At 42.3% G+C, this 139,115-nt stretch overlaps 16 protein-coding genes and 2 long non-coding RNA genes across 19 annotated transcripts; 10 read left to right on the top strand and 8 right to left on the bottom strand.

Annotated features, from left to right (window-relative positions):
- Positions 1-4,212: 4,212 nt before the first annotated feature.
- LOC108075140 (uncharacterized) lies at positions 4,213-4,721 on the top strand. The gene is made up of 2 exons (XM_017167423.2): positions 4,213-4,369; positions 4,417-4,721. Exons 1-2 carry the CDS (start codon positions 4,346-4,348, stop codon positions 4,651-4,653), a joined length of 261 nt encoding a protein of 86 aa, XP_017022912.1. The 5' UTR covers positions 4,213-4,345; the 3' UTR covers positions 4,654-4,721.
- Positions 4,722-11,276: 6,555 nt separating this feature from the next.
- LOC138928536 (uncharacterized) lies at positions 11,277-14,190 on the bottom strand. The gene is made up of 3 exons (XR_011444955.1): positions 14,080-14,190; positions 13,438-13,996; positions 11,277-11,731 (listed from the first exon to the last, which is right to left on the bottom strand). It is a non-coding gene; the product is annotated as an uncharacterized lncRNA (long non-coding RNA).
- A 9,668-nt stretch (positions 14,191-23,858) lies between these two features.
- Positions 23,859-29,850, top strand: LOC108075319 (uncharacterized). Its single transcript, XM_017167725.2, has 9 exons — positions 23,859-24,016; positions 24,073-24,338; positions 24,403-24,950; positions 25,016-26,058; positions 26,122-28,264; positions 28,329-28,472; positions 28,537-28,814; positions 28,883-29,044; positions 29,562-29,850. The coding sequence occupies exons 1-9, from the start codon at positions 23,859-23,861 to the stop codon at positions 29,740-29,742; spliced, it is 4,923 nt and encodes a 1,640-aa protein (XP_017023214.2). The 3' UTR covers positions 29,743-29,850.
- A 1,251-nt stretch (positions 29,851-31,101) lies between these two features.
- LOC108075114 (uncharacterized) lies at positions 31,102-31,759 on the top strand. The gene is made up of 3 exons (XM_017167397.3): positions 31,102-31,247; positions 31,322-31,438; positions 31,503-31,759. The coding sequence occupies exons 1-3, from the start codon at positions 31,203-31,205 to the stop codon at positions 31,692-31,694; spliced, it is 354 nt and encodes a 117-aa protein (XP_017022886.1). The 5' UTR covers positions 31,102-31,202; the 3' UTR covers positions 31,695-31,759.
- A 21,304-nt stretch (positions 31,760-53,063) lies between these two features.
- LOC108075338 (uncharacterized) lies at positions 53,064-55,256 on the top strand. The gene is made up of 4 exons (XM_017167753.2): positions 53,064-53,095; positions 54,401-54,726; positions 54,803-54,835; positions 54,897-55,256. Exons 1-4 carry the CDS (start codon positions 53,065-53,067, stop codon positions 55,254-55,256), a joined length of 750 nt encoding a protein of 249 aa, XP_017023242.1. The 5' UTR covers position 53,064.
- Positions 53,569-54,094, top strand: SNCF (SoxNeuro Co-Factor). Its single transcript, XM_070285793.1, has one exon. The coding sequence runs from the start codon at positions 53,656-53,658 to the stop codon at positions 54,067-54,069; it is 414 nt and encodes a 137-aa protein (XP_070141894.1). The 5' UTR covers positions 53,569-53,655; the 3' UTR covers positions 54,070-54,094.
- A 51-nt stretch (positions 55,257-55,307) lies between the features above and the next one.
- Positions 55,308-56,375, bottom strand: LOC108075337 (nucleolin). The gene is made up of 2 exons (XM_017167752.3): positions 56,181-56,375; positions 55,308-56,106 (listed from the first exon to the last, which is right to left on the bottom strand). Exons 1-2 carry the CDS (start codon positions 56,206-56,208, stop codon positions 55,364-55,366), a joined length of 771 nt encoding a protein of 256 aa, XP_017023241.3. The 5' UTR covers positions 56,209-56,375; the 3' UTR covers positions 55,308-55,363.
- Positions 56,376-57,865: 1,490 nt separating this feature from the next.
- On the top strand, positions 57,866-59,009 carry ImpL1 (Ecdysone-inducible gene L1). Its single transcript, XM_017167389.2, has 2 exons — positions 57,866-57,937; positions 57,999-59,009. Exons 1-2 carry the CDS (start codon positions 57,907-57,909, stop codon positions 58,991-58,993), a joined length of 1,026 nt encoding a protein of 341 aa, XP_017022878.1. The 5' UTR covers positions 57,866-57,906; the 3' UTR covers positions 58,994-59,009.
- Positions 59,010-59,894: 885 nt separating this feature from the next.
- On the top strand, positions 59,895-61,010 carry LOC108075122 (uncharacterized). The gene is made up of 2 exons (XM_017167404.3): positions 59,895-59,963; positions 60,037-61,010. Exons 1-2 carry the CDS (start codon positions 59,900-59,902, stop codon positions 61,008-61,010), a joined length of 1,038 nt encoding a protein of 345 aa, XP_017022893.1. The 5' UTR covers positions 59,895-59,899.
- Positions 61,011-61,383: 373 nt separating this feature from the next.
- Positions 61,384-62,970, bottom strand: LOC108075068 (transmembrane protein 19). Its single transcript, XM_017167350.3, has 2 exons — positions 62,763-62,970; positions 61,384-62,704 (listed from the first exon to the last, which is right to left on the bottom strand). The coding sequence occupies exons 1-2, from the start codon at positions 62,869-62,871 to the stop codon at positions 61,821-61,823; spliced, it is 993 nt and encodes a 330-aa protein (XP_017022839.1). The 5' UTR covers positions 62,872-62,970; the 3' UTR covers positions 61,384-61,820.
- A 5,093-nt stretch (positions 62,971-68,063) lies between these two features.
- Poc1 (Proteome of centrioles 1) lies at positions 68,064-69,670 on the bottom strand. The gene is made up of 3 exons (XM_017167742.3): positions 68,681-69,670; positions 68,408-68,620; positions 68,064-68,274 (listed from the first exon to the last, which is right to left on the bottom strand). The coding sequence occupies exons 1-3, from the start codon at positions 69,569-69,571 to the stop codon at positions 68,146-68,148; spliced, it is 1,233 nt and encodes a 410-aa protein (XP_017023231.1). The 5' UTR covers positions 69,572-69,670; the 3' UTR covers positions 68,064-68,145.
- A 7,458-nt stretch (positions 69,671-77,128) lies between these two features.
- Positions 77,129-77,733, top strand: LOC138928617 (uncharacterized). Its single transcript, XR_011445022.1, has 3 exons — positions 77,129-77,394; positions 77,468-77,544; positions 77,601-77,733. It is a non-coding gene; the product is annotated as an uncharacterized lncRNA (long non-coding RNA).
- sens (senseless) lies at positions 77,362-82,031 on the bottom strand. 2 transcript variants are annotated; one of them, XM_017167362.2, is made up of 4 exons: positions 81,687-82,031; positions 80,121-81,226; positions 78,084-78,234; positions 77,362-77,867 (listed from the first exon to the last, which is right to left on the bottom strand). In XM_017167362.2, the coding sequence occupies exons 1-4, from the start codon at positions 81,835-81,837 to the stop codon at positions 77,623-77,625; spliced, it is 1,653 nt and encodes a 550-aa protein (XP_017022851.1). In that variant the 5' UTR covers positions 81,838-82,031; the 3' UTR covers positions 77,362-77,622. The 2 variants fall into 2 exon arrangements, with proteins under 2 accessions (XP_017022851.1, XP_070142055.1); XM_070285954.1 differs by lacking the exon at positions 81,687-82,031 and adding an exon at positions 81,298-81,496.
- Positions 82,032-93,246: 11,215 nt separating this feature from the next.
- LOC108075129 (tetratricopeptide repeat protein 36 homolog) lies at positions 93,247-94,125 on the bottom strand. Its single transcript, XM_017167412.2, has 3 exons — positions 93,800-94,125; positions 93,537-93,712; positions 93,247-93,482 (listed from the first exon to the last, which is right to left on the bottom strand). The coding sequence occupies exons 1-3, from the start codon at positions 94,107-94,109 to the stop codon at positions 93,411-93,413; spliced, it is 558 nt and encodes a 185-aa protein (XP_017022901.1). The 5' UTR covers positions 94,110-94,125; the 3' UTR covers positions 93,247-93,410.
- Positions 94,126-94,724: 599 nt separating this feature from the next.
- LOC138928303 (uncharacterized) lies at positions 94,725-95,226 on the top strand. The gene is made up of 3 exons (XM_070285040.1): positions 94,725-94,812; positions 94,884-94,952; positions 95,014-95,226. The coding sequence occupies exons 1-3, from the start codon at positions 94,768-94,770 to the stop codon at positions 95,224-95,226; spliced, it is 327 nt and encodes a 108-aa protein (XP_070141141.1). The 5' UTR covers positions 94,725-94,767.
- A 1,135-nt stretch (positions 95,227-96,361) lies between these two features.
- LOC108074980 (putative cyclin-dependent serine/threonine-protein kinase DDB_G0272797/DDB_G0274007) lies at positions 96,362-101,882 on the bottom strand. The gene has a single exon (XM_070285320.1). It carries the CDS (start codon positions 101,880-101,882, stop codon positions 101,178-101,180), a length of 705 nt encoding a protein of 234 aa, XP_070141421.1. The 3' UTR covers positions 96,362-101,177.
- Positions 101,883-101,978: 96 nt separating this feature from the next.
- On the bottom strand, positions 101,979-135,774 carry dysc (whirlin protein dyschronic). Its single transcript, XM_070285319.1, has 17 exons — positions 134,164-135,774; positions 121,521-122,358; positions 121,316-121,454; positions 120,122-120,252; positions 117,666-117,961; positions 117,282-117,602; positions 117,049-117,220; positions 116,880-116,990; positions 116,782-116,811; positions 115,411-115,505; positions 114,807-115,107; positions 113,912-113,983; positions 106,075-106,155; positions 103,269-103,355; positions 102,326-102,520; positions 102,167-102,259; positions 101,979-102,107 (listed from the first exon to the last, which is right to left on the bottom strand). Exons 2-17 carry the CDS (start codon positions 122,343-122,345, stop codon positions 101,979-101,981), a joined length of 3,078 nt encoding a protein of 1,025 aa, XP_070141420.1. The 5' UTR covers positions 122,346-122,358; positions 134,164-135,774.
- Positions 109,145-113,544, top strand: LOC108075290 (uncharacterized). Its single transcript, XM_017167683.3, has 2 exons — positions 109,145-109,275; positions 113,128-113,544. The coding sequence occupies exon 2, from the start codon at positions 113,147-113,149 to the stop codon at positions 113,399-113,401; it is 255 nt and encodes an 84-aa protein (XP_017023172.1). The 5' UTR covers positions 109,145-109,275; positions 113,128-113,146; the 3' UTR covers positions 113,402-113,544.
- Positions 135,775-139,115: the final 3,341 nt, after the last annotated feature.

Here is a 139,115-nt window from a genome sequence, read left to right as displayed (position 1 = left end):
ATTGAATGTGCGCGATGCTGGCAGTCTGCCGTTCCCATCGCCATCGCCATCGCTGGTGTCTGCGACTGAAAGTTGGCTCTGTCTGCTCTTTGGCATTGGTATTGAGTGTTTATTTATTTTCAAGCATCATAAAAAATACACAGGCACATACACAGAGTCAGACGGAGACCGAGAACCAGAAAAGGACCACGAAAGAGCCCTAAGAGTCCTGAGTCCTGAGAGGTTCCCACTTGTGGTTTCGCTGGGAAAACTACAAATTTGGGATTCGAATTATGAGAAATGGTATTTCTTACTTACAGTTTTGGGATATTCTTAATACAGGTGGAATGAATATTGGTAAGATATCCTGGAGTGTTAGTGTAAAATATTTTCCAAGTAATATTATTTCTTTAATTACAAACACTACTGTTTTCTTGAGAATGTGTAATTCAGAATGTCCAAATCGGCAAACAGGAGGCAAGGACATTCAATAATTTTGTTCGCATTCGAGTGGCAGAAACAGCTGCAATTTTTACGCCATTTTATGCTGCCAAACCAAAGTGTAATTTGTGGCCAGGGAACTTTGTCTATTGCCTCGCTGTGGAGGGGCTCCTCCCGCTCTCGTTCTTCCCTGCAAAGAGGTTGTTGTCGCTGTTAAATGAAGCATTCGCTGGCGGAGTTGAAGATGTTTGCAATTTTTATTTCATTTGCCGGTCAATGAACATTGGAAATGTGTTAAGTGCCGCTCCGCCTTCGAACCCGTTCCACTTGTCTTTAATTGTCTACAAGTTGTCGGGAATGGCTTTTAATGAAGTGTTAAACGATACTCCGGCTTTAGTGGCCACTGCCTTATTATTTGGCACGGCCTGAAATATTAATTTCACTTCGGCCAGCTGACACTTTCTCAGGGCGCTGTGAATAATTCCCTGGCGCTTCTTCAAGTGCTGACAGGGCTAATTACCATCGATGAAGACAACACTGTGTGAGGAAATTGAGTAAACAGGCACCTAAGCCGCTTAAAGAGTGAATGGTTTCGGGCTCAAACACTGGCAATTTATGGCTTAAGCGGATGATTAATTGTGAACAAGTTGTGACTTTGATGTATGATAATAATCATGCTTGGTTTGTCAATATATCCGGAAGTTTTCGGTGCTTTTGGAGATTATATTATTTTAGCAATGATTTTATAGTGTCAGGTGGGGAATTAAATGAGTGGTAAGAACTAATGTTTGTAGTGATTTCATTAGGTGTTCTAATGGGGGAATGGCAGGGAGTCCTTGCAGAGCTTTCTCTAGTTGATATCTACCACTTTCTGAGTCCATCTGGCACATCATATGGACAATCAGTAACCACGAAAGTGTCAAACAAACAAAACGAGCTGTAAGCCTGCTGCAGTGACCCATCCTAATGATCCCACACCCTCTCACAGAATCCTATGTCACTCCTATGCCACCCCATTTACCTCTCCATTTGGAAATTTGCAAGCAAATCCTATTTTCGCATAAGAGGGCCCACTCAAAAGGGCACAGAGTAGACCAGGCCAAGAGGAAAGCGGACGAACCACATTCGAGTGCTGCGGGCGGTTCGATACTGCTCCTTCTAGCCATTTTTTTCCGGTGCACATACCATCGTGCACACATCAATCTCGTTCCGACTTTGCCCAGATACGAATCTTTCATTTTCGCATTTCCGTTCAAAATTTCGTGTAACTGAACGGGAACTTTAGAAAAAAGAAAGCGAAAAAAGCAGGAATTTTACTGCGCCCAGACAGACAGTGGGTGGGTAGCCGATGGCGTTGGAGTGGATTCCGCCTGCTCCATGGTGCCGCATGTTAATGCTAGTCAGCCACAAAATGCGGGAGAACGTTTAAAATCGAATATGGGAATTACCTATTAAATGGAAGTACTTGTGAGTAAAGAAACAGTTGATTTATTTATTTATTTATAAGCAATACTTCTAGTTTATTAAAGCTTAAGAAATATTATTTTAAATAATAATAAATAATTAAATCTGTAGTATAGTATAGTATTAGAAATAAAGTAAGCTCTCTTTCTTGTTACAATTAAATAACATTCATTTTAATTAACTGCTTAGAAAGATATCTTATATACCTACTTGGTTTCTCAATAGTTTTAAATTGTTAAAAATTATCTAAAAACATTAACTACATTCCAATATACCCCTTCAGGTGTTGGCTTTCCAGAGTATGCAAAGTGGGTATCATTCACATCGTCTGATTGCTCTGGCTGGTATCAAATTTAAATTTCTTCATTTGCCTTTCGGTCCGTGTGCAAGTTCAAGTTTTTTGTCTGTGCTCCGCCTGACTCCTGCTCCTCTTCCCTTTCCCTTTTCCCGTGCCCAACCTTCCGTTGGTTTTTCCCCCGCAAAGGGGGAGGAAAATTCAGGTCATGTGCGACCAAAAGTAAGTGGATGCGTTCTTATCAGCGCATACAAATGTTTTATCTAGCTTGGCGCGTGTGCAGGCCAAATTACACTCGAAACAATTAAAGGAATATTGTAGTAAAAATAAAGAATGGATTTAAATATTTCCAGAATTCCTCCAAACAACCATTTTCCTTAAATAACTGGGCTGAACTAGAAGTTTCCTTTTTTATTCTTAGTGTAGGCAAAAACCAAGACGAAGACAAGCCTTGGAAGTTGCCTGCGGTAGGAATGTCTCTCTTTCTTCTTCTATCACCTCCCCTCCCTCTTTCACTATTTTTCAATGTGTGTGTGAGAGTGTTTTGTTTTGCCAATTGTCGGAAGTGCCTGTGGGAGAGATCACACACAGACACACACACATGCACCGCCAGTTAGACACTTTCTTTTTGCTACTCGAGCTTCCGTTTCCGCTTCCGCTCCGCCTGTCCGTCGGCCATACTTGCTTATGCATGGCATATAACCTTAAACATAATTCTGTTTGCCTTTTGTGTGTTGTGTCCTCGTGCAATTCTATTTTCTTATCTTTGTTTGCTAGCGCTTCTTTCTATCAAGCCCCCAATTTTATCTCTTTGACTCGTGCCGAGGGTTCAGAAAATGCTGTGCCCTGTAAAATGCCAAAATCAACAGCGAACTCTTTTTAAAGCTGGCGCAGATCGATTGAGAATTTGGTCGCTTCGGCGCCATTTAACCCATTGTGGCCCCACACAATTCAAGTGTCAAAGTTTGCACTTGAAATTATAATGGTTAGAGCGGCTCCGCTGGTCATTACAAAGGAATGTTGGCTAGAATTCCAGCCCGATGCCCCGAACCCAAAGCCCCATCCCAGCCCCGGGGCCAAACATTCGCACAATGTCGAGTCGAGTCGAGTTCTTTGAGGCATAAAAACAACAAAAACTTTGAATGAAATGCATGCCCCATTGACATGTGAGTGGGCGTGACACCCAGTGAGGGAGCTCTGGCTGGGGCCTCGTCTGGATTGTCGAGGAAATGGCAAATGCATGCATGCAGCCGCACGATATGAGTCCCTCCTCTGATCCCAAGCCCGATCCCCCTGCACTAGACTCCCAGAAGCCCCCATGATTCCCTCTCTGTGCGTTGATTGTTCGATTCAAACATTTTGGCATGTTTCGGGCAGCTGAACTAGTTTTCACTTTTGCTACTAACTGCCCAGTTAGGAACAGTGGAACGCAAGCGAGGGATTGTTCATAAAAAATAGCACAGAAATTTCTGTGAATTTTCTATTCGTTTAAAAGGTTTCGCAAAGTATGCATTAAAATTTATTAAGCTTTATAAAAACGCATATAAGAACTGTAGAATAATACAAACAGTAGATAAAGTGTTAAAAAGTTATTTAAAAAGAGAAGTCTGTAAATTCCTGGAGATTATAGAAATTTTTCAGTAGAATTCAGAAGAACATGGTAATGAGAAAATTCATAGAAATATATTATGAAAACTATCCTTTTGATTCCACTGTTCAGTTGTCGCCCAGCCCAGGCTGAAATGTGTTAAATCCGCTATAAAAGCGGTTAACCGAGTAAACTGCAAATGCAAAATGCGGTTGGTTCACTTCGGTTTGGTGAGGCTCTATCCCCGGCTTGGCTTGGCCTGGCTCGATTTGACCCGTTCCTGGTCCGATTCCTGGTCCTCGTCCTGTTTCTGATCCCGCTCTTAGCCCGCCTTGCTCCCTGACCATTTGAAAAGCCAGGCCAAAGTGTTGATTTTGACCGCCTGCTGGGTTTTGTTCTGTTTCTGCAGGGCAGAAATCATATTTGAAATTTGTAGATTTTTCGGTGCTCAGTAGGCCAAAGAAATTTGCTCAAAAAGTTCACAGCAAGCACACTCATTTGTATAAGAAAATAAATAATAAATTAAAGCTCAAAAGTCCAAATAAATTAAACGAAATATTTAGCAAGCCTCAAGCAAAATGGCATCAGAGGAAGACGAAGAGGTTTGACTTGTGTTTATAAGGAAACATATTGTAAATCAAACTCTTAGGTTTACACGGAGGATGAGACGAACGAGGCCATGTCTTTGATCCAGGAGTTCGAGCTGCCCATGTCGGATCTGCACTATGCCCTCAAATATGTCCGTATCCTGCACCACGGCGGTGATACGCAGAATACTCACAAGGGGTTGGAAGTACCGAAGACTCCAGTGGCGGAGATAGAGCCACCGGAATTCGATGGCGACAACGAGGAGATCCTTGACCGTTTTGGAATTCGGGATCTTTAATAGATTTAAATATGTCTTAAACTTAAATATACATTTTAAGAGTTCCCAACGACCAAGTGCCTCCAGAACGAACTGATTTACTTCAAAGACAGCTCGTCCAGGGCTTTATTTGGGAAACTCTTGTCGGTCGAGTTCATTTGCATTCAACACTCTCGGACTTCTGCTGCAGCTCCCGGACAATCCGCGTCGAGTTGGACAATTTTTAATTGTCAAACGCAGTCGCGTGACAAATGAAGGCGGAGGAGCTGCACCGGAGAAGCCTTAATGACAGCTGATAATTTATTCAGCGAGTGCAACAGTTGAGAGACGAGGCACGAATTGTTTTCCAGGAGCCATGAAATATTTACACGGGATAAAGGCAACGGGAGCCGTGTCCTGGCGAGTCCTGCGAGATGAAATACATCCGCTTGTCATTGTCGGGACGGAGTGTCCAGATCTGCTGTAAAATGCAAATGAATTCCCGGCAATTTCCACCCTCTTCGGAGAGACTTGCATTTAATTAGGCATTAATGCGGACCGGGGTCGGATGGGGGTGCGTTCTCGGCCCTTCTGGCACTCTGCGGTTAAGTGAAAGTTGAGCTTTGGCTTAAGCCCGCCTAAGCCGCGACTAAGTTTAATGTCCCAACGCGAAACGCTCAATTTGCATTTTGCATTTTCCGCCGCCGTCGCAGTCCGCTTTTCTTTTTGAGGGGCTTTCGAAACCCTCGCCAGCGAGTGACAAATTTATTGTTTCAAACGGATTTCGCTTCGCCCCAAATTCGATTACTGGTAATTGCCTATTGCCAACCTTCGTGCGGAGAGAGGGGCGTGGCACAAAGCCGGGCTTAATTGAATTAAAAGGCGTTGCAAAGCCCAAAAGCAGGCGGATGCCGTGTTCACTGATGAAGCTTTTTAAAACGTAAACTGATTAATCGCTCGAATCCTGGTTATGGGATGAGTCCGCCGAGGCATGTGGATTACAGCGAATGATTGTGATTGGTAATGCGCAGAGGGGAGTGAGTGGTGGCAGCAGTGAAGTACAGTAAATATGAGATACAGTAATTAAAACCTGCTCAATCGGAGTCTGATCCTGAAACAGGGTGGCTTCTGGTTTGTGAGGAAAAGGGGTTATACTCTTTATAGGTTTCTAAAGGAATCTTGGATATATAATTATAATTTAATTTAATTTAAAACAATAGAGGGACTCAAGATATACTAACTTCTTGATAAAAAAGTTATAAATTTAGTTATAAAATCTCTTTTAGTATTTAATATTTATTCCCTTAAATTGTACAACACTTTTTCTAAAGGTTTTTATTGACTCCTGGCTCTTTTTCTATCAGCATTAAATTGCCAACACGGATGCAATCTCGTCTGAAGTTCAAATTACGAGCCATTGTGTAAGAACCGCAGACATGTAATAACAAATACACGGGACTCAACGCTCATTTAGGCCCCAAAAAGGGGCTGGCAATTGGGTGTGGTCGAGGTCAGGGGTGTGTCGAGGGGGTTTGATGGGTTTATTATTGGGTAAATAAATTAAAATTGTTTACCTTTCAGCAGCTATCTGCCTCGTCCTCTCCCCCCCGCCATCTCTATGTTTATTTGCTGTTTCTCTCTCGGCGGAGCGAGTGTGTTTCTGTGTTGTTTTTCCGTTTTTGTTTTATTATTTTTGCCCAGTTCAATTGCGGTTACGTGAGTACGCGTATGTTGCGGCAACTTTATTTGCACAAATTAATGGATAAATGTTCACGCACACGATAATGGGAGAGAACGACATGGAAATGGGCGGCCATCAGCATATGAAAATAAATAAAATTATGGCAAATTTATATCAGCGAGGGAAAATATCATGCAAATTTTCTTTCATGCCCAGAGTCTAAATGTTTTGTTTAAATTAGTTGAGTAAAATACGAAAAACAAGGAAGGTAATTAGGAAAAAGCTTTGTTTTGGAAACCCACTTTTTGCATCGCCGAAAGCTATAATATTTTTTGTATGCGAAAGGGAGCAGCTCAAGGATATATCTATTCCGTGCAAATGGGAATAATAGCAAAAGGCTTACACTTGCGTAAACTATTCCAAACTTGGATATCTGAGAGCTGTGAGATTTTCACTACTGCCCCTCCACACTCTGTCATTCCAATCAAAGAGGGAACTTTCCCCAAGTTCGAGGCACTTTTTCCCCTCTATTGAATTTGCTTTCGAATGAAGTTTTTCGTTGAATGGCCCAGAGTGAGCTTTGATTGAAATAGTTTAGTTTGTTTTGATAGTCATGCATACGAAGAGAAATATTTTGGGGCTACTCGAAAGTTTATACTCGATTGAGAGCCAAGTTATTGTTTACCTAGCAATGCATTTTTAGTGGTCAGTAGAAGTGAACATACAAATTGTTTTAGCTATATTTTTACTACAGTTTCTTAATCAATTATCGTTTCTTGGGTATTCTATTTCTCAAATATATAACATATTTATGGCTATTACCAGGCAATCGCATTTGAAACTTTTTCCTCAAAATTGGCACCTTTGCGTTTAAGTATCCGTATCCCATTTCCATTGCTTGTCTCTCCACTATCCAATTCTACTTAAAGTTTTCTTTGCCCAAGTAAACTTCAGCAATAGCAGAACTCGCAGTTATTATCCTGACAGTGATGGGAAAGGTACAGGGTTTTTAGCAGGAAGTATAACCGGAGTCTTCTATGGCTGTTTAAATAATTTCAATATATATACTCCAATTAATTATTATAAAATGTGTATAATTATAGTCTGAATATCTAACTTAAATGAAGATTAATTTATTGTACCTGCTTGAGGTAACATAGTACCAGACCTCTTGGCATCTCTACAGGCCAAGTGCCATAAATGTCAATAGACCAGAAACCATTATGCATAATAATACCCCTACTCGAAGTTGGTGGCGCGCTGCAGCTGCAGAGTCCCCGCTATTGCGACTGGCAACTGTCAACTTGCAACCCCCTGGCCTTTGTCCGACGTCAGCATTGTTCGCTTCTTCCCCGCATCCCCGACTTCTGTTCGCATGCTAAACAATATTTCTCCATTACGAGACAATGGGACGAGTCGCCTGTCCCCGACAAGTAGCACCTTTTACTTGTGGCATCAGTTAAAAGTTTTGCTTTTTATGTTAGCGCGTTGCAGTGGCAACTTCCCCTGCCGCCCTCCTGCAACTATCTCAAGTCGTTGCGCCAACTTTTGTTGCCTACTTTTGTGGGTCTTCTCCGTGGCTCGCTGCTCGTTGCTCTCCATGTGGCAAGTTTTTGCTTTCGCTTATTGTCCGGCGTGGAAGGAAAAAAGTTGGGTTTTGTTGCTAAATTGAATGCGACTTGCGTTTGCTTTACCGCCCTGTGTCCCCATGTCCGACGTCGTGTTGACGTCCTGCTAAAAGTCCTTGAAGGTGCAAATTGTAAAACAAACAAAGGAACAAGACCTTCTTCCCAGCTGCCTCGACCAGAGATGCCGCAACCAAGTTGACAGATAAAGTGTTGTGGGGTCTTTAAGGGGAGTTCGAATCGCCTTTAAATTCGTAATTTAAATATCATAAACAGGACTTGCAATAAATCCAACTGAATATCTTGTAAATTGAAATATTCTCCCCACTCGAAGTGCTATTCGAACGAGTCCTTTATAATTTATCCAATTATTTTAAAGTGGCATTCGACCCCAATCCATCAGGCGGGAACAAAACCATTCTGATCGCTTTGGTTTTGAGTTGTCATAGCATTTTAGTTGCCAATTACGTGGCTCGAACCGTATAAATCGCAGTCATTACATTTAACGGCTTAATTCCGGCACAGCCATAAACCAACAATAATGACCGGGACACAGGCGGCAAACACACAGGACGACCGCCAGAATCGTTTGGCATCTAAAAAGCTGCGGCCGAGTCCGTTGCACTATCATGGAATATTTATTCAATTTAAATTTACCAATTAACTTGGACTGGGGCACACACACCGCACAGGGCACCGAGTTGACAGTCCGAGGGGGAGAAAAAAAAGTGGCCCTAAATGCTGGCAGCGTTTAGAGCGCCGCTTTTGAATAATAAATGCATAATTCGTAGATGGAAAAGCGCGTGCCATAAATATAGCATGATAAATTATAGAAAAGCTATTAGAACAACAAACGACATGGCCAGGCCAGGCCAGGCAGGACTAGGCAGGACTACCCGGGACTAGGCTCCATTGTGTGCGTCGTCGAAAAATAGGCGACCATTAAGTGAGGAGCGGGCAAAGTCCTTCTGCGTTTGACATTTTTCAAATGAGGTTAGCTCGCCTCCTGCTCCTGCCTCGCCCGTTAGCCTGCTTATTTATGTAAATTTGGGTAAATTACTATGAAAATATTTACGGTAAATAGAGCATTTGAAATTTTTATAATTTAAATGGGCAGGCGCAGGCTTGCCTTTCACAGTCTGGGAAATACAATGTGTGGAAATTTCCCTCGGCTGCCGCCAGCTGTGCACGTAGCGAGTTTCCAAAAGAAACTTGCCGGGGCCACAACTTTTGCATCTAACACGATATGCAAACTGCTGGGAAAAGGAGAAGTCGGGCAAAGGCAGCGGATAAGGAAGTACAGGAAGCGGAAGCTAAGCAAACGAGTGAAGCCCGAAATGCCATTGACGAGAGAACATTTAAAAAAGTTGAGCAAAATACACCGGAGTGTGGTAGGATACTCTTTCTATTTTAGATTACTTGAAGTGGGTAGTGTCTTAACTGTAGAGAGGCCAAGTAAATAATAATCAATAATCGGTACATATTTGTGCTATCAAGTCTATCTTTAACTAGATTTCTAGACTGGAATTATACCATATTATTTTAAAACCTTTTGAAAATTGTCTCAGTAGCAGCAACAGCCTTCACCTCTATTCGCTAATACCCCTTCGAACCAATGAGAGTTTAGTATTTGTACACTCCAACCGAAATCAAATGCAAATGCTCGACATGTGTGCCCGGGTTGGAAATGGTCTTGTGTTTCCCCTGGTGCTGGCGTATCAGTTAAATTAAATATTCTTGTCAACTGCAGTCAGCAGTCTCAGCGAGTCAGGCAGGCGGAGAAGAAATGTTGCCTCAACAATTTCAAATATTTGCACCGCACTTTATAGATTTTAGGCTTTTAAATAATAAAATACAGTGTAGCAGAGCGGGGAATGGCGGCAGGCTGAGTGTGCTAGCAGGACGAGAGGATGTTTCCTGCTTTGCAGCAGAGTGTCTTCGGGTTTTTCTTTTTGCGAGGAAAAGCGAATGCTAAAAGTGCTCTCCACTTCCATATAGGTGGTGTATGGGGAGGAGGAGTTGTGTAAATGTATGTCGGTGCTCTATAAAACATTTGCTCTTGAAGTACGTACTTAAATTGCATTCAAGCTGAGCAGTCTCCGGGTAAGTAATGTACAAAGATCTCGGTCTGCTGGCTGAGTTGTTAAATAACTTGGCCGAAACGTGTGAAGGAGTGTTTGAATATGTGTCGACTTGGTAGGAGAAAAGACGCTGTCATAGCAAGTATTGGCTTCCATATGCTATTAGCCACTGTTCAATATCTCCTCTTAAAATCCGTCCATTAAATTCCCAGCTTATGATATATAGAGGCCATAAAAATTATATTTATATTCCGGCAAACGTATTTGTATAAATCACGTTATAATGACATTAACATAACACAAGGCAGTCAGGCAAGTCAGGCATGTGGCCCTTTCATTAACGAAACAAGATGATTTGATAGGCCAGAAAGGCAATTAACCGATCCCCAAACACGACCCAGCCAACTGCATTACATTAGCCAGCCTTAAACCCAGACGGGCATTAAGCGATAAAAACTGATGCGGCCATTAAAAAAATTGGCAGCCCTGAGGAGGAGGCGCATGTTTATTTAATTAACGGAAAGCGCCTACGGAAATAAAACTAAATGCCCTGCGTACATTAAAATTAACCAAGCAAGAGGATGATAAAAATAAGCATAGAATTATTTCGGGCGACAAACCCTTTCAGCTACCATGGCAATGAAATATGTGCCGACTTGGGCCGAGTCACAATTAGCTTTGGGTTCAATACGAGCGAACAAAGGCGAATTGTGCTCCAAAGGGCCTCAGGGGGGGTCAAAGGTCGCCAAGGGAGGGAGCTACAACAATTTCTCGCATTACTTCCGCTAAATTAATACCGACTGCGGCCGGACAGGCCCGGACTGGCGCCAAGTTGACCAGAGTGGAACCGAAAAAACAACAGAACAATTTCGCCAAATAGGAGGACAGTGGAATATAGCCTCGGAAATTATATTTTATTTGAAAAAAATATTATCGTTACATTTTCTTTACCTTTATCCAAACATTTTAAACCAAATTAAAGCTTTTATAAACCTGTAAAAGTCACCTGTAACCAAAAGCCACAGCTTTACCACCATGTAAATGATTTCTATTTCAAAATATTAACCCAATTTATTTAGTACTAATGATACTAATATTGGCCAACCATAACCACAATTGATTTTTATTTCGATACAATTAGGGAAAACATGAACATGATTACTGGTTTTCAGGACTGTGCCACTGTGCCACATCCGCGTGTCGCGTTGTCCGAGTACTTTACTTAAATTTCTCTCTTGGTTTATGCGGCGTCTGTCGTGTTGCGTGAGTCCCGCTTCCTGCCCCTGTGCAAGTGTCGTCGAATTAAAATTCATGGCGGCGCATTTAACTCGACGCTGCCACTAGCCAAAAGAAGCAGGCCAAAAAGCTGAAAATGTATAAGGAAACGCGCCTTGGTCCGAGGTGGTGCCGAGTCCAGAGTCCAGGGTTCAGAGTCCCGAGTCCACAGTTGGGCTTGCACATAATTTCTGTTATTTATGGCCACCATAAAGAATGAGGTCAGATGCGACGTCAATTCCTGGGCGGTGACTTTGCCTTAATTAAAGTCGTTAAATCGCATCGTCCTGTGGTGGACTGAGCTGAGCCAGGGTGAGGTGGTCGGCGGGTCTGGGCGAGGTGAGTTTCAAATCAAATTAATGAGCAGCCAGCCAGGTGGGCAATGGGTCATCAGCTCATTGATTTAAATGGCCAAGGAGTCGGTTCGAAGTAGCCGGCGAAGCCATAAAGAAAACCGTCTGGACAGGACCGTTAAAAGGAGGTGAAAATGAGTCGACTTAAGGATGCTCTCGCAGAAGTTAAGCTACTTATAGTGAATGTTTAATACTCTTTATATATTTATTCAAAAGTTAAGCTTTAGTGCTTTTTAATAATAGAAATTAAATGAACATTTAGAATTGAGTAGGAAATTCTTACATATACAATATGTGGCTAAACAGAATTAAATATATTCTATAAATATATTTTCTAAAATATTCATCCTTTCCTTTTTAAAAAAATAACTTTTCCTGGGACCTAACCCTCTTCAAAGTTCCTGGAGTCGTTTTCACGTACCTTTGCCCAACTGGAGCCTCGGCCCAAATACACATTCCGGCGGCGTTAATCGGCTTATAAACAATTACTTAACATTATAACACAATTTGCAGCTCGGGTTCTGCACAATTGCAGGCGGGTCAAAGGTTAAGCGACTGCAGCGATTACACGGGAGGTACACGGTCTGGGGTCGGGGGTCGTGAGTCCGGGGACAGGGCAAGTAATGAGCGAAGGGGGCCGAGAACAGTTCAAATAATATCAATTAACTGCAACTTTACGTGCTTCGGCTAATTATCTCGCTTAATAAAGCGCCTAATGAGTGGAAACAGCTGCCAACGCCCAGTGCACGGGCGGGAAAGAGAAGCCCAGAGCGGCGGCGGCAGGATGCGAGACAAAAAGGTAGGGCGTTCGGGATTTCATTATTCTTTACTCACTTCTCAGTTCGCACTTTGCACTTCGCTGCTCAGTTTTTCCTTCGTCGTCGTAAAAAATAATTATGCTAAAATTGCTTGGCGGTTTATGAATTTTAATTGTTATGTCTGCCCGGGAATCCCCCGTTTTCGGAGGAGGTAAGGGTGTGGCTTGAATTTTTGGCCTCGTCTTTAAGATCTTCCATTTCCTTTTATTTTCGGGAGCATAGCAGAGAAATTTCACACATTTTAAACAGGACAGAGGTGGGGTTATTCAAAAGGGGGTAACTGGGGCCAAAGTTCAGGGCTTTCAACATACATGTGTGTGCGTTTGTGTGTGACGTTTGAGCTCATTAAGAAAATCCGTGCGGTCGCTTTGGCAACTATTTCAGCATTAGAGCGCATGAACCGAGCCGAAAGCCTTCCAGGGGCGCGGTTTAAATTAATTCCAAAAGGGGAAGCTCCTTAAAAAACTGTTTTCCTACAGCAAATATTTCCATATAAATTCTTATAAATTATATTTCATAATTAAATCAAATTCCAACACTTAATTTGCGCCCCTGTTGTGATTCTCATTACCAAAGGCTTTCCACCCGCATATCCAAAGTGTTTTTTTAAGCCAAACAAAACGCATGTGAACTTTGCATAATTATGCACAAAATACACCAAGTGTGCACACACTCGCCGTGTGGGTTGGAACATCTGAATGTGTATATATTCCATATAAATATTTGCTAGAGAGAAATGTTTTTGCTCGGAAGGAAACCTTTGCGTTTCTTCGGGTCAAGCATTTAATAATTGCAGCAAACACTCGAGGTAATTTATTTAATTTGTGTTATGTTTATTACGACTGCAGAACTATACTATATTTGTACTAATTTTCATTTAGACTCTTCCAAGACTTTTTAGCATTTAATGAAGTCATAATAACTTTCAATTTATCTCTGATTAATAATAAGAGAAATGTGCTAAAAATATCAATTTAATTTTGAATTCTTTACCTTTTAATATCAAATCCTTTTAGCCTTCTCTCTTGGCAATTATTAGCCCATCCAACATTTTTGGGACCACTCACAGCCTTAACCTCATTTTCCGCTCCTTTGACAGGTGCTGCCGACTTGGTTTGCTTTTCTTGTTTTCTTTCCGCCAGCAAATTGTTCTTTTACTTTGGTCTGGCTCGGGATGCACTTGCTGGGGGGATAACGAGAAAAACTCGCATGACAAATAGCCTGCGGCTTTATACACAACGTTGAGAAGCTGTCATTGTCTAGATTCATGTTGTTTTTTCTTCAGCTGCTTTTTGTTCTCCCCGGTTCCTTTCATATGTTGTTTTTCCAATGTTGCCTGCAGTTTTTCTTTCCCGAGTCCCCACTTCCACCACTAGTAGTTCCCCCTGTGTTTTTCTTGGCCCGTGTTGCTTTTCTTTCTGTTTTTCCCCAACTACTTGCTGTTGCTTCAGCCCGGGTTTGTTGTGGTTTGGGTCTTCGGCCGCCGCTTTCCCGCTCCTCCTGTGGTTAGTGCATCCACCTCCATCTCTGGCTCAAGGACACGCAGCTGCAGCTGGGGAAGGATTCGCTCCGAGTGCCATTAAAATACACCCAAGGCTGTTGATTGGTAAAGGAAAAATGTAACATGTGGCTTACCCAAACTTTTACTGGGCCAACGAGTGCGGGCCAGCAGGAATTGAAGGGGGGGAAACCCATATTGTTTTAAAGACCTGACACCTTTGGCATCGGTTCCCTGCTAAATGAACAAGCCAGCAATCTATTGCGGTTAAGTGGTCTCGGCTGATGTGGCAGGCTCTGATAAATTTCAGGGATAAGAGACAGGATGCAGGAGCAACTAGACTTGGCAGAGGATCTGCGAAACAAAGTTTAGAAAGTATTGCTCAAATATTGTTCATTTAATATCAATGAAAAATTAAGATTGATTATTCTATTTAAAGCTCAAATAATAGATAAAATAATTAAAATATAACATTTTAATAATACTTTCACCAACACAGACAAGCAAGTGTCAAAGTTATTATACCATTGCAGGGTATTATAATTTCAGTCAGAAGTTTGCAACGCAGTGAAGGAGACGTTTCCGACCCTATAAAGTATATATATCAACAGGGGAATCTTTCTAGATATGCCAGGAAGAAATCGATTTTTTGGCCATTTTTGCAAAATTTTATAAGGGGTTACATCATTAAAATTTTTGATTTTGATAAAAAATTGAATTTTCAAAATTTTTAAATGAAGTATGCAGATTTATTAACTGTAGAAAATCTTGCACAGAACAGTTTTCCGATTTAAAATTAATGCTCTTTTGGCCGAGTTATGATATTTTTAATTTAAAAAATATCAAGAAGTTTTTTAATATAAAAAATCCGATTTTATAATACAAAATAATATTTTTCTAAGTCAAGGAATCATTTCCGACCCCATAAACCATATATATTCTTGATCAGCATTAACATGCGAATCTTTCTAGACATGTCCGGAAGAAATCGATTTTTTGGCCATTTTTGCGAAATTTCATAAGGGGTTACATCATTAAAATTAGCAAAAATGGCCAAAAATTTTGATTTCTTAAAATTTTAAATGTGGTATGCAGTTTTCTTAAATTAATAAAAACTAACACAAAACTGCTTTCCGAATCGAAATTAATGCATTTTTGGCTTAGTTATGATATATTTTAATTGTTACCTGCATGGGTATACAAACTTTGGCTGGCCCAAAGATAGCTTTCTTTCTTGTTTTTTGATTATCTTTTGACAACCTTAAAAGTGTCAAGACTGTTTAATAAAGCTACATTTTGAAAGGCAAAATAAGTTCAGGAAATCAATTAAATTCGTTTCCTCTATCCTTTATTTTAAAGACATCATAACTTTGCCAGCTAAGATAGGAAACTAGAACTGTTTCCACTTTTTTGCTGGAGGCTAGGCTTTGAAATTTGATGGAACCGCCTGTCAATGGCAGGCTTACAAATTACATTAATTTGCAACGAGAGGGCAAAACAACTCGGCCAATATCCTGGCACGCCTCTAAAAAGCGGCTGGAAAGGACGAGCGAGCGAACGAGCTTCAAGGATGACGATGACGCATTGCGTATGCATCTGTCATGTGTATGACAGCGTCGCGTTTAAATAAATTCAGCAGAGCAGGCCGGCATTTAAGAAATGCCTACCAAATGCAGCCGATGGTAAATCGGGAGGCAGGCAGGCAGCCAGGCAACCAGGCAGCCTGCCAGCCTGTCAGCCAAATATATCCAAGTCACTGACGACAGAGCCAGGCCAGAGTTTGGGCCAGTTGGCCAGCAAATGACAGCGTTGATGGACAGTTTTGTGCAATTGCATTGCATATGGTTAGGCGCTGTGCCAGTGACAGCCGCCCAGAGGCGGACTCATCATCGTCATCATCAGCAGCGGCGCTCGCAGTTCCGGAGGAGGGTGCAAAATCCGCTACAAAATGATATGCAAATGCAGCTAACCAAAGGGAGGAAAAACTCTGGACTGCAATTAAAAGCTAAATGCACTGGACGATAGCGTCAAGTTACGGCACAGCCAGCCATTAACCCATAGAAACTGAGGGAATATGTACGGGAATAAATCTATGTTTTTGTTAACAAAATATATTACAAAATTACAAAACAATTCCCGTTCGGGTACCCAAAGATCAGGTTTGATTTGCACTCTCCCCTTTCAATTTGTCTCAAGTGTCCTCCAGTGCATACCCGAAAACTCCTACCATTTCCTCCAGATTTCATTATTGGCTTACTCCCAGGACACTCAGCAGTAATGGGTTAATTAGCTCGGCTGCTGGACGCAACGCAACGGCAAAAACCGCGAGATATCAGACCAATTTAGTGTTATTGCAGTCGCATAACTCCAGAGATTGCCCACAGGACGCTGGGCAACCAAGGAGGGCGGGCGGACGTGGAGGCCGCAGGAGCCAGGACGCAGGACTCAAACAAAAGGCAAATGCGACAACGGCAACTGCACAATTAGCACTCGGAAACAACTCAGCTGGGCGGGCAAAGAAGTTGGGGGAAATAATATTGTCGACGCAACGGAAATGTAACTGGGAATTATTTAATTTGCAAACTACAATGCCCAGAGCAATCCTGGGAGCTGCACTCCATTGTTTTATGGCATTGTTTGAGGAGGAGGAGGAGGAGGCGGATTGCCATTGTCTATGCAACATAATTGTTATGATAACTGCTCCGCTCCACGGCTGCATCTGGGGAGTAACTTAAGTAAATGTCAGTGCTTCGGCTTCACTTCACTTCTCCGCTGCATGTGCAGGGCCAAAAGCCGCCACGATTCCCAGCTCGCAATCAGACATCTCAAAGGCCGTAAATCGAGACTCTGTCCCCGGTCCCACCTGAAGGCATTTATCAGATGCAGACAGCAGCCGTCGAGAAGACTGAAAAAAAATGGCATTGACTTTGCCAAAAACGAGAACGAACTAAAGCCGAAAACCAAAAACAAAAAAAACCCAATTCGGTGCTCAGTCAGGTGGGCTTTTGTTTTGTCTGCCGCCGTCTCGACTTGACATTTTTCGGAAAACCCCAATGACAAGTTAATGAAAGTCTGCAAGCGCTTTGATAGTCAGATCTGCCAGCAGTGGATGCAGCGGAAGCTTCAAAATCGAAGAACAAATGCTCTAGGGACCCAAGGATTTTCAAGGATTTTTAAAGCTTAAAATAACATATCGGAAAATCTAATTAAATGTTTACTTTGAAAGGAAAATATATTTTGATTTGACCAAATACTTAAGTAGATGATGTGGCAAACCTTTACATAAAATCTAAACACTCTCTATGAGGGCATACAAATGATTCACTCCAGTCAACCTGGCTTACCTGTCCGGACTGTTCAACTGCCATTATGACGCCATCATCGCCATCATCATCCTTCCAGCATCTATTTTGCATAATTTCCCTTTCCCCAAGCAAGGCCAATGGCAGTGCTGCTGGCGAAATGAAAAGCCATTTACCGAAAAACACAGACATGCTAATTAATGTTAACGGAAATGGTAATTAGAATTGGTTTGTCAGTCTGTGAAAAGGGCGACGGCACAGGAACGAGCCGAGGCAACTTGGGGCTGATATGGTTATAACTTTTAGCCACAAATTCAACAAAACTTTGCGACTAAGTCGCCACAGTCTCATCCACCCTCCTCAGACCTACATACATATGTTGGGGGGACGCAAAAGTTTTGTGCATACGCCAGATAGTTTATAATTTAGCACGGCGTCGACGGCGCCGCGTTAAGCACACAAATCATTATGGCGGTGATACCAAAGCCCGCGCTTCACTCTCTTTTTTTTTTTTGTTCTTTTGGAAAATACCAGAGAACGAAAATCCAAAACAAACTCGAGGGGCGAAGGCCAGAGACAGTCAAATCCTTTTTAGCGCCATAAATTAACTTCATTTCCGTGCCAGACGCAACACGACAGCCTGCAAACGTGTGTGGTGAGTTTTCAAATGACTTCACGGGGCGGAGTGGAAGCTTGAGCGAATGATATAGGGTCCTGTGGTGTCTGGGTTTTAGCTTAGCACATGAGCAGGATAGACGGGCAATGGCAAAACAATGTTCAAGGCAGCTAGAATGCCGAGAGAAAGAGTTTTAAGTGATCAAAGATATATTTACAGATGGCAATGAATATAACACTTTTCCCAATACTTTATGGGGGAATTACTGCCTTTGATTTAACAGAACATCCAAGTCTGATCTAATCAAAGCTTTAAGCTATTTCCCGTATTTTCCATCACTTCATCGACAGCTCCAATCAATGGACTGGACCAATAGCTAATGAAATTTTCCCACTATCAGTTTGGCAGCAACAGTGCGTATACGTTATGTTTGAAGCTCCAAGCACGTAACTCATACGCACATCCATAAAAAAAAAAGCGAAAAGATAGAGAAAGTGCCTGATGAGCGATGGGTAGAGAGGGGTGAGAGGGAGAAGGAAATGCCTTCACACATATTTGCATGCGATAAATGCGCCGCACACACGCACATACTAACACATGCAGATAGAGACAAACACGCACACGCCTACATATTACGCAAATTCCATGCTCAATTTCAGATTTGAGCAAACGGCATACCTGAGCAGCCTATTCCGACTACGCAGTCACCCATCCACCTCCAGTCTCCCATCTCCCAGCCACGCCCTCTGGGAAGCCCAGCCCAGCCCCTTGCCGCAGAAATCAACTCTGCTTACGTGTCGCAATGATAACGTGTATTTTGTTGCACAGGAAAAAAATGTAAGAGAAGTAATACCTTAAAATCAAGGCAAGATGTTCATTAACTTTTTTAAAATATACCATTTTGTGGTAATTTTTATTAATATATTTTTTAAACAATTATTTATACTTTGAAATTTTCCATATTTTCTTTCAAGTGTTTTGAATAAATCGAGTCAAGTGTGCATGTGTTGGGTGTCCTTGGTTCCCAAGTCGAGAGCTCTGTCTCGGGGGCCTAGCCCAAAGTTTCACTTGAAAGCAAATTATGCTGATGACAACAACAACAAAAACAACAACAACAAGAACAACAATGGTGGCTGCCTGTAGAAACATTGGCAATTGAGAACGTGCCACACGTTGACAACTTTCCCGGCACCTATCGAAGATATTTGGCATTTTTGCTGCAGCATACTTTTATGCCCCATTGATGAATTTTGAATGAATCGGCTGATGAAGAGAACATTAGAGATTTGCCTAACGAAATGAGCGAACAGAGATTTCCACGGCATGAAGATTAGATTGCCAAGGCTGATGAGTAGCTTGTTTGCCGGCGGATAAGGTGCACAGTAAATAAAACGAGATCTGAAAGAGTTAATTTTATTTAAATATTAATTTACATATAGGTTTTATCATTTAAATAAAAGAGAATATCTGTTTCTTTAAATTTAGTTCTTAAAATTGACATTAAATACGCATGTTTAAGTGTACTTAGAAATGTGTCACATTCATTCGCTGAATCTTAAATGTTTCTGTTCCTGTGCAGCCCCTTAGACCCCCATATATATCCATATATATATATATATATATATACATAGAAAAGCTCTGTTCCCTTTGTGAACCCCCTGCTAAAATAGACTATAGATTCAATAAGGCTCTGCCAGTTCTCGCTCAGCTTATCTGCAAACAGATTTCCCCCAGTTTCGAGCCGGAACGCATTGCAAGTGATTTATGGCAGGCACATTTGAATTACTTCGCCTACTTCTCGGCGCGCAGATCTGTGTCTTTGGGTAATTGTGCCTCCAAGCCAGATCATATATCATTGTGTAGTGGTCCTGCATATGCCAGCGGCAGTTTAAACAACAAGTCCGGTCTGATTTTGTCAGTGACAGATATATACCACGGCTGCCACGCCTTGTGGCAGATACGCGAATATATATTCAGAAGACATATCTCGAGTGTACACATTGTCAAATCTATCACACTTGTGATAACAAAACAGATTCGCCCAAGATAGATTCTCGATGTTATTCTGTTTTGAAAGGCAATAACTGAGATGGCGCAAAATCAAATAAGAGCATAAGGAGAATATTTTACGCAAAAATCACAATACACAATTCAATTGAGCTCATAAATTGGTTACTACTACGTCAATCATACGCACTGTTGGCCGCCCAACAAGACATAGAGAGCAGGATGTGTCGAGTTTGGCATGCATAGTTCGAAATAAAGTGAATATAAAGTAAATATATGAAATAAAAGCAAGATGAAAAATCACAAACTACATTTTTTGTTATGCATGCAAAACTCGAATAATTAAAATAAACGTTTTCAGTGATAACAAACCGGTGGGAAAACACTCGATTAAAAGACATCATCAATAAATTGCCTTTGTATAATAAACAATTTCAGTTTTCTCCCCTTCCACTCCCCACATTTCTTGTTAATGTGCAAATGAATTGAAAACATATATAAAGAGTGTTTGTATGTTTTATGCAATATTTGTATAAATGCAAGCTGCTCCTCATGGGTTAAGAGCTCGGGGCATGCGGAGTTTAATGGCATACACATATCGGTATGAAAGTGCTTTGGAGAGCTCCTTACGGCTCGCCGGCTCTCGGCTCTCGGCCTTTTATGGCTATATGTAGTCTGGCAATTGTGTGCGGGCCAAAAGGCGTTGACGAGCGCTCTGGACCCCGGCAGTTGGGTAATTCTTTCGTTTTTGACAACTTTGAAGCTCCGAACTGGTTGGACACTGGGGAAGCGCACACATGACCGAAACAGGAAATGCTTTCAAAAAATTTCTCGAGTATTAAAAACTGCAATAAAGTTTTCAGTATCTGAAAACATTTTGTGGTCATAATGTTCTATTTAACTGAAAGTTGTACAGATTTCTATATAGTATAATTTATGCCTAATGTAATTTGTAGAATAAAAATATTTTTAATTTTGTTTTAATATATTTTAAATAGATTATATCAGATTTAATAAGTCCTAGCCACTAGGTTTTTTGTAGTTAGGTTTAAAGTAAGTTGTAAATAATATTTTTGTCAAATCAATGACTGCTTTCTCTTCCATTTCATAGTTGCTCTACCCAATGTCACACTCTTTCTGGCCGGCATCGTAAAAAAAGTGTTTACATTTCATTCATAAAATATCAATTACGGACATGTGTGACAGCTAAGCGAGTGTGTGTATGCCTGGGTATGGGTTTTGTAAGTCAAATCGATATCATGCGAATACGTGAGGACATCACAGTTCATTGCCGGAGCGAAGCACCAGCCCTCTCCTCTGAAAGTTGGTTGACATTTAGGGGCAATATGGTGCACAACACGCACCCTGATGGAAATTTAACGAGTTGCGCGTCAACGGCTCTCGGCATGCATAGCAGCACATTATAATCAGCTGCCAGACCAAAGAGGCGATGGGAGATGACGAGTGGCTCATAAACAACTCGTTGGAAGATAATTCTGGGGATCTTATAGGGTTTCCATAACTAAAATTGAAATTGTTGAAGCTTTAATTTTTCCTTTAGCTGCATTTTGTTGATTTGCTCTTAATTTAAGTCAATATATTCTTAAACGAATAGAAAACCAAATATCAAGAGCAAGCCTGCGGCTTCTCCACTTAAGTGAATGAGGCAGCCCGCAGCCAGCGCATAACCAAGTAGCTTGCCACCACCCACCCAATGTGAGGCACAATTCCACCCACTGTTAGACACCACCCGCCCCTGTGAGCCACCCTATTTAACATCCGTTGGCCGCACCTGCTGTCTGCAGTTTGCAGCTTGCAGCTTCCGCATGCCGCCTGCACTTGGCTGCCTACTTTGGGGCGCCACTCAATTATTTATGTGCCCCTGCAGTGCTGCGGCGATGGAGTACGGCCTGTCCTCTCATATGAGGAACGAACTTTTTCGCCATCTCTGCACCACGTCGGCAGTTGGGAATGTCTTTAATGTTAATGACTCCCAGTCCCCGCCGAGAACCCGTTGCCGCAGAAGTTTGGCAAACGCTTAAGGCGGCTCTGCGGCAAGACAGCCAAGTTTCCATTGTGCCAGGGCCGGGAATCCCCAAGACCCGGTGACAAGTTTCGCCGCTGCACCCAAACTTTTTAATACGTTATGCAGGCCCTCATTAAAAACGCATTAACTATGCAATGTAAATCATTATTGTGCCATAAGTAGCACTCAACCTCCGTCCGTTCGTCCTCTGCCCGGGGCAACACGGTGCATCAGCTGGCGGCGTCGGCTGTAGAGTTATGTCATCTGATAATTGTGCCGGGATGTATGTGCATATGTAGATAATGTCACAGGGTTGAGATATGAGTTATCACGACAAATGGCCCTCAGGTCAGAGGTCTCAGACGGACCCCAGATGAGGGAAATCGTTTAATGTTAAAAAATCACAAAATAAATATGCATAAAATATTTACTTATATATTTTGTGGTATTGTAAATGTAGGTATTGTGAAAGCATTCGGTCGATAGCTAGAAATTCCCATTCTAAGGAGCATTCAAAAGCAGCCATTTCTCACCATTTTCTTTTTATCTGCTTAACATGTTAATAACCCCACCCGGGGGGTCGGATGGCAGTCCAAAAGCCGCCGCTGGGACTGGGTCTCGTCACCACCGAGCTGGCTGCAATAAATATTTTATAAAGGCCAGGCGACGTCAACGAGAACACGACACGGGACACGGCAAATCCTCTACAGGTAGCGACCCTCATAAAAAAAGGCAACTTTGTAGAAAAGATTGCGCTGATGTGCTGAAAATTCCTTCCTTCCTGCCGTCGTCGCGTCGTGTCAACAAGCGGCAGCGCCAGAATAGGCCACACAATTGGCTGGCAGATGGCTAAGCGTCTGGCAAGGAACCAACATAGGGGGCTGTCCTTTTGACCCAACGAGTCCTCGCAGGCTCCTCCGTCCGCACAGCCCACATGGGTCGCCGAGATTGCCCATTTCTTTATTCATTAGCATTTCTCCTCGAAGGGGGAAATCCAAACATTAATATTAAATTCGGGGCCGGCTTTTCAAACTAATTTGTTTAAGTGCCGGGAATGCCTAACAAATTTAAATAGTAAACCCGGCAAATTAGTTTCTATGTGGCCAGCAAACAAATCTGGGCCAAAATCTGGCTGCCTAAAGACCATTTCCGCTGTTGGCCCAGTTATACATGTATTCTATTTGCTGTTAGCCATTTGTTGTCGCTGCTGAGCCGGGCTTTGCGATTTTATTTAAACATATTTCGGGCTTTTAACGAAATTTATGGCCCCGTGTAAATGAAAATCTGTGCTAAAATGTTTTTAATTGCCTCGCGCGAAGGATAAATCGATGGCCGAGTGATTTAATTTATGTGCGTTTAAGCCTATTTCTAAACTAATTTAGACTTATTATTTTCGGTTGCCATGTATTGTTTTCATTTCTATTTGAATTTTTCTATATAATTATTTCCTTAAAGCCTCGACTGCAATGTCCTGAAATATAAACTGTAAATTGGCTGAAATTTAATAATGACCGCAAACACAAACAACGACACCCGGGTGAGCCCTAAAAAAATTACCTATCACCGCTTAGCGTCAGCCAAAAAAAGGCAACCCCATTAACCATAACGCTTTGGCAATAAAAATAACAAGCCGCATCAAATTTTAAAGTAACGTTCAGCCAGGGAAAAAACAAACAAATATAATTGCGCCGAAGGCGGCGGCTGTCTGAGGCGTAAGGTTTTTATAGTCGGGCTCTTTTTTATTGTGTGTACAATTACGGGAAAGTCAGAGGACAATTTCCACGGGTCGCCTGGGAAATTTGGAGACTGAAAATGGGGAAAATGGCTCCCTTATTGCATTGGCACTTGAACGTGACGCAGTACAATACAGAGATCATAACTCTAACTTTGATACCTAATTAAATCTGGAGAAATAGTTAAGGAATTGCTTTAGTTGTTAGTCTTATTTATTTTTGTCTGTTTTGTATGTCTAAAACACATAAAAAAAAATCGAACAGAACTCCAAGGAAACCAAACAAACTCGTGCCAACAATCAAGCATCCTAGCAACCATCCGACTGGCAGTCAGTCGAACAACTCGTCGGCATCGAAGCGGATCAACATGAACATTACCTCGACAGTTTGGTGAGTTTAAACGAAATCCACGCAAAGCTGATATATGACCTGGCCATATCATACAGCTGGTGCAACATTTGGGACAAGGACACCCTCTGGAACGTGGGCCCAGATGTCCTGTGCCTGCGCAATGGCAACACCATCAAATTCATCAACATGCAGACAAAAGCCGTCAGCTATTTCAAGGCGGAGACGGCGGCCACCGGACTGAGCATCAGCGTCTTTACTGGCCACAATCGCTTTCCGCTGTTCGCCTTTGCCGAGGTGGTCCTGCGGCCCCAAATCTATGTCTACCGCTATCCGGACTTCACCAAGTTCAGCGTCATTCCCCGTAAGTAGCAGGGAGGTGGCTTGCCTTGAGTAGATCAAACAATCTCTGCACCCTTCTTTGGCAGCCGAAATGATTACCTACTCGGATATCCGATTCTCGGAATTTGATACGCTGATCGGTGTTGGCGGACACCCCCATTTTCCGGTAGCCGTTTTCAACTACCGCACCGCCGTCCTGATCCTGAAACAAAACACCGGGGTGTCCACTGTGCCGCGTAGCCTTGTACTGAGCTACAACACGCTGCCCAGCATCGTGCAATTCTACAAGCAGGAGAAGACCATCCTGAACTATGAAATCTGCACCATGGAAAAAGAGTCCTACCTGCACAAGGTAATGAATCTGGAAATAAGCAACGACTTCATCAAGTCTATCGGCAACGATCGCTTCCTCACCTTCGCCGATGATGACCACCTATACGTGGTCAACGACTTTGGAAACATGTTCCTTGTGGAATTGGCCGCCTTCGCCCTGAAGCCCCAGTGGCGTCCGATCTACGAGACAGATCAGGTAGCGGCTCCCTATGCCCACTCTATCGCTGCCCACCGCGGCGGGCTGGTTATCTCCAACACTTCACACGCCTACTTCGTGAAGAAAAAGTCGGGCTCCTTTCACGTGGGTTCACTGTTCCTAGCTATCTATCGGTAGAGATTAAATTAATCGAATCTGATTTCCTGCAGCTTGAGTGGAAGCTGGAGGGCCTTCTGCAGGACGTCACCCGTTTCCTCAGCAACATGAACGGCGAGCTGTATGCCGAGCGTGGGCCAGGCCACATCGACCAGGTGGTGGTGGACAAGTCCGGAGCGGTGACGCTGGAGTGCGTAGTGCCCACGGGAATGCCGGCGATCTCCTTCCGGGTGCTGCCCGGCCTGAAGGACGAGAGTGTGTGCGTGCTGTACAGCGACCGGCTGGCCATGATGGACCTGGCCAAGGGCCACACACTCAGCGAGGTGATGGTGCCATGGGCCTGCGTCATGGCCAATCACCGCAGCCAGGCCATCGTGGCCGTTGGCACCCTAGACTCCCGCATCGTGCTTGTCCATTTCGAGCGGGCCGCCTTGCCGCACGTGCTCTGTGAGCTCCAGACGGCGACGCCAGCCGTGGTGGCCCTGGAGTTAAACGACAGTTGGCTGGTATTCCAGGACCAGAGCCGCACGCTGCAGGTGGTCCAGGTCGAAAACAGGCCGCACAAGCTGACTCACTACTTCGAGATGAGCCTGCCGGTGCTGGAGGAGGTCTTCGTGCACACATTCCTACTGGCCGACGGCCCGCGTCTTATGGTCTTCATCCACCGGGACCCGAAGATGAAACGTCCAGGCTACGCCACCGAGCTCTGGGTCCTCACCTGGGGCAAGGACCGGCGACTGCATCGCCGCGAGTATGTTCTGCCGAAACAATACAACTACATCGGTGTCCAGCCGCCGGTGGGCCGATGGGCGCTGATCGAGATCGTGGCCTCCGAGTACAACACCTTAAACTTTGATCAGTTCACGCTGAACGAGCGCGACGAGGTGCAGTGGGTGGCCTCCACTAAGTCGGAGCACTTTAGTTACATCCTTGGCCTGGGCATGACCAAGCATCTGGTCACCTGGAGCCTCGGGGGCATTCTCGTTCACTTCAAGCAGCACAAGCGGTCCAAGAAGCCGTTCATGGTCTGCCGCTACCTCAACGTCGGATTGCAGACCGAGTACATCCTGCGGGTCAGAGAGTGCTTCAATTCAAAGTGAGTTGGCTTGAACTGGGAGAGATAGAACCTAAGACCTGGTTTCATTCCGTATCCCCTCAGATACCTGATCATTCTGCTGGCCGACAAGAGTCTGCGGGTGACGCGGCTGCCCTCGCTGGCGGACTTTGTGCGGGACAACCAGGCCCTGCCGCTGCCCAACGAGGAGAGCGGTCCCTACTACGTCGACCAGGCGTGCCACAAGGTGGACATGTTCATGCCGCTGAGCATGCGGCAGGAGGTGAAGGAGGAGTACACTCCCGCGGAATTGCTCAAGCAGCAAAAGCTGTTCAAGATGATTGAGCAGTTCTCCGCCAAGGTGACGGAGCTGATCGACTACGACATCTCCAAGACCGGCAAGACAAAGGGCATCTTCAAAAAGTTCTGCTTCCACTACAGCTGGCTAGACCGGCTCACCGAGGAGGCGCACAAGCTGTGCGCCCTGGAGCGCGCCTCGCTGGAGGAGGCCATTGCGGACCAGGCGCGTATTCGCGACTGGATCATGCGCCTAGTGACCCGCGACGCGGTCAGCATCAACTACCGGGTGCGCTCCATCTTTGCCGACGCCAATTTCGAGAGCTTTGCCTTTCGGCGCAAGCTGGAGATGACCGAGTTCGATCTCTATCGCTTCTACGACCTGGAGGACCATATACGCCTCTCTCAGGTCTCGATGGACGAGGAGGAGTTCCAGCCGCCTGCAGGCCAGGTTCAGAGCCACGGCCCTCCTCCGGGGGTGGAGGACATGGAGCTGGGCGAGGAGGAGGAAGCGGATGAGGGCCCCCAGGGCTTGAAAGAGCTCAAGCAGTTCGTGGTGCAGGGGAGCAGCGTGTACGAGCACATCATGGCGCCCGTCTTCCAGCTGCAGGACAAGAACATGGTGACCTCCAACCAGGTGTTTAACTACAACTGCAAGATCCGCTACTACCTGAGCGACCCGCTCAAGCAAGAGTTCAACAAGTACTTCCACGAGGCCCAGCAGCTCAAGCAGGCCACTATTGACAACGTGCTCAACACGAACGTGGTGCTCTACAAGATCTACGACAACATGAACATCATGCTGCGACTGCTCAACATGGAGCAGTTTACGAAGCCTGATCTCACTGTGCCAGCGCTGGAGCAGGACGAGATGATTAAGCGGATCATGGAGGTGGACGACTCAGAAATCAAGGCGATCAATCGACGCAAGCCCAAGACCATCGATACCGGCGGCAAGAAGGGTCGCCTTCTCCTCTGGAGCAAAGAGTTCTGGTCGCGGGCCCTCATCGTGATGATGGATGGCGTGCTGGAGAAGCTCTGGGAGGAGGAGATCAAGAAGAACATACCGGAGCCGGAGTTCATGGCAAAGAAGCAGCCGCACGAGTACAATCTCGAGGAGCAGAAGATATTCCGCGCCTACGAGGAGGCGGTGCGTCTGCTGGAGTTGGACCGCCGCAAGTACCTCCGCATCCTGCACGAAAACGAGGAGAAGACGCTGGCTCTCAAGTCCTCCCAGATCCTAAAGTTGAACCAGCGCGTGGCCGAGTTAATGATCATGAAGCTCAAGTACGACTTCGCGCTCAAGCAGAGCCAGCTGCGCCTGCTCACGCTGGAGAAGACCAACTTCAGCCGCGTGCAGCTGCGCAAGCGGATCGGGCTGTTCAGCCGTGATGTGGGAAAATTAAACGAATTAATCATTCGCATTGGTCAGCTCTCCGACTTCTGGGAGAAATCCGTGGCGGATGTAAAGGCCCGGTTGGAGGCCCAGCAGACCCGTGACCGCGCCGTAGAGCGGCACTTCCGCAGCAACTTTCTACCGACGGTGCCGCACGCCACCCACGAGATGACCAAGCTGTTTAAGAAGCGGCCCAAGCTTCCGCCCAAGGTCTTCAACTCGGTGCTCATCTGCATGGAGGCCTCCAATAAGCTGAGCGGCAAGCCCAGCCAGCGCACCCCGTTTCCGTTGCCCACCGACGTCCAGGACTTCCTCAACCACCTCGCCGAATTCGACCAGCCTAAACAGTGTCCGCCGCAGGTGGACTCAAAGACCTGGGACACCTTCGTCAAGCTCCGTCGCCAGAAGCTGGAGAACGAGATGAGGCTGAAGGGCATCGGCTACCAGCTGCTGGACAGTCAGACCTTCTACAGCCTCCTCCAAAAGAGCATTGCGGCGCTGCGCGAGTCCAAGGAGGAGACGCAGCGTAGCTGGCAGGAGAGCATCCAGCATTACGTGAGTAGTTCGCCATAAACGTAGTATACTTTTAGGCTCACTCTGAAACTCACTATTGTTACAGCTGGAGGGAATGCGGAATATGACGCTCCAGGTGACCCTTTCGATGGGCCAGGTGGAGGTCAGTGTGATGGGCGAGTTCACAAACCTGTCCAACACGGTTCTCATGCACGTGGACGACATCAACGATGTGAATCGGCAGATACAGGTGGGTTCGCCCAGTAATATAAGTAGCTAAACGAGTGACTTCCCCGATCAACTCAAACATCTAGGAAGCCGGAAACATGAAGATCAAAGCCATGGAGCGTGTGGCCATTTTCCGGCGCCAGGTGATCTTTAAGGAGTGGGAGCACAAGCTGTACAAGGCCAACATAGCATATTTGAAGTACATGCTGGATGCCATCGAGCGGTGCAAGGTCTCGCTGGAGTTTCTCACCATCCTGCGGAACTGGGACAAAATCAAGACAGATCGCCAAAAGTTCATAGCCACGGCCATCGAACGGGTCATCGAACAGAAGATCGCCGCTTTCAGGAAGCACATCGAACGCATGTAAGCCCCCCTCGGTTCATATAATCAATAACGATTCCGGATTGAAAACAAACCTGTTGCCATCCCAGAAACCTCAAAATCGACACGGTGAAGGCCCAGACCCTGGAGGTGAAGCAGAATAGCCACGCCATAGACCTCAAGATAGAGCGGATCAAGGTGGACGTCACACTCCAGAATTCCTTCCGCGACACCATGATGGAGGAGAAGCGGGATCGCGAGCAGCGCGAACGGTAAGATAACCTGTTGGGCACCGGCAGAAATCTTTAAGCTTGGTATTTCTAAGGGTATACTTAAAAAAATTTAATTTAGTTTCGGCATAATTTTAAGCATTAATAATGATTTTCCTTATTTTATTATTTAGATTAACTCAAATTTTGTTGCTTCTTTAATTAGTATACCCTTGCAGGGAATTATAATTTCCCACCTTATAAATTTTATATATTTTTAATCAGCATCAATCTAGCATGGTCACTGAATTAGATTAAAAATATTTCAAATTTTTAATTTAAGACCTTAAAGATTATTTCTTTAATATTTTAAATTGATAAAAGAAGCATCTAAAAAGAGGACCTCAAACCCAAATAATGATAATCAGCATACACCCTACATTTTTTTTATTTTTACTTCATGTGGTTTTAAATATATTTAATAAATATATATTTTAATTTAAAAACATTTTTTCTTCCCAACTCTAAATTTAAAACTATTATTAATTTTTGGTTACATTTTTTCTTCCCTTCCCTGCAGAATGTTGCAAATAAAGACCCATCGGCAGCTGATGGACAACGTGCGCCGTCACTACGCCCATGTACTGGAGCTGCAGACGATCTTGGAGCTGCTGCGCTTGCGAACCTACCCCACGCTGGGCCCGCCTTTGCCCCAATGCCACCCGCCGGTGCCGGAGCACATCCTCGGCTCGGTGCACTAAGAAAGTTACCAAAAACTCTCCGCCAGCTCACGCTACTTGACGAAATTGCAATTAAATATTTTCATAGCGCCAAATGAAAACGAATTAGCCTTCTGCCTACTGCTGCCACTTGATTGTGTTTGTTTTTGTGTCTGGCCAGAATTACTGAAATTACCAAGAGACGGGGGCTAAAAGGCATCCCCTTTGAGCCCTCTCGCTGCCGCTCAGCTCGTTGCTCCCAAGGGGGAAATGAACTTGGCCAGACTGGGAAAGGGAAACACCTTCGACATCGCACTTCACTTTAGATTGTTTTAATGGAAAGCTCTTGAAACTCGGGCCGAGATTCAGAGGAAGGGGTTTATTTTACATTTTAAATTAGCATATATATATTCAAATTGTTTACTCTACCCACAGGGATTAATCTTTGTATTTACTATTTGCAATTGTATTTCAAATATCAACAAACACACAATGTGGTCCCAAAGCCTCTGCCCTTATCTGTCCCCCAAACTGTACTTTTTGTTGTCTCAGTATGTGTCTTTTTAAAACCGATTTGCAAATCATTCCGGAAAAGTACATATAAAAACTTATACGTGCGAGCGTAATTAAAAGCTTTGACCCCCGAAGGTCAAAGCGAGCTATAGCTTCCAAAGTGGGCAAATAGTAGTACATTTCTCAGCTGCGCGCAGAATCAAATACCTATGAGTTAATCTCGCTGAAAATATTAGATTTATTTCTGTCGTAGAGGGGCACATGCATAATGACAATGCAAATTCGATGAAAAGTGGGGCAGCTTATCAGCTCTTATCAGGAGACTGTATGGCCACGTGCTTTTTCTTAACGGATGCTGTCAATCGAAAATAAAACAAGAGCAACTAATAACAGTAAAGGGAGACGGAGTGGTTATCAGGAAAATAGAAAAGAAAAGGCGGGGTACAAAAATAAATACTTACAATTAAATTTAATTAGCTATAGTAACAATTTTTATTGGAGAAAAACAGAGACATGTATTCTAAATAAATTAATGGCCAGTTTGTTAAGTTATAAATAAGTTTATTTAATATATAAAGGGTGTTTATGTTTAAAGCTTCATTTAATATTCAAGATCCCTATATATGTACATATATCTCTTAGGTACTTTCCGACAAACACTACTAGCTAGCTACGGATAATGCTTAGCTGTTAGACACGCATCTGTCTATACACACAACTATACTTTTATATAAATACAAATTTTGAATACAGCAAAGTCACAGCAGTCGATCTGAACAATCCGACGGGAAAATGTCAGCTTATCGCGGTTTTCTAAGCGTTTCTAAGCGGCCTACCCTCGCAGCTGCTGATAAGCCAGGCTGCCGAGCTCGAATTCGGGGCGTCTACGGCGCAAAACGAGGTGTCGTTATGGGCAGTTTGCCTTTAACTTAGTCAGTACTCAAGTCGACGTTCCCCCGTCTAGCAGCAGTTACAGAAAATACCCCAAAATGGCCAAGATTGCAGTGATCTTCGTTCTCTTCGCCCTGTGCTCGGTAAGTTTGAACATCCGCCAATCGCAGGACTGGCCGGATCCTGTAAGCATGAACTAAGCCGATTCTGCTTTCAGGTGGCCATGTCCGCCCGCATCACTCGTGAGGAGCCAAATGCCTTCCAGCCTCTTCTTGACAGTCTAAAGGCAATCACAGACGCTGCACAACAATTTGTGAATGACCCAAAAACCCAGGTAAGGCTAATCGAAGACTAGGTCTAACTAAATACTGTATACACATAATTCTTTCCTTAAACAGGCTCAAGTGAAGACTCTTGAGGACAAAGCTCAGGAACTTCTTAAGAAGGGTGGCGAACAGTTCCAGCAAGCAGCCGGAGAATTCCAAGGTAACCTTCAGGAACTTGCTAAGAATAGCGAAGGAACCTTCAAAGAGCTCACCGAAACTGCCAAGAAGGCCTTTGACGATTTGACCAAGAACAAGAAGAACTAAAGCTCTGTAAAATGGTGATTTAATCGATCATCTCAAAAGTACCAAATAAATGATAAAACTTTAAATCTAAACAAGTTTTCTCTCTGTGTGGCTTAGTAGCCAACAAAAGTCAGTTGGTATTATGGCGTTTCTTAATTAATTTCCCCAGCATTAAGCCCCGAAATGGGTTTGAAAAGAAAGGCTTGCAAGGGAGCAGGCTTCTTCCACTTCTCAGCTAGCCCTGTCTACCTTCTGGCTAAAATTCCGAAAATTCTGGAAGACCTTTGCAAAGGAAAATTAAATAAACTTTTAAAATTTTTTAAATAAATAAGAATAAATTAAACTTTGTCTCGTCATTAAAAATTCTAGTTACTCTTCACAATTAATTTAATTCGTCTGATTCCTTTAGAAAATTAATATATACCAAATGGAATTATCACTTATTCGATTAATATGGAAAAGAATATACATTAAATACCACACTTGAAATATAAACGATTTTAAAAGATAACATTTTTTATAAAATCTTTGAAGCACTATAAAGTCTAAAATCCCATAAACATCACGTTTTTTCAATGATCGTCCCAGTCCAAATAATCGTAACAGCTCTTTGCGAGACTAAAAATATCTTAGATTATTAGATAAGGTAAAAGTTTAACCGTAAAACAAAAAAAAAATAAAAGTTTAGCAAGATTTGAAGTATAACCAGCCAAAATAGGAACGCTCTTTATTAGACCTACCGTAATGGGATCACTTAGTGTCGGTGCTGGCTATATACTTAAACGTAACCCAACTTCAAGCCATGAAACGGTGTAATAAAGAGCACTCTTTTGAGATTCATATACGTAAAGCAAGCAGCCCTAACATCCAGGGGACAGCGAACCTATAAACAGAACTAGGGTCAATCCAGCCTGACTTTGGGTGTGTGTAGTTGTGGCGATAAGACGACTCCGATCCGGCTGCGTCGCAAAACTAGCTGTCGTCATGGGCAGCTTTTCAAGCGCTCAATCAGTACTAAAGTCGACGTTACCAGGTCCACAGGTTGACGCGAGAGCAGAACCAGCAGAAAACAATAACTGAAAATGGCCAAGTTGGCAGTGATCCTTTTCCTTTTCGCCCTGTGCGCCGTAAGTCCGATGACCGATGTCCTGGCGGAGGATGCTGAACGCTTGAAGTGGACTCACCAGACACTCTAACTCTGCTTTCAGGTGGCCATGTCCGCGCGCATTGCTCGTGAGGAGCCAACACTGAAACCTTTTGAACCTAAATCTGTTCTGTTTCCGGAATTTATAATCCAATTGCTAGAAGTTTTGCAGAATCCAGATATGCAGGTAATATTAATCGAAAAATGTTTTTAAAATTATCTGATATCAAGTTCATTGATTCACAAGGTCCAGGAGCTGGTCTCGGCAACCCCCAAGCCTTAAGTTAAAACTAAAATTGTGCTGAACATGTATTTGTTTAAATGTGTGTTATCTTTTCTGAAAATATAATTGAGAGCTTAGAAAGACTAAAAGATTAATCCTCTTTCCAACTATAAATAGTTAATTATATGAACCTACTGACGAGCCAATACTGAAGCTGTAACCCTCATAAGTAACTGGCAATTATTGCAAATTCCAAATTTCGTGCAAACAAATAGCTGTGAAAAGGTGACACCTGTAAAATATTTGTCAGTTATTTTGCACACCTGTCTGAGCAACAAGGATGCGAGCAGGCGGGGCGGCAGGACCCGAAAGCCATGGCTTCGAACATGAATAATGTATTGGCATTTGTATGGCATCACACATCTTCCCATTCCCTTGGCCGCGCACGATTGCATAATATCAAAGTGGATTGTTCCTCTCTGCAGCGGAGCATGTCGAGCTAGGGCCAAGTATACGGAAACGGAAGTAAAGCCGGCAGAGGCGGATAATGCCAAATTGTTGCTTAGACACATTTTATGTACAGCAAACTCAAGTGTGTTTGTGTGAGTGGGTATCTGGGTGTTCATCAATTGGCATCTCTTGTGCAATTTCAATGGCATTGTTGTGTGAAATTTATAAATGTTTTCGTTTCTCTTTTTTCGGGAGGCATTGCTTATTCAAACGCGTCGGGGCTTACTCATCCTGCACAGACCCATTCGCTCTTTGATGTAGTCGAGAATCAAAATTTGTCACACGAATGGGCAAATAAATTAGCTTAGATTGGTTTTAGAGAAATGTTGCTAGAAAAATAAAAATCGAGAAAATCACTTAATATTTTTTTAAAGTAATATGGAATATAATATATATTTTTACTAAGCCCGTTGAAACCAATCTGAGCTTACTTTTTGCCTGTCAATCGCTGGTGCAGCATTCCGAATTTAATTAAAAATTTATTAAATGCTGCAACACATTCGCAGGATAGCGCAGAAGAGACCCAAAGTGGGGGAAGAGGTAGTTGTAAAGGGCTGAAACCTAGTTTCTGCACTGCCGTTTGAAAACTGTTCTCCTCGGCGTTGCACCAAACAATTCCCAAAGCAACAATATGGTTGCCATGTCACGCAGTGCGTGTATGTGTGTGTGTGCTGGTATATGTGAGTGCATTGTAATGCTAATTTAAATAACGATAAGCTCAACAACAGCATCAACAACAACAAAAACAAGTACAACGACAGCGGCAAATGCAACTACAACCATTCTGGTGATGGTGACGGCAACAACAATGGCAACAATAATAGGAAAACAATTTGGCATTCTGTGATTTTGTCATCCTTTCACGATTGTTGTTGTTAGTTTTCCTGCCACTCTCACGCTTAACATGAAAATTCTCTCAGCTGTGTAAAAGCTTAGGCAAAGTCATAAGATTAATAGAGACCACAACTCATTGAAAGGAATTAAATATATCAAATTAAAATAATATAAAATACGAGTCTAAGAATAAACTTAAAATATATAATTTACTTACTCTTGAGCAGTGATCTTTTTGCTTTGGTATAGTCAAGATTTAGCCTTCTTGTTTTTAAACCAAGACCACAAAGGGTATTTACAACGTCTTCTAGTGGCGCAAATAAGTTTCCTTGCCGCTGCAGCATCTGCAGTAAGCCAGACACACACACACACACACACACACACAATATTAGCGGGGCGAGCGAGAAAAACAAATAATAAAGCCACTTGCGCGTATATAGAAAGAAAAACAACGGCGATGGGGAAAAGTTCTGCATACTGGTGTTCGCTGGGCGCCCAGGGAAAAGTTCAGAGGGATGCTGCAGCGACGGCGACGACGACGGCGGCGGCATTATCCTTTCTATCACTTGTCACATTTTCGCATAATGGCGTCATTGCTGGTGCCTGTTGCGAACAATGAATACATTTGTAATGTTAATGGAATGCAACGGGAACTGCGAGGAAGGCGAAACGAGAGCAGCGCCAACCATTTTCCGTCGCCTATTCGTGTATTTGCTTGTGTTTATCAGCCAGTCAGTCGCTTTGGCCCAGAAAAGCAGGGCTTTTCCCATTTCCCACATCCCCAGGCACGCCCACACGCACTGGCAAAGGCTTCGTCAGAAAAAATGTTTTTTGTATTTCGTGCTCAAAGTTGTCGTGGCGTTGGCAGCGTGATAATTTGTGGGAAATAAATATTGTATATTATTTATATATCTAACCTTAAATATTATTAAGTTTAAAAAATGTACATATTAATACAGCGCATTGTCCTTAAGTGAAATATTTTAAGAGCTTTTTGAACTTTTTTTAGAAATCAAATACAAAAGAACTCTATGAAATATATTTGTAAGCTCATTACGCATATCATTTTTAGAATCCCTCAAATACTTTATTTTAATATTTAATTATTCTGTTAATATAATCTATTTCATGGTTAACGTTTTCTAAAAACGTAAACTCGGAATTAAAAATGTTCTTTTATAATTAATACTTACAATATATTCGGCAACATCTCCTCACGCTGACAGCCCTATGTGCGCCCTTATTCAATATGCCTAGTGCAGTGCATCGAAGCATAAAATAACGTACAATTTTTATTAGAAATATAAACAGCTAAAAGCAAATGCAAGAGCATACACACACACATACACCCATTTATGGTTGCATAGACGCACAATGTGGCAGCCACAATAAAGAAATAAAAGACTCAGCAGCAGCAACTGAAGCAACAGCAACATAAGCCTCATCGTCTCCGTTGTCGTAGCGACATCAACAAAAAGCACAAAAGCATTTGCATTGCAAATGCAACATAATGCACAACAACACACACATACACACGCTGGCACGCTGACAGACACATTTGCTTGCCACTTCCGAAGGATGTTGCTCCTTGCTCGTTGCCCAGCAGCAACAGCAGCAACAACACCAAAGTATTTGCCTTGACAAGTATTTAAGTTCCTTCGCTGGCGCTGCAGGACTCGCAGGACTTTATATGCACGCATACATAACTTTTCTGCATGCATTTTAATGCCATCGAAAAGCCGGCTTTCAAATATGTATATCAAGGTGCATGGAGGCACAACTACCATAAACTTCAATATTATTGGAGGAGCAAGGGCTTCATGATTACCAATAAATATAAAAATATCCTCCACCGGAATAAACTGGGCATCTTGTCATGCAAATAAATGGGTGCAAAAGGGAAAAGTAATTTTAGTTTGGATTATTCTTGATAAGCGTCAACAGGCCAAGCAATCCAGCCAAGCTTTTACTTTTGTAAAATCACAAAAAATCTACACTTTTCATGGAAGCTCTTTCAAGATCTTCGTAGTACTCTCTAAGCCACTCAGCAACAGCTTCGGGCCATAGATTGCCTTTTGCCAAGGACTCTAAACCACAACCTTTTGTCTCATCAAGTGAGTTAGTTGAGTTGGAGTCTCGCGACTCGCGGCAGCCCTTTTGCATATTCATGTATTCCGGCAACGAAAATTGACGGCAACAGCTGCCTGCTTGGCCCTAAGACCGCGGAGTGCTGTTTGCAGACAGCGTTGGCCAGGAAGTCCTCGATGACATCCTTGTGAGCACTCGGCTGTGGCCGCGTTGATTTGCAGGCAGCAATCCCGACGGTTCGTTTGCTCCTGCTGCCGTTTTGTATGAATATGCATGAGCAGTTGAGCAGTTACAAGCCATCAAAACATGCCACACACACTCGGCGAAAAAAAGCCAACCGACTACAGTAGTAACTGCAGTGTCGAGGATCTCCTAACCTTATACTACCTAATATTGCTCTGATCCCTTAGATCTTTAGCTCAATCCGTAATCTATATCCAGTTCCTACTTTATACCCACGAATTGCTGTAGAAAACCAAGAATTGCTTTAAAACTAAAAAGATGAGCCGCCGTTTGCCTTCCGCTTGCCATGTGAAATTCAACCGCGTGGCTAACGAGTATATCGTTAGAGCCAAAGCCAGTATATCCTGGCGAGGCGGCATGGCCAATGCCAGCAGCAGCAGCAACAGCAGCAGCACATCGTGGCGTATACTTGATGTCCGCCTCTGTTGTTTGACGTGTTGAGTTTAATTGGAACACTCCACGACGACGACAGCGACGTCGCGGGTTTTTCGTCGGTTGGCGGAGCCGCCATCGCTTTTGATGTAGCCACCTGCCCCACCCCATTGCCTGTCCACCTGCCTGCACCACCCTTCTTCCCCCATTTGCTGCGGCATTAATTCATGCAGTTTCAAAGCTGCCAGCACAAGCAACACATATTCATTTAGTTGATTCTTTTTTGTTGCACCTCCTTTTTCGCACACACAAAAGGATACCCTTTTCAGTGTTAGTTAGCGCCCAGACTATCCTTCCTTTTTTGCCATCATTAAAGCGCGTGTAGCAGCTGGAGGAGGAGCAGAAGGTCCTCCGGGGTGAACACTTTATTAAAATCCAGACTCCAGAGTTCATGACGGAGGTTGATGGGCGTCGGCGGATATAGAGGTGCTGGGAGAAACGCGTCGTTGGCAAGCACTTAATGTGCCCTCTAACTTTAATGCCGATCGGGTTCATGTTTAGAGCTTTCTGAGCAAGAATTGCGTTACGGGAAACCAGCGTAGAAACTTTCCAAAGACTTGTAGTTATCAAAATTGTGTTTATAATTTACACAACCAAAACGAATGAACAATTTTGGGTAGCGAGATTGCTCGACGCCAGTTCGACCTTGTTTTTAATAAATAGAGCGATAGGAGAGGCTTATAAAAGCTAGCCATAGTTGGAAATTTCTACAAAGACTTCGAAACTGAGCAGCAGCTTATCAGTTAAGGTCAGGAATTGATTGTACAAAACAAGTTGAGCCCACAAAATCTCAGAAAACTAGAAGTTATCAATCTAAGCACTTAAAACAATACAAAATATACAGCTTTATATAATACAAATATTTAAAAAATAGCAAAAACCGAATTGCAAAAATCTTCTTATATTTTGTAACAATTTAAGGAAGTAAACTCTTTATACAAACTCTTTAAAAATGTACAAAGCTTAGTAGATTTCACCATATATTTAGGAATACCCCGGCCTATATTTGTAACAAAGTCTTTGGGTAAATATCAAATCAAATATCATTCGATTCGGCAATGAGTTAAGGCAGCTTTTCTCAAGAATCAGAGTATGCAAATATTCTGCCATCACCCATAATCCTCAACTATCATAAAGTGTACCGCCATTACGTCAAATCGTTTTTGGGTAAAAGCCCAGACACAAATAATATTCATATTATTATGACAGCGAGGATTTTGTTGCGTCTGTCTGCTTGGGACGCATAAAAATATTGTATTTCAATTGTCAATTGAACTTAGTGCAGTCGACGAGAAAACCCCGAAAAGAAATAAACGAAAATGTAATCAAATCATATGAAAAAGCCACGAAAGTCGAAAGCCCCGAACGAAATAAGATGACTTCGATGTCGATGCCGAGGTTTGCGTCGCCGATTTGCAGTTTGAGCCATGAGGCAGAGGTCCCAGCATACTTTCCTGGGGGGGGGGGCTGACGGATTTCACAACTAAATATCCACGTTTGTGGCTTGTCAATGGTTATTGATTGTCTGGGTGTCATGTGTGTGTAATCCGAAAGGGGACGATGTCGAGTGAGGCGGCGGGGCGGAAGCTTTTAAGACGTTTGCCCCGGCCATCCCGGTACAGAGAGAAAAATAAAGCAATGCTAGCAGATGCCAGAAAATTCTTTTTTTAATATAAAAATACATTTATTTGGGGTTTCTTATATCTATTTAAATATTTTATTATTATATATATTACAAGTACATGATATCTTTGCTTTCTGTGTAGGAGACCATTTGAAATGCGAGACTCTCGTGCTGAGCTCCTTGGCATTTGCATTACACACAACAAGAGCAAGGGAAATAAAAGATTTTTCTCCTTCGAGCAGAGAAATCAGAGCACATAAAAAGTAAAACGCGTTTTCAAATATTCCAAACACAAAAGCGGCTTGGCAAATCCTCGAGAGCTAAGCAGCATATCACAAACGGCTCAGCAAGAAAGCTTCCTGCAGGACACGGCTCAGCCTGACATTGCAATGGGAAAAGAGGAAAATCGGGAAAGGCGAAGGGGCGGAAGAGTGGAAAAGCGGAAGGGGCAAAGGCCTCCAAACGGGGGCTGGCGAAACGTTGACAGTTGAACATGCAGGCGCTGAACGAAAACTTTGTCATAACTTTGCTGAATTAAATTTTGCTAAAAGTCAGCACAACGATTCATCTTGTTCGCTCATTGTTTCTGGCATTGATTGCACTTTTTGGCGGGGGGAAAGTGGAGACTGGAGCCTGGCTTTCACTTTGGCTTAAGTTACTTTCAAGCTGATGAGGCAAAAACTAGGAAGGAGCAGGCAAACTTAAAGTGGAAGAAACTTGTGTGAAGAAGTCGAACATCACATGTTAATAAAATTGATATGAGAGACATCAATTATCAGAGTACATTTTTCAGGAAGTTCTACTGTCTTTCTCTAAATTTTATTTATTTTCTTATTTATTTGAAATAACCCTTTAAGTATCTTAAACTTAATATGGTTATAAAAGCTGGTTATCAGGCTTCTTTAGCCCATCTTCAAGCCTTTAAAACTTCCTTTGCCTCCCTTAACCGAAGCCAATCTTCCCCCACATATCATATTAAAGTTAATTCCCCGATTTCTGGTTTGTCATTTAAATGCTGGCTCGAAATGTGATGCGTATCACGAGAACCCGCATGTCAATCACTGAGATTGAGCAGTGCTACGCGCTCCCCCCAACCCCATATTGATAATGGGGGGGATTGAAACCCCGGCTCGGTTTGGTTTGGTGGTTGGTTTGATGGTGGTTGCTTTGTTGGATGCTAAGCAGCTGCACGTGACTCCCAAAGTGGTGACCCCCTCTCCTCCTCCTATATATGGGTATCCGAATCTGTCTTCGCCTCTGTCTGCATTCCGGGCTTTATCTTTACGGCTCGCCTCACACACGATAGTCGCAGGGCAAACTAGACCTCCCGCAGAAACGAATCATACACCCTCCAGTCCAGGTGAAAGGCGAGCACACTTAAAGTTGCCTCATTAGAGTTGGAGTGCTTGGCCAAGGATATGCTACAGAGAGAGAAAAGTCATGGAAATACAGGTTTTCCAGATTCCCTAGGTTTTAGAATAAATAAGAAAATATTTCCGAATAAAAGTATCTCTTATTTGTTACATATTGGTTTTATCTTTCACCTAAAGATTTATTTTAGAAATATGCTTACTTAGTATAGCTTTAAACTTATTTTCCCCTAAAGAAATTCTACGTTTTCCTCTGTACATCAGTTATTTAGAAGCGTTCAATCAGCAACTGCTCTTGGATAGGAGTGTGCGTGTCAGTCGGTTTTTTGTGCTTTTAGTGGAGTGAGAACACACAATCAAAGGTGTTGAGAATTAGCCCAAGTTTAATGAGGTATCCATCCCATGCCACAGCCCGCAGCCGCATCCTTCGCCCGCCTGCGATTGTCTGGCATTGCAATGCATTGGTGGGTTTTGTTTCTGGCGCACTAAGTAGCTGCTAACCCAGCAAGGGACTTTTTACTTCTGCCGCCTAAGTGGATAATGCATTTCCTCAGCCAAAAAGGAAACAGCAACGCTGGAGCTGCCAGGGCCAAAAGGAACTTGAAAAGGAGTCGCACGCACTCACAGTGACTGGCAGACAAACTCACTTAGACACTGGGACTCGGCCAGACAATTGCCCGGACAGGCGACAAAGTCCAAAGAAGATTTATTTTTTAAATCTAACTGTGTGGAAAAATGAAGTGTCTTTATAATATATATCTAAGTTTACATAAATCTCAATCCAATTATTTTATGGATAAATATCTTAGTCTTCTAAATAAAATTGATCCACCATAGTAAGTCACCATAGTTTTCCCAAGAGCTTCCTTTCAAATATCTTATAATATTTTAATTCCCGTATATCTAGGTTAGTACCTTGACCTTCCTAAACTCGACTACCTTGTCGCCTGTCCATGTAACACAGCAGCAACTGCAATACGCTCCGTTGCACAACCCATCCGGCAACAATAACGAAACACTTAATTCGTCGTCGTCTAGCGACGTCATCAGTAACATTCCTCAGCTCTCCGACACCTTCTCGTCCTGTCCTGCCACGCCCCACAAAGACGAACACCCACACACGCGTCGTTAGCAACTGCAAAAGCACCCGCAAGGTATGCTCTATAAAATTTTACTTAAAATGCCACAGCATTGCCATCGCCCAGCCACGCCCACTCTCTCTCTTTCTTCCTGCGAGTTGCTTAGCCGAAAGTTTTGTAACGAAAATTGCTATAGTCAGAAGTCGAGAAGAGGAGCCAGGATCCTGGCAGGAGCAGAGTGTTGCTTCAGTTTTAGAGGCACAAAGGTAAGGTAAAAAATTATATAGATTTTATTTTTAGAAAATAATTTTAGGGATCAGACATATATGATTTATATAAAAATAATATAAAAGTATCTGTAAATTATAGTTCCGCTTAAAAGTCTATTGAAAGAGATTTCTATATTATCTCGACTCTAGAAACTTACAAATAACTTAAAATATTATTTTTTTGTAAATAATTTTTATAATTTATATACAATGAACAATAGCTAGACGCCTCTAGGGGACAGTGTTTGTAGAGGGCTTTCTTATCCTTATTCTGCTTTCAGTTTAACGCTGCCGCTGCCTGTGCACTTGACTTATAAGCTGCCATATATATTGGCCACGAAGGGATTGGGGGCGGTGACACGCCCACAATACGCTCGCAATTTCACACACATACGTGAGGTAATTTTAAATTGTTTTGGGCAAGTTGCCTTGAGATTTCGGTTCGCCCCAGAAAGTATGCAACGATTTTGTGTCAGCCCCCCCAAGCCCAGCTCATCCTGCTTCCTTCCTCCGTTTGTTTCTTTCCATTTACGCATTGGCGAGCAATGAGCGCAAATTAAGCGCAGCCGGCGGAGTTGGAAAAGAGCAAGAAGCAGCAGCAGATAAGGGCCAAAATGGATGTCTCTCACACAGACATACAGACACTGTCAGACAGCCCGGGTCCTTTGTCCTTTGCGTCCTCATCGCCATCGTCATCGTCGTCTGCTGTTACATCAGCTTGAAAATTAGTTGCTACTTATATGCTTCACTTAGTTTTTCTTAAGTAGCAGGGATCAACTCATATGTACGTGTGTGTGCCAGCAGGTGGGTGTCACTGTCAGAGATGGCACAGGATGTGTCCTGGGAAGTCATGAAGCGGCAGGAATACGTCAAAGTTATGACCGCTACTCAACTTTTTTAATATAAATTTTATTCAAAAGGATATTTATAGATAATATTTTAAAGATTAATTCATAGGTAAAAGCCCCAAAATCAAATTCCAATTTCAAGATATCCTGCCTTCGTTCTCATCACCAGAATGAGTACTCATACCCAACTCCCCTCGACACGACTGAGGGATTATTTTCTTTCTCAAGGTGCATTTTGCACCCGAGCATTTTCTACTTAAGAGAGTCTGTCAACGTGATTGCATGTTAGCTGTGCTCTCCTTCAAGTCCTTCCTGACTCTTGGCGGTGATGCCAGGGAGGTGTTTTGCGGCTACAGTTGCACTTAAGATGGCAGGGACTTTAAGAGATCTGGTGCTCGGGTTTCTGATTAAAGAAGTGACACAGATAAGCCTGCAGGCAGACTGAAGCTGAAAGATTGAATTTTAATCAGTTTTTCTTTCCCTATCAAGTATTTCAGGTGCAGCTTAATTGCCTAATTAGTCAAACGTGACGAGTGCAGGTGCATTCTCCTCAACACACTCGAATTTTACGATTGTTTGTCTGTCACTGTTTAAGTTCATTAGTTTTGTGGCACGTCACTCGTTATTCTGTTTATTGAATTATGTGCAAAACACGCAAACAGACAAACACAACTGAATAAATTCCTTCTTCCTCCTCCGGCGTCCCCTCTCCAAAATTTGCTCTGTCGCTGCGCTTCGGTTTATTAAGCATACGCCCTGTGTGACGCACAAGCCTTTTAAATGTAATTAAACCGCCGTGTGCAGAGGCCCCAGCCCCAGCCGTTGGCGGGTGCATATTTTCAGTAAGTTTCGCCTTTGTTTTGTCATATTTGCATTATTCCGATTGCAGAATTACTTTGTCCCGCCCGCCGGTGTGCGTCGCTTAATAATAGGTGTACTTGGGTGTGCGATGCAAAACCCTCACTATCCTGGGGCCCTTTGACTACGAGTTTAATCCAATTACAAGGGGCTGCCACAACAGTTTCGGCATTGCAACGGCACCGGCAGGGGTGTGGTCCACTAATTACATTAGCTAATGAATTGAAATAGAATTAAATATTTATTATTTATTTGCTTCGATTTGCACTTTGTTGCAATTCATTTTCCTCATTGTTGCCTAAGCTGTGTAAATAATTGTTTAATGGAATTTCCCATTTGCCCATTTGACGCCAACTGAAATGTGCTTAAATTGAAACAGTTTCGGTAATATTTATTTTATTTATTAGCCTGCCATTTTTTGGTATTGGGCATTTTGTGGCCATTTAAATGGGGCTCATTTTGTGGTTGGCCATCGATGGGTATTGGGTAATCGGTTATCGTTTAGGCCAGTATGCATTTTCAGTTTGGGGATTATAAATCAAATGGCCTTAATGGGATTTGATGATGCAAAAAAAGGCTATACTTATGTAAGCTAATAATAGGTTTAATTTTCTTAAGCTGCAAGTGTCGAAATAATCGGAAATCGGCTTTCTTACTACACATTATTTACCAAAGGAATTTATTAAATACATAAGACATAAAGCAGGATTTTCTTGATTCTAATTAAATTTGTCTTGCCTTAATAATTAATCAGATTTATTATAACAATCTACATAAATTCCTTAAATGAAAGATATTTTCTTATCGATTTATATAAACCTTCTTAGGTTTTAATATCCCGATTATCTATTCGCTGGTAAATTATATTTTTTTTGCAAATAATTCCCTGACAACCTAAATGCCTTGGAATTGCTTCAATCCCTCAATCACATTATCCACAGCCACCGCAACATTTAAACACGACCAGCGATCACTTTTCAAAACCACACACCCACCCTTTGCACACAGTCACCTCACCCACAACCCCACCCGCACCCACACTCGACTCAAAGGGTCACGGAGTCGGATTCAGGTCAGCGGAGGAGGAGCTTTCATCATTCAACATTCGCCCTGTAATGACTTTGGTCAACAGAACTCATCGAGAATGTGTCAGCTTACCCTTGAAAGGCCCAACCGCCGGATCCCGGCTTTACTTCGACAGTGGGCTGTGGTCGCCGCTCGGCGGGCGCACAAAGCACTTAACTCGTTAGCGGTTAACGGTATATTGGTAAGCCAACGGCAGCGCGAACAATAATTAAACAAGAGCAGGTGCCGAGAGACTTACATGACTTGTCAACGCGGCCAGCCAGGAGGCCAGGTGGGGCGAACGTTGGTGGCAATTTGCAAATGATTGGTCCACTGATTGATGGGCGATGGACTGACCTCGATGGCAGGCCACAAATCTTAGCCAGACAAGAACAGATTGTAGTTTCAATTAAGTGCAATTAATGCGATTAACCATCGTGCTGGCCGGCGGAAGAGAAAGCCCAAAAGCCTGCCTTTCGTAGGATAAGCTCGGAGTGATCGAATGATTCAGCTGGCAAATGGCCAATCGAACGGCGACGGTGGTGGGGAAGTATAAATTATAAAAGATATCTGGCTACAATCGGAGCTAAATCATGGCCACCACCAAGTGCATGCCTCATCCTGGTAAATGAGTTTGGGGCTGCTGGCTAATAGACTCCACTTAATGGGATATTAAGCCACGAGGCTGCGAACAACAACAAACAACTAGCCGGATGGAGGGAGAAACTTGCCAGCCAATAGCACACATGACTCAACACACAAAATACTTGGCCAAAAAATGCTACAGCCCAGACGGGGACCAGGACACAGGACGAAAGCGAGGACGAGGACGAGGACCGGGTATCCCGGAATAAAAATAACAAATATCCACAGTTAATTGAAATTCCTTAACTTTCTCAATTAAACTTTCGTGCAATGCTCTCAACTTTTGTGGGGCCCGAGATGAGAGGCGAGACTTGGCTGAGTCTTTCATTCACTCCCCGAAAAAAAAGGAGCTAAAAATAAGGAAGTTTCCTCCCGACCGGCGTGCAACATGGCGTATGAGCAATGGCTGCAAAGACGAGCGCCGAACGCCAAACGCTGAATGCTGAACGTTGGCCAACCTGTGGGCGTTTTTCGTCGCAACTTTATGAACTTTCCGCAGAGGGGAGATGGCTTGCAACTTCTGTAAGACTATTTGAAGTATGTGCAAGTAGCGACAGCAACAATAACTGTCTGCTTAGTGCTGTAAAAAAAAGCGGGCTGCAGCAGCAGGAACAACATCAATAAACAAGATGTGCAAGTAGCAACCTGCAACAAACTTACCCCTAGAGATGGCCACCTTGAAGATGTGCAGCGAGCTAAAAGCCCTTGAATAATTTATTAATCGGCCAGAGGCAGACTGGAGATGAGTAATGTGAGTATATATATATGAGTAATGATATATATATTTCAGATTTATTTTTCTATATATATTTTTCTAGACATTTCCTTATTTTATTACTTGAAAAATAAATATCATATAACCAATAACCATGTGTCTAGTTTCAAATACTCCCAGCTCACGTCTCACGCTCTCGCCAACAGGTACTCTTAGCCAACTTCAGACATGGCCAACAGGGTGCTCAGACCCCGTCGTTATTGTTGCTGCTGCTGCTGCTGTTCGCTTTTTCTGTCGCATTTTAGGGCGTTAGTTTATAAAAAATGCACAAAGCTTGGCCGTGTTAAGAACTCACCCGCTGCTCTCCGCCCCGCGAATGAGCTCGAGCCAAAAGTGGCTGCCTTACGACGTCTATGGCTCATTCTTATCAACTTTTGGCCGTGCTTATAACTTTGCCAGGAGGCAGTCGAAGGAGCTGCACGCAGAAGGACTCTGTTAGCCGCGTGCGACAGCATAAGTCGGAGGAGAGGAGCAGCCGAGCAGGCAACTTGGGCTAACAACAATAATTGTTAATAATGTTTATGAAAAGTTCCGCCCTCGTTTCCTTCTGCCGGCTGACTGTGCTGGCTGTGCTGGCTCCTTGTTGCCACTTCGGCCGGAGTTTGGCATATCTTTCGGTTTTGTTCAGTCGACTATTGCTGGTCGAGCAATTGGGCTGAATGGCGGCCAGGAGCAGGGACAGGGCCAAGAGCCGGGCACTTGCTTAAGTTTAATGATATTTGTTTATTTATGGCCAGTTATTGTCAAGTTAGTGCACAAAGCAGATTGCTCTGAGGCCACTTTGCCAGCGAGACAAAGAGAACTGGCATTCCAAGGGGCCAGCTTCCGCTCCTCCTTCTCCTGTTCCTGCCCGGATCAGGAACCATCTATCAGTCGCAGCCCCCATTGAGGTAGATCAAATGCTCAAGCAACTGACGCACTGCCTCCAGGATGCTGCGCTCAAAGGAAGTGTGTCCTGCACTTCAATTTAAACCGTAAGCCAGCTCTCAGCCAGGAAAGGTGGACTGGGTGAGAGTTGGGGCTGGACTGAGTTCTCACCTTTGTCACAGAATTTGACATGACGGCGCCCAGCGCACCTTTCCGTCCTCTGCAAACGCTCGGGACAATGTCTGCCAGCTGACGCGAGCTTCCGCTATGCACTTAAAAAAATGAAGTGAAGAAAATAATAAATGATTTAAGCCTTTAAAAGATCCTTTAAAAATTATTACAAAATGTTAGAAACTCTAAAATGGATACCAAACCCCTTTTTTTTTCAAGACATTTTAAACTTAAAAAGAAAGCTTAAAACATTTTCTTAGTGCTGTAAGTACCCCCAAAAAGGAGAGCTGAAGGATAACTGAAGTGCAGGACTGAATGGCAGGACATTCAAAGACTGTTGCTTGAGCTGGGTGCCAAGTGTTCAATATATCAATCAAAGGTGTTGAAAATAAATGAAAAATGTGTCGAAAGTTTATCATTGGATGCGGGATGCGGGGCGTCCAGCGGATTTTCCATTTTCTGCAATTTTCAAAGGGCAAAAGGGGCTAGGGGAACAGGAACAAATGGTGCGTAAAAATAAAGTAGCATGGCAAGGGTAGCTCCAGGACATGGCAACTTTTTCCAAATCGATTAAGCTGCGACAACTTACCTGTTCCAAGGAGAACTCGCTACCCGCCCGCACCCTGTCTCCCTTGTCCTTCGCAGATGTTTAAAGGTTAGCGTTTGTGAAAAGTGAAAAGGAATTTTCCAACTCTGCTTTCTTGCTCCGTTCCGACTGGCTTTGGACTTGGGCCAAATGCTCCCACAAGGCTAACCGCAAAAGTGAAGCGCTGGGAGCGATGCATTTTACCTTATGCAGTCGGCAACTATTTTCCGAAAATCTGTCGAAAATTGTTCACTTTTGCCCACTGGCAATAAGCCCCAGAACACAAATAAGTGGAGGTGGAAAAGGAAAGACCATTTGGCAGTCAAGCCGAAGTCTAAAGTTTGCCGGTAAACTGGAAATTGTAAAGGAATAAAGTTAAACCTGACAAAGTTGAACTTGAAATGCCCTATTTGAGTACATTTCTAGAAGATTTTAAACCAATTTTAACCTTACTTCTATAATTTTGCTTTACTTTTCCTGACAAAAATTATACCATTAAACATTAATATTTTTTACAATCTTTCAAGGTGTTACCCCCAGAACGTTTTCAGATTATTTTCGAAGGCCAAGCCACTGGACTGGAAGTCCCCAAACTTGGGCAAAAAGTTTTAGAACCCCTCTGGAATCGGAATAGGAATTGGAGGGCATAAAAAAGGCAAGGGCAACATTAAGCAGCGGTAAGTTATTGGCAAAAGTGTAGCACAAATTTTTGCTGACTGCTGCCAGTAGCAGGCCGAAACGCCCCCCTTCGCCACACTTTCTGGCTTAAACGTCCCACTTCACTTAAATTTCCGCCGCTACTGCTGCTGCTGCTGCTGTTTGCCTCCTTCAGTGAGCTCTTGGCGTAGAAATTCTCCAGTGTTTTGCTTTTGGTCAAGTATGATTGGAATTTTATATGGCCAAAAGGTTCGACTCCGACGACGACGCCGTCAAAATGACCAACACGTATTGAGGAGATGCCAGCGGGCGGTGTTCGGTGTCGGTGTTTGACTTTTAGTTGCTCATAGAGAGTGAGCTGCTGGATGGAGCGGCTTTTGCAGAGCAAAGCAAATTGTTACCGACTACTTTCGATATTATTATTAATTTATGTACCGGCGAAAGTCCGATCGGAATCAATAAACTAGTCACGTTTGTGGCACCCCGGCCAACTCAATCCCACCGGAATCCGACTCCGGAGAGCGGAAATGAGCAGCAAAAGCGAAAATATCCATTCGCAATTTGTTGCTGCCGATTAATGAAGCTCCCGCTACCGCTTTCCCCTTTGGGGGGCCAAAAGAAAATGCCTAATTTATGTTCACTTATCAAAATGGCGCTAATTGAAAATTAGCCTGTTATCGCGCAATTATCTGGACGCGTCCTTTCTGCCCATGTGAGTCCATTGCCAATTCCCAGGCAGTTCTGCGGGGGAAATTCAATTTCCATAGCCGATAGATAAGCCGCCGAAGTCGGATGTGCCCCGTCCTTGGCGGCCGAATATTTTGATTTGTGCGAACGGAGATTTGCTGGGCTTCCCCCAACCCGCAGCTTAAACGTGGCTAAATTAAGAGGCCAAATCTCTCTCTCTCTCCCGCTACAGATTCAGATCGGACGGAGTTAATAGACCGTGGGCACGTTGAATTTATGGCCAATAAGCGAGCGGGAAACAAAGTCCCAGAGCGTGGCTTGTTTTCATAATGGTGGGGCGATGATATTGCAATTGCCTGAACAATGCTGAAAGGGACTTAACAGATTGTCGGCATAGATAGGGTGCTTAATGGGTGAGTCGAATGGGAGACTATTCGAAGGCAATCTAAGCTTATGGGGTAGTAACTGATTAGGAAGGTTATAAAGACCTTCAAAGAGCTGGGAGAGGGGGAGTTGAAAGAGCTCTAGTTTTAATTTCAAAACCATACCAAGGCTTCTCAAAAAATGATTCAAAGAGATGTACCTATTTTTTTTAGTTTGACTAAACAGTTTAAAGTTTTTTTATAGAATAAAATTCTTTTCGCTGCAGCCAAAAAGTAGACTATGATTATTGAACTGAAACGCCTGAAGCTTACCCAACAAAAAAGCCATTATCAAGGATATTATTTGTACAGTCAAGTATATTTTTCAAATCCAAACTATCTGCTTTAAATCTCCAGAGACTGTTCCCTTAGCTTCATCCTTGTTTAAGCTTCATCCTTGTTCCCGAATCCTTCTCTCAGTGGAAGGACGTGTGTGGGAATGCGTGTCGGCCTGGGTTTTCTGGACCTATTTCAATTCCTCTTCTCGGTGAGGCCAACAAATTGGACAACTTAAAGAGCCCATCAAATTAACTACACGCATCTGTACAACTTTTGGCCATTTTCACTTGTTCTACATATTTATTATTATCTTTCTCTCTCGCTGTCTGTGTGTGTGTGAGCCTCGTATGCTCCCCGGCTCGATTTCATTTTGTCAGTTTTTGTCCTGGTCCTTCCTTCGGCGCTATCGCCGCTGACATGACATGAACTGTAGTTTATTTATTATTTCTCTGTGCCTCATTCTTCTCCAGGCTTCTTTTCATTTTATTTATATCCTTGACGCATGCAAACACACGTGTGTATGTGTGCGAATCAGGTCATACACACACACACACACATGCAGACATATATTCGGGCATGCACATTTATTTGTATGTCGGTAGTTTATTGTCAATTGTTTGTGGCATTTATTTCGCAATTGTTTTCCTTTATTTTGTCACTTTATTTGCCTCCGTGCCTCACAGCTTTTGTTTACTTATTTATTTGATTAGTTTTTATTGCATGACTACATTTTTTTCATATGCATATGATATAAAGGGTTTCTCTAGCTCCCTTTGTTCTTTTTTTTTTCATTCAAATGCTCTCAAGTGCATATATATTTTCAATATGACATACAATGGAGCCTTATAATAGTATTCATTGACAAATTTTGTGAGATTTATTGAAATAAAAGGAAGAAAATTCTCACAAACAAACTTCTTACAACTTTGTAGTATAGGTAACTTCAAGACCTCTCTTCTGTTTAATATTTCCTTGCTTAAAATAATTTAATTTTATTAAATTTTCTTTCACTCTGAGGTTCCAACTTCTCTAAACATAAGGGAGTACTTTAGAGTAATGTCCTCCAATTGTCCAAAGCCCCAATCACTATTATGTCGAGCTTAACTAGACTAATATCGATGTCCAAATTACACATCCTTCTTGACCCATTGCCTGTGAGGATAATTCGTTCATCGTTTGACCATCATTTAACCATTTGAAAGTCAGTTGCCGGCATTTCAAAGACTCCATCATATGGTCTGCACAAACACAATAAAGGACCCACTACCACAGGGATCCCCCAGCCATTAACCCTCATCGACTGCTATGGTATTGAACTGGGCGCCCCCCTCCTCCAGAGAAGGCATTACTTTGACTGCAGTGTAGAGATGGAAGGACTGCCAGGACGGCCGGCTATCCATCCGATGTTATTTGGTCGCTCGGTTGACTCCTCGCCCCACAGTCGATTGAATTGCCATGCGGCACGTGCAACATGAATGGAGTCGCTGCAATCGCCCTGTGCATATAAAAGGAGGCCTCTGCCGGGGCAGCTAAAAGCTGCTGATGATTGGAGCCGGTGCTGGATGTACTGAGAGAAAAACAAATTTGATATATAGACAAAGAAAGTTACGTTAAAAAAGATAATTTAGTGCTCCGAAATATTTATCACGTAACCTCGTCTTACTCGAAACAACTCAATTTTTATAAATATAGGTGTTCCCAATTTGACTGCAATTTCTCTCAGTGCATAGACTGGCCCTGGAACTCACATTGGAGGTGGAGACGGGAGCAACTTCAACGCGTGGCTTCAACTCAATTATCAAACTTTTGGCTGCCAATCCGGGAGTCCGCGTTACCACCTGCAGTTGGATCCGGGATCCGGAATCTGCACACTCCGCCCGGTGAGGCTGGAACCGAAACAGACGGACACGTGGGGGTTCGAAACAAACGGAAATGGATTTTTGATTGAGTGCACAATAAAATGTGAAATGCATTTTACAGGCCAAAACAGGGGTCAGTACATAAATTGAAACAAAGTAACTCCATGCGGCGAGCAGTTTAGTCGTGTGTATTTTATTGCATTTTGTGTGTGAATAAAAAATAGATGCTTCCACCGCCTAAAAAAATATATATATTTTAATTTGGAGTGAAAAGTTGCCATTTATTTGCCGGACCGTCCATCATGAAAGTCAATTTATTTCATTACAAGGGTTTTCGGGGAAATCTCTTCCTGCGTTTTCTTCCCGTGGGATATATCTACAGCCTGATGACGGCTCCTTCTCTCCCTCTGCACTTTATGGCGCATATTTGGCCAATTTATTGGCCGCATGGCTAACAAATTGCAAACACACAATGGCGTTGGAAAATTATTGCGCCGTTCGTTCGATTGGATGCAATGAAAAAGTTTTTCCCCTCGCGGCCCCCGGTCTTTTCCTGCATTTATAATTGGAAATCCATAAAGGGCGGATCGTAAAATATAGCCCCAAACCGAAGGGTCAGACATAAAAACGCGGAACAGTTAAGCAGAATTAAACGATGCCCTATAAGGGGAGTCAATTTGATGTGAATGATGAATAAAATAAAATATTTCATTTGGCTAAGTGGAAGGCTAAAGGAGATTTAATGACTACAGGGACCTGCAAAAGCCAAAGAAAACTAATCAATCCAATTCGTGACAATTTGTTGGGGATATATGTAGGTTGTTATATGTTGCCAAAAATCTTTATATAATCGAGGACAGAAGGATGCACCAGTGCACGTTGCCAATTTCGATGTATATTTCCCTATGGCCAAAATTTATGTAGCCAACTTCTTGGGGCAAACGCCGGCATATCGATATCTGGCCCTGGCTGACTGAGTCCTGGTCTAGACGTCGTCTAATGACAAACGCAAGCCGCAAACGCAAAGATGAAGGACATTGAGGGAAACGTTATGCAAGTCAGTCGGAGCCAAGTCAAATGGAAAAGCCCCGGCCCTCCTCCGTCTGACGGCTGGATAAATAAACTCAACTTTAAATGAAAGCCGGCGACCCATCGATGGCTTTTCCAGGGTCCGGGCTAATTCCGACTGACCAAGGCAGGGAGAGAAATATTTTCCATAAAATTTGAGTGGCAGTTTTCAAAAGAACTCGTTTTTAAATTAAATTAAAATACAAAGCTAGGTTATTTATGCAAAAAAATATTTCCTAAATATAACGCTTTAAAATCTTTAAAGTCCCCTTGTTCAAGTATACATTTTTAAGCATATTTAAAACGGCTTCTTCTCTGATTTTTCTCTCTGCAGAATAGATTCGATTGAGATACATAGAGAGAACTTTACAACTTCTGTTGGGCACTGAGGCGAAAGAGTCTGCCTTCATCTCCTTTCGAAAATCATAAAATGCATGCAAAATAAACCGAAAAAGTGGCGCATCATCATTATTTATTCGATTTTCCCCCCGACTGTCCCCCTGAATGGTTCCAACAAGAGGCACAATCAATGACGACATCGGCGTTTAAATTTGTAGGGCCAAAAAGCTGGCAAAAGATGAAATTTGCATAGCTGAGAAGAGAAAGAGAAAAGTGGAGCCATCGCCAGAGCCAGACTATTGAGAAATTAATATGCAAATTTCTGCCGGTAGAACTTCGCATTGTTCCCATTCAAGTGAAATTTCTCGAGCCAAAAAGTTTGACTTGCCAGGTATAAAATAGAAATCTCTTGCCAAAAGCGGTTTCAGTATTATTTTTAGACGCGAAACATGAAGACATCTTGGAGCTTTAATTGCGGAGGTGTGTGTTTGGGGTTTTTGTGTAAAGGATACTCGGGGATAAGAGCAACTGCTAAGCCAGTCTGTGAGAAAAAATATATAGAATAAAAGGTGATCTACGGTATACCAAGTGTTAGCTAGAAATTTCTAGGGGGACACAGGGTCGTCGCCTCTCTCCCAATTTCCCTCGAAAGCAGACAGTTCCAGAACTGTCCACAAATTCCGCGAACGGAGTGGTCCGAAAATGTATCCCCTGCTGGGTTCGGCTGGAAAAATCGCCACAAAACCCAAAGGATCTGGGCGAACGGCGCTAAGTTGGCTGCCATAATTGAGGACTAAGCCGGGTCTGGGTCCTGGCTGGATCTTTGGCCAGTCATAAAGCCATAAACATGCCGGGGAAATTCCCCGTGACCCGGACGCTGGAAAACCGAATGAACGGATCCGTGCACACGCGTGACTGGCACCCGCTAATTACCTCTGGCTACCTGCGTGGAGAATCTACCTGCTCCAGGACCTCTTTAAAAGGATCTCGACTTGCTGTACAGCCCACAGTCGCCCCTGAGAAGTTCACCCAGCAGCATCATGTCCGATCATCACAAGTCATCAAGCCGCAGCAAATCGGAGAAGAAGCTCCACAAAGTGAAGAGCCACGATCCCCTGAAGAAACAGAAGAAGCGGGCACTGAAGAAGCTCCGCCGGAGGGCCGCTGCCGTAAACTTTCCGTACCAACTGTTCCTGTACCGCCAGGAGCTGAAGCGGGCCAGAGCCGACTTCTCCTACCTCCGCCTCTCCAAGGCCAAGATCGCGCTCACCTCGGAACTGATCGCCAAGAAAATGGGTAGCTGCAATCCGCTAAGCAGCGTGGACGAACTGAAGGAGCTCAGCCGGGAGGTGCAGTTTCAGAAGCGCCTCTGCAACCAAGTGGAGCGACTGCAGCAGTTCCGCCAACTGGGCCTCACCGAGATGATCCTCAATGGCAAGAAGATGACCCTGTAATCGTTGGAATTTGGGAGGAGAAGAGCGACGGAATAGTCTGGGGGTGGGCATTAGCTTAAGATAGTTGTTAGTTTTAGGCTGTAATATTTTATCAAATAAAATATCACAAAGAAATAGCAAAGCTGGCGTTTTAAGAACTTCATACAACAATTCTTTGCTGAAATATTCTGACTTTCTAGTTTTAAACTGTTTGGAAATCCAAATATTTCCAGACTTTTTTTACAATTTTCTTTTCTTATAATATAGGAAGACATTACTTCCTTTGAAATGTGGAATCGAAGTTCTGTTAAATAATTCTTTACTTACTATTAAAATATGTATTATTTTTTAGCTTTCCTCCTCTGCTCTCTTCTGTGCTCAGCCGAGAATATCACCCAGTCCCTTGGCAGCCAGCAGGCCATCAATGTTAAGATCCTGCTAGAATCAGCTCCCTTGTCAGAGTCCTCTGGTTCCGCTATTACCACAACCACGCCCAAGCCGGAGCCCAACCCCACAGCCAAGTCGTCCCTGCAGGCACATGAGATCGAAGAGGAGGATTACAACTTCCACCGTGATCGTCTTCCCGCCTTGACCGAGGACGAGTACAGTAACCTGAGCGAAGATGCCAATCCACTGCACTTCCTCAAGGCGCAGTCGCCGCATTCAGAGATAAAGCAGGTGAACATTTATTTTGAATGTGAAATTTGATTTACATTGCTTAATATTTCTTGTATTTTTCCTCAATTTTTCTTAGACACAGTCAACGCAGCCAGAGAAATCTGAGCAGGTAAATAAGAAACCCCTAAACATATCATATAATATTTACTATTTTATTAATATTCCTTTAGATGCCGACACCTTCGCCTGATAAGTCTCAGCCGAATCCGCCAAAGGTTTCCCCGCCAGCAGCGGGTTCCCCCATCTACATCACCATTCCCATCTACATCAGTACAGCTGGAAAACAACCGCTAACCTTGACCATTGGTGACCAGGAGCTGGCCCTGAATAAGGTGCGAAGGCCCAGCGGTTCGGCAGCAATGAGCAGGAAGAATCCCTCCACCAAGGCCCCTAACTCGCACTTCAACCGACTGCTGCAGCAGATCGATTCCCCAAAAAGACGGACCACCAATCGCCATCGCAGCCAGCTGAAGAGCCACATCTACGCGATGAAGGAGCGAATGGAACGCAAGGAAGCCAGGAAGATGTAAACATTCGGGGATTCAAAGTATGGCATATTTAGTACATATATTATAGCTAGCAATAAATAATTGACAATAAATAGCTGAGAAAAGGTGCGTGGAACTTGATCCGTGAACTAGACAGCATTGCTCAGGGGAGCAGAAGTGGAGGAGGTGGACTCAGTGACCTGAGGCATCTTCTCGGGAACTTCAAGGGGTGCCACAACCTCTGGACTCTTTTCCGGGCTCTCCTCTCCTTCGGGCTTCTTGATCTCCTCAACAATGGATTCCGTTCCTGCTTCCGCTTCCGTCTGCGGGATTATGGTCACCGGGGTCTCCTCCTCATCGTCATCATCACCAATTACCTCCTCGATGGCCTGCTGGATGAAGTGCTCGAACTGCTGGAAGTACTGCAGGGCATTGTTGGCCACCTGGGCGGTAGGCAGGTCGGTGGTGACCTTCTTCAGGGCGTCGCGGATGAGCACAAGCACTGGCTTCCGCACAGGTGCCGCAGCTGTGGTGGCATCCACCTTCTGGTCCTCGGTGGGAGTTTCAGTGGCTGTCTCCTCCGCCGGTTCCTCGGTGGTCTCCGCCTCACGACGTCGTCTTATCAGGGAGTCATCGTCATCGTCGTCGTCGTTCTCGTCGTCATCATCATCATCATCCTCCTTGCTCTTCTCGGCTGCCTTGTGGGCTCCCTCCTCATCCTCATCGTCATCCTCATGCTCCTCACTGCTGTCCGCACTTGAATTGTGGACCTGCTCCTCCTCCTCCTTCTCCGGCACAGCCTGCCTTGAGGCTGGGAACTCGGGACTGGCATCGATCTCGGACTCCGCCACGGGAGCTGCACTCACAGAGCAGGCCAAGACGAGCAGGGCAGCTGTTTGGGAGAGACGAAAGACCAGAGATTAGCAAACATATGACCGAGACCTGCGAGAGATCAGCTCCACTCACCGAGGGCCAGGTAGATGGGTCTAACCATGGTGCTAATCCTTTTTTCGGGGCTGATTCCGTAGTGGACTTTTGCAGTTTTGCGGTCTTTATGAGCAAATCCAGCGCTCTGCTTTCGCTTTTTATAGCCCCCTCAAAAATGAAAGTAAATGCGATGCGAGGCGAGGCAAGTAAACAAGGCGATCCGATTCGATCCCGAGAGCTCTGCTCTCTGGCTTGGTCTCTGCAGCCCCAGAGCTCTCTTCTTGGGTTTCTTTCTCCAGCAGCTCTATCGCATCTCTTTTTCTTTTGTCCGACTTCTTTTGTTTACCAGGTCGCTGGAGAGACTGACTCCAAAGAAACCGAAATCATTTATTTAAATTTTCTGTCGGACTGTTTTCGGCTTTCTGGTAGCTTCTTTCATAAATCCATTGATTTGTGTCCAAAGCTAAGATCTGTTTACTGGACCCATTAGCGCCATTTGGCGATATGCCGTATGCAAAACAGCTTACAAGATCGTTAGGTCTCCCCTTTCTTGGCCCTCGGTCAAAGCCCTAATTATGTAATTGGAAATGGCTTCGATTCGATTCGATTTACGTCGATTTGATCGCCCCCAACTTCAAAAAAAAAAAAAAAACGCCGAGCACTGCAACGAAGAGATGGGTTAACTTTCTAATGCTAATGGGAAATTCGAAAACTTTTCCATGGAACTACGATTCGAAATCAAACAAGAAGTGATCACGAGCTGGGATGAGTCATCAAAGCGACGGTGGTAATAATAAATGCAATTATGGACGCCTTTAATGGCTTAATCAACCAATATATTCAGCGATCAAACTCTTTGGAGAGATCTATCAGAGAAAGGGGTTAATGTAAGCAGTAAAGTTGTACCATAAAAGTTTGGAATTATTGTAGTTCTTCTAAAATGAAATATATTAAAATAAAAACAATCAGAGCTCAAGAAATTGAGCTTGGGAACTTCAGAAAAGACTTGTTCTTACCTTGATCCACTCTTGATCAAATCAAAGATCGCCTTATAACCATCAATTTAATGGTTTTCAAGCCATCTGTAAGCCGATCCTCCAGCTCCAAAGATTAATCTTCCATCACAGAGATCTCACTTGAACGCGCTCTAATTAAGAATACAATTACCAGCGAGGGAAGTGATCTCTCACACAGACCGTGGATCGACAGAGATCAGCAGAATAACAGAGCTTGATTGGATGTGGATTTCCTGCGAGCGAGTGCAGCTGCCGGCCGCCGGCGATTGCGGCCAGAAGAACCTCGTAAAATAACAACCAGATCACCGAACCTTTCCAGATTGACCCAATTCCGGAGAACCGGCTCGCGGGGCTGGGCTGGGCTTATGCCGCTGAATGGAGGGCAGAGCAGCGAAGGTGTTAAACACACAACCAGTTCCTAAAGTCCAAGCCAAGCCATTCTAGATGGCTATCGCCGCCGCAAAGGGTCCACAGACCGAGACCACATGAGTTTGCATAAAATTTCACCAAATACGATGCTTATAGTACCGAAAACTTTGCGTACTTTCGTTCGATCGGGGTCTCCCGGACGGGGGACATCTCGGAGCTGCGAGAAGAGTAAACAAACCAAGAGCTCTCCCAGCAGACCCAGCAGAAAACCGGTAAGCCCGGAAAGAATTCCCCCTGGCCAGCCTTCGCTGGTACTTAAGCCACCGTTCGCCAGAAGATGCGATCAGTTGTTGCGGAGACGAGCAGCTGACCAGATCAATATGAGACCATTCCAAGCAGCCTGTATCTTAGGTAAGGCATCTCCGCAAAGCTCTATCAACCCGAAGATCTTACCAGCATTTCTCCTCTATAGTGGCCGCCCTACTGCTCCTGGAGTCAGCCCCCACGGAGGCGAAGCGGCGCAAGCACAAGGGCTCTGATCACCACCACGATCACGACAAGTCCGATCCCCACAAGACCAAGACCAAGACCAAGTGGTCCACCTCCACGGACCTGGCCGGCAACAGCCAGGTGTCCACCGAGGAGCACGGCTACTACGTAAAGCGCACCTACGGAGCGGCCGGGGATAATGGAGTTGCCAAGAAGAGGATGAGTCCTCCTTACCTGGCCATACCCATCGCCTGGTTCAGCTGTCAGCCTGGCCAGAAGGACTGCCAGACCGCCAACTCGGCAGCCATCAATAGTGCCGCCCAGTCCCTGAGCGAGGGTTATCTGTGCGACGACGATTGCCAGGACCTGTACGATCCCATCTGCGGCAAGACATCCTCCGAAGTGGCAGTCTTCTACAACAGGTGCAAGCTGGGCGTGGCCAAGTGCCGCTCCCACGGCCTGTGGGCAGACTACTCCTACGCCGAGTGCCAGGAGAAGTATCCCCAGGAGACTGCCCATGCCGACAGCAAGTTCCGGGCTTCCCCTTACTTCCGGGATGCTGCTCTTGTTGAGCAGCAGAGGCTGGAGGAGGAGAAAAAGAAGATAGAAGAGGAGAAGCAGAGGCTAGAGAAGGAGCAGAAGAAGCGAGAAAAGGCTGAGAAGAAAAAGAAGGAAAAGGATAGCGGCGAGAGCAGCGAGGAGCAGGAGGATCCCAAGCAAAAGGTGGAGGAACCCTTGACCCTGCAGAAGCCTGTGGAGACTCCCATGTCCCCAGTCCCAGTCTCCGTCCCAGTCCCAGCCCCTATTCCCGTGGTTGTCCCAGTTTCAGTGCCCGCAAAGACACCCGAGGAGATCGCCCTGCCTCCCATGCCCTTGAAGGACACTCCCACACCCAAGCCTCTGGAGATCGCTCCCCTAAAGGAGCAGGCCCAACCCAAGGCCAACAACAATGAAAGGCTCAAGTATTCTGTAGCTTAGAATAGATTAAATGGAATCTCACTTATAAAATATTATTTATTTTAATTTATTACAATAAAAACAAATAGCAAATAATAAATGTTTCTCTGACATTAGTTTTGTGATAACAGAGGTCTATTATAATTGATTATTGGTAATATTCTTTATAAGAATCACTTAAATATGGTTCTAATGATGGGCGGCTTAAAATATATGCTAAATCAAGTGATTTCTTTGGTTGGAAAAGATGTAGCAATAAATAAACTTTGTGCAGCTCACAAGCTCTTACATAGGTAATCTTTATCCAGGAATTTAATTTATTTTATGGATCTGGGTATGTTCATAAAGCATCATCCGCTTATGAGCTATTTTGTCCCAATAAGAGAATAAATCAAATAAAAATTAAAATATTTAAAATTCTTGTACCAGGGGTTAGAAGGCTCTATTGCTTATTGTTATCCAAGTTCTCGCTAATAAATAAAATACAATTTATTGTTTCTTCAATTAAAAATATGACACTTCTCGGTTCTCAGAAAATTAATTATAAATCTGTACCGACAAATAAAGTTTATTTATTTTATAACAAACCATTATGCTGTTTTTTATGTTTCCAGCTACACAAACCAATTTCATTCACAATTAAACTATTATCTGTAGACATTTCTTTTCCTAAAGTTTAAGTGATTTGAATTCCCATTTCGATGCAGTTGCTGCAAGTGCATTGACCCTGGAAACGAGTTCTATAAACTGATGATGACTGACAAGCCGAGCGATATCAGAAGCTTGAAAGGGCCATCGTCCAGAGCCAGCCACTAAACCTAAAAACTAATTTGGCGTGGGATGCACAGAGCCACAGGTGGCAGTCAGCCGCCGCCTATAAAAGGGCAATGGATGTGTGTCCCATTTACCAGAAGTAAACCAACTACAATGGGAGCCGGAGGTGTTGCAACTCGGATCTTGAAGATTCAGCTACTAATCCTGCTAAGCGGAGGTGAGTTTGCACATAAATTAAGTATAAATTTAAGTCCTTTAGTAGAAAACCATCTAAACTCGAATTCTTCCAGTTCTTCTCACTATTCGAGCTGCACCAGCAGAGGTCACCGAAGATGTAACCCATCCGCCCCCAGCTCAGCTGCAGACCGAGTCTCGGTCCCGCAAGGACGATGTCCTGGAAGTGGACGAAGACCTGGATGGACGCAGTGCCTATGTCAACAATCAGTTTGTACCCAGCGAGCCAGTCGAGGTGCTGGACGACGAGCAAAACACGCCTCTCTACGAGATCCTCCAGAAACAGATGGAGCAGGTGCTGGCCTCCTCGGCTCCCAATGATCCCGTGTACGAGCAACGCGAGAAGCAGGAGCGCCGTGACCAGCAGCCGCCGCATCAACCGCCTCTCTTCTCCGATGGACATCGCGAGGATGGTGTTGGTGAGTTACAGGAGGACGACTACGCTGATGAGGAGGATCAGACGGATCAGGGCTATCCTGGTGATCCAGAGAAGCCAGATGCAGTGGCCGGTGGCCCTGAGGAGGAGCAGGATCAGCTGGAAACGGGCTACCAGGCACCCCAGCTGAGTTCATCAACCAGCACTACACGCAGACCGCACAGGCGTCGCACGACTGCCCAGCCCCGAACCACAAGACCCAGGACCACCGCCCAGCCCAAGGTCACGGCAAAGACCTCAAACCAGACCACCACCACGGAATCACCGCCATTCTCTAGCACCACCACTCCAAGGCCCAGGATCAGTGGCCGGCCTCCTGCTGGATTGCCTGCAGATCCTCAAGTCTACCAGCACAAGCGCCGCATCATCTTCAAGACCATCTCCACGGGCTCCCAGTTCATTAACTCTCCCATCGGTGACCTTATGATAAAGTTTTCCATAGGATTCGCCAAGCCAGCCACTCCAGCTGGGGCAGCCAGTTCACCCAGCTCATCCAGTTCCTCCAGCGAAGCCCTGCGTGCCCTGTCCCAGAACCTGATTCGGAATCTAGAGCTACAGAAACTCAAGAGATCCAATAAAATACAAAAAGATTAAAGAAATCTAAAAGCTAAAAAGGGAAAAATTAATTGAACTTCATTTTCTTATTTTTCTTTTATGGAAAAACATATTTTGGGCCCTGGGAAAAGTAACTAATTCGTGGGGAAACAATTTGTTAAGTCTTAAATTCATTTAAAGGCGACTTTATCGCCAGTTTGAGTTGATTGCGTTAACCTAATGTCTTGCAATGAACAATCGCAATGAAATGTGAGAGCTCCGAGAGGTCATCTATAATTGTTGCAGTTCAATTCAATGAATGTTTTGCTGAGCTTAGAAAACAAATAAAGTGGCACGTTTGAAATGGTCAAACTGTGCAAGCATGAAGTCATTCAAAAGAATTCGTAGAATTCCCCCAGTAATAAACTTGAGGTCAGCTTTTAATAGTTTGTTTTATTTAAAATCTAAATGGACAGTCGCAGGGCCTAGAAAGTTATCTCCTGAGGAACATACATCTGTAGCGAACTACCTTAGCTTAAGATACATTATAGCTTGCCTTAACCCATCCCGCTGCATCTGTCCAGTCGTTGTTGTTCCTATCAAGTCTTCTTTTTAGTCAGTTAGTTCGCTTGGCGCCGTGGAAGCTTTACAAAAATATATGTAACTATTATAGAGCCTGCCCCTTTAAAGTGATACATTGAAAACAGATCTTACAATCTCAAAGACTTATTACTAATTGTTAACAAACGAGCTTTAAAGCGACAAATTCAGACGATTTTTAAGCCATTTCCTTGATCTTTAACTTAGTTATCCTTTAGCGGGGCTAGAAATGCTTATTACTAGTGAGTAACAGACAACAGAGACGGGTGCTCAGCGCACGGGCCAGTACTTCTGGGCCAGGACGGGAATGGTGACGCCGGTGACAATGCTGGAAATAAGGTTAACGCTGTGATTGTCCAGGATACGCAGTCCGCTGACATGGCGCACCCCCTTGCCGGGTGCATCCACAATCTTGCCGTCCTCATTGATGCCCGAGTACTGCAGCAGGCCGCCTAGGACCGAGTCGAGCAGGGATCCAAATAAGCCAGCAATGCCGCCAAACAAAATGATCGGCCATTGCGGCGGGCTGACCAGCAGCATTTTGGCCTCCACCGTGTAGCGTAAGGTGACGAAGTAACCGAAGCCCACCAGCAATCCTCCCAGCAGGCTCACGACAATGCCGGCCAGCGAAACGCCACCGTTGGTGCCGCGCGGCACGCGTCGCCAGGTGAGTATGGAGACCGGATCCCGGCGCGAAAGCACGCTGCCCAGTTCGCTGGACCAGGTGTCGCCGTTGCAGCAGGCAAAGGCACTCATCACGGCCACTCCCAGCCAGCTGGAGCGGTACTCCCTGGCAAAATCCACGGTCCGTTCACCACAGCCGCAGTCCAGCAGGTAGAGCAGAGCCAGCTGGGCGGCCATGCCGCCATTGCAGAGCACCTGAACCCAGTTGCGTTGGCCCTCGCCTTCACGGAAATCGCTCTCAAAGCGTCGCTTCATGTGGGCCCGGAACTTGGTGGCGCGCGACGAACTAAAGAAGAACACCACCAGGCTGGCGAAGAACGGATGGCTGGCGATGGACAGCACGAAGGCCACAAGAATGCCCAGCGCGGCCCCCGACCGGTTGACGCTGCGCCGCTTCAGCGCCACCGTCATGAGGGCCAGAGGGGCCATCGTGGAGAAGAGCCAGCGCACGGGCGGAATCACCCGTGACTCTGAGAGATAACCCCTAAACATTAGTTCACCTGGTGGCCGATTTAAATCTGAACTCACCTTCAAAGTCGCTGCTCCAGAGCCGGGACACTGCCACGTTGCCCAGCCACATGAACAGGGAGAGCGGCACGGACAGGCCGCAGAATAGCACCGGCATCCAGTCGCGCATTGTGGCGTTTCCAAAGTCTCAATGTTTAAAAATGCAGCAACGGCCACTTTCTCCTTTTGTTTATTTTATACTTTTTGTGTATTAGCGATGGCACTACAGGTGGATAAGGTTACCGGCCGCCTATCGGCCGACTATCGATACTATCGATAGCACTTAGTACGGCGCAGATGCGGTAATTCAAATTTAAGCAGTTATTTTAAATTTTAATATAAATTATTTAATCTCGTCCTTGTTTTTTTAAAATGAATCACTTGTCCAATAATCTTTGTAGTTGTAGTCTTGTAAAGTAGAAGAGTTATTAAAAAGTAGGTACCTTTACTAGCACCATATGTGTTTGTTCTTTGTAAATTTATGCATTTGTTTACCAGAGACAAATGTTTTGTTTTAAACTGTGTCATAAGGAAATCGTGTGATTGATTGGTTTATTTTATTCAATTTGTACGGAAATCCTAAGAATAGGAGTTGAGTGTTTGGTAAATACAAGAGATCAAATCGGTATAAAAGAGCTTGTTGTCGGTCTAGTTAATCACAGCTTTCATTAGCACCAACTCTACAGAGTCCCTTCAGCTACACCAACCAACAATCCAAAGATTATCCCAGGATGCAGTCAACTTTCGTAACAGCTCTCGTCGTTTTGGCCATCCAGCTGGCCACAGCGGCAGCCTACAAGACCATTGTCATAGTGACCCGCTACAAGGATTAAAAAAATATATTTTCATTTTAAAATAAAAATACATAAAAATGAATTTTTAATTATTTATTTTCACTTGGGGTTTCACTAAGGCTAATTGTATACCATGCGATAGGGTTTCAGGTTTCTCAGGAAGCCAGAAAAATGCTTAGTGTTTCTCATTTAATACTAACAATTAAATAAATTAGGAATGAAATTAAAAAACCATTCTTTTTATACTATATTCTTGTTTGTTCAGCAAAAAATATTTATTCGAAGATATTTGCAATAGCATTATATATGTATGTCATTGTTCCATGCATATATACTACATATGTATAACAAACTGTACCAAAGAAGACGCTAAATTTAGTGTACTTTCGTTTTTGAAAATTAAATATAAAAAGGTTATAAAAAATCAAGCCATAAGATTATGAAAATATAATATTATAGAAAACTTACAAATAAAACAGCTTATTCCAGATTTTTTCGGTAATATTGCATTTTTTTAAAGTTAAATGTGATATTTTTCTATACATGAAAATTTATGGTAACTCATTGAAATTGAGGGGGATATTTTTGTCTTTACATATATCAGATCAGATATTATTATAATTATTATTATTATTATATTATTATAATAGATTAACATATATAATACTCATTTTAAAACCAAATCGTAACCTCGATTTCCCAAATCAACCTAATTAAATAACCCACAGAGCAATATTTACTTTAAGCAAACATTACACTTCTTGTTACTGTTTTTACAGGTAGTAAAGTTAATTGGTTAAATTATTATTTAGCAAATAAATCCAATATAAATGAGGAATCAAGTTGGTCCATAGCTTGGATCGAGTTGCTATAAAGGTGGTTACCACCAACCACAGTTAATCACAAAGCTTTAACAGCAACACCTCAATAGAGTCTCATCCTAAAACCCTAAATATTTCAAGATGAAGTTCATTACCGTGGCAGCCGTCATCGCCCTCCAGTTGGCCGCAGCAGCCGCCTACAAGACCATTGTGATAGTGACCCGCTACAAGGATTAATAAAATATATATTCATTTTAAAAATAAAAATACATAAAAATGAATCTTTTATTATTACATTTGGGGTTTCACTAGAGATAAAATTTGATACTATCCAATAGGGTTTCAGGTTGTACAGGAGCACTGAAAGATGTTAAGTGTTTCTCAGTTAATACTTACTATAGGTGAAAACTACAAGGTTTTATGTATATAATCTGAAAAATAACTATGCGAAGATCGATATATAAATTTACATATTTTTCAGTTTTTATAACATAATACAATTGTATTAACTATACCAAACAAGACCCTTAAATTTAGTTTATTTTCGTTCTTAAAAAATAAATTAAGTCATAAGTTTACAAAAATATAATATATGTAACTAAAGAATAACAAATAAATAAAATACCTTATTCCGTATTGTTTCGGTAATATCGTTATTTCAAAGTTATATGTGATATTTTGCTATACACCAAATTTTATGGTAGTTCCTACATACACTGCGCGTCACCAGATTAGCGCCCCCCTTGGTGCTCGCGTTTGAAGTAAAATATTATCAAAACTATTAAAGATTGAACTGTACAATTATTATCCAATATAATTCGATTAATTCTCTAAATAAAAACATATATTAGAACGCAGTTGGTATTTGCATAGAATTGTATTAAATTAAAAACTAAAGAAACACGTTTATTTGGAAGAAAAAACTGCGTCATCAGATTAGCGCCACCTACATTAACTTAACTTTTTTTGATAAAGTTCTTACAAAATACTATCTTTAACAATTTTATGATTAAGTTGAATCATTTTTAAGGAAATTTAATAATGGGTTGCCCCTCCCTTGTTTACAAGGACTTCACAAACTTGATTGGGGAGAGAGTCATACAAGTTTTTGAAATATTCCAACGTTATTGTTGACCAGGCCTGTTTTATACTGTGAATTAAATCCTCCTTGGTAGCATATTGCTTGCCACCCTCGTACACCTTCCTAGCTAACCATCCTCAGACGTTTTCTATTATGTTCAGATCTGGGGAGTATGGGGGCCACTCCAGGACACTGACATTTTCCTTTTGATTCCATAGTTTTACGGACCGGGCTCTGTGGATTGGGGCTTAGTCGTGCTGAAAATGCTATTTCAGATTTCCAAATAAGTTTTTAAAAACGGGAAATGCTGTTTTTAGAACGCAATTGTAATTTTCCGCGTTCATCTTTGGGGTTAAAAACTGCAGTTCGCAGTTGCCATAATAGGATATGGCTCCCCATACCATTACTCCTCCAACCCGACTATGTAAGCGATCCAGATGATGCTCTTCCTTGCGTAAATAGTGGAAATAATAATTATATCCGTCAGGACCCCCTAGGTTACATTTTTTTCGTCTGAAAATACGACGTTATGCCTCTCATTGGATCATGTCATATGCGTGTGAGCAAACTTTAGGCGGATTTCTGTTCGCACTTGGTTAAGGGGTGGTTTTTTTTTTAGTTTTAGCTTCTTTAAAGGGTCAGCTTTCTTGATCACCTTTAAAAAAGTCGATTTTATTGTCTTAACACAAGTTTTTTCTATTATTTTGGCGGTCGAGTCGTGGGAGTTACACGCCTCTCGAAGTATAGCACTGCGATCTGCGGAACTAATAACACTGTTATTACCTCCTTTGTAATTTTTTCCATAGCTTTTCTTATTTTGAAGAAAATTTGCGATTTGGTTTTGCGATGTCTTCTCGTTTTTTCGACGATTTTGTGAAGAGAAAGTCCACATTCATTAAACGCTTCGATTTTCGATTTTTCCTCCGAAGATAAGATTGTTCCTCTGCCCATATTGTATGTCAAATTGAAGAAAAATGTTTAATTTAACAGCAAAAAAAAAATAGTTGCTGTGCTCAGCAAGTTAAGAAAGATGTTTAAATTTATATTTTGGGGGCGCTAATCTGATGACGCAGTTTTTTCTTCCAAATAAACGTGTTTCTTTAGTTTTTAATTTAATACAATTCTATGCAAATACCAACTGCGTTCTAATATATGTTTTTATTTAGAGAATTAATCGAATTATATTGGATAATAATTGTACAGTTCAATCATTAATAGTTTTGATAATATTTAACTTCAAACGCGAGCACCAAGGGGGGCGCTAATCTGGTGACGCGCAGTGTATATGACATTGAGGGGGATATTTTTATACCCCTGCAGGGTATAATAATTTCAGTCAGAAGTTTGCAACGCAGTGAAGGAGACGTTTCCGACCCTATAAAGTGTATATATTCTTGATCAGCATCAACAGGGGAATCTTTCTAGACATGTCCGGAAGAAATTGATTTTTTTGCCATTTTTTGAAAACTTTATAAGGGGTTAGTTACATCATTAAAATTTTTGATTTTGATAAAAAATTGAATTTTCAAAATTTTTAAATGAAGTATGCAGATTTATTAACTGTAGAAAATCTTGCACAGATCAGTTTTCCGATTTCAAATTAATGCTCTTTTGGCCGAGTTATGATATTTTTAATTTTTAAAAAATCAAGAAGTTTTTTAATATAAAAAATCCGATTTTTTAATACAAAATAATATTTTGCTAAGTGAAGGAATCATTTCCGACCCCATAAACCATATATATTCCTTATCAGCATCAACAGGCGAATCTTTCTAGACATGTCCGGAAGAAATCGATTTTTTGGCCATTTTTGCGAAATTTGATAAGGGTTACATCATTAAAATTAGCAAAAATGGCCAAAAATTTTGATTTCTTAAAATTTTAAATTTGGTATGCAGTTTTTTTAAATTAATAAAAACTAACACAAAACTGCTTTCCGAATCGAAATTAATGCATTTTTGGGTTAGTTATGATATATTTTAATTGTTACTTGCAAGGATATATACAAACTTTGGCTGGCCAAAATAAGCTTTCTTTCTTGTTGTCTATATATCAGATCAGTTCAAGTTTGTGGCCCATGATATTACAATGTCTGAATATAATACATTAACATATATTATATAAAAATATATATAGTATATAATGATATATATGTATATACAAATAATAATTTATAAAACCAGATCGTTACCTTGAATTCCCAAATCAAACAATTTAAATAACTATCAAAGCACTGTTCCCCACAGAACAATATTTATTTAAAGCAAATATTACACTTCTTGTTACTGTTTTTACAGGTAGTAAAGTGAATGAAACCAATTGTTTAAATAGTTAAGTTATTTAGCAAATAAATCCAACATAAATGAGGAATCAAGTTGGTCCATAGCTTGGATCGGGCTGCTATAAAGGTGGTTACCACATGCCAATTGATCACAAAGCTTTAACGGCAAAACCTCAATAGAGTCTCAACCTAAAACCCTAAATATTTCAAGATGAAGTTCATTACCGTGGCAGCCGTCATCGCCCTCCAGTTGGCCGCAGCAGCCGCCTACAAGACCATTGTCATAGTGACCCGCTACAAGGGCTAACCGTTTATATATCGTGAAATAAACTCACAAAAAAAGAATATTTATTCCTGGCTTTTAATTAGAAACTCTCCCCCCAAAACCATTCTCAAAATCAGGTTAAATATAAACATACTTAATTAGCTACAAGGAGTAAATGCCCTCTAAACGCCGCACACGCTCATCGATCAGACCTAGCAGCCTGGTTATCTCGTCCAACTGGGCCGAGCACGAGCAGGATTCCGAACCGGACTCCAGGGACACGTCCACCACCTGCGGAAGGGCGAGCTGGTTATGTGCGGCAGAGGCTAAGTGAAACGTTTGTTTAGAAAATGCGCGGGCTGCCGCTGCGTTGCTCGGCACTTGCTTCGCTGTGTGGCTGGTTCAAGTGTTTGCTATCAAGCACCTGGAAATTGTCGTCCGACAGCTGGTAGGCCAGCGACTGGCGGGGATCGATGCGTATGCTTAGATCGTTGGACTTGGACGTGCCGCTGAGCAGGCTCTGCTTCGAGGAGGAGGAGGAGACGGCACTAGTGTCGCAGCCGGAGGAGGCCATGGCAGACTTGGCCTCAAACTGCGAGGCGTCGTATGTGTGCAGGTTCGACTGCCAGACCAGGAGCTGAAATTTATTTAAGATTTCTTAATAGAGGAGCGATCTCGGGGCAAGGGCAAATCTTACCTGGCGATCATTGCCGGCGGTGGCAAACTTGTCTCCATCTCGGGTGAAGGCCACCGCATTTACCGCGTCCGTGTGCCCCTTCAGCGTGTAGATGGGCCTGCCCTCGAGCAGGTCCAGGATGCGGATGGTGCAGTCGTCGCTGCCGGAGAGCAAGAAGTGTCCGCTCGGATGGAAGGCCACATCGTTGACCGGCGCAGAGTGCACCACATACAGCTGCAGCAGCTGGCTGGCGGACACGTCGAAGATCTTGATGCGGTTGCAGCCCAGGGCGACGGCCACCATGTTGCCCCATGGATGCCAGGCCACCTGACGCGGCGCAGCCCGCTCCTCGGTGAACGTGCGCACGCACTCGCCGCTCTCGATGTCGTATATGCGCAGTGACTTGTCGTCGCTGACGGTGGCCACCAGCTTCCCGTTCGGACTGAACTTGGCGGAGCGCACCCAGTTGGTCTGCTGGGCGAAGGAGGCGATGAACTGGCGCCGATGGACGCGCCACAGCTTCACGGACTTGTCGTCGGAGGCGGTCAGTAATAGGTGTCCTGTGTTATCGAAGTCAACGCTTCGCACGGGCTTGCTGTGCGCCACAAACTCCCCAGAGACGCCGCGCACCTTCGGCTCCCAGATCTTCACGGTACGGTCGTGGCCGGCGGAGGCCACCAGGTTGCCCGTGGGCGACCAGGCCACACCGTTCACGGCCGACGAGTGCGACCCGAAGCGAATGCAGCGGGCTGCCTGGTTCAGGTTCCATAGGATCACCGAGGCGTCCGACGACGAGGTGGCGATCTGCGTGCCCTCCGGGCTGAAGCGCAGCTGCGTAATGCCGCCCGTGTGGCCAGTGAAGTGGCGCTCCAGCGCCGGATCGCTGAACAGTCCCTGTTTGTCGCCTTTCATTTTGGAATTGGTTATCGTCTATAATTTTCACAAAAACACTCGCTTGCTTTGGCCGATAATTTGAAAATTTTGCGTCCCAAGCACAAGTGTGCCCAAATCGTAGCAAGGCGGTAATATTCATCCCTTTCACGGCATCTGGGCACACTAAAACGCAAGAGTCTTAGAAGTCTGGCAGCACTGGTTGCTTAATATCGATAATTTTGTGTGACCGTTTGGTGGGATTTGAAATTGTTCTAATTTAACGGAAATGTTATTTAAACGTTTTGCTAGATTTGAATGCATAAACACTATTCTTTATTAAAACGGAGTAGAAACTAATGCAAAACAAAAAGGAAATCGAAATTCCAATAAATTCATCGTTTAAAAGTTTCAACAAATACGTTTGTTTTTAACTGTCTAAATGCATAAAAAGACGTACGTTTTTTTTAAAGAAAACTTCAAGTGGGCCTTGCCTTTTCATTTCCCTATAAATACCTTCCGACCTCTGAATAAAATCATTCGTTTTCCGACTACTGAGCGGTGAAGAGCTCAAAAGTCTTCTATGTTTAATTTTTATAGGTTATCTTAATTCTGATTTTATATTTTCTTTGGCTTTAATCTTTATTTATTCATTAATTTCCCCCCCTTCTTTGAGATGTTCCTCAGTCAAGTCTATAATGTCTTCTGGTTTTGGACTAGTCTGAAATTAAGAATGGAGAAAATTATTTAGTTTGGGATTTTTAAGTTTGATTTTATTTTTTATTTGGCTTTAATCTTTATTTATTTATTTCTCTTCTGTTTCCGTTAGGTCAATTATATCTTTCGATATGGAAGAATCCGTTATGATATTTACATATTTATTTTATATACATACGTCGGGTGGGCAGCTCCCGGATAATGACCCTCTGCAGTCGTCGTCCGCCCGTGAATTTAGGGATGAAGAACATTATTTGGTTAGATATTCTTTTTATTATTTTATTTTGATTTAATTTTTGTTTCGCTTTAATATTTAAAATATTTTATTTTGATATGCATTTTGTTTTTCTCCGGCCGTCTTCGATAACCAGATGCCTTTTTGACGGTCTCCTGGTCGGTGGTTTTCAATAACCTTGTTTTCGGTGTTGTCAGATGCAAATTTGGCTCTCCCCCTAAAAAAATCTCAAAAAGTTGACATTTCCCCCCAAAAAATCCAGTTATCCCACTAAAATTTAAATATATTAATATTTTTTTTATACATATGCATCGATAAAATCTTCTAAAAACTCTGTTTTCTAAACTTTTTCGTCCACAAAATAATTATACATTTGTTCAGTTGGTTCAAAGTTGTTTCAGTTGTTGGACAAATCATGAATTGTACAATGCATTTTCAACCATAGTATTAATACAAGTTTAAAAAAAACCCTAAAATTCCCCTAGGACATCAAAAACCCCTAAATCTAGGGGGGAAAACACCTTACCTGGAAACACTGCTTGTTTCAATCAGTTATTTCATTTATCATTTTCTTTTCTAGCATACTTTTTAGCAGTAGAACGGTATGCTTTGATCGCATTAGACGTATTTTCTATGTAAAATGAAGAGCGAGGGGTCTAATAGTTATTTCAAAAGTTAAATAGCTTTTTAGACGTTTCTTAAAATAAATATTAAAGTATAAAATAAGTGTGAAATAAATATCGAATAATATACATATATATGTCCCTTGATTTATCACTTTATAGCTAAGCTGAAAGACATCTATGGATAAGATATTTAATAAAGAAAAACAATCTAAAGATAAAAGATAATATTTTGCAACTAAAAAAAAAAGAAGATCTAGCAATTGGATTCCTTTGATAACTTTGAATTGAAAGGTTTTGTTTTAATATTTTCCTAAAGAATAACAGATACTGGCATCCATTTCTGGTATATTCATTTCGCAAGTGTCCCTGTTCCTACCTGCTGTCCATTATCCTTTCACCTGATCGTCGAACTCTGGACACTCCCAGGTTCATTCAACTTCAACCTGCTGCCGGGGCCAACTACAACGGCAAGTGTCTCCCTCTAATGATCCTCGTGGCCAAGTTCAATGCCTCCTCTGCTATCTCTATCGGCTAATTATGCGTTTGTTTGCCAACATTTCATTCGGGCAAACGACCCCAGAAGCTGGCCCAAAAAACCTGGCCAAGCTGACATCAAATTAAGCAGGCCGCAGCGGCAACTGTGAAAGTGCAGCCAGCGGGGCCCTCAAACAAAGCCGAACCCGAACCCTGGGAAATTAGTGTGACAAGCACACGATTTCCACCTGTAGATCCCCGGTGGCAGCCCGTAACTCGTAACTGTTCTTTGCCAAAATGCAGTTAGGACGACTTGAAAGTTGCAACCCCTGCGCAAAGTTTGACTTCTGCAGATCGCATAGACAAAAGGTCGTTGTCGTTTATGCCCCGAGGGGAAGAACCCTTCGACTCCATCGGAATCCTCTCTCGGCTGGCCGAGTTCAACAAACTGCTTTTTATCAAAAAACTGTTGCACTTTCAAATAAACTAAGCTAATATGCCCGAGGGGCCAAGTCAGCAGAACCTCAAGCTGATCGAAAATCCTTGGTTAAATAACAGCAGAACAAGAAAGGAAGCTTAGTTCCGGAAGCCGAAGATTGTATACCCTTCAGGCAGGGGCCGAATTTGAAATCTATCATAACTAAGCCAAAAATACATTAATTTCAATTCGGAAAACGGTTCTGTTTGAGCTTTTCTTAGTTTAAAAAAAGTGGTATGAAAAGCATTTGGTTTTGGCACATGAGAATTGGGAAAACACTTTAACTTCCCCTGAAATATCAAAGTAATATATGCTCCCAGTAAGTCCAAGTTTAAAAAAATACAAAAAGCACTTGATACTTAAACTGATTTTAATATTTGTGGCATCCCTATATATAAAACGAGGTCTTGCCTTTTACAAACTTGGCCATAAAATGCATATAACCCTTAAGTAGAGCCACCAAAAAGCCGCTTGGCAAAGGTCCTGGGTGCGTGGCATATGTGGCCTGTGCCACAAACGAGCCGCTGGATCGAGCTGCCACTAGGACAGAGAACCGGGATCGGGATCGGAATCGAGATCGGGACCAAAGAACACCCCAAAGGCACCGAATGGGGAACCGAGAGACCAATCAAGCAGCGGACCCTCGTGCCAAAGCTTCTCAGAGCCCTCGGTTGGCTCGTGTCATCTGTTGAATTATAAAATATGGCAAGGAATTAATTTGGCCAGCCCCTGCTGGCCGTCAGAATCTGGCACAGCAGCAGCAGCAGAAGGAGCAGCAGGACCAGCAGGACCAGAGCGGCAGCAGGATAACGATCCACTCCGATCCGATCCGAATCATCTACCGCTATGCGCACTGTGCTCTTATCTGGCGAGCACCTGTCGCCCCGAATCGGAGTCTGAACTCGAATTCGAATCCTGGTCCCATAACAAAACGAAAGGTGCGCTTAAATTCTCATAATGACTTGCCTCGCTCGCGTCCTTAACCTGCTGATGATGCTCCCTGATCCCTAAAAATGTTGCATCGTCGGCCGCAAATTGTTGTCCATTGTGTGTACGAGCGATCCTCCTCCTCCGTCTGCTGCCGCCTTGAAATCTGTCTATAATCTGTGTGTTTTTGGGCCCAAACTGAAAACACCTTGAGATCGGTGTCTCCGGCACTCGAGGGTCTTCCTTTGCCTTTTTGTTTTTTGCACCTTTTCTCACAAAATCCGTACAAATTTCGTGTTTAGATTTTGTCGTTTTAATTGCCCGGTCTCGGCTTTGTTTTGTTTTGGTTTGACTTGTCTCTCTGACTTTGTCTCTGTGTGGCGACTCGTTGAGCAACCCTTTTCTAAGCCCCCGGATTGGTTGGTCATCGCTCGTCCGGCCTTCTGGCTGCCAATTAAGCCGTAAGCTGTGGAAATAGATTTCCCAGCCGAGGGTTGATTTGCAAGCATATTTGACTTGGATTTGTCCTCTGAACTCAAATCGAAACAGCTTAAGATTTACTTGGAGGGTTGGAGGAGACTAATCGGCAAACTTGCAGACTAGTCGTTGACACGGCACTCTGTTGGCTTCCGATTTGGCCAGCTTGGCCTCCGTCTCGAGGCGAGGCTCCTTGGTAAGGTAGAAGGAAGTCAACGTTACTGCAATCTCAACCAGGAAAGGGAAATAAGAAACTAAAGTTGTTCCACGGAAATACCTAACAGATGTAACTATTAATATTCAGAGTCACAGAAGGACTTAAGAAGGATTCTTTTAAAAGAAATTGGAACATATATTAGATTATATTACAGAAATAATGAAGCAAAGAGACAGTTAAAGACACCCGTTTCTAATCAAAATATGACTACTGTAAGGACTTAAAAAATGACTTTACAATCGAAAGGACATCTCATATTTTTATTACACCATATGCAGCTCGTTCACCTGCCCTTGAGTGTCCATTAAAATCATATATACTTCCCTCTAAACATTCAATTCCCATTCCAGCCAGGTGACAATGCTCAATCAAACAAAGGCGAGGCAATCATAACGTATCACTCACTCTTTACGACGACGCTCCATTGAAATTGGGTCACTTTTGGCCCGGCCAACGAGTCGAACGATCTTGTAATATCGATCGAGCGTGACAGGTGCAGCGGCAGCGTTGGTTGCACCTTCGCCAGAGCCTGGCCCAGCGACAGCTTGTGGCCCGCAAGGCACTCGCAGGCAGCGCATCCCCTGGGGCCCAGATTAGATGCAGATCTCGAATGTTTCTGCGGTCGGTCTGTCTGTGCTGTCTGTCTGGGGGAGAGATTTTTACGACTGTTGCATCTTTTGGCTTCTGTCTCACTGAGAGAAATACTCTGAATTCTGCCTATGTGCAAAAATATTGATTCTATCTCAATTTAAGAACGAATTCCTTTACAATCTCTAATAAGATCTGAAAAAAGCAAGCTCAATAATATGTTTACTTGTGAATAACATGATTAATGCTAAGATATATCTAAATATATTCTTTACAATCTTCAATTTCTTTCTGTGTGCGGCTGCTGCTGCTGTTGATGATGTGTTTTGCCGGTGTCGTGTGGCCCATGTCAACTGGTTGCAGGTCGCCGTTGTAATTTGCCTCCTGGCATATGGCTTTTGCAGCAAACCGGCTTTGAGCACGCGTCTCGTCCTGGCTCAATAATTGTGCGACAGGTTCCAGGATTCCAATTCCAATTCCACCGCCAGAAGAAGCGGCAACAGCAGGTGCTCAATGCGGCTGGAGGGAATCCGGAATCAGCGCCAGGCTGCTGCTCCTTCTGCTGCTTACAACGAAAGGACATAAACATAAATGAGCCGATGTAATGTTGAGCCGCTGCTCCTTCTTGAGCCCATCCCCGATCGCCAGCCATCTCCCTCTATCTGTGCGTTACAGGTGCCTTTTCGGTTGCATCCCCTCCGCATTTTAATTGTGCGCCGAGCCGAGCCGAGAGCCGGCTTCACCTGCAGCTCAACTGACCTAAGACATCTTTTTTGCCCTTGCTCTTGGCCGGGCTCTTCACCTTTTTCTGTGTCTTGTATTTTTTTTTTTTTTAGCCGCAACTATTATTTTTATTAATAGCCAAAGTCAAAAGTCACCTGCCTGGGCACCAAGAGCTAAGGGTAGCCGGAAAACGGAACAGAACCCATCCGATCCGATTCGATTCGAACCGAGAGGAGGAGACAGGACCCCGAACCCGCAACATGCCGGGTGCTAAGGAGTGGGAGCAGCTCTTAAGACCACTTCTAAGATCAATTTCCTTCTCACATATTTTCCCCCGCACGGGTTTTCCATTGTTTGCGTTTTGGGGTTGCAGCTTTCAGAGTCTCTTGATAGCCATACTTTTTATTTTATTTTCTTTTCAGTTTTTTGTTTCCATGGGGGCTTGGCCTGCGACTGGAGAGCTAACTGTTGAATAAATTCCAAACGGCATGACAAATTATGTGGGCTCAGGTGTTATGCGGAAAAAGGGGTTAATAAACCGAGAGTCACCGCAGCGGAGAAACTCCAGCATATGGCTGCGCAGAAGTATCTGCTATATCTAATCGGGTCTGAAAAAATAGGATATATAGAATAGAATATAGATATGTAGATACATTTCAATCCCTGAAATTAATTCTAATGCAATTTATTAACAAAGTCCTTTAAAGTACTTAAAGGAACCCGTTTTAAGGATAATAATATCTTATTAGTGGCCAAAATTTGGTTTAGAATCCACTAGGAGCTCAGATATCTTACCCCTTCTATACTTTGACCTTGGAAAGGCTTATTGCCCACCTGTCAGCCTTATGCAAAAGCTGCATCTATGGCATCGGCTGATCAGACTCTACATTCTTTGAGTTTTGAGCCTCACTTTGTCGGCACTTGGCCACAAGTCCTTGAACTGCATTTTTCCTGGGCAACAATTGAACTGCATACTTGTGCCTCTCCCTTTCCTCCCTGCTGTTGTTGTTTTTTTTTTTTGTTCGTTCAATATTTTGTCAATTTCGATCAATTTGTGGCGTGCCAAAGAGCCAAGAACACAGGCCGAAGATCGGGTTTTTGGCCACAGAAAGTGGTCCCGAAGTGAAATCCTGCGGCTGGGGATCGCTGATTTCGTTGATTTCGTTGATTTCTGATTGCGGCTCAGTCGATGAATGGCGATAATGAGGGAAGTCGGTGATTTGTAAACTGCCAAACTTCATTTCGGGCGTTTTAAAGTGCCGCAAAATGCATTCGGACATTTCGATTACCGAAAATTGCGATCAGCAGCAGTCGTCGATGACCATTCCCCCTTTTCTCACTTTATTTCGCCAGCAATTAGTTCGAACTTCGAACACTTATTGGCGTTTTCCCCAAGGGGAAAGGGGAATCAGAAGGGGATGTGCTGGTGGGTTACCTGCTGTAACGCGGCGGCTTACAAAGAGCATTCCCGAGATGCCACTTTGGCCACAGATCAAAGATCACCGCGTCACCCGAAAACAGGAGCAACTTATTCCCCCGATCAATCGAGTACGTGCTGGCATTTGTCTATAAAATCAGGTTTTCGGTCAAAGTCCCCTAAAAAAAAAAAAGAAAATATTTGGAGCGCTTTGGACAATTTGTAGCAAAATTTGGGTCTTTCAAGGAGGAGGCTGTGTCCTTGATTCCCTGAGAATGTCTGATCTCAGGGAGTTAAGGGGGATGCTCGGTGGAATGAAATATTTACCCCACATAGAAGAGGTATTAGCGAAGCCAAAGATTTCTCTTTTAGGAAAAATATACAATTTTCTTAGGGGAATTGTCAAGCTGAACAAAAGTCTGTGATTTTCCATCAAGTAAAATATTCCAAGTTTGTAAACCGTTTCTTATATTATTAAGGAGAACAAAAATATTAAAAACTTTTAAACTAACTTCTAAAATATATTATTCAATTATATTCTATTTTATTTTAAACCCCAATATTTCCTATTTATCAGATAATCTCATTTCCATTTTCAGTCAATGATATCCCCCTTCAAATCCACACTTCCCAAAAACATCCATTAGTTCGTTCTCTTTTAGCTTTCAACTTTATTTTCCAAAAAATCATACGATATCTAACTAAACATAAATGCAATAAAAAATCATTGGGTAAGCTAGAAATTAAGAGTAAACTAAAAACATTCGCATATAAATGGTGTATAAATAATTGGGGGAGGATACTGAATTTGGACAAGTGGTCGCCAAGTGGTATTTCAATCGTTGGTGGTATTCTTTGGTACGTTTAGCTGCCAATTTTGGGTTAAGTTTAAACCAAATCGATACAGGTTAATGCAATAAATAAGATTACTTATCGAGCTATTTACGAGCTAATACGAAGAGTCTTGTTTCCATAACTAACCATAGGTATGTACAGGCTTACGGGCTACAGTTGAGCGGAATCCTAGTGGGAATGTGTAACAATAGAGCTTAATTCTAGGTAAATCTTTGCGGAGGCCTAAACAAAACAAACTTTGGCTTCTTAGCAGCGACTTAGACGTGGGGCCAACTGTGTGTGTATGTGTGTCTCTCTCTCGGTGTCCTTAGCTAATACTGGGATCCAAATCATCCAGATCTGGGCGGCCGCTGCCTGGGTCAGCAGCTGCTGCTGCTCACCTCCATCTTGAGGGGCATGAGGTCCTGCGGCTTGATGTCCTCCAGCGGCGCCTCCTCGTGCCGGCTCTCCCGATGGCGTCGCAGGTCCACCTTCCGCTGGAAGGACTGATCGCAGAGCCCGCAGCCGAAGGGCTTGTAGCCGGTGTGCTTCCTCATGTGCGTGATCAGGTTGGAGCTCTGGCTGAAGGCCTTCAGGCAGACGGTGCACTTGTGCGGCTTCTCGCCTGGAATCGAAGGGAAAATCAATAAACACATTACTCTTTGCTACTCGTGGTTTATTAATTGAGCTTTACAGCAATTAGACAAATTGAAAGGAGATAGAAATCTGACTCAACGCTATATATAGGCGAGGGTTGGTTCACGCTTCAGTCTTGGACATATTTACACTGTCTACATATACTCCCAGGACAGCTCTGATTTCCCCGGAAAACCCCACTCACCTGTGTGTATGTAGGTGTGCTTCTTCATGTCCGACTTCTGGTGGAACCGCTTGCCGCAGTACTGGCAGGGATACGGGCGGGTGTCGCTGTGGATGAGCAGATGCGTGGACAGGGTGGATGAACGCTTGAAGCTCTTGCCACACTGTTTGCACTGTAAAAAAAAAGAATAGAAAGAAAGAAGAATTGAATTAAAATACAAATTCTATGCCGGCGATTCACGGTAATGCCCGAAATGCCCCATATTTGAACAGCCTGTGCGTAGCCCCAAAAAAGCCGAGCAAAATCTGAAAAGAATGGCTTCAGCAATAGCCATACTATATATATAGACACACTCGCTGTGTGTGTGCCTGAGCCAAATTCTCAGTGGCAACATGATTTAAACTAGATTTGTGAGTGTTCAAATATTTGTCAGACAGGTGACGACAACAACCCCTCGGCCGAGGGAAAACCCAAAGCCAAAGGTAAGCCCCACTATATTCGCTTATTTTTTTCGCGGAGAAACAGCTAAGCAAATAGGGGGCTGTCTCCTCGGCCCAATGCTAAATCTCAAGTGAAACACTTTCCAGCCAGGAGTATATATGTATACTCGTCGTGTATTTGTGGGCCAAACACAGCTGGGACCCCATCGAATCGATCGCGGATTGGGCGATGTGGATACCGAGATGGAGATCCACGGGGCTGGCTGTAACATCTTCGGCTGTCGGTTGTCAGATTAAATGTTTAAACAGTTTGCGTGTTGCAGCAACATGCAAGCAGCAGGCAGCCAAGTAACCAAACATTGACACTCGGCCAGCTCACAAAGCCACTCAAATCGCTGGGACAAGTCAGCCAGCTCCGGCCTACGTGGGCGACATTTATTAAAAATATACCCAGCTACCCAGCACGAAAACGAAAAATGGGTAAAAGTGAGACAGTTTTTGTTGTTTCCCTCGAAAACCCAGCGTAATTTACAAATTGACACAAGTGTATCTGTATCTTTCTCCCTTATTGATTTTAATTTATATTTTTCCCCTCGTTGTTTTTGGGAGTTTCTATTTGCGCATTGCATTCGGAGTGGACCATATCCATGTCTCCACTGGCTAGACTCGGAGACCCAATTAGTTGCTCTATTGTTAAGCTGCGCTCGCGGCCTGAGCCGTAATGTCAATTTGCTTAGCTTCGACAACGGAACGGAAGTTGGCAAAACTCGAAAAAGCGCAAAAAAAAAGAGAGGAAAAAACAAGCGAAGGAGAAACCCCAAAGTCTGAGTCAGCCGGGTGGGCCTCCTACATGGAACAGATGTAAAGCACGCATTACAGAAAAAAAAAACTCCAAGAAAGAGTGCCCGCGCCTGCGCCAATGACTCCGGCAACTGTCTTCTCCCGTTGGCCATATGGCGGCCAGGTCCTGCAGCCTGGAAACCTATCGCATTTCACTGACCCTCGGCGAATGTGTGAAAAAAAAACGAAGGAATACGAGGACTCGCGGCGGGTGTTGATGGATATAAACTCAATATGACATCGGGGGTAGGCATAAGGTCCGACCCCGACCCCAGGCGAAGCCTTCTCGGGTTCCTCGGGGTCGTGTGCCTGCTCGATGGGACAACAATTTAATATCGAAATGACAATTATGATTGTAATTCGTACATAAATCTTCCCGACCCCCTCCACTCGCGCTAATCAAAATTATTTGATTAACTAATTGCGTGATTTCGATGGGACTTAATTGAATTTCCATAAGGCTCTATCTGCTCGGGTTGTATTACCAATTTTATGACAGTATTTGCTGTGCCACTTTTCCAAATTGAAAGTGGGCAGAGGGCAGCAAGGACAATTAAAACGCTTCGAGGACAAAATATGAAACAATTAACACAGGGGAATTGCCGTGGACACGCAATGCTTATGCAATGGAAATATCTAACAGCGAGGCCCCGTACACGTGATAAACCCATTAGATTAGGTCCTGCGAGAGTTCAGAGATTTTTCAAGCGATTTGCCCTCGATTTTCCCTGTTTTTTTTTTTTACCCCTGCATCAATATCCTGTTCGGGACTGCTTACCTGGAAGTTCCTGCCGCTGCGCTTCTCCTCGCCTTCGCCTTGGTACGAAGAGGAGCTGGACGAGCGACGCGCAACATCTGTGGCCGTCGAGTCAGGATGTTGCTGCTGGTGATGCTGCTGCTGCTGATGATGATGCAACTGCTGCTGCTGCTGCTGCGTCGGCTGTTGGTGTTGATTACGCATGTAGCCGAACTCGGCGGCGGCCACCAAGCCCATAAGAGCGGCTGCCGAGCGATTCTCCTGCTGCTCATCCTTGATGTCCTTGATGCGATGGGGCTGCTGTTGCTGCTGTTGTTGCTGCTGAGACTTGAGGTGCTGGGTGAGCAGCTCCAGGTTGTTGCCCGTCAGTCCCGCCATGAAGGCACTGCGGTGGGCATACAACTGCTGCTGGGCCACATCGAACTCCAGGTCACGGACGGGATTCGTTGACGGAGCGGACAGCGAGGAGATCGGTGACTGCAGCGAGGATATGGAGGCTGTTCGGCGCTCGTACTTGAACTTCCTCACTATGGGATCCACCTGGTGCTCCTCCTCCTCTTCCTCGTCCTCCATTTTCAGGGCATACTGCTCCCGGCGTGCTGATCTTTCGCACATCGAGGCCGGCGACCAGATGATGTTGCCCTGCGATCGCTGGCGCTGCTGCTGTGGGGTTCCGGAACCGGAGCTCTTTAGATTAACGGCCCTCAGTGGCGGTGGGGTCACGTTGAGAGCTTGCATCGGATGCAGGGGCTCCACCTCGCCGCTGCTGGAGCTGCTACGGCTGCTGTTGTGGCTGCTGCTGTTGCTGCTGCTGCGGTTGTGGTACTGCTCCTGGTCGCTTAGATCCGACTTGATGCGCTGCTTGGTGCTCAAGTTCAGAGGCATATCCTCGTCCTGCTCCTCCTGCCTGGCCAATTCGCTGCTGTGCTGCTGGCTGATATGGAGCTCGTGCTCTTTTTCGGGGGTCAGGGCGTAGTCACGATCCCGCTGTCCCAGCACCACGGAGGCTGGTGACTTGGGGGTCATGGGTGTGAGTGGAGTGCCAAGAGCCGTGGCCGAGGACAGCAGGAACTGGGGCCAGAGCAGGGCACTGGAGTAGAGCAGCGGGTTGTACAGAAAGGGAAGATCTGGGAGGGGATATATTTATGGTAGGGCTTTTAGTTGGATTTTTAACAAAGGAATTGAAGGGTGTTCTTACTTTTAAGAACTATCTAGGGGTCTAGGATTTGTTTCTAATATTTTAAATAAAATATTTATATGACTTTTTTGTATGTTTAAATATGGTTTAATTTCTAACAACTTCGCTTTATCTATCTAAGCTTTTAATAAGACATAGACAAGGTTTTTTATAGAGAAGGTCCTTAAGACCATCATAAGCTTTAATTGAACAAAATTCCTTATTATTCATAAGGAATTTCTATTATTTTGTTTCTTTCTTTAATTTCTAAATATTTTTTCTGACTTAGAAATCCGTGAAACAACGATTCTATCAATCTATCTATATAAATATCTATCTAATCATTCTCTAATCAATTCCTTACTAAACCTCATCCTTCTCTTAGATCAATCTCCAGCTCTAAAACTCACCTCTTCCGTTCAATTTCTGGGCGGCGGCGGAGGCGATCACGGTATTGAAGGCGGATGCCCGCTGCATCCACTGCTTGTCGAGGGCGGCTCCATTGTAGGCTGGACTCGGCTGCTGCGAGTGCGGCGATGGGGGCGGCGATAGGTGATTCATATTGATCTCTCGGTATTCACTTGGCTTATAGTTTGCCTTTAACTCTTTCTTCTACTTTCCGGGCTGAGGGATATATCGATCCTCAGTTTTCACTTTGCACACAAATCTCACTTTCGATCGCAGAGATCTTGGTTGACTTTTAAATTCGGCTGTGCGGGATTCTTGGCTCACTGGAGGCGAACACGTCCGTATCGCTCGGTGCTTCGCACCTGACTGAATCTTTGGCCGATTGCTCGGTTCTAAATTGAGCCAACGGTGAAGCGACTTGGCCCGAAAAAAAGGTACAAATCGAGCTCTGTTGTGTGTGTGGCTGAGTGTGCCTCAGTGTGACTGTGTGGCAGCAAGCCGAATCAAAACGAGCCCTCGCTGTGTTGGTGTTGGCTCTTTTGGTGGTGGCTCTGGCCCTTGGCTGTGTGTGTGTGTGTGTTGCCAACTCTGGTTTTTCACCTTTGGCGGCAGTTGGCGGCTGTTGCAGTTGCTGCTGATGTTGCTCTCGCCGTTGCTGCCTCTGCCGCTGCTGTTGTCCTGCATGTTGTAAGGGTCAAGACGCACAGTTAGGAGTAGCGCTGTGCTCCTTCGTGCCCTCCAACCCTCCTCCACTGCATCGTTCTGATACCGATCGTGAGCTCTCCCGCTCCTGGCTTCTGGCTCTGTTGTTTGGCAGCACGCGTTTCCCTACTAATTGGTATGCAGTTCGACTTTGGCGGGCGTTCGTTGTTGTCCTTTTCCCGCTGCCGTGTAACTGTTACAATTGCTGTTGGCTGTTGCCGTTGTTGCTGCTGCCACCAACTGTTGTTGGCTTGGGAATACTGCGAGGTAGAGGTACGGATAAAGGATCGAGGCTGGTGGATGGAGGCGGCAACCGGGAGGGGTGACTTACAAATATTTATGTGGATGGATCTGCGCATCTAACAGCTGTCGCGGCCACTCGAAATGAGTGCGTATTTTGGGAATTGTTTTAGATTATGCCACGATTGCTTTTAGATTTGGCCAAGATTCTAAATAGACACTTTTTGTGTTTTTTGTTTTAAATTTATTTAAGTTTTTTTTCATTATTAGAAATAGGTGTAAACTCTAAAAATTCGAAAAGGCCATAAAGTCAATGTAACAAGAATTTGTTATTAGATCTAAGGTTGCAGTTGCGATTTATCGGTAAGTTAGTTTACTTTTTATACCTTTTAAATGCGTATTGCATTTTTTAGAAAATACTTCAAATTTTAAGGAGAAGGCATAAATTTGTAAACCTTTAATTTCCACCTAAATGTTATTTATGAGTATTGTTTTAAGGCATGATTATCGAGATGATCAAAAAAAAAAATGATTGCCAAATGTCATATACATTCCAATACGTTATTAAAATACTAATGCGTTAATAGCAAATTATTGTAAAAATTTAGTTTATTTTTCAAAGTTCTAAGAAGCTAATTCCATAAAATTTGTCAAAAAATAACAAACATTTGAAACGTTAAATTCAGCATCTGTCTATTACCCTAATCAAAATTAGCGCAGAAAGCAATACGATTTCAAAATATTTACATTTTTGGCTTGGCTATTGATTTTTTATAGAATTTGATTTCCAAACTAAAAGTATAACGATATATATTCATTTTAAGTACCTGGAATGTGCATATTTTAGATCTTTTAAAGGGTGTTGATGGCCAATAACTTATGATTGCCAAAAGGCACATATATTTTGATTCCTTAGAGCAAGCAATATATATAAAAATATAAGTTTTCATCTAAAAGAGTTCGAGTTTTATTCCACTTGTTAACCAATTTAACAATGGGCTGAATGTAAATTATATTATCGTATTTCGAAATATTAGACTATGTTAATTCGCGAAATTTCTTCCTATTAAACAACTATATTATTTTGAAATATATTTTTTAATGATTTTTTCCCATAGTTAAGGACTCAATCATTTATATTTCCTTTCACAAATGCAATTAAAAACACTATAAGCAATGTAGACTTTACATTCTCGTTGAATCCTTTACATTAAAATACTCTCAAGAGACCAGCACCTGCCACTTTCTCCCTCCCTGGCTAGCTGCACCTTTTCCCAGCCCGAGCTTATCCTTCTTCGGTCGGGATCCTCCTTCGCCACGCTTGGCCACCTCGTCCTGGCCGCCACGATACCAGTTTATCTAAGAGTATCCTTGGCTCGGGGCACACCTGCCTAGAAAACGAGTCAAGAAGAAGACACGGCGGCGGGCGCGCACTTCCACATTTAACGATCCTTTTCCTTCGGTGGCGTCGGCAATTTTTCTCAATCCCCTTTCCTCTGTTTTTTTTTTTTTCTTTTGGCGCAATTTCCTTGAAAGGACATGTGCCACGTTGAGGCGACACCGACATTCCAATGGACACGAGTCCGCCACGGGCTGCCGCTGCCTATCTAGCGAAGCGTGCTACGTAGCTACGAGGCCTGAAAAGCGGGCCAAAATGGGGGAATTTCGACTGCGATGAGGGCCGGCTCAAGTCGGTGGCATCGTTGCGCTTGGCAGCGTTTCTCTCCTCCTCCGTGGCTAAGGGCGCGTGCCTCTGCCCCTCCGACTCACTCCCGCAACCCCTATGGCTGTGTAACGGATTCACCTTATGCCGCTCACATCTATCATCGTCCGATATGCGCAGTCGAGGCGGAATTCACTCAGAAAAAGAGTATTTGCGTTTGTTTTTGATTTTGATTAAGGGAAATCATGACTAATTTAAAAGTTTTTTTTTTAATATTTTCGAGTTTTATGAATATGAATCCCAATTATTTATAGAGTCTTAAGGGATTCAGGTTCCAGAAATAGTTACAATATATAAATATATTATTTATCCCTTTAGATTACCTTTAATATAATTTCTATATATAATGTTCCTATTTTTATAATTGATTAAAAAGAAAGATTCCTTTAAAAATACATACATTTATTTTAAAGTCATACTTCTTGCGTAAACTTAAGACCACTTTCCAGGAAACTAATGATATTAGGATAATTCTTATCCCTAGATTTTTCTATATTTATTTTTCTGAGTGCAATGCAGCACGGTAAAAAAACAGTGCAGCAGTCGTAAATAATTTCCCTCTTCTTTTTTTTCGAATCGGCGACATTTTATTTACGACACCCTCCGATTCCAAGATCCCCTGTGTTGTGTTTGTGTTCCCGCCTGGCCAAATCGCATTCGGAAATGCCGCTGCACTTGGCCTCTTGGCTCGTGGCTCGTGGCTCTCGGCCCGCCAATCGCTGATTGGCCAAAGCGGCTGAGAGGGCGGGTAACACACACACAGACGAGTGTGTGCGCACACACGGAACGGGTTTACCTGCGAGGTGAGGTTTACCTCAGGTGAGGTGAGTTTGCTGCTAGCTTGGGAGGAGGTTGTGTGGGCTGCGTGGACCGTTAGAAGTTGGATTGGCTGAATGGAGACTCAAGTGATGAATGGTCCAGGGGCTTTGGTGAATGGTTGGAGATCATCTTTTGATTCAATCCGATTGAGAATTTCTGTAATTTAGAAATTTTAGATACTTTAAAACTTCTGTTTTTAAATAAGAAAACTATTCTACATATTATGAAGGAAAGGAAGAATTTATTTACTAAAGGAAAGTGTTAAAATATTTAAATAAAAAACTCAAAAATGTATATATTATTTCCTTAGAAAAATAATAGGAAAAAATAATAGGTATTTCTCTTCAAAATTAGGTTATTAAAACCTTAAATATTTGACGAGTTGCTGTTCTTTTGGCGATATCCTAGATTTATTCTAGACAATAATTATAAAGAATAATTGAATTAATAAACAAATATTCATATTTTCTTACAATGCACCTGATTTTGTATATATATTAAGCTTATTATTTGTTCAGCTATTTTCTAAATAAACTTACAGAAATAACTTGACTCAAGCTCAAAAGATACAAGTTCCTTGAATATTTGTTACCAATTGATTTACCAAAACAACTTTGGTTACCCCGCTGCTGAGATTCCAGGCTCCAGACTCCGCTCTCCTCCCACGGCCCAGCCTCGCCACCGATCCTTGCTGATTTATCGTACTATCTGCCGACATCGTTTAAGGCACCGAGAGACCATTTAAGTATTCTCTATTTGTCTCACAGTGGGTGCTGGTCAGGGGGCTGCTTCTGCTGTTGCTGCTGGAAAATTCCTTACAACAAATCAGACGGAAATCTGTAATAAATTTATTATTATGTAGCCTGGCCATGCGGATTATAATTGTCTTGGCAACAAATGGAGGCCGGAACGGTGCCCATGGCGAGGCGACATTGGCCACTGCCCGGCTACTGGTTATGAGCACAAGCACCAGGAGGATTCGGACTCGGAGTAGGAGTAGGAGTCGTCGCTGTCGTCGGTTCATATCGTGCAGATTGTTGGCAATTATTAAAATGATAATTGCACAAATCTGGCTATCAATTGACGACCATCGAAGACCTTAGGCCAGCCAGCCGACCGACCGACCGACCGACCATCGGCCAAAACGAGCGAAAGCCGCGCACAGCAGCAAAGCCCCCGGGTGCAGACGCATGCGCAGATGCCAGTTCCCAGTTGCCAACTCCAGCTCTTGGCCAGGTCTTGCTCTTGGCTCTCGGTTTGTTGCCCATTTACTGGGCCTCTTATCATGCGGCGTTGGAGCGCTGTGCGGCTTTTCGCCAGCGTTGACAATTTGGTATTAATTTAAGACAACAACAGCGGACCAGGCCCAGTCCGGGGCAACAGTTGGCCACTTGGGCCACTGCCACGGTTGGCCAGCAAAACAAAAGACGGACATTTACATGCTGCCAACGAGGCTAACAATGAAATCTGCGTAGTTTGTTTTGACCCAAAGCGGCAGGGGGATAACCAGCTTAGTCAGAGTGGTGAGGTGGGACCAGAGTTGGAAATTGTTATAAGAAAAAGTGATTTAATAAACCCTATGATGAAGAATTAAGTTGGAGAATAAAGACAGGGTTAAACTCGGAACATAAAAATATCTAAACTAATAGAATCCTTCACAGCCTCATAATTTTTTAATAAAATATGATGTGACGAATTATAAGATTTTCTATTTCTATTTATTCAAGCATTTCCTTTATAAGTAATTTGTTTTTATAAATATATTTTATTAAAAGGAAAAGATGTTTTTCTCGGTCACACTGCATAGCTTTTCTCGGCTTCGCTCTGCTTAGCTTTGCTTAGTTTTCCTTTGTTTTTGGGCCAACTTTTGTCCCTCTGCTGCGTCTGCGCACAATTATAAAACAAAATTGATAAAATTATTGTTGCTGTTGCTGCTGCTGTGGGCCAGGCTCGAGCTCCAAGGAGCCACGATGGGCGATTAGGCCAAAGCCAAAAGGTTGCCAGTTGCCGTTGCCGTTGACCAGAAGTTGCAGAGGGAGCAGCAGAGACCCCATTCGCATGATGAAAATCAGCGAGTGCCGCAGGAAGCCACTGGAATCTATGGTAATACGGCGCTGGGTTGCTGGGATGGGAGCTCGTTCCGGCCGCTAGGTGGCTAAATGAAATTTATTTCAATTTCATTCGATATTAATTGCAAATGGCCATAAGATTGAATTCCAATGGCCTGCCCTATTTGGAGACGGAGTGGAGGCCTAACAAATCGGGCCAGCGACTTCTCACTCGCGGACAATGTCGGTGGCTTGTTAGGACTGTGTGTTTCTTGGCTCCTGGTCAGACCTCCTCCTCCTCCTCCTCCTCGAGGGGCTGTGGCGCCACGACAACGATTTCGGGCTACAAATAAGGCACCGACCGGGGGTCTCGCCCGCACAAATCTCTGACAGTTGAACGCCGTTTGTCGTTTGTCGTAATTAGCAGCCAAATGGTTAACTTACGATACCTTACCTTACCTTTCCTTTCACCCTCCTCATCCTCCTTCTGCTATAGTCACTATTTTGACCATTTCTGGAGCTGGAACTGTGCGAAAGTTCAGGACGGTGTTCCGGGGGCTAGACCGAGGCCAGGGAATTGGCGGACTTTCGAAATGGCAACCCACACGCTGACACAATTAAGCCAAACACATGTCGTCCCCGGCGGAGATAAGCCATTTATTAACTTTTCACAAGACCTCCAAATGATGCCATAATCTCCGCTTACGGTTAGACATATGGGAGAGGAGCCGCCGAGAGGGCTATCTGCCCGGCAGCCGAAAGATGCAAACAGATAGAACGGAAGGAGGATCTATAGGGGAACCCAAGGGCGACTTTATGATACTCTGGAAGCCAGGACTGTTCTAAGAGGTGAACGGAACTACTAACTAAAAGGTCCTTGAAGAAATTCCCAATAATTAGAGATCTAAATAGTTTAGTAACTATCTATTAATTATAAGCTTTCATGCTATTTTAAAGATTATAAAACTTGAATGTCTATAAAGAAGGCATCCTTCGACTTCAGTGATTCTACTATAACTCTTAATATCATATATGAAATTCAGCCACATACACTCCCTCCCAGGTTAATTGCTTAATTTATTCTACCGATCATCTGGCTCGACTAAGTTGTAATGCCCCAACTCGGGACGGTAATTTACTGCTGCTAAACTGCGGCTACTGTTTCGCTTCGGGGACCTCCAACGAGCGCCGCTTGACAAGATCCCAGGCAGCAAACAAACCCAAAGGAAGCTGCGGCTGAAGCTCGGCCAACAATTGAACTGCAATAAAACAATTTACCCAAAATAGCGCTCGGCCCAAGAGCAATCTGCTGGTTAACCCGACATCTGACTGTTGCCACACTGAGCAAAAATAACTGAAATGTATTTAGTACAAATATGAATACACCTTTTATAATTTTTTTTTCCCAGTTGAGTAGCCTTCATGAATTGGATATTTATACCCTTAAAGGGTATCTTAAAGTTAGTTTACGAAGTGAAGAAGTCTTTTTTGACTCTATATATAATATATCTTGATCAGCATTAACCATTTACCTAATTTTTATCAATTTTAGGTGGCTATTAGACCCATCCAGGCTCTAGGGTAAAGCTTGTCCCTTTTTGTTTTTGAAAACCTACCCTTTTTGTATTAATTTTTCTGCCAGTGCACGACTACCACTGGGACTGGGCCCTGGAGCAACATTTATCATTGAAATGTGGCGTGCGGCTTCTACGCAGTCGCAGCAGCAGCCGTTGCCGAGGATGCTTTGCGGCACCAAAACGAGCTCCCGAAACTCTCTTTTGACTTTGGCGGTTGCTTTGCATATATGCAGTGTGGGGCAGGGCTCCAAGGGGCGGCAGAGGGGCGTGCCAGTTGGCCGATAAACTAGCCAGTTTAGCCGTCCAGTCAGCCGCGTAAGTCAGAGGCACTTCGACCGTGGACCGGGAAAATCAATTCATTGGCAACCGAAGCAAACTGAAACTGAACAGATTTCCCTTTATCTCCTGGCGGCGGCCTCTAGCCTGTCCGTCTCGGCTGGTCGGCTGATTTGCATATGTTTTAGTGCTGCTCCTGTTGGGTACTTTGTTGCCTCGGTAGTGGCCACAAAGGCCCTCATAATTGCTTGATTTAGCGACCCATTCAAGACGAGTAGTCGGCGCCAGTTGCATCTCTGGCCCACAGCTCCCGGCGATCGCTGGCTCTCAAGTTCCCGGGCTATCCCCTCGGGTGCAAATTGTCGGCCGAGAATGCTACGTGTGGCGCTGCCTGCACGTGGAAAAATATATGAGCATGATCAATAAATTAATCAAATATTTAATGGTAATAAAATGTCATAAAGACCTGGCTGGCTTGGAACCTATAAACACACCATATTCATATATTTTTATTATATAATTTAATTCCCTTTCAAGTCGAGTTCTAGGTTCTCTTTTTTGTTTTCTGTGCAGACTCCACTGTTATGGTTTTCGCTGTTGTAGTGATCACAGTGGTAGTGGGTGTCGTGGCGGTTTGTGTCGCGTAAATTGCCAAGCAATTCATAAATGTCAACGCGTCTTGCATGAGCGATGGAAACAGGCTGCTGGGAGGCTCCGAGTTGGGGAGATTTATGTGTTTGTTTGGCCAGTGGCATCGGTTGGTCAACAATTAGAAAAGGTTCAAGAACCCAAAGCCGGCTAATCTAAACAGAAGCTCAAGAAAAGAAACAGATTGAACAGATTTTTTTGTTAATTATCAGAGAAGCACCATGGAAACCTTTATATAATTATAATAAACGGAACTGGTTTTATCTTTTATATTTCCTTACCCCCAGGATATTAAAATTTTTGAATAGAATATGTGCTAAGCCCTAACATCTGTTTATTCTTCACCCCTTACCTTTTTTTTCTGTTAAAAAAGATTTCTAATATTAACAGACTGTAAGCCTATGGGTAATACCTAACTTCAGAAACGTTCAAATAAAAAATCTTACAACTGTAGCCTAAACTTCATTACGGTATCATAAAGTTAAGTTTAAAAGACGCTCTCTCTCGCCACCAGTTTCCCTTGACACCGAGCCCTTTCGACTCTATTTGCTCCTTTTTGCATCCTGCTGACTTCCAACTGTCCTCGTCTTGGCCTCTGATCAAAATATTTGCATAAGCAGAAGCCTGAATTACAGTTCAAGTCCGAAAACCTCGACGGCAAAGAGCGAAAGGCAAAAACTAAAGGTGAGCAGCGGCGTCATGTGCGCTCAGATACAGATACAGAGGCACCGAGCCGAAACCCAACCAAGTCGACGACGACAGCAGGCACGCGCCCCGATCCCCAGGCCCGAACCCAGGAACTCAGGTAGTGCAAGGCAGCCTGCCAAAAGGAAGGCGAAAAAGCAAAGAGAGCAAAAAACAAGGACCCAGAAATGTGCAACTGTTGGGCAAACGATCGCACGGGTGAATAACCCATGAGATGTTCCTCAGGGAATCTCGATCTAGTGGAGCTTAGTTTATAATTTTCGGCAGGAAAAAGCTGCTGCTGCTGCTGCTGCTTTTGATGGAAGATGTTATCGTATCTAATATCTGTGCGCGCTGCTCGATCAAATTACAGTTCCGGTCAAGATTGAGCATTTGGTTCCGCTCTGGACCCAAAGGACCAAGGGTATCCTGCCCGTTAACCTCAACTTAATGATTTGGCCGCTGCTGCCTTTGGTTGCCTTTGCTGCCTGCGCTTCAAGTGCAGCATATGGCGTTTTCCCCGCTCGCTGTGGCTTCAGCACAACTGACGCAGGATACGCAGGACGCAGGATCGCAATGCCGGCCTACCTACGAGCTCACTTCCTATCCTGCACCTTCCCCTCCCTCTGCCTCTTTCATCCGGGAGTATGTAAAAAGATCAATCAAATATTGAGTTCCCTTCGTCGAGTTTGACGCTCCCTAGAAGGAATTCTACTCGTATCTAGATGCCACTTGACTCTGGCATTTTTTTTTTTAGCGTTTTTACCGTGTAATAATGGGTATTGAGGTGGGCAGGGTATGCAGAGGGTATGCCAAGGATACATCATTTAAAATTAAAAATATTAAAAAATCTCATTTCTAAGTAATTTCAATTTATTTCTAGCATATTTCCTTTTTAAAATATTAACTATAATAACTCTTCTGATAATAATAATATGTATGATATCTTTTTCAATTATGAAACCATTTCTTTTTGTTCTAGGACATCTCCTAGTCGTTCTGTAACATTCTTTGTGTTTTCTGCCTTTTGCTCAACAGGCAATTTTTATTTTCTTATTTTTCGAATGCCGGTGCTGCTGTGCACCTGCTTGTAGCCTTTTTGGTGCCAGGACGCGCGTCTTTTGACCGCAATCGTGGCCCAGGCCTCGCCAGGAAAGCAGGACAAAGCAAAAATAAGTACCGCACTTACAGGCCAGGCAGACAGCCGGCATACTTACATATGGACATATGTATGTGACTCGCTTAACTGTTAAGCTTGGCGCGCTTACAACATCGCCGAGGACTCGGAAGATACTGGGGAGCAAGGATCCTGCAGAGAGTGTGTGCCAAAAAGGAAACCGCAGTTTTACAGAAAAATCGCAAAAGCCAAAACGAATCCGAGCTCCTCGTCGTTCGTCCTGGGCCCCACAAACCACTTTCGTTTATTTTAATTTGGCCTGCGGTCCTGGGGATCGGGCAGAGATCGGAGATCGGGGTAAGGGCTAAGGGGAATCGAGGATCGGAGAATTGGCAGCCAGCCTGCTGCAATCTGACAAGAGCCTGCTGCATTTAATAACTGTTTTCGTTTTTGCCGCTTGTACAGGGATACTCTTTCAAAGGGCAACGCAAATGGGAACAGAGAAACGTTTTATTCGTTTTATAAATCTCTCACAAAAATCTACCTAAATTGCCATAAATATAAAAACAAAGCCAGACCAGGACGCAGAATAATTTTAAATGAAACATTCTCTGCTTTACTATTTTTAATACTATTAACTTCAATCTACTGCTAAAATCTTTACTCCAAGAGTATTTAAAGCTTCGGTTTACCAAAGCTTAGCTCTATATTTTATGTTTTCTGTTCCAACAACTCCCAAGCTCATCTGCTGGTGTGTGTGAGACCCCGGAGTGCTCACGACCTGGTCTTGTATCTGGACACTCAATAGCGGTTTGCGGTGCACGTGCCACTTTTTGCAGCTTGCACGAGATGTCCACCGGTCGGTCGACCGACTTCTTATCTCCCCAAACACCGCGCCTTGAGTTTAATTAAGTTTTATTTATGTTAACGAGCCCTTGGCTTTTAGTCAAATCAAAGTACAGGGCTCGAGCATGGACGCCAGATTCGCCAAGTCAATGTAGAACGTATTAGACATATTCAGAGGGATTTTTGATTAATCAGGGCAAGGACTTATAGTACTCTTTATACTAGGGTTCGCAAATAAGAGTTAAAACTTAAACTTAATACCAAAAATTGAGCTGGCACGAATGACTTTCCAGAAACTAGTAGTACATTTTTATAAAGAATATGAATTTATTAATACCTGTTTAATTTTAATAAAAACAAAACCGTACAATTTTGATTAATCTATAAAAGTTGAAAAATAACTTTTATTTGTTAATTTTTTAAAATTATAATTAATAAAAAAATAAGAATTATTTTTTCAATTTGCATTATGCATTGTTATGTATTGTATTATTTGTTGAATTGAAATAACTTTTGAACGCAGCGGTATTAAAAAAATAACATGTATAAGATAAGTTAACTTATGTAACATATGTACATACATATATGTATACATATATAAATAAACAAAGCCAAGTCAATCTTAATATTTCTTAACTTTTTTTTTTTAACCACAAAACAAAGGGTTTTAACCCTTTTTTTTTTTATTTTTTTTTTAATTTTACATATACAAAAATATTATACAAATAAAACCATTTTTACAACTTGTAGAAAGTAAAGTAACCCAATGTAAAGTAAGAAAGCCAACGTAAAAACGTAAAAAGCTCAAAAAGCTATAACAATGTACAAAAACTTGAATGGCAGCAAATGCAAAAAAGAAAAACGAAAAAGGGACCAAAAAAGTGTCTTTTCTCCGTCTAACTCGAATTTTTAATTGGTATTTTTTATTTTCTTTTTTCATAATCTAATTAGGCTTTTCATATTATATAAAATTACGGCAACCATTATATATAATATCGGGAATTCAAGCATCTTTCTTTAGTTTCTAGTGTCTGGTGAACTATAATTCACTTAAGCTGATCGAAGGCCTGTCGAAGCATCTGATTGCACAGGGCTGCGAAGGGATTGATTTCCACAAGCTAAAAAGGACAATGCTAACTCTATTAGTTTTCAGGTTAAGCTTCATCCATTACCTGTTCTTTGGCAAACTTGCTGCCCAACTGAGCTGCTGCCTCGAAATCGGATCGGGCTGCATCCAAGTTATCCAGCTTGCGATAGAGAACCCCTCGCTGGCAAAGTGCGTGGCTTTTGGTGCGGTTCTCCTGAGGACTAGCCAGTTCTACGGCCCTATTTAAGTCATCCAGGGCCTCTGAAAATATGAATATCTGCTTAATAAGTCTGCACAAATTGATTATGTGTAGCGGAAATTAAGATAAAAATTAAAGAGAAAAACCACCTTCATCCCGCTGCGCCAGTCGTAGTGCCTGAGCCCGATTGTTCAGCACTGAGGGCCTCTGGGCCAGATCTAAGGCCTGGCGGAATAGCTCCAGGGCCTCCGTTAGCTCCCCCTTTTCGGACAAGCAAATGGCCTTCAGCTCCAGCTCCCTGGACGCCCTGATGGCTTCCGTGTCGGGCTCTAGATCTATTAGGTCGGCTTCGGCGGGCACTGCGTCATTCGGCTGGAGGCTACTGAGCTCGAGGGGATTGAAGATGGAATCCAGCACCTGCTGGTCATGTGGACTCAGCTTGAGATTGGCCTGCGGCATTATCCGATGTGATATACTGGAGGGTTACGAGCAAACTAATAGACAAAACATCAAAACAAACTGGACTGAGGAGACCAAAATGCAAATTGTGTGGTTCAACCTGTTCGGAGAGCAAGATGCTTGGAAAAATCTTAATTAAATATGCGAATTGAATCGTTTAATATGCCTGTTGATATATTCATAGAGATCAGTCCAAATGGTTGGATTATAGACAGAGAGTGAGAATGCAGTGCTCAGATAAGTCTCGGGATATGCCTTTGAAGCTTGATTGGAAAAGTCAAGATCGGTAGACCTATTTAAGGTGTTTCTCACCAAATTTAATGGGACACTCTAGGTTTATATGATTCATGATTCTTGATAATAATTAATACGTAAATTACTACGCAAATGCTGCTGTTATAGACACTAGCTTCTAATATAATAAAAATATTAATGAATCACAAATTTATATCAAATACGCACAATATTATTGTCACGCGCAGCAGTCGTTTTGGAATATATTTGCCACTAGGGTCAATACAATCAAACCTTCCTTAATTATGGAGATAAGAAAGCCTCGCTTTGGTTTGGCAGCAAGCCAAACCTAGTTGTCGTTATGAGTAGTTTTCGAAACAATCAGTCAGTACAGAAGTCAACGTTCTCAGATCTGAACCTAAAAATGGCAAAGCTGACAATCATCCTTTTCCTATTCGCCCTGTGCGCCGTAAGTCACAATCTAATGTCCAGGCAAGGATATTTTTGTAAGCTAACAAGGAACTTTACCTCCGTTTTCAGGTGGCCACGTCCAATCACTTCTACCATTTGATATCTCGAACAGACCATTCAACAGTAACCTTCAGTCCGGTAACCTCAACCAATTAATTGTTTAAATACCAAGAACATTAAAATCTATTTATTTACTTAGCTCATTCACCACAACATGCATATAGAGATACAGGGTGAGACAGAAAAAGTAAACGAATTCTTAAAAAAGGTGGACGAGGGAAGAGTGAGACTAGAAGGTCCGTATCCTGGTATCGATATACAAAAGAAGTTTATCCCTTGGTGCGGCACGGTCGATGAAGAGGACTTGGAGAAAACTAAAGACAAGAATATTATAACTGAGGAGGAGGAATAATATGAACTGAGGAGACCAAAATTCTAATTGTGTGTTCGGAGAAAAATCCTCAATAAAAAGTATGTGAATAGAATCGTTTAATGTGTCTGTTGTTGGGTTGATATATTCATAGAGATCAGTCCAACAGGTTGGTTTATAGACAGAGAGAGAGAGAGATAAGTCTTGGGATATATCTTTGATGCTAGATCGAAAACCTCAAGATCGAAAGGCCTTCTCTGCACAATTTAAATTTAATGGGACAATCTATATTTATATAATTCATAATTCTTGATAATAAGTAAACTACTACAGAGAGCTGCTGCTCTATAAGTACCGGAAATAATAAAAAATATAAATGAATAACAAATATAAACCAAATATGTTACGCACAATATTATTGTCACGCGCAGCACTCGTTTGGGAATATATTTGCCACTAGGGTCAATACAGTCAGACCTTCTTAAATTTCGGCGATAAGAAAGCCTCGCATCGATTTGGCAGCAAGCCAAACCGAGTTGTCGTTTTGAGTAGTTTTCGAAACAATCAGTCAGTACAGAAGTCAACGTTCTCAGATCTGAACCTAAAAATGGCAAAGCTGGCAGTCATCCTTTTTCTATTCTCCCTGTGCGCCGTAAGTAACTATCTAATGTCCTGGCAAGGATATTTTTGTAAGCTATCAAGGAACTTTACCTCCGTTTTTAGGTGGCCACATCCAATCCCTTCTTTCGTTTTATATCCCGAACGGACAATTCAACAGTAACCTTCCAATCGATAACGTCAACCAATTAGTTAATTAAATAACAAGTAAATTTAAACCTATTTATTTGATTAGCTCTTTAACGGCAACATGCAGATAGAGATACAGGGTGAGACAGAAAAAGTAAACGAATTCTTAAAGGCGGTGGACGAGGGAAGAGCGAGTCTACAAGAGCCTTATCATGGTGTCAGGATACTAACTAAGATTTCGCCTTGGTGCGCTACGGTGTGATGGAGGGGGAAGACTACTACTGGAGGATTTCAAGCAAACTTATAGACGAGATATCAAAACCAACCTGTTTGAAGAACACAATTAATATAATGATTATTATTGTTGAATTAACTATTCTAAATAAATATAAAGATCAACCCAACCAATTCAATTCCATAGAGAGCAGTGCTCGGTTTTTATAAAAAAACATTTGGTTTTTATTTTTCTTTTCTTATTTTTTTGTTGCTGTTTTTCTTTATGTATATGTAAATACCAAGGACAATATCATTTGTTTTTCACTTTGTTGTTTGCAATAATATAATTAATAATAATATAATATTAAATCAGCGCTTTTGTGTTCATTTCCGTTTCAATTTATATATATATATACCGTTATCATTGCTATGCTAATGCCTTAGATTTGTTGTATTAATTTTGATAAATACAATTACTTTTTAATGTTTCAATAAATTGTTTTGTTTATGCTTTAAATGTTTAACTTTATGTCTGCTCATTCATAATTGTTCTTTACAATATACACAACTGAAATACCTTTATTGGAGTTGTTTACCTTTAAACACTAAGCACTAGTTTAGCTCGATCTTTTGCGTTTATGCCTGGTGTTATGTTTCCTAATTGTCTGACTTTGAAGGGGGGCTTAGAGTTGAAAGAAAACAGAATCAGGGGAATTTTGTCTCGCAAGCAAAAAGCAAATAGGCCCTAAAAAGCAATGGAACCCATACGGATATCTAGGCATATATAGAACTTGTTGTACACTCTATAGAAATATATGTTCTTCTGGGAATATGAGAATATGCTCCTTCGACTTCGGTTTAGTGGTTTTCAGTGGTTCTTACGGTGCTTCGTTCTGTGTCATTACTTTCTTTAGCTTTCTGATATATGCAAGTATGTATGTATGATAAAAAATATAAAAGTGAGCATTGAATGTTATCCTTCTCTCTATATATTATATCATATATCTAGGTATAATACAAGTCCGTGTTGTAAGTGTTAATAGTGTCTATATAGCAGATACAGATATATAACCATTTCTTGTTATGTACTAGGTGGCACAGTTTGTTTTTTGTAGTTGGTTGTTCTTGTTGTGGTCTGGTCTGAATGCATTAGGGAGAGGAGAAGGGTCAGGGAGCAGGAACAGGAGCTTGATAGAGAAATGACTGGGCTTTTGGGGGAAGGATCAACTCAAAAGCGAGACCTGGAAATCAGAGGAGTTCTCTCATCCGGTAATATACACAATCATATATGCTATTTATGTGATATATCGATATATCTACAAGTTGGATTATCTCTGGTTAAAAGTCTAGCTCAATCTTAATCGTACAACAAGTTAGCTCCGGCTGAGGCTCTGCTATTCGGTAAGTGTTAGCTATCCAATATAACCTTTATCCATTATCCATATCAACTATTTCTATCGGCTATTGCTATTTACGATACGATATTTACGTGGTACATGGTTGTGGCTGTGGTTGTGTGGATCTAAATGGTATGGTACATATACGGTTCAATATGGTATTTATAAGCATTCATTTCTTTCGGTTTCTGTTTCTGTTTCGGTTCTGTTTCTGTTTGGTTGAATGAGTTTAAATGCCGTTTACCCTTTTATTAGCATAGCATATAGATAGCATAGCCTGTTCTCTGTCTGTAATCGTAGTTATATATAGTACTATACATATTAATTCACATAAATGTGGGTTTCCTTGCGTGTGGGGTATTGTTGAAGTTGAAATTGAAATGTTCTCCTCACTTTGCTTACAATTGCTTCTCATTGTCGATACAATTTAGATATAGTATAGCACGCGGCTTATATTCCGCATGGTTAATGTGTATACATTATATTAAATAGATATTTATCTCGTAGTTCTCAAAGTTTAAGTTAAGCCCGCAATATACAAAGGCGTACAAGGCAGTCCCCTTGATATATTTCTCCGTCTTCACGCTTGAACATTGCAAAATGATTTTTGTTTTTTATCTCTTTGGTTTCTATAAATTTTGGAAAATTCAACTTGAGTTTTACACTTAGTTTTTACTTAGCTTTCATTTTTTCTTAGTTTTTGTTTTTGTTTTTGTTTGGTAAATTCACTAACAATAAGTAACAGCATAAGCTTCTGCTTGAATTTGGTATTCAAATTTCCATTTGTAGCTAAAAAATGTACACAACTGATATTCAGTAAAGCGTTTAATTACATAATAGTCAACAAAAATACAAGTACCATACCTCATATAACGATTCAATTTCAATTGTATTAATTTTGTATATTTACTTTCCACACAGACACGTAAGTAAGGACATAAAGAGAGTTAATAAGAGAGAGTTAAGCAGAGAAATATAGTTCCACTGGCGATCTGCGATGATCAAATCAGGAGCGGCGGCACAAGGACCCCAAGGACCTTGCACTTTACACATATCAGTAGACACAAAACGAACAAATTGCTCTTATGACATGCAAGGGGTTTCGTCTTATATTCCAAACACTATCACACACAACAAACGAAATCAACAGACTTTTGCCGAAACGATTGACTGAACGATTGACGATTGACTCTGATTCTGATTTGTGAGTGAGTGACAGAGATATACATAGTTTAGATCGTAGATCGTATAATCGAAAGTGAAAGAGAGAGCGAAAAATACTTGGCTTTTTTGTTTTCTTTTGTTTTGTTTTTTCCGTTAAGTTTCGTTTTTGATCTATAAAAAGGATTTTGTTGTTTTGCTAATATTTTACACAATACATATGAAGTTATAGTTTCGCACAATCCGGTGTTCGACGTGCCCCATTCAAGTTGTTATACTCGTATATATTATTTTCTTATTTTGCTCGTGATCGCGCCCTGTCGGCTCGGCTCTTTCCGCTTCACATCGTTTAACTTTTACTTAATGCCAATCAACCTCAAATTTTAAGCGTTCTTTTTGTTGTTCTCTACAGCGTTTAATGTTATTTGTAGCACTTTTAGTGGCAGGAGTGGCCTCCCGCCCTAGCAGTTTCATAATTCGTTTACCATTTTTTTTTATTTGGGGTTTTCGGGGGTCGGAATTGGGTGGGGATAGGGCTCAGGTTTTTCGGTTTGGTGAGGCAGGAGGGGCTTTCCTTTAGTGAAGAGGAGAATACAATTTTGCAGCGGATTTACCTGGTGTTGGCTGTTGCTCTTAAAAACTTTTAACAAACATTCAAAAATCGTGCAGTGTGCAGTTTAAGTTGTACTAATAACAGGGATATGCCTTCGATGCGGTCAGATCGATCGAGAAATCTTAGATTGGGTCACCCATTCGAGGTCTCTCGATAAGCCTTGCCGCACCCAAGTACTTTACTTTGATATTTTGGTTAAAATTTAGAATTAATGCGCTTTTCGGGCTAAGTATCTTTGAGGAGGTGTTGGTGTTTGTCTTCGTGTGTGTGTTTCGTGTGTGCGTGTGTGGGCGTAGCTACTGCATTCTCGTATTAATATATATTTATAATTTTATACATTTTCTGTGAGTTAATTTTACGATTATTTTAATTTTTACAAATTATCTCTGGCTTAGGTGGGCTTCATATTTGTTGTTCTTGGTTTCTTGTTCAATTAGCTGCTGTAAATACAATCAATTTGGCAATATGCATGCATGTGTGTGTGTGTGCCGTGCATATGTATGTGTGTACTTGTGTGTGTGTGTGTTAGTGTGTGTTTGTTTCTAACAAAAGCGACAATTCATTGCTAGTTTTTCTTGCTGATTATTTTTACATTTTACAGTGAGTGTGTCGTCTGTGCCTGTGCTATGCGATTTTTCTTAATTTTTCTCTGCATCGTCTCCTTCTCGCTTACTGTTTAGGGGATTCTTCTTCACTAATGTTTAGATATTTTACGTGTTCATTTTTAACATTTTAAGCTCTTGGTTTTCTTAATGTAATCTGTCTGCCTTATTTCGGTTGCTCTTGTTGCTTTTCATACTCCTGGGGGGGCTTTGTTGGCTGTGGCCCTCACATTATCATCGTGAACCTAAACTGGTTGGCCCTTAGTTTAAACAAGTAGTGATCAACTGTCTAAACTACGTTGCTCGATCGATAATCAATAGTAATAATAATCATACAATAATATGTTTTAGAGTTTACACAGATTTACACGTTTCGACTAGCGCGGGGTTCGATAGGGGGGCCCTGGGCCGTGGTGCCCAAGGTCGTCGGTTTAAGGTCTAGTTGAGGATTGGAGTGGTTTTTGGTTCTAAGTGGTATTTAAAGAGAGATCGTTTAGGGAGATGGCCAAGCGAGTAAGGGAGATGCTCTGGTTTTTTTATATAATTTTTATTTTATATGATTTTGTTTTTAACCTTCGGCAGTGTTAAAATTTTGCATTTGATATTTCTGAAATAAGTTTTAAATTTGTTAAGATGCGATTGGCTTCTTCTTTACAGATATTTTATTTCAAACACAAAGATATTTTCCATCACTTAACATTTTTGGTATAATATTTCTTTAAACATACAAATTTCTCATAGAAAAAGTAGATCGCATCTTTTATTTTAGTAAACTTATGAAACATAAATTGGGTTTAATATAAACTGACTTCAAATCCCTTTTTTTTTTTTTTATTTTTTTGGTCCAGAGCATCTCGTTAGCTACAATAAATTGTAAACACATTTCTACGGGGGCCTAGTTGTTGGTGTAGCGTTGGTGTATTACAACACTCTGTTGTAATTGGGATAGACACTCCAAAAATAAAAATGTTACAGCATTTGTATGCGTGAAATTCAGGCCAATTTTCGGATATTTTCTGTCAAGCGCTTTCGTTCTTTTTTTTCTTCTTTTTTTTCAGTGTAGAAAAAGGCGTGCATGAGGGACTCAGGGGGGCAGAATTTAGAGTTTGTTCTCGTATAAAAGTTAGCACAATTAAACTGTTTACTGGTTGAATTGCAATTGCTGTTGCAGTTTGAAAGAATGTTTCCAAAAAAAATGCTCCAATCGCTGGAATTGCATTTTTGTTGAGTTTTTTGAGAGTTGCGTTCGGTTTCTCCTTACTGGTAAACGGAATTATTATGAGTTTTGTAGCTGTTGCTGCTGCTGCTGTAGCGTTGGTGTTGCTGCTGTGATGCCGATGAAGGATGATGATGGTGATGATTTTGGTGTTGGTGGTGGGAGTCGTGATGCTCCCGATGGTGGTGTCCGTGTGGGTGGTGTCCTTGGTGATCGTAGTCGTGTTCGTGTTGGTGCTCCCGCTCGCGTTGTTCCCGGTGCTCCCGCAACTGTTGCTGCCGCTCGCGATGATGTTGCTGCTGCTCGCGTTGTTCGCGTTGTTGATCGCGTTGCTCGTTGCGTTGCTGCAGCTGCTGCTGTCGCGTGGGCGTGTGCTGTTGCTGCTGCTGGGGCTGATCGCGTGTGGGCGTGGCATGTCGCTGATGCTGCTCCCTTGTGGGAGTCGCCTCCCGCGATGCTTTTGTGGGCGTGTTCGTTTTGGTGTTGGTGTTGACCTGTTGCTGCTGCTTGGTCGCAGCGGCTGCTGCTCCCGTTGCTGGTGTTGCTTGTGTGTTGTTGGTGTTGCTGGTGTGTGGCTGCTGCTGCTGCTGCTGCTGCTGATGCTGAGGATGTGGATGCATGTGTGGATGAGGTTGATGATTGCTGAGCGCCGAACTGCCGCCATAGTGGCTGTTAAGGCTGCCCTCATGAGGCAGGGGCAGTGGCGGCGGATTCTTGGCTTTCGTTAGCGGTATTGGTGTTGGCATTGGTTTTGGCGTCTCCGTTAAATCGATGCCCCATTCATAGAGGAACTCCAGCTTCTGGCGTTCCAATGGGTCACTGGCCGGCAGGGCAAGCAAATGTTAGGCTTCTAAAAATATCAGCGCCGTGGGCTTCGGTTCCAAATTTGATTTTTTTGCTTCGACAACTAAGAAGGTTATTTCAGCCTTTTCACGATTAGCAAAGCATTCGGCTATCAGTCGAGCGACCTCCTGTTAAATGAAGTGGTTAATTTAGTTAGTTAATATTTTTAATTTATATGACACATTACCTGATGGTGTAGACCCTCCACCTTGGTTCCATCCACCTCCAGGATCAGTTGCCCGACCTCAAGGCCGCCCGCTTCAAATGCTGCACCATTTTCCTGTTTCAAAATCAAAATAATATTAATTTTGAAGGCCCCACTCTTCTCCTGTTAAGGCATACTCACATGGATATTGATTATCCTAGGGAGCGGGTGTTTTGTATTAGCACCACCTTCGATAGCAATACCTAAAATTGGTTTGGTTTTCTTAACTGTAATGTGTAAGTTGCCTCTATGATCAGGTACGACGTTTGGATTGTGTTCATGTGTTTGTTCAGTCGTTGAACCACCATTCTGCTCCGCTGACAGACGCTGCATGGACTGAAAAAGAGACAATTCGCACTCGTGAAGTCATAAATGGTAAAAACCCAACAGATTTTGCAAACAATTTCCATTTAAATATAGGTTTATTCGTTGTTAACCAAGTCAAGGATCTACTGGTTCGATTCTAGATTAAAGTAAATGCTCAAATTGTGTTTTGGTTTGATCAAAGGTAACTTGGTTCAAGCTGGTAGAGTAGAATTTGTGATTTGGTAAAGTCAAGGCAAGCATATTGAACGTTATGTCGATCAGAAGATCTTGGTAAATAGTTTGTAGTAGTTTGTAGGGCTTTTGTACTTATTTACGTGTATCTGTGTGTGTGGGGCAAACAATAGGAAACGGTTCAAGCTATGGAAAGGTAGGCCAATTCAAATTTGTACATATATATTGCTAGTTCAAAATATTCAATGGCATAATTGCAGTTTATTTTTGAATTAGATACAGAGATATACAGTAGAGAGAGAGAGAGAGTAGAAACTTTGTGTGATTTGTTTGGAATGAGTCATGAAATGTTTGGGGGAGGTGTCCAAATTGTATAAAATTTTGTAAACAACCGACGAAAGTCATATGTGGTAACTGATACTTGATAATTTCGAACCGAAACTCATTATTTCGCATACGCTCTTGGTCATATTACTGAAGTTGTTACTGTTGTTGTTCTGGGCATTCAAGTGCTATTGTATAGTCAGTTATATTGGTAGATATCTGGTAGTTAGTGTGCTTGCACTAGATTTCGAGTAGCACTCACCTGATGCCTTCGTACACCTTTATCGCCCAGCAATGTGCCGCCTTCCTCCTTCATATCGAAACTCCGTGAGAGTTTTGTGGCCAACTCCTATACATTTATATTGTTTCGGTTTTTGATTTACGGTTTTCGAATTTATATATTATGGCCACATTGTGTGTTTTTTTGTTTTTGGCAAAGTTTTTGTTTGTTTTCATTGGATTTTGCATAGTGAGCAAACATTTGATTGGTTTTTTTTGAATGTAAAATGAAAGTAGTAGAAATATTTGCATAAGAATTCGTTGTAGTTGCTTGGTAAGTATTAGAGATTAAAAACGTTGTTCATTTCTTGGTAGTTTGTATTGGTTGCGTGTAGATATATGCTTAGAAAATACTACAAATATAAAAGTCTTGCTTTCAGCCGTTTTTGCGAGTGTCTGCTGTTTGTTTTGGTTCTCGTTCACTTGCAAACATACACAGATAGAGGTTTAATTGAATAAAGTATGACAGTTCACTCTACGGTGGGGTAAGTAGGGTGGTTGGGGTGGTTTTCGGGACGGTGGTTTTTTGGCCAAAGCGTGCTACGGAATAAGAGAGATAGCTGTAGAGATATAGATAGAGAGAGAGACATAGTCGAAGATTGCGTATATCGATTGGCATTCGAAGTGAATTGAACTGAGCTGATTTGCCTCAATCGGAGTCGAGCTTTCATGGTTCATTTTTCATTTTTCGTTTTTCTTTTTGCATTTGATTTTTCGTTACCTTTCAACATATTGGATTATTCGTTGATGTAAGCTCTTGCAGTTGCTTGATTGGCTTGGCAGTGGCTTTTTCGTTTGATACTTTGATACGGCAAATTGTGGCTTATCTCGGGGGAGGAAGCGTTCGAAATGAACTTAAATTGAATATTCGGAAAATTGGTCAGCTACAGGGGGAAAGGGATAAGAGATAGCCTGGAAAACGTATTAATTTGGCATTAATTAACCCTTTGCATGGCTGTTATCATAGAGTAAAATATAAAATAATATAATAATTTAATAGATCTTGTAAATTGTCATTTTTAGAAGAAACTCTTTTCTTTTTATAAAACTTTTTAGTTATAATAGAAAATGTATGTATTTTTAATATCATTTTCAAGAAAGTCATGTTGCCATTCAAAGGGTTAACATTCTGGGAGTTCCCTAACCCATTTAAGACCACTTCCCTTTGTCGTCTGCAACATCACTTTGCTTTTTGAGTTTTTTATTCCTTCAACACTCCATAAATTAGGACCAAAATGGATAGTTCCTCTGTCATTTCACTTTATTCAAGGACCAAGACACCCATTCACCTTCATATTAAGCTCGTATCCTGGACTAAGCTGAGTGTCAGGTGCAAGTTATGAATATGCGAGTGCTTGTGTGCGTAGTATCTGTGGACTTGTCTGTGTGTCTTTCCCTTTTATTTTTCAAGAGGGAGTGTTTTTGGCTTTGAGTTTGTGCATTTTGAAGGCTTTTAAGGCGACTATACAGCAATATACGAACTAGTTATAAAAGCTAATGGCAGATTTGGCAACTAAGACACTTAGATTTCGATAGCTAGACTAGGTCGGACTAGGATTATACTTCCGAATGAAGCGCTAACTAAAACTTCGGGAACTCGAACTTATTTTACAGGATTTACAGGACTAATAGCTGCTAACTACAACTAGGATGTGTGTGTAGGAGTGCGAGTGTGGTTGTGTGTGTGTGTGTGTGTGGGACAGCAGCAGCTAAAATAAGGCCAACATAAATCGGGATTTACACTAATTACAGGGCAAAAGAAAAGATAAATGGAAGAACACTACAAATCGATGTGTGAGAGTGGTGAATCGGTGGGCGGTGAACGGTGGATTGGTGGATTGGTGGATCGGTGGATAATGGCTGGCGGTGAACCAAGACCAATTTGCTCGATATTGTACGAATATAGATATATATTTGGCGTGTGTTTAGAAATCGGGGTGACTCATGCGTAAATGTGCAAATGTATTTTTCAAGCTTTTCTTCATTTCTTGTTTGTTTTTTTGGTTTTTTGTAATTTATTTCGGCTCGTTTGAAGGCTTGACCTTTCGCTTTTAAATGCAAATGTCGACTTTTTCAGTCTCGTGTCTTGTTTAGCTTTTGTTTTAAGATACTTACATCGACAATTACTTTACAGAAAAGAGACTAAGGAAATCTATATGAAACGTTTTTGAGTGCGCCACGATAATTAAATAAAAAGACAACATAAGACAAAGAATGTGATTCAACTGGTGGGGCAAGCAAAGTTCGATTTGGAATGAGAGCACAAAACTAAAACACAATCCTACGAATACAACACAAAATGCTGGAAATGCAACCGAACGAATTTTCAAAATTGATTTAGTTTTTAATTTAATTAAAGACATGGTTGGCGGCTTGCAGTCGTTGCAATGCACATTCAAAACAGTTAAGTTTAGTTGGGTTTAGTTTAAGTTTAGTTAATTTAATTTAAGTTAAGTTAGTTCATACAGAGACAGAGACAGAGTTACAGAGAGATAGAGAGATAAACAGAGAGAGAGAGAGATAGAGCGAGTGAGAGAGTGATAGCAACAATACTAAGTTCAGGCCAAGTTAATGCAACGAGATGCAGATCGAAAGGTCTGTTCCAAAAGAAAAACAAAATGCAGACTGTGAGAACGCTTCGCAGACAATTAAAATTCCACTCAAGTTGCGAACACAATTTCTATGCTGTGGTTGCTGGTGTCGTTTACATTATTAGTTAGGTATTTTGTTTGTTTGTTTCGTTTATCGCTTAACGCTTAACGTTTAACGAAAAATACATTGGCACTTACTAGAGGTCGTCCCCAATACCATGATTTGACACGTTGTGTTAAACCACCCAAATGTGAACGCAGTCCATCTAAGTAGCCGCCCTGAAATGCACACAAATGAACAAACGAGAACAATTTCGGGGAGTACGAGGCACGGAGCGGGGTATCCAACTCAAAATCAGGACTCTATATGGATCTGGATGGAACAACTAAAGTGGTGCTCTGGTGGTGGGGTGGTGATATGCCAAGTGAAATGAGAGACTCGAGTGAAAATCAGGGGTTAAATCAGAGTGTGTTTTCTATTTTCTTGGGTTAAAAGGAGAAGATAATGGAAAGAAAGAAAGAAATAAGGGGAAATCTTTGTGGGTCTTTGTGGGGTTCCTAAGTTTGTATTAATTTATATTGATAACTAGTCAAGCTACGATTACTGGATATATATTTCGATACTCGATTACAGGTTTTCAAGAGAATTACTTTTACTTAGATTGACTAGAAAGAACTATTGCATAATGAGAGTTCAAACTATATCTCTAAGGTCTTCCAATATGGGTTCTTTGATGAATCTATTTTTAACTGTTTTTGATTTCTAAGGTATTAAAACAAAAGAGTTAATGGATATATTTTAAAGTGTCAAGGGCTATCCCACTCTAGAATATATAAAAGGATTTTATTTTAAATATTAGCCACTAGAATATAATCAATGTACGATATATTTGGCTCGATAACTAATGGTTTATAAGATTACAGTTGATATTTTAGCTCATAAATCTAAATTTGTGTTATTATTGTAATTTTTAGAGTGTCACAACCCTTTAAACTATTTTATTATATATATTTCAATGGCTAATAAGGTAAATATTTGGTGGAAATAATTTTTATATAAATGACAATTATTAATCCAGGGGCCTAAGTGTCAACTGTGAATTTCAAATAATTATTTAAGCCATAACTAACCAATTTTAAATATTTTCCTCAACTACTAAGCTTGGCAACAAATGTTGCTGGACCTAAAATGTTGCTAGCAACACCAGAATGTTGCCATTGGCTAGATCCCACTTTTTAAAGCATACTTTTCGTCTTCAATTGGAAATACGTTAACGCTGCAGTGACTAATCCCGGATTTTAAGCTACTATTTGCCTGCAAGTACGTAAGCGCGCTCGCTGGCTAATTAGTCTTGGTTATGTCAAAACTTTGTTCGGTAATCTTCTTCTCGAAAGCTCCGCTCTGCAGGCGCACGTAACACGCCCACGTACCCGCCGCCCCCCAAAAAATTATGCACACGAATCGCCGGCGGGCGAAATAAGTTAGAGCAAGGCGGCTTAAAACGAGTAGCGGGCTAAATATTTACAAGACTCTGGATTTTTGTGGGTTTTTCTCTGGTTACGATTGCTTCCTTATTGGTCTTTTCCTTTGTTATGTGTGTTTCAGGGTGTGTGTGTGTTTCATGTTTATGTGTTTTATTCGTGGGCGTGTATGTCTGTGTGTGTGTGTGTTTGTGTCGAAAAGATAGTTTCGAAAAAGTGCTTAAAGTGTAACAAACGGCGAATGCGGCGAACATTGAGCTTACCTGTTCCTGTTTCCAATTAATGCGATTCCGATCCGTTGCGCATACGCCGCGTGTGACGATGGAAGAGAGTGAGAGAGAGACAGGGAGAGAGAGGGAAATCCGAAGAAGAGGGAAAATTAATTATTGCAGCTCAGGAACACCAACAACAACACTATACTAATGAGCATCATCTCTTTTCAATGCCAAATGCAAACGCCTTTCTGGCCATCAACTCCCGCCTTATTCGGTCGGCGGAAAAACAACAAATTTTCTGTTTACGTCATGCCCGAGCAAAACAAAAAACCAAAGTGAAAAAAGAGAAAAACTAAATGCAAGAAAAAACGAAGCGAAGAAAAAAAATAGAGGCAACACAAAAACAAAAACCGCGGCCGCACAGCTGCAGTCGCCCGTTGTCAGCTGCAGTTACCACCGCAGTATCCCACAGATACATTTTATTTATTTGTCACTCCAGTTTGACCATTGCGTAAATCCAGCACTTACTGACTTACAACACATATTTATGTGTGCATTTGCACCCCGTAAATCTCTGCGATATAATTGCAGTATAATTTTTAGACATAAATATTGACAATCTTTGTTTATCAAATCGCTCGCCATTGTTTCTGTCGTCGCTGTGGGTAATTTTTTACATTACTAGGCCATAAAAAGTAACTGGGGGAAACAGCGTTCGTTCAGTGGCAAAAACGTCAAAGAAAGCAAAACCCAAAGTAACAAACAAGAAAAGGCCCAAGATGATGTGTGTGTGTTTCGGAGAGAGTCAACTAAGAAATGCTCTTTAGCAATTTTTAATTTATAATACATCTCTTTATGCCATAATACTATATTCTGTTCATTAATTCCTTCTATTCGTTTTCAAATTAAAACTAAGAGTTTTTAAAATAAGAAGAAATAGTTATATACAACTAGAAATAAATTTGTGATTAAGTGCTTAAAGGAATTCGTTTTTAAATGGTAATAAAATGTATTATATTTTGAACTTCATTCTAATTATAAGCCTTAGTGTATTAAAAATGTAAAATATATTTTTATATACACTTGAGACTATTTTTAACTCGAATATAGTCTGAAATCTGAGATCTTATTTAGGAAAATATATTAATGAAAGTTTTTTCAACCTATATTCCTATATTTCCAACCTATATTCCTATTTTCAATGCCTGTCAATATATTTTTTTGTTTTCTTTATAGAGTTATGTTGATCTTAGATACTTTTCTGAACTTATCTTCAAAGTTCTGGGTCATCTCTTTCGAGGAATTACCCCAAAAAATTTCCACTTATTGAAGATCGATAGATGTGGTAATCCAAGGTTTCTGTCTTTTGTTTCCTTGCTGGCAAACTCTTCGCCGACTGCCCACAGCTCTGGCCAACAAAGAGTAGCTCCGGCTGCTGCTGCTTTTGCGGCTGGCTGGCTTTTGGCCAAAGCCGCGGCGGCGGCGGCAGCAACCAAAGCGGCAACATGAGCAACTACAATTGTGGATTGGACTCGAGCAGAGCTCAGCTGCCTTCAGCCAAGTCTGCAGTTTCAGTCGCGCGTCGTCGCTTCAAGCGTGAGGTTCAGAAACGTAAACAGCAGTCAGCTGAAGTCGGAGGAGTACTGGAAGACCACCACCACCACCACTACCACTTTTCAGAGCCAACGAACATCAGCCAAAAGTGCGTATTACCAGGTCCCAAATTGGCCGAGAAACAAGTTGCTTGAAGTGGTGGAGTTGACAAATCTCGCGTTTCGTTACATTTCGCGCTCTGTTTGCTGGCAAATCGTTGCATAAATTCAAAATAATAATAATAAGCCAGCAGAAGTTTTGGTACTGCCACTGGTACTCTTCTCTTCTCTGGCGGTTATATCATCGCGCTCTGTTTTTTTGGAGGGGTCGGTCGCTCTTTGGCAACACAAAAATCACAAATTGCGGCAGACAACAACTTTATTGCCTTGCTTTTTGCATTCAATTAACTTCTATTTCTCACCTTTTTTGGCCGGGCTAATTTCCTTTGTTTTTGGTTTGTTATTTGTTTCTCTTCTCTTGTTTTTTGTTTTTAATTACCAAACTGGAGTCGGGCTTCAGACGGTTTCAGTTGATTTGTTGTTGTCTCTCCCCTTCTGCACTTAAGCTGCTGACGGATTCTAAGTGGTAAGACTGCGAAATACCCGTAGTTGCTAAACATTTCGACCCAGAAAAAAAAAAACACATTGGCTGTCGGCGACAGGGAAAGCCAACGCGAAAGGTTCGGAAGAAATGGGCATAAACAAGAGAACGAGCGAAATGCTTTTAATGGCTTTTGGACAGGCCTTTACGAATGTCTCTCCCTGTCTCTGGAGCCCAAGGGCTAACCGAAAAGTAATTGCTATTGGAAATGGCATAAATAAGAATTCTCCTTAATGGAGATTGCTCCGGTAACGCATGGCTTGGACCGATAATTCATACAAATTGGTTCCAATTTACCAATCTCTTTAGGGCCAACTCTTCTGACCCACATCTCAAAGTCTAGAGCGATCGCGAGATTTGATAAATTATTCTCGGGCAGCAGCGGATGAGCAGTCGGTCAGCTGTCAGAGCTGCTTTTAGGTCAATGAGCTAGCCCCAGAATGGGATTTCTGTTTTTCTTTATATACACAGAATTGTGGACAAAATTATTCATAGCCACAACAATAGTGTGAATTAAGTGCTTACCTTTTGTTTAACTTTGAAAAAGTTTAAACAAAACCAAAAATGAGTAAGGTTCGGGGCTGGGACAGCCAGAGAGAAATTTCACCAGAACCAAAGGAGCAAGTTCAGCTCCCGGAAAACCGGGAGACACAACAACTTTCACACCAGAAAGAGACAGGGAAAGAGAAAGAGAATTTTCCAAACAATAATGAAAACTTTCAGTCAATTGTCTGCTGTGCCAGCCCATTTAACTGTATTTTGTGCGTAAGGCACACATCATTTTCCAACGATTTTTCTTTCAAATTGTCCAATCATTTATGTTGGTTTTTTTTTGCGTCTCTCGGTAAGCTGCTCAGGGCAACCATTTCAAAATCAATCAAATTTATGACTTTGCAAACTTTAGCAGCCAAGTTTTGATGTCGACGCGCTGCTGTTGATGATGTTTATTATTTTTGTTGTATTTTTTTTTTATCTGTTAGCCGCAGCTCTAGTCGTAGTCGTAGCTGAATTTTTGTAACTCGAATCGAAAAGCTGACAATCATCATTCAAAGCACATGCCATTGACCTCGTTGCGCAGTCGGAGTCTGGGCGCTTGGGGGGGCTTTTAACGGGGAATCGGGGGCATCTCTTTGTCATTAGATACCCATGCGAGTGGGAGGCGATAGAGGGGGACAGAGTTCACGATTGGTTCACCGCATCGATGGGGTTGCCACAACATGGTTTTTTAATCCCAAAAGCTGGATTTTATTAATGCCTTTTCAAGGCCAAACTCATTAATGTTTGGAAATTCAAATCGAATTGAGGTTTGTCAACTGAATTGAGGGCCAAAAAAAGTAGCCTAAGGTGTGCAATTTCTAAATCATAATGGATTCAACTCTTGCAAATCAATCTTAATTTGATTGACTTGAAATAAATAGCTGAAACTTCCAGTATTTAAAACTGTCATAAGATGAAAGGCTTTTAATAATATAAGTAAAATGTTAGTAGTTCTAGAAAAATAAATATAAAAAAAATCTTAAACCAACCTGTGGGTATCTTATAAAATTTCCTAGATATTAAGGTAGATTTTCGCTTAAAGCGAGAAGATACCCCCTGTTGGGGCAATCCCCTGGAGTCTTGCCAAAAAGGTAACATAATTACCTAAACCTATACTCCCTATCCCCCCTAGAGTGGAGCCCAGTCGGGCATAATTAATAATGTCAAAAGATGACAAGCTGTCCGGATTGCTAACACGGCCTAATGGATGGACGTGAAAGAGTTCGTCATAACGGTTAATCAGCATTCAAGAATTAGCACCTCGTCGGCGCACTCCCCTCGCCTCAATTAAGGTTCTCATTATGATGATGGACGGACGAGAAGTGTTTTCTATTGACAGACATGTCTTCTTCAATCTCAAGTCTTCCAACTGGGCTCATAAATATATATTTTACACCCATTGAATTTGTAGACCGGATTTTGGGGGCTCTTGCTGGTTCTTGCTACGCATCCAAATGGTTTATTTACATTACAAACAACTTGTTCTCCAGCCGTCTCCCTCTCGCTGCAACAATTTACTTTCCATTTAAGTCTTTGCTCTTGACAAAGTTTTGTACCTTATTTAGTACATTTCTCTAATGACCCACTTTGAGTTTTGGTCTTGGCTATTGCTCTCTCGATTTCTATCCCCCTTCGCGTCTCGGTAATTTCGAGAGAAAAAAGTGAGTGTCCCCGTAAGCCAGACAAGCGACATCCAGCAAAAAAGTTGTTTGTCAGTTTTGGTTGAAATCAAACTGGTTACTCAGCTGCCGGCGCGGTCTGGGCCCCAGTCCATCGTCCATCGTGCACAGTCCAAAATAATTGAAGGTTTTAAGTGTCAATTGAAGTTCTTAAAGTGTTGAAGAGATTAGGAAGTCACTTAAAATAATACATTTTGAAGCTTTAAACAGGTGCTTGTTTCTATTCGTGTTGATCAAAATTAACGATTAATTCTTTAAAAATGAAACCCTTGGAAAACCTAGCTCTCAACCATTTCAAAAGCTGTTTTCATTTAACCAGAATTTCCTTACACTTAATTTAATTTATAAAATCAATTCAAATTTATTTTCTTCTGTGCTTGGTACATCGGTCAAGTCAAGTCAAGCCGGCCCAAATGGTGTCAGCTGTGTAAACAGGGCTAAGCAAGCGGATCGCAAGCCGTTTAGCTTCTCGAATAATTTCCCCCATTCCCAGTGCAACCCAAGTCCAAATCAATTTCGTGCGAACTAAATGAAAATCCTGCCCTGAACTTGACTGCTGCCTGCATGTGATACGGTCGAACGCCTTTTGCGGAAATTATTGCAATTTTCTTGTCTTCTAGCCAAGCACACACACACACACAGTCTTGGGGTTTTGGCGGTGAATTTACTTTCACTTTTGCTGCACTTACTCAACAAGTTGTGTGGAGCAGAGTCCGAGGAAGTTTTTGCTCATCAAAAATAAAGAATAAACTGCTCGAGTTTTCGCACTAAATAAAGCAAGAACTTAAGTGAAGTTGGCTGTATATTAAAATGGATGTTCTAAGAGAAAATAGAGTTTTCTTTTTAATTATGACTCAGCAAACTATGAGCTTGATTAAATAATAGGTTATTAAGTTTTATAGATTTTTAAAATAAAAATTCAAGGGTTTCCCTCTTTAATTTAAGCTTGAAATTTGAACTCTTTACCCTCAATTGGTGTGAAAGGGTTTACACCCACAGCCATCCCTCTTGTTTACCCTTTCTATTTACCTTGCCTGACTTTTTCAACCGAGTGCAATGGCAAACTCGCGAACAAAGTCCACTCCACACTGATTGCAACTTGGCCAAAGAACAACAAATCATTTAAACAAATCAAACATCAACAGGCGACTGACGACCGGCAGCATGGAGACCTATTTGACGGAGATCAAACAATTGCGCATACCACGCCCGAAATTCGAGCCCAACAGTTGCCACCAGCAGCACCAACATGCGGTGGCAGCCACTGTGGCGACCGTGTCCTCGTCCTCGGCCACGCCCACCCAGCCACCTCCACCCCTGCACCATCGACAGTGGCGCCACTTTGTGCGCCCCTTTACGCCGCCCCGCGACTACCACCTGCCCATGGTGGCTGAGGGCTCGCTGCACGACAAGATGTGAGGCGGACCTGGCTATATGTATACCCCATACTTGATACCTTAACCCCACATAAGATAGTGCTTAAGTCTAGTGTTAGCTTAGTTGTCGTACTAATATATAGAACAGATACAGTTACAGATACAAAGAATAAACAATAGACAAACCGAGTGGAGTTTTCAATGGAGGTTATGGATCGTAATATTGTATTATTAAATAGTAAGGAATATGTGTTGTATATATATATAGTGCTGATCATGAAATGGTACTTTATGGAATGAACAAATGAGTGTTTTTATTAGTGTATTAAAAATTTTAGCAAAGCTAGTTCCTAAAAAAGTTATGTTATATAGGAAATTATGATTAATGCTGAACCTGAAGGGGTTTACTTTATAAACTCCAAAATGTAAACATACTTTTCCTGTTTATGTATTTAATTTATCCAAAATTTATACACTTTTACATCCTATATTCTTCCCAAAGGATCCCTATAACAATATTTCGTTCACGTTCAGTTCGTGATCACTTACTCACCGCATCTTGATCGTATTCCGGTAAAAGGGTTTCGCTGCCCCGGCGAGTTCTGTGCTCATCACAGCCGTATTCCTAAGCCGGGATGAAAGAATTTACAGAATATATATTGTTCAGCGTTTCGAATGCTCCTCGGCTGGCAACCAATTCAGTTTGGCGCTGCGCTTAATTCGACTTAACGGTATTACAACACTCAATGCCAATTGGACAACATTTATAAAAAAGGAAGTACAACATAACCGGAAACAGAGACGAGACAAGAAAACGTAAACTGAAACCACATGGAGAGCAGGTTGGACAAAAAAAAAAATGCAAACATATAAACACGACAATTGACGGCACACACACGAAACGAAAGACAAAGATACAAAAAGTAGTTCGAGATACAGATAGATAGATACAAAGAGAGACGGAGAGACTAAGGCACTAAAGATACAAAATGAAATAAAACAGATACCACAGACAGACAAGAGATCTGAGAATCTCAAATCGTGAAGGTACTACATCCGAATGTCAATTTTTTCTTGCTTCATTTCTTATATTTTTTAAGAGATTTAGAGAAGTCCATATGTTACGTAAAATTTGTTACTAATTAAAATAAATAATATAATATATGGACTTCCCCACATTTAGAAATAATCCAGTAATTAATTTAGAGCTTCATAAAATTCATCTAAAAAGTAAATTAAAAGTTAAGAAAGCCCACAGAAACATTAAGGAAAGTTTGATTAATTTTGCTGAGAACACGTTCTACGTATATCTTAGAAGTCCTTTATCGGAAAAATCCTCAAATTAGGAGAAATATCTAAATAGATCAGCTTCAGGAAAAGTGTGATAGTAGGTAAGGTAAGTCTTTCATTATTGCTACACTCTTCGCCCGACTCGCTTCGGTCCTGACCTGTTGCACATTGTCTTGGGCCTGCTTGAACCTCAATTGACTTGGTCCCGACTGATGGCGGTGATGATGACGCCCTGTTATAGATACCGATCCCGATCCAGCGCCGCCCAGATGACGCAATGAGGCATGATGCTGTCGCTGATGTTGCTGATATTGTGGCTGCTGTTGTTGGGGTGGCGATAATGATGATGAGGACTGGTTGCTGCCTGCCTGATAATGGGATGCCGAAGCCGATGCTGGATGTGAGCGATGCAGTATGGGTCCCGCCGACATGGGCCGATGGGGCAACTGGAGTGCGGGTCTATCGTACACACACACACACATATTTTTTATAGAGGGGTAACTTGCGTTTTACTCAGAACCAAAATCGCCATTACTCTGAAATTTTTTTTAAATACAGACCTTTCGGTTCTAAAATTTTTGAAGTCTTTCTCTAAGATTCCCGATCTTAGAAATAACATAAATATAAAAGCGATTTTGGTTCTGATTGCGTTTACGGGAAGAGTATGGAAGACAAGGATATGGATAAGGATAAGGCTACGGCTATGATTACGGATATGGATGTGGGATATGGGTTCTTGGTAGATTCTTCTAGGCTAAGTACCGCTTGTGGATATCCGTTACGGTCATGCCCAGGCCCGAATCCGACGAGGGACTCCGTCCGGTGGCGGCTAATATTTCCAAATCGTCGGATGTCACCTGTTGGGGAACGGAACGGAACGGAATGGTACGGAATGGAACGATACGAAAACGAAACGAGCGATTTGGGTTTTGCATACGATTCAGAGAGCGAGTGAGAGACAGTGACAGTGGGTGAGAGTGAGGTGGGATATCTGATCCAGGCTTAAGTAGATCACTACTTAGCACAGACAGAGACAGCGACAGCGAGAGAGAAAGAGACAGAGAGATAGGCTGAAGAGCGAGACAGAGATAGTGTTTGGGGTTCTGGTGCATTCGTACTTTCGATTGATATTTATATTGAATGGTTTCTATATGCATATATCGGTGCTAGTTCTTGGTGACTGTTCTTAGTTTCTTGGTTATCCTTTTAGGGTGCACTGTTCGGTGTGGGATTACATAGTTTCGATTCGTTATGGTACAGTAATTTTGCTTATATCTAAAACTAGAGCTAAAGATAACTAAGCTGAGCTAAGATATAACTTCAAATTGAATTTATCCTGGTTTATTTACATAGACAGTTGACAAGTCTTTTGGGGTCAACTGTACCGTCCCAAAGTTTCGATGTTGGTTTCGAATTTGTTTCGTTTTCAGCTTAATTTAGAATGTCCACAGAGACCTTTATTTACCTGGTTCTTACTGCTAAAAAATTGTGTTAAACTCTTGCCACTACAATGTAACTAAAGCTATAGGAGTGTGTGTGTGTCTGTTGTTGATTTTGGAAAAATTGACATTCGATTTGTTGTTTCTGTTTCGAGTTGTTTGCCATTTAAGTTGCCAAGGTCCGAATCGAAAGTAAGCGAGTTTCCGAAAGCTTTCTCAGCAGAGAAATAGGAAAATAACATGCAAGTTTATTGGGAAATGAAAGAAGCTCTAACTGGTTTCAAGTTGGGTGGCTAAAGAAAAACATCAAGTGTGTTGTTGACTCGTTCATCAATTAAACTACAAGTTTTGTTTTGATTTTCTTTTCTTAGTTTTTCTTTTTATGTCGAGTGTTATTTGTATTTTGACTACAGTTGAAACAGATAAATTAAAGTAAAAGTTACAAACATACAGTGACAACAACAATTATCAACGACAACAGCGAGAAGAGAAAGATATACTAAACAATAAACACGTTATAGGCGAGTATATAGTTCGTTATAGACTTTATAGGATAGTAGTAGAGACAGTAGATAGACCGCAGACAGTAGTTAAGTTACAGTTACATGCTCAGTGTGAGGCTAGAGAAGTGTCTCTCTCTTAACTAAGTGTATATAGTGTCTGTGTCGTAGAATAAATCTTCTAAAAAGCTTACCGGCAAATCACGTGCGGGGTCTCCCTTACGCTGCAAGAGATAAAGGGGATTTACATGGATATGGAACTGTGCAAGGGAGTAGTCCTCGCCCTGCTTACCCTGTGCCTGTCTACGCTGTAAGGATCGCGCTCCCTGCGATAGACCAGCTCGTCGTATCGCGTGCGATCCTCGGGGAACACCAGTTCCCGTATCTCCGTCACTAGCGTGTGCTGAAATAGAAGAAAAACTTGTAGCTCTTAAGATATATATTCGTATATTCACCCTCACCTTCTCGTACGTATCTAACATCTCTAATAAGACGGCAACAAAGGCATCTATGGTCATTGCTTTCGCACTATATTCAGCGATATAGTAGGAAAGGCTTGCAAAGTGATGACGGGGCAGCAGAGAGCGCGCCTTCTCCTCCACCATGGTGGCAATTTGACCTTTTCGGCGTGCTCTGTGTGGGTTCACTAGGGTTAAGTGATATTCCAAGGATTATTGGTCAAAGGGTAACCCACCTTGTGCCCGTTGGACTGTAGGCATCCCAGGGCTCCATCTCGATGGAGGTGCAGGAGTGCGGCACCTTGCCCACATCACGGATCACCAGCGACATGCGCTTGTGGTACTTCAGCTGACCCACCGCCTCGTCGTGCGTGACGTCGAGGAAGGACTGACCATTGACCTCCAGAATCTCATCGCCGATCATCAGACCCGCACGGTCAGCCACGCTGTCCTTGTCCACGCCCGTGACGAAGATACCCAGGCCGTACTCCACGCCGCCGCGTATCATCAGGCCCAGGGACTGGCCCGGCTCGATCAGCAGCTCCACGCGCCGTATCCTAAAGTCACGAAGAGGTAAATGTTAGTTGGGAACTTGAAATACATCCTCCTCTATTACTCACCGATCCCTTCGCTCGCTGCGCCTGCCCCCGTACTCCATGGGCGGTGAGGCGGGTCTGCCATGCCGATCCATCCAGGAGCAGGTCTGGCGAAAGGGCAGACCCGCTCCGGAGGCCGCCGCCGCCGCCGCTGCCGCTGCTGCCTGATTCTGCGGATGGAGCGGGGGAGCCATTGAGGCGTACATGGGGTCGCGGGAGGGCGGACCGAAGCCGTGGAGCGGGGCGGCCGAGTTGAGCGTGGGCGGCGCGCGGACCGTCATACTGATTTGACGTGACGATTTCAATATCTGCACACATCTCTGCGTTAAGAAAAAATGTGGCAATAGAAGAGACACAAAGAGAGAACAGATGCGAGCAAAACGGAACGAACCAACAAGAAGAACGGAGAGAAATAGAGAGAGAGAAAGAGGGGGAAGAGGAGCCAAAAGTACCAAGAAAAGAAATGAAGGGGAAAGTGAACCAAATGAAATGATATTCGGTAGTAATTGCCGACCAAAATAATAAAAAAAAAAACTTGTACGTAAAGTGGTTGCCAAATTGTTCCCAAAAAATTATTAATTAACTTTAATTGTGGGCGTGTCCGCTGTTCCGTCCGCCGCCGGTCTTTTGTGCGGTTGCGTTTGCTGTCAGTGTGTTTGTGTCGGTGTCTGTGTTGGCCACATTTTGCTGTCATTATTTTAATTGTTTCTGACCAAAAAACTAATGTGAGAATGTGCGCAAAATTGTGTGGGTCCAAGGACTGGGGCGGCAGGTGGCAGGTGCGGGCGGGTGCTGCGTGCAAATTGGTCTGCGAATCCCCCCAGGTGTCGTGTCGTCCTCTCCGCTTCCAGAGCCTTAGTTTTTTGGTCTGTGGTTGGGCTTTAACCCAAAATGCACATATTCCTGTCGATTAGAGTGCCGTGTGGAGTAAGCCATTGTGGTTTTATATTTTGCCTTTCAGCTTGGAAGTCCTTTTACACTTAGGGTCCTTTAAGGTGTCAGTTCAACTTAAGCTACCAACTTAAATAAATCGAAACAAATCGAAATAATAAGCAATAACCAAGGATATGCGGATACAAAATGCGACTAGTCTATTGCCAATTTTTTCTCAGTGTATATTTGTATTAGTGTATTATTGAATTCATTTTCATGTATGTTTCGTATTTGGTTTAGTAATATTCATACATAACTGTATCAAGTGCATAGAGATTTATATACTCGTATATAAATAGGAAACAACTACGAAAAATCGCTCAGAGCAGGCGGCAATCGATTTAGGGGATATATATCTATATATTTGTGCATTTGTGCTCATATGATAGGGCTGTGTGTGTGTGTGTGTTCCCAAACAAGTTCTGTCCAAAATGGTTAAAGTTTAAATTGGCAGAAAGCGTGAGAAATGGCACACCATGTGCCAGGCTCCGACCATCCCTAAGCCTCGTCTTTTGCCAAGTAATATGCATGGCCAGGAATTATATTGACTATCATAACGTGTCACATAAAATATTCCACAATAAATTGACTTTCGTTGTTAGAGGCAGCTGCCAGTGCTACTGCCACTGGAGGGAGGAAGAGAAATCCTTTTCTTTCGGTTACTCTGTCAAGTGTCGCCCATAAAAGGCGATGTGGCCTACTGAATGCCTTCGTTGTACCATATATATATATATATATATATGTGTTAGTATATATAAACATATCGGCTTGGGCGCATATACATATGCTTGATGGATAGAACCCCATTATGGGCAACTATTAAGGACCAGCGATTGACAAACTGAAGCTGCCGATACACCCAAGACAGCTCGGCTAGAAAATCACATTAAAAATCAATAAAGTGTACAATAAAATTAGATATTTTTTGATGGAAGAAAAAGAAATTTGACATGGCTGTCAGGGTTGAAGGAAAAACATTTAGACCAAGAGGGTGAGAAACCTAGAGAAAAGGTCTCAGATGTGGGGATTCGATAAGGTTTCCCAAAGGATTTTCTAGCATTTTAAGTTTTATTTATTGGAAGTTTTATCAGAAATTTTTTTACATATGTCTTTTGTTTTAGTTAAACTTTACTCTTAAACCTTTAAAAAATATATAATCTAATTAGGAATGACTCTTTTATTTCCTACTAAATATTAGTTACAATTTCTCATACAAAAACTACTCCTTTCCTTGATTAAATATTTAAAGTCTCCCCTAAATAAAAGTCTCTTATAACTTAACCCAAAATAAACAACGTGAAGGATGTTATTCCAGCTAAATGACTGACAGCCATTCAGCCGAAAAAGGGACGATTAAAAGTGTCAATCAATATTAATTTGCAATATAAATATATCTTTGGGAACAACACACTGGCTGCCTGCCTCCCACGAAATCGCTGCATGCTCTGATCGATTTCTGTCTAAGTATAGATAACATTAGCTACTACAAAGTACATATTTAATAAAGATATATAAAAAGAGATTTAAATTGCGAAAGAGATGCTCACCTTCAGCGCCTCCTCGTGATTGATTGAGGTGAAGGGGGTGCCGTTCACCTCTAGGATTGTATCACCGGGTCGCAATCCGGCGCGCTCGGCCACCGAATTCTCCTCGATGCGTGAGATGTAGACGCCTAAGCCTGCAAAGAGGGATGAATCAATTAGCAGCCAGCTCACACATTCAATTTTTAATAAAAGTAGTCCCCCCACTTTCCCCGTAGACCCCATTTCCCTGCTCTTGGGCCTCTTTTTTTCGATGTTTTTTTCATTAAGACCCAGCCAGTAGGCAAAGGATGGAGTGCGGCAGCCATTTTATGTTTAATTTATAAAGCACGTGAGTGTGAGTGTGTGTGTGAGTGTGCACAATGGCGTTGAAGAACAAAACGAGCAGAGAGGTAGGGGTAGGGAAAAGGGGAACCCAAGTAGAGAAAGCCTGCATACGGGGGCAACTTAAATAGATTTTTATCGATTTTAAAGCCGTCCGCATATTGCAAACTAAAAATAAATTCTACGGCAGGAAATGGGAATGAAGAAAAGGTAACACACAGAGAGGAGGGCGATTGGGGGGCAGAGGAAGGAAGAGCTGGTTAGCCAAAAAGGTAGTCAGGTGCAAAATGCACTTGGAAATGTCAAAGCTGCTGGCGGTTTGTCACACACCAACATGCACACACGCCAATACACGGGGAATACACGTGGCTACACGGATGGTCTACGGACGGATGGACACAGGGAAGGGAGAGAGAGTACCTACCCGGACAATAAAATGAAATAGAAAACTAAATTGCACGTAAGAGCCTCCCGGAGAAACCAAGAAGAGTCATCAGCCAAAACCGACTGGGCGTGACATGGGATCAAGCGGCAAAGGGGGCGCGGTCCACGACAGATTGAAATGGGTGGAAGGGGAACGGGGTAACGAGGTGGTGTGCTCAGGTATTTTTTAGCTGCCAAATAGGGTGAAGCCAACCCTTGGTTACTATATTATTCTCCCCTTATGTTGCACTCCAAGTAGTAATTGCATTCTTTAGCTACAAAAGCTGCAGTTAAAGTAATACTGTCTGTAAACTGTTAAATTATTAAGTTAAGTGTTTAATCTGGAGTCTGTTGAACTCTTTTAAATTTTTAATATTTAGTTTAATTTTTAGGCAGTAAATAAGAAGGAATCTATCTAATTTCTCTAGACACCTGTCCAACCTCAACACTTACCTGAGTCTTTGCCTCCTTTGACGCAGATGCCGAAACCATGATCGATTTGCTGGTCGCGCGACATGGACACGGTTCGCGTCGTAAGTTCGTGGATGTTTGGGACACTGCGATCCCTTTCCCGCTCCCGATCCCGATAGATCTGAAAACAAAATTAAATAAAATAAATATCATATTTATTTCAATACCTATTTAGATCTTTTCTCACCTGGTGGGTGGTGGAGGGCGGACTGCTGGCCGGGCTCCGTCTCCCAGTGCGATCCCGATCCCGCGTGCCGCCGTTGCTGAAGTGATAGCTACTCGTAGGAACTGATGACGACTGCGTGGCGCCGAACATGCGCAACACCTGCTCCGGTGAGATGGGTCGCTTCTTATTCCCATTGCTGCTCGAGTGCTGCTGACCGCCCATGGAGCGACCACTGGCCGCCGTCGAGGTGGGCAGGGTGCCCGCCGTTCCGGCCGCCATGTGACTGGCGGGTGAGGAGCTAAGATAGGCACTGCCACGACCTGGCAGCGAACCGCCCTTGGTGGGCACGCCCGCCGAGTTGAAGTAGTAGTGCGGCGAGTGGGGGCGCTCGATGATCGTGTATGAGGTGCCTGGCGGCGAGTAGTATAATCCGCTCCTTCCGCCAGCACCGCGCAGCGAGCTCGTGCTGTTGCCAACACGGGAACCACCGGCCGCTGCTGCTGCTGCTGCTGCCGCCGCTGCTGAGGATCCCATGTAGGGTCCGCTGCCCGGCGGCGGACTGATCATGCCGAAGGCCAAGCCAATGTCCTCCGCCTCGAAGCTGCTCGGCACCGCTCGGTGGTGCGAGATAAGGCCACCCGATCCGCCCGTGGGCACGCTCGAGGACGATTGTGTGGCTCCCAATGTGGGACCGAGGCCCAAACCGGCGGCATTCGAATGGTATCCGTAGGGTCGAGCACTCCAGCGCGAGGGTCCAAGATCACAGAGTTCGGCATAGTCGTTGCCAGCTGCGCTCATTGTCAGGGGGTCGCCGTCGTATGGAATGCCACTGCCCCCAAGGCGCATTACACTGCTGGAGCTGGAGGAGATAAAGGATTGGATTAATGGATTATTTTTAAAAAAGGTACAACATTTAATAGCTACGGATTCACTACCAGTTCGAATGTCTTATAATTTCAGAGATTACCACAGTGTTCCTTAAGCCACTTATGGCAAGCAGAGATTCCCCGTAATGCCAGAGCGGCCTTATCCACATTCCTCAATGGTCTGCGATCAACCCCAAGCCCAACCTGCAGGAGCAAGAGCAACCCATCCGGAATTGGGTGAAAACACCCGCCCAGCCCGCAATCCCCCGGAACAACTTTTGTTTGCGTACGCAGCCCGCTAAGCCGCAGCTCAGACTGAGCGCCACATTCGGTGCAAACAATGGCTTAATCTCCAGAGTCATATGGTGTGCTCCTCCATCTACCCCCTCAACCCAGTGAAAACACACAAATATACACACCACACACACACACATACACAAACATTCATCTGCACACACTGCGAAATCAATGGGAACTTATGCCCCGTGCTTCATTATTTATGTGCCAACTTTGGTTGGCAAAACAAAAACAGGTTAACACAAAGGCAGAAGCTCTTCCCTGTGCCACGTCCTCCTCATCCCCATTTCCATTGCCATTCTCCTGGGGGTAGTTCCCTAGTCCAAACCCCACCCCGCCTGGAACGAGAGAGGAGGGAAGGGGGCTGCTCTCATAAATAGTTGAAAATTGCCGTGCTCACACATTGGCACTCACTTAGCCATGGCCCTGGCACGCCGCGCTCCGTGCACATGAGAGCCATTCAACGCCACTGGCCAGAAAGTATTTGCAATTTTCCCTCTTTCCCCCTCCCTCTCTCCCGGATGAAACCCAAAATGAAGCTAAACACATATGCATTTATCGATCAATTGATGGCGATGGCTAATCAATGACACTGACTGCAGAGCATATTTACAGCCAAAATAATTTGCACTTTCTGTGGTTTAAAAACATAATCAGAAACCGGAAATGAATACCCCAACACGCAGCATATTGAGCTTAGCGTTATGGGCACGTCACGTTTATCAGTCATCAAAGATATATTGTTCTTTTAACAAAGTTTTTGGGTCTGTATATCAAATGGTGGTTTGCTTTGACATCAAATGAAGTGTAAAGCGATATATGGCAAGACTTGGGCAAGACCAATAAAACGTGATTATTAGAATTATTATTTTAATATTTTACACCTTAAGAACCCCTGAAATGATGGCATTTTTTAAATCGATATTTATAGATATTGTAAATTATTAGTTTTTGGACAAATCAAAGCTTAAGACACCACCATAAAGCCAAAATGGCATTAATAGAAAATCCCCTTACTTAATTTAATACTCGCCTTTTTTTAAATCGATATTTTTATATAATTTTTTGGGCATATCAATGTCACTATTATCACTAAAGCCAATTTCAAGGCCTAAAAAGTTAAATGAAATTTAAAAACAGATTAAGAATCTCACTTCATGTGTGAAAATAAATCAAATTGAATGTGTTTTTCCATTGTCAAAACCCATACACAAGTTTTGAACAAAGTGAAAAATAAATAAATTGTGTAAACTGGCATGGGCCATAACTTTTAAACTGGCCGTCGAATTCAATTAAAAAAAGTTGGCCATCGATTATGCCAATAAAAGTAGCTTCAAAGCCATAAACGAAGTGCTGGCCGCTTAATCGAGTGCGAGAATAGCAAATAAGTTTCGAGTGCTCAAATACTCGAGTGTGTGCGTGTTTTTTATATTTTCTGTATGACTGTATGTGTGGAAAGGCAGTAGAGTTGTGGGAGTGCGTGTGTGTGTGTGTGTGCGCTTTGGGAAAATGGAAGGGAAAGTGCACTTTCAGCTAAGCGCTGGCGAAGAACAAAGCGCCGGCCAATTTGGTTTGACGCTTAAGCGCACTTAGCGGCCGACCATTGGCAAACACAAACACAAACACGGACACACGGCAACGGCAAACAGGACACGCCAAACACGCACACAGAGACACCTAACTACGTAATGGCTGGCAATTGTGCTTACGTCTAACAAGCAGCCAATAATGTCCTTTTTGATTTACCGATACACATTTGCATTTCTTTCAGCCACACAACAAATTGGCAAGCAGACGCCATTACAAATGAGCCACACACACATACACACATCACACTCACACACTGACACAATGGCAGGACGAGCCAATGTATTTTGTATAAATATCAATAAGAAGCATCAGCAGAAGTTTCCCCATATAATATATACATATGACAATAAATTTCTCTGTTCTTCGCTCTCTCCCTCTCTCTTTGTTTCTTTTCCACTTTTTTTTTTTAGTTTTTTTATTTTATTTTATTTTATTTATTCTTCCTTTTTGTTCTTGTTGCTGCCTTGGCTTTGTTAGAGAATAAACGGCAAAAACAGCATGCTGCAAACGTATTTACTCATGACCTTGCTAAAGCAAAGCCAGCAGCACTCGCACCCTGACACTCGCACACTCGCACACACACACACAGGGACCGCACAACCAACACAACCGCACTTGCCGCCGCTTGGCGTTGGCGCTTTGTCACAAGGACATTTTTCATGTGCGCAATGTGACAATTTTTCGGAATTTGTTAGTCTGACTCTGGTTTGTGCCAGTCGAGCCCGTTGAGAGTGCATAGATGCACCGTGGTTCGGAAACGAGCTTTATTTGATTTAAGTTTTTTAAATTTGTTTTTTTGATAATATATTTTCTTTTAAGCCACAGTCTTGGGATACTTAAGAAGTGCTTTATTTATAGGATTTATTTAAGTCAATTTCCAAGAGCTAAAAAATATATTATTTAATGTCAAGATGAGTGCACATTATTTGTTATATATAATATTCTATAAAACCAATAAAAACAAAATTAAACTTTGATTAATTTTAATCTAAACTAAACCCATTTTAATATACATTAGAGATATTACTAAAGATTTAAAATATTAAAAATATTTTAAAATACCAATATTTCTTTTTGATTTTGATTTAATAGAACCTAACCCACTGTGCGGGGTTCCTGCTCTCCTTTTTGTGTCTGCTTCCAGCAGCTGGCACTTTTTTTGTAACTGTAACTGTTTCGCTGTTGTCACTGCCCGCCGCCCTTTGCCCCCTGCCACCCAGCCCCCTGCCCCATGCCACTGGCCCGGCATACACTATGGTTTTTTGCTGTTGTTTGATTTGAAAATAAGTTTTGTATATTGTTCACTCCAGTTTTTATGGCACTCGAGCCTAGTCAGTTTGCATGTTGCATGTTTTAGCTGACTGTGTCTACACAGAGAGAAAACTGACTAAAGAATAAAAAGAATATTTTAATATGATATATTAAAATCAATGAGATATCTGGCATTAGTATATTACAGTTATTTTTAATTAACTTAGATTGTCTCTTAGATATTCTAATTTCATCAAATCATTATTTTGTTATTTCTTGTTCAGTGTAGAGTCCTTCTAACTGGGTGTCTTGTAACGTCCTTTTTGGTCCAATGCTCGACTGCAATTGTCGCATTTGTTGGTTTTTGTTGTTTCGAGTTGTTTGCATTTTCAAAATAATTGCTGAGCACATTTCGATGTTTGAATATTTGCATGCCAAACACAAACCCAGACACACGCACAGCGCACTATGGGGAATTTTGCCATTTCCGTGGTATTTAGTCATTTTATCAAACTTTAAATATTTGAGTTTTTTTTATGTAAACATATTAAAAATATATGGCTCTATAAAATGTAGTACCAGAAATGTTAATTAACAGTGCACTGTTAAGCCTATCCACTGTTAAAGTCGGCTGTTGTAGCCAAAATGCACGTGATTGAAAATAGCTATTTTTTATTCGGTTACTTTGAAATTGAAAAACTAAAAAGTAGAACTTATTTTTGATTAAAGTTTTGATGGAGACCAATAGTATTGGTAATTATTATGTGTTGTGTGTACTAATACATTGATCTGTGCGTGTCTTACTGATATATTGCGATTTTTCTAAGTGTTCCTCTAAAGAAATTTTTTTGAGAAAATATTTAACTTTAAACAGACCTATAAAAAATATATGTCTTTGTATTGCTGTACGTCCGATATATGTTGTAGAGGCATTCATTCTAAATAAAAGGCAATTTGTCTCAATGTGCACAAATCCGCACAATCTGCGTAATTTAATTTTTTTTGCAGGTCTTTTCGAGCAAATTTTACCAAGAAAAAACCATTTTTCAAGTTAATTACATATAAATATTAATGTGTCAAATCATTTTACCTGTTTAAAAGGCAAAAGCTAATTTTTTTGCATTAATGTAAGTGCCAAATGGAAGTTATTAGCGAATTTGGAGGCCTGGCCTCTTTTATGAAGAAATTGAATATGAAAATTACGTTTTTTATTTAATATCTGACGAAGAGCTTGAAAATTAAGACAATGTATTTTTTTTTATTATGTTTATAAAATATATTATTAAAAAAAAAAAAAAATTCACCTTATACACTTAAAAAAATAAATATAAAAATTAAAAAATCGTCAAGCGAGGGCGGAACCACGCCCATTTTTCCAAAAATCATTTCTTATGGAGTCCATAATTATAATAAAAAAAACCGTTTCGAAATATATTACTTAGTTTAAAAGTTATTAATTAATACCATAAAAATGGCCAAATTCCCCATAGTGCAGCGGTTCAAGGAGCAGGAGTGCGAGTGCCCTTAAATGTATGCTATGCAAAAGAATTTATTTCAACGCGAAACCCCTTTCGCCCGGCATTAATAATTGATGTTTAATATGCGGCCGGCATTTAAGGTTCAGCTTTTCAAGTGCTCTTAATAGTTGCCAGAGGCATATTAAAACATTAACCAAAGCTGCAGAATTTCGCTAAGGCCCCGAGCATTCATCAACGTTCCTCATCATCATCAGCAGGAAAGTCTCAACTCACTTTTTCGCTTTCACTTTTTTTTTTTTTTGGCGGTAAATTTCTGGGGGAAGTAATTATGATAAATGCAGGATATACACGAGTGAGGACGCCGTTTGCCTCTGCGGCATGTCGAACTTGTAACTGGGTTAATTGCGCGTAAATAAAAGGAAGGTAACGCACACACACACACACACACACGAGGGGGGAACATGTGTCTTGCCCATTTCCCATTTCCCGTTTCCGGTGCTGTCAATAAATCTTGAACGAGATCTCCGAGCAAAGACTTGAGTTACGTGACTTTCCCTTGTTTACTCAGCGCCAAGACGCTCGCATGGAAATATGTGCATTTTCATTTTATTCCACAAACTCAGAGACTCCGAGACTTGGAAACTGGGAAACTGGTATTCTTATTAAGCTGGTGATAAGCCAGAAAATGCAACGTGCTGATTGCCGAATGGAGAAGGAAATATGAGAGATGAGAAGATGAGAGATACGCTCTTGCCATTTCGGCATGCAAACTACTGATGAATAATTTCATTAAAATGCGAATTCGTAAATTTAAATTGCATGCACATAAATCTCTTTGAAAATAATTCCTAGTTGAAATGAATTTTATTGTTTTATTAACATTTGAACTGCAATTTGTTTAATTTCAAGCTTTGTATGCGACTCCTTGTATCCTTTTCAATTTTGAAAAGCCAGCTTAAGGTTATGCTTCCCGTGTGAAACCACAATCAATATTTAATGAACGACTTTATTCGAGTATTGCTTCAATTATAAATGGCTTCTTGACAAGTTTAAAGAGGCTTAGGAAATGTTTCAGCTGAAAGGATCTTTAAAGTGTGCTATTGAAGCTATTCAGCCATAATCATGAATGTCTTGTTTTCACGTAATTGCATAACCAGCGAGCAAATTCAATTTTCCTCTGGAGCATATTGATTACCCGCAGATGAAAGATAATCCAAGGACACCACCCACTTGACTCCGAACAATGGCGCAGCTCCTTGGGCCAGGACTCGGCTATAGTGACGCGAACAAAGCTCGAACATACATAATGCAAAGTGCACATGTTCATGTATTAATCAGCTCGAGAATGTTGCGGCTCAATTACCGCGGGGCCTTTGGGTACTTGAGAGCCTTGTTTGTATATACAAAGAGTATCGGGAATCAAGCTTAGATCAATATAGGAATAGATGTGTGCTTTAATAAGGGAAATTGCCAATTAGTTGCAGTTATATACCATTAACTTAAGCTTAAAAGAAAAAGGAAAATACTATAAATACAGAGTTTTCTAAGTTTTCTCCTACATTTTTAGCTTTCTAATAATTTAAACCAACTTTTATAAATGTCCCTAAGTCCTCCTTTCCGTTCCACAAACTCTTTTGTAAGTATAACACAATCTTAGAGAGCTCTACTCGAGTATACAAATGTTAAATTCCACATATCTCCCTTGCTTTTTCCGGGCTTTTTTAATTTTCTTGTGCCAACACATCGAGGGTGTGGTTTTTCTTAAGAATATCTTCCTGAAGCGTCACGTAGACGGCGAGAGGCAAAAAAGAAAATCTGTTATAATAAGATATGCACAAATGCACATGCATAAGTTAGGAAAAACCAAAGAAAAGGCGGCCCGAGAAGTCCGAACCGAGGAAAAGGTACGACAAACCAGACCCGAAAGAGGAACAAACCAAGTTGACTTACATGTCAACTATTGATTTTTTAATTAAATATTAATGAAGCACGAAGAACGGCAACAACAACAGTAGCAGCAGCAGCAAAAATGGCACAAAACACGCTCGACAGAGAAAAAAAAAAGAGAAATGGAGGTGAAAAGTCGAGCGGGAAGTGGAACGCCTTCAGGTATGCTACGAAAAAAAAAACATGACACACAAAGAAGGGTAGCAGCAGGTGAGCTAGCACAGGTATACGAAATATACGGGCAAATTACGAATTTTTAATCACACGTCGCGTTTGTTATATAAGCGGGAATACAAGCTCCCCACCAAAACCCAAAAGAAAAAAATATGTAACATACGAAAAAGCGAACAGAAATCAAATAAAATAAATATGCAAAGCGTCGTCTCGCTGTCCCCCCCCCTGACGCCAGCCCCTTTCTCACCCATATTCCCCTATTTTGAGTAGGTCGTCTATGCACAGACACGCAACTACACCGGGAGAACAGGATTTAAATTACATTTGAAATATGCGAACTCATTTTATACATATATTCTTCTAAATACACCAGCTTTTATTATATTTTTAATCCCCTTTTTATAAGAACGAGTATTTTTTCTCTAACATTTCCAAACTGAGTTCCGTATTATTTATAATCCAACGCAAAAGAGGAAGTAAAAAATTAAAGACTACACACATACTTAGTTGAGGTTTTCTCCATGTGCAAAAACGAGTAGGAAATGTGTGGAAATGTAAAAGGCAAATGAAACTAACTGGGGAAGGCAAGGGCGGAAGGGTGTGTGTCTGTGTCTATGTGTGTGCCAACGAGAGACAGGACAGCCAGGACAGGCTGGCATTTCCTACAAAACGCCGAGCAGCATTTTGTCCAGTCACGAAAAGTTTGGTCTAGGGCGAAATAAAAAAAAAACAAGAAGGAAATAAAAAACAAAAAGGAGCAGGATATAGACACACGTACCCACGGCCGAATGGCGGGAGTTCAGTTCAGGTTAGCAAAGAAGCACTCGAGTCGACAAAGTCTCAAGTTGAATGAAGAACTCACGCAACTTGGCCAGCAAACACACGCACACAGATACAAGCTACAGGCAAGGAGGAGGTCCTGCTAACATGTTTTGCCGGGCAGGAATTCTAGTTGTTTTCCTTGATGTCGTTTGCCATGCTTATGATGTTACTGGGACTACAAAATTGGTGCATTTGAAAATTGAAATTTATGATGGGAATAAATAATCATAAATACGAGGACATCGAGACGCTGACAGTGGGGATCATACAGGTAACATGTCCTGACCTGGCGGAAGGAATTACCAGGCGATATATCTCTATTATGAATCAATTGAACCAAGGCCCGTCATTCGTCTGTTTTTAGCCTTTAAGTCTGAGGGGGAGAGAGTGTGGAGCAGCCATCATTAATTTTCCCATAAATCTTCTTTTGGAATATTTCACATAATTCGGCTTGCCAAACTGCAGCTCATAAGCCCCCTTAATTATTGTGTCAGCTAACTGAAAGTTAATAAACCACCCATTGTCATGAAAATAAAAACCAAAAATAAACTGCCAGACCAAATGGGGCCGGAGGCAAAATCAATAATAAATACATAAACAGGCCAAACAATGGGGCCAAAAAGAGAGAGAGAGACACACACAGTGAAGACAATACCGCGATGAGCACCAGAATACTCTACAATATAAGTCGAAAAATAAAAGAATTTCTCTATAATAAAAGACTAAAATTTGTTCTGTTCTTGTATACTCTTAATTTAAGATAAATCCTAATATTTTTGGTTAAATTTAAATGAAAACCTCTACCTTTAATTCTATATTATTCCTTTAGAGGATCCTTTAAAATAAGTATACAAATTATCTCTTAAAATTAGGGAAACCCCGCATTGCGATAAATTAATCAGCATTTTATCAGAGTCATCATAATCGCTGAATTGCGTGGGATAGCGCTCAGACCAGACCCGCCACAAATAAGGATAATAAGCCAGCAATTAGTGTCACCGATAGACTTGCTGAAGCCTCAAAGCAAAACATGGCCTAAAGCCAAAGGCAAGAAACCCATTTAAAGCAATTTTCCCGGGGTTTGGGCGTACGGAGAGCAACGAAAAAAAGGTTAAGCGAGGCACTCGCACAGACGCAAATCTATTATCCTTCATCCCTTTTAGCTTTCACGGCAGAAATTGAAAAAAAAGAAATGAAATAGAAATAGAAAAAAAACGAGTAGAAGGGGGAAAGGCACAAAAGTTGCAAGGACAAATCGCAATTCCAGTTTTATGAATATTTTTCTATTTGCCTATGGAAAACTACTGAATGGTGCTCGCTTTATCAAGACCTCCTTTTGGGGCGCCAAGTCCTGCAATCAAATTCAATGGCTGGGAGGTGGAGGAAACTTTCTTAATACAAGATACTTAAAGGACTCGCACAGAAAGACAGAACGACGACGGAGTCCCACATTCAATTGCCACCTCGGTGGCAGAAGGATATTCCATTTACAATGTGTGCGCCGAGGCGGGGCCGTGCGTCCTGGCAAACTCAAACCAAAAGTCTTAAGTGAATTAAGAGGAAAACTTGCCACATTTCTAAGGACATCCCCCAACCATACTGTGCGTCCTCCATCAAGGTTAGCCCACTTAATGAGGTCTTGAAGTGTTCAAGTTTGAGTTTGCTAAATACCTACATATAAAAACGAGAGCCCGAACAAAAAAAGGATTATTTGATATGGCAGCCCCGCCTCCCTCTTAACGATTTCCTCCCAAGACTGACTGACTGGACACCTGTGCGTGGCCCACCTTCCTTTTCCTCCTCGAGGAGGCTCCTAAAGCCAGGATTGATTGTTATGCCACCGAAAACTAAACGCAGGAAGGGCTCGGCTCGACTGGGTTTGCTTTAGTTTTGGTTTTGGTTTGGGCCACTTAATGATTGCCAACCACACCAAAAAAAAAGGAGAAAAACTGCGGATATAGGTGCCTTTGGGGAATGTCGACCGAGGGGGTGTTGCCCACACCTTGACATAGCATAAAACAATTATTGGAATTTCTTTCTCTCACCTTCGCGGTCGATTGCGTAGTAGGGTTGGGCCATGGGCTCTGTTTATGATGGCCGTAATTAAAGTTGCGGCACCGGAAGGAGTCGCGTAACCTCAAATCGATACCAGATGTATCAGCAATAAACTTGTTATGGATATACAACTTAAGTAAAGACTTTAATAGGAGTTTTAGGTATTTAATTACGGCAGTTTAGGGAGAACTAAGCTATACATATTTTATTCAAGTATAAATTTTCTATGACTTTTTAAAAGAATTTACAAAAAAACACTAATAAATAATAGAAGAAGTAAGGAATATAAACTTTTAGAGTCGTGACACTTTTTCCCTAAACTATAATTAAAAAAATTCATTATAAACATTATTAAACTGGCCTGGATCAATTAAGCTTTGACGTTTTTAAATACAGTTTTTAAAACTATAATGTATTATAAATTTTTCTTAATATTTATTTATTTATCTGCTTAATAGCTTTCTTTTTTCCAGTAAATCGCCATTATCTCACTTAAAAACCCAACCCACCTTGACCCATAATTTTAGCGCTTCTTATCGTCTCCCCAACTATGACCATTATTAACGACAGTGTCAACAAAAAAATTCGAGTGAGATATTAATAACCTAAAAAACACATTCGTGGTTGACACTTGCCGGGGGGAACATGGGCTGAGTAATAACTATTTAATGAGTTTGTGTCACAGCTCGGCGCTGTAAGGCTGAGCAAAGCCACTTGGCCATGAACCAACACACAACCAAGTGAGTGCCAACTGCCGTCATCGGGAGAACATTTCCATCCACACTGACGGCATTTAATTAAAATTTGCGCCTAATTAATTGCCGAAAAGCGGAAGCGCACAGCCTGGCAGGACATTGGGAGCGAGCGGGCGAGCTAGCTAGCGAGACAATGCGGCGTATGAGTGATATTTGCCTATTTAGCACGTGCCGCTGTTTGATTGGCGCTCAGCGTTCACTAATTGAAAATGAAAATTTGATTTTTGGCATTTCAGTGGTCGACCGAGTTTAATTTTTCCGTTTGCATGATTGATTTTAACGGCAGAAATTTTACAAATTATGCATGAATTATTATTATTATTATTCCGCCGCCTCTCTGGGTCGCCGAAAAGTATGCAGCATTCTTGTTGCTGGCCGCTTAATTTTTCGGCACGCTGCCATCGTTTTTGCTTTGCATAATTGATGGCTGAGCTTTTAATTGAAACTGAGTTGTGGTTATTACGAGTGTAAGTGGAAAGTCGAACTAGGGGGCGGTTCGCGTAAAAATTTATGCAAATTAAGACTGCACCGAGGGCGGTTGCAATTAAAGGCAAAATTGCAGCGTGAAGAGCAGAGAAAAAGAATAAAAGTGCTGTAATTGAAGAGCGTTTGAAGGGTGCGAATGGCGAACGCTGCTTGAGATAGGGAAGAACTGAGGCGTGTCCTTGAAGGCAAGAATGGCTTTCGGGGAAGGATTTCATAGTCAATTGGAGGAGAGGTGCCTTAATTATTTGGAGAAACCAGACTGAAAACTAGTGGCAAAGATTGAAATGGGAGGTAGGAGGAGGAGTTACCTTTTAGCAATGAAAAAATTATAAGTGCATTTTAAGTAACATCAAATTGTCTTAATTAATTTGAAATTAAATTTATCTTTGCTTTACAATGTGAAACATCTGTAGCACCATAAGTTCCTGTTTCTTTTCATGTTTAAATATTTTTAAAGACAACAGGCTTTTCAAGTATTCAAAAATTTATAACATTTCCCAAGAATTCACTATATATTTTTGTAAATATAAGCAAACTATATTTTAAAGAAGGAATATAAACCAACAAAACTGGAAAACTTGTTGCAAATATGAGCTAAACATTAAGCAAAGCAGGTTTAAAATGATTAATTCTCCCTAAAATCATGTTCCCCTTGCTGGATTTTAATTAAAAATTACAAAAATGTTATTCTTATTTATAAATTCGCGTATTCTCTTCAATATATGTGATATTAAGGGTCAAAAATGAACTGCGAAACATATCCATTCTACTTCTCTGGTGACATATTCACAACTTTTTCGCAAAGCAAACACATCCAAACTTATCGCCCCATTCAAAACTCTAAACACAATGATTTATTATGCGAGCATCACAAGTCCTTTCACTGCTTTCTACATATTTGAGCCTTATCTGTGTGTGTTCACTTTTCGGGTTGCATGCTCACCTGTTTGGAATTCTAAGGATACATTAAAACTGCCGTTGCTGGGGCCTCTCTGTCTCTCTGCCTGTGTGTGTGTGTGTTGTTGGTGGTGGCGGAGTCCGTGTCCAGTGTTTGCTGGAGGCTCCTATTGAATTGATTGCGACAGGACCGGACGCTCGTCCTGTCCGCAACACAGTTGTCCCGCTGCCGCGCTTCCTGCGCCAATCAGCTGATGCTGATGCTGCTACTGACGCTCCCGCTGCTGCTGCTGCTGCTGGTGCTGCTGCTAGTGTTGCTGCTACTGCTTGTGGCATGCAAAAAGTTTTCCCTTTGAGTTTTTCCCAGCGCCGTTGTCCACTCGTCCGTCCGTCCGTCCGTCTGTCACTTTATGCGCTTCCTGCCTCTCGATGCCGCCACGTTGTGGCGAGAGTGAAAGTATTTCCTCCTTTGTTGTACTTTATCGTGGTGAGTTCGCGAACAGGGCGCTCTCCTCTCTCTCTCTCTCGGGCCAAGCTCGCTCTCTCTCTTAGAAGAGAGCTAAGCCCATTTTCTGGTTGAGTAAATTTTTGAAATATATTTTGCTTGAGATTCTGCAGAGTAATTCCAACACTTTTTAATTCGTATTATTTATCCGAATACATAAGTATATTTTTTATATTTTTTTTTATTTGCAGGGAATTTTCGGATAGAGCTGGGTATTACGGGGGAGCTCTATTAGTTTCTGTTCTCTGTACGAATTTATATCGCGACTGATTCCGAATTTCGGACTGGCGACTCCGAATAACGCGCTGTCGTACGTGGCGTTGGATTTGACGTTTTGTGTAATTTAACCTTCTGCCCTACTCTTCTCGAATGCGTCATCGGGAATCGCGTAGAGTTGCGAGTTCTCGCGGAGTCGCTTATATTTATTTGCTTAATATTTTATTTGGCACCCACACTAGCACACTGGCACACTACACGCACACAAGCGCGCACGCACGCACATTTTGTTGCACATGTTTTTATTATTTTCGGTTTATTAACCATACGCCATGTTGTACGCGAGCCCAGAAGTGCCTCGGGCCTCGAACAGCGAGTCGAGAGCCTTGGCCAGAAGCCTTCAAGGTTATTATTTCCTTGGTGTTTTCCTCAAAAAGTTTCCCCGTTCTTGCCTCTTTTCTTCTTAAATTTTTCTGTTTTATTTTTCTCTGCGACCAATTTAATGAAGAGGACTTCTCTGAGGCCCTATTTCGGCCTGGTCTTGGCTGTATCTACAGACCCCGTGCATATTGCCCAAAAAAAAAAAATGAAAACGAAGAAACAGAATGTTGGAGGAGGAAAATCGTTTCACACATTACACACAACAACATGGAAGAGCCAGAGTGGCCCTGTCTCTCTCCTTCTTGCGCCTTAGGCTGCCCATAATTGGCGTTTTTCTTTAACTGGCATTTTTGAAACACTTTTCCTGTTGGTTACTTTCGTTTAGTTTGGTCGGATTACTCGGCAGGGGGCCTCTGCGCTTATTTTAATGATTATCTCTTTGTTTTCCACGAAGCGCGATTTGGGCTGCGATTTTTTAGTAGTTTCTCCTCCCTCGCTCCCTGCTTCTGTATTTTTCTATTATTTTTCAGCGGAGCTCCGCGTCCTGACCGTTTGGCTCCACCTCCGACTACTTTGTGGGCTTCGCTTTCGCAGAGGCCTCGGCCCAAAAGCTTTCCCCGATTTTGTAGGCTTCCACGCAGCCAGAGAGAGGGATAGAGATTGAGAGCGAGCGAGCGAGCGCGAAGGCGAGAGAGGAATCCCCGCCGAGACTGACTGGCGACGTCCTGGCGAGCTCCGCACTCTCTGCCTCTCTGGGACTACATTTTGAGAAATAATCATTATTAAATTTATGAAATAAATTAGAACGAAACCTTTAATATGTTCGTAATTTAAACTTTATTGAATTTGTATTTTATGGAAACCTAAAAATTCTGTAAAACTTTCGCAGCTATTTTTTTAATTAAGACTAAAAGGTTCATTCTAAACTTGTAATATTTCTTGTGTGAGATAAATCAGATAAATTAAAAGTTCAAAATTATAAAAATAATATTCTGATTATCAAATTGTTTAAATTCCCCCAAATTAGCTAATTAGTTTGTGAAATAATTAATACTTTCACCTTTTCTCCCAGTGCCACTCTCTCTGATTCCGTGTCCTAGGTTTCTCTTGTTGGTTTTGCACTCAAAGTTTGCGTTGTTTGGATTTTGTTATTTTAATGTTCACTGAGCAGTCCCTGAGCAGGTGGATGAGCGGGGCGAATCGGGGAGAGAGAGGAGCTTGAGGGGCTGTATTCTCAGTCTCGTTTCCCGTGTGCTTTTTGAGGATTTCTTTCGTGTAATTGTTTTCGTTACGTTTGTTACGTTTGTTATGGGCACCAGGTCCACATGCACCTAAAATGTAGACGTAATTGTGCACTTGGAAAATTTTTAGATTCAAGAGATACAATTTCCCCTCGGAAAATATTAAATACTTATTCATTTTTAGAGAAATCGTGGGAGTGTGACTATTAATCGTAGTTTGTAAAAAATGTTGTAGCTTAAATTGTTAATTGTTTTAGCTTTACATTGTAACTTTATTATTTAGGCACATATTTATATATTTTATAATATCAGCTTTAATAAATAGATTTTAATTTATGCTAATAAGTATTAAGAAAATTACTAAAATTTTAGTAACCTTGAAAATACCAACATTGTATTTTTTATGATTATCACCTTATCTTTAAATCTAAGAAAATATTTAAACAAGATAATTCCGAAATACAATTGCTTTGTTTCCAATGGATAAATGAGGCTTTCGCCCAATTAAGTATCTGGGTGTAGCCATAAAAGCCATCCAACAAAACCCGCGCCCATCAAAAGCCTCCCCTGAAACCCCGCTTCCCGCTCTCTCCAGAATTCCGCCCTTATTCCCTATCTGCTCAGACGCTTCTTCCCCACTCTTCCCATTTTCCCAAAGAGAGAGAGGCAGCTGGCAGCAAAAGCAACTCACTCAATAGTCCGAAAAGCAAAAAGAAGCCCATCCGCTGGGACCCAAAAAGGACCAGGTAACGGTTGCAGAAAAGCTCGCTCTCTCTCGGAGTCCGCTCTTGTGTTATCTCTCTCTCTCTCTCTCCCACGCAGGAACTCAACACATCTGGCAAAGGAAACGTCAAAAACGTGTGACAGCAGCAGCTCTGCGGAGAAGAAGAAGCTGGAAACGCCAAGTTTATCAGGTAGCAGAGGTCCTTTATTTTCGCTCTCTCTCTCTCTCGCTATCTCTCTGGGGAAGCTGTGCCTAAGCCTGTGTGGGAGATGTCGAGAGCATAGAGGAGTGTTGGTGTGAGTGAGGGCACGACACGTTGTTGCATTCTCGCCTGCCCAAGGAAAAGCGCTCAAAAGAAGGCAACTGAAAATAACGGCTTGATTGCTCTACAGCTTGATGTTTTTATAAGCTTGCAAGAGGATCCCCGATCTACAATCTTTAATATTTATAGATAATCGGAAAATTAAATAAAATAAAATAATTGTAAGTTTTAAATTCTAACAGGAATTACTAGGAATCAAAATCCTAGTGATTCTTCTGACTGAATGCATTGATATGGTATCCAAAACTAAGCTAGACAAAAAATAATATACTTTTTGTAGCAGAAATTTCTATTTATTTAGACATATTAATGCCTAGGGTATTTAGGAGACCGTTCATTATTTTTTCCTGAATTTTCCTTTCATATTTTTTCATTGTGTGGCTGCTTTTTGGTTCGAAGGTTCCGCGTGGTGTCGATGAAAATGTACACGTGCTTTGTACGCTGGTATGCTGTTTGGTCGAGGGAATCGTTAAGGACGAGGGTGTAGTCCTGGGAGGGGAGAGTGGCGGTTGGGTTGGGCGGTTTTGAAGAAGGCCACACAAGACTGTCGTCACGATACTAGTGGGCACCCTCCCTTTTGCTGGCACTTCCTTTGAGAACTTTCTAATTGAATTTCTTGTTTTGACCTGCAGTTGTGACCCTGTCTTATCAATTTCACTCGTATGTATGTATGCATGTATCTGGGTGGATGTGTGTGTGTGTGTTTGTGGGTGGAATTATGTCATTCTGGCTGCGTCATTGTGTCTGCTTGAGGTTATTGATTATTCCTTGACGATTATGACGAAATGAGTTTGTACGCTAAAAACTACTTTCACCTTCTACTTTTCCCCCGCCATCGGTACTATACACAGAGAAAAATCTGTGTTTAATTGCGATATAATCGTAATAAAATGTATTTTTAAACCTACTATGAATATCTAAGAGTCCCCAGAAATCATTAGGGGCCTTAAGACTCTTAATTATATGTCTAAACAGATGCAATATATTTTAGAAGGTATTAAACTCAGTGTAAATATTTTTTGTACATTTTTCAAATTTTTACCATAATTTTAAATACATTTTTAAAGCTTTTAATATAAAAATCCCTTTATATAAAATATCCTGTTAACTGTTATTGTTATTGTTTTGCTCTGTGTGTGCTCTTGACTTGCACAACTATGACGTCATTGTTAACCCCGGAGCTTTCACTACAAACTACAACATAGAATCCTCTACAACCGCTTCGCCCCCTTTGTCAGCACTCGACTTTGATGTAGCCAGCCAACCACCCACCCACCAACTTTCCAGCCCCCCACTTGGAGCAGCCTCAGCGTCAGCGTCAACGTCAAGTCAACTCATTTCCATTTCCATTTGATGCCTGATGCGGATTTTCTCCGTTTTGCCCTAACTACATAGTTTGGAAAAGTTTGTTTTTCGAGAGCTTTTCAAGTCTCTGCGCCCTCTTCCTCGTCTCAACTTGTTTTTTGGCTCTTTGTGGCTTTTATTATTGCGGCCCGAGATTTATTTTTTGTCATTGAAGTGATCTAATTAAAGTTTGTGTGGGCCGAAAAATTATAAGCTTCGCTGCTGCCGGGGTTAAAAGGATAACGAAATTTGTTTTCAGCGAAAG

Source organism: Drosophila kikkawai, chromosome 3L (genome assembly GCF_030179895.1).
Source record: "Drosophila kikkawai strain 14028-0561.14 chromosome 3L, DkikHiC1v2, whole genome shotgun sequence".
Classification (NCBI taxonomy): Eukaryota; Metazoa; Arthropoda; class Insecta; order Diptera; family Drosophilidae; genus Drosophila; species Drosophila kikkawai.
Note: the sequence above shows the minus strand (reverse complement) of the source record. Positions and strands in the feature narration are given on the sequence as shown.

Coding starts and splice junctions, on each gene's coding strand:
- LOC108075140 (XM_017167423.2), top strand. CDS start 4,346: ATGGCATCAGAGGAAGACGAAGAG. Junction 4,370..4,416: donor CATCAGAGGAAGACGAAGAG/GTTTGACTTGTG, acceptor TCAAACTCTTAG/GTTTACACGGAGGATGAGAC.
- LOC108075319 (XM_017167725.2), top strand. CDS start 23,859: ATGTCTAAAACACATAAAAAAAAATCGAACAGAACTCCAAGGAAACCA. Junction 24,339..24,402: donor CAAGTTCAGCGTCATTCCCC/GTAAGTAGCAGG, acceptor CTTCTTTGGCAG/CCGAAATGATTACCTACTCG. Junction 29,045..29,561: donor GATCGCGAGCAGCGCGAACG/GTAAGATAACCT, acceptor CCTTCCCTGCAG/AATGTTGCAAATAAAGACCC.
- LOC108075114 (XM_017167397.3), top strand. CDS start 31,203: ATGGCCAAGATTGCAGTGATCTTCGTTCTCTTCGCCCTGTGCTCG. Junction 31,248..31,321: donor TTCTCTTCGCCCTGTGCTCG/GTAAGTTTGAAC, acceptor TTCTGCTTTCAG/GTGGCCATGTCCGCCCGCAT. Junction 31,439..31,502: donor TGAATGACCCAAAAACCCAG/GTAAGGCTAATC, acceptor TTCCTTAAACAG/GCTCAAGTGAAGACTCTTGA.
- LOC108075338 (XM_017167753.2), top strand. CDS start 53,065: ATGAAGACATCTTGGAGCTTTAATTGCGGAG. Junction 54,727..54,802: donor CGCATTCAGAGATAAAGCAG/GTGAACATTTAT, acceptor AATTTTTCTTAG/ACACAGTCAACGCAGCCAGA. Junction 54,836..54,896: donor AGCCAGAGAAATCTGAGCAG/GTAAATAAGAAA, acceptor ATATTCCTTTAG/ATGCCGACACCTTCGCCTGA.
- SNCF (XM_070285793.1), top strand. CDS start 53,656: ATGTCCGATCATCACAAGTCATCAAGCCGCAGCAAATCGGAGAAGAAG.
- LOC108075337 (XM_017167752.3), bottom strand. CDS start 56,208: ATGGTTAGACCCATCTACCTGGCCCTCG. Junction 56,107..56,180: donor ACCCATCTACCTGGCCCTCG/GTGAGTGGAGCT, acceptor TCTCCCAAACAG/CTGCCCTGCTCGTCTTGGCC.
- ImpL1 (XM_017167389.2), top strand. CDS start 57,907: ATGAGACCATTCCAAGCAGCCTGTATCTTAG. Junction 57,938..57,998: donor CCAAGCAGCCTGTATCTTAG/GTAAGGCATCTC, acceptor TCTCCTCTATAG/TGGCCGCCCTACTGCTCCTG.
- LOC108075122 (XM_017167404.3), top strand. CDS start 59,900: ATGGGAGCCGGAGGTGTTGCAACTCGGATCTTGAAGATTCAGCTACTA. Junction 59,964..60,036: donor ACTAATCCTGCTAAGCGGAG/GTGAGTTTGCAC, acceptor GAATTCTTCCAG/TTCTTCTCACTATTCGAGCT.
- LOC108075068 (XM_017167350.3), bottom strand. CDS start 62,871: ATGCGCGACTGGATGCCGGTGCTATTCTGCGGCCTGTCCGTGCCGCTC. Junction 62,705..62,762: donor CTGGAGCAGCGACTTTGAAG/GTGAGTTCAGAT, acceptor GTTATCTCTCAG/AGTCACGGGTGATTCCGCCC.
- Poc1 (XM_017167742.3), bottom strand. CDS start 69,571: ATGAAAGGCGACAAACAGGGACTGTTCAGCGATCCGGCGCTGGAGCGC. Junction 68,621..68,680: donor CCGCCGGCAATGATCGCCAG/GTAAGATTTGCC, acceptor AATAAATTTCAG/CTCCTGGTCTGGCAGTCGAA. Junction 68,275..68,407: donor TGTCGGACGACAATTTCCAG/GTGCTTGATAGC, acceptor GCCCTTCCGCAG/GTGGTGGACGTGTCCCTGGA.
- sens (XM_017167362.2), bottom strand. CDS start 81,837: ATGAATCACCTATCGCCGCCCCCATCGCCGCACTCGCAGCAGCCGAGT. Junction 78,235..80,120: donor GCAGCGGCAGGAACTTCCAG/GTAAGCAGTCCC, acceptor TTTTTTTTACAG/TGCAAACAGTGTGGCAAGAG. Junction 77,868..78,083: donor GCACACCTACATACACACAG/GTGAGTGGGGTT, acceptor CTTCGATTCCAG/GCGAGAAGCCGCACAAGTGC.
- LOC108075129 (XM_017167412.2), bottom strand. CDS start 94,109: ATGCCGCAGGCCAATCTCAAGCTGAGTCCACATGACCAGCAGGTGCTG. Junction 93,713..93,799: donor ACTGGCGCAGCGGGATGAAG/GTGGTTTTTCTC, acceptor TCATATTTTCAG/AGGCCCTGGATGACTTAAAT. Junction 93,483..93,536: donor GCAAGTTTGCCAAAGAACAG/GTAATGGATGAA, acceptor TGTCCTTTTTAG/CTTGTGGAAATCAATCCCTT.
- LOC138928303 (XM_070285040.1), top strand. CDS start 94,768: ATGGCAAAGCTGACAATCATCCTTTTCCTATTCGCCCTGTGCGCC. Junction 94,813..94,883: donor TCCTATTCGCCCTGTGCGCC/GTAAGTCACAAT, acceptor CTCCGTTTTCAG/GTGGCCACGTCCAATCACTT. Junction 94,953..95,013: donor CAACAGTAACCTTCAGTCCG/GTAACCTCAACC, acceptor TTATTTACTTAG/CTCATTCACCACAACATGCA.
- LOC108074980 (XM_070285320.1), bottom strand. CDS start 101,882: ATGCCAACACCAATACCGCTAACGAAAGCCAAGAATCCGCCGCCACTG.
- LOC108075290 (XM_017167683.3), top strand. CDS start 113,147: ATGGAGACCTATTTGACGGAGATCAAACAATTGCGCATACCACGCCCG.
- dysc (XM_070285319.1), bottom strand. CDS start 122,345: ATGCGCCTTGGGGGCAGTGGCATTCCATACGACGGCGACCCCCTGACA. Junction 116,991..117,048: donor TGTTAGATACGTACGAGAAG/GTGAGGGTGAAT, acceptor CTTCTATTTCAG/CACACGCTAGTGACGGAGAT. Junction 103,356..106,074: donor GGTATTGGGGACGACCTCTA/GTAAGTGCCAAT, acceptor ATAAATGTATAG/GAGTTGGCCACAAAACTCTC.